Consider the following 141,584-nt stretch of genomic DNA (forward strand, 5'->3'; position numbering starts at 1 on the left):
AAGTGACCACTGGGATTTTATCAAGGTAAGAGTCCTAAAATAATGTACTTCATATTACCAATAAGTCATTCTAAGACAACTGTAATTGGAATTTCCACTAAATTATTAGAATGATTATAAAAATAGTTCCACATTTTCTCCCTAATTTTTTTCATCCTATCCACCAGCCAGCTCTCTCTTACCACACCAAAGATCTAGTGAGAATGAAGTCTAGAACAAGATTCCTCTGAAGACAACATATCAAGACATTTTAAGCTGTTCATGCTGCATCACAGGCAACATAATACACATAGAGGAAAAAAACTATTGTATTACCTTCCACACATCGTTCCACACACCAACTTCACAGATACCTACTTGAAAAAGTAATGCCATAACCCCTGCCCAGAAAACACAGCCAATTTTGCACTGTAGAACTCACTGCCAAAGCTGTGGCAATGTCAGGATTTCAATCATCACTTTTCTGATAATGAATGAATGAATAAATGAATGAATAATTTTGAAAGCGTTTGGTAACGAATGACTTTAACTACACCACAGATGTACTCCTGTGATCCTTTCCTTTGTAGCCTATCCTTCAGACTTCAGGCCTTAGTCTAATTTGACACTTCTGCTCTGACTCCCACGTAATATGCTAAAGGAGAACAGACAGCTGGGCCTCACACCCCAGTACATAAAGAAAGCTGAATCCACCTGAATGAAGCTCCTGTGCCTCCACCCTTTTCAAATATGTTGAAGCCTACTCAAGCTGGCCAACACAGCTGCTGCTAAATTTAGCTTGTTCATGATAGTGGCCCTGCCCTTTCTAGTAAAACCTCCCTGTCGCTTCGGACTTCAGTTTACTTGTGAACATCTATATGCCATAAGTATGTCTTGATTGCTTGCTGCAGGTGTGTTGACTAGACTCGGTTTAACTTTCCAGCCCACACACCCTCCTCCACCCAGTGCTTTGCAACCAGTATGTCACCAGATTGCTAGTTTAAAAAACAGTGTCTTTTTCTGTGGACAAACTATGCCAAAGTTTTTGGCGTGGCTTTCCGAGCGTGTTGCAGATTTCAGGCTAAGGATTAAAGTTGCACAAATGAAATGCATGCTATGCAAATGTATGTCTGCGATCTATACACAGGCACCAATAAAGCATAATAGCATGAGAAACCTGAGAAGTGATAATGACAGGTTGAAAAGTGCACAAGATTCACTAAGTCATCTAATTTGGTGTGGCAAGAAGAGATGTGATGTAATGCTCACTTGCAATAGGACAAAACTTTAAAAATACACAAACACATAGCAGGCTCTAAAAACGCAAAATTATAATCATTGGCAAATGAAATCCTGCTAAAATATAGCCTCAGAGCTGGTTGGCTTCAGAAACACAACCACTTTTAGCTGCTTGGTGAACTTCAAGAAGCCCACAGTTCTTGGTGTGCTTGAGAGCATGGGAAAAGAAGGAGAGAAAGAAGGAGGAAAGAAGAAAGAAGGAGAATCGGCTTAACTACATGGTTGGGAGAAAATACTTTCTGAATGAAGAAAGTAAGAGAAACAGTCTGTAATCCTTTACTCTTTTTCTTAAAAACCCAAAGTCAAATCAAAAGATGGTCAGAGACGACGCATAAAGTATTGTTTTGTTAGGTGTATACATACAGATGTGTAAGGTTTGAATCTTTTTTCAGCTTCAAGCTCCTCTTTATAGTATGTAGTAAAACTCTTTTGGCTACTCAGCATGCTAACCTTGTTGGCTGTTGTTGAGAAACTTAATACGAGCCCCTCACTCACTCTCCAAGCATATGGAAAGTTCTTAATTATTTATCACCATTCAACACAGCAGGCAGTTGAGTGAGATATGAAAAAAGGCAGCATGGTCTGCGGTCAGCTCTAAATGCTCGTAATTTCATAGTTCCATAGTGATGTAAGTAATTAAGCAGAAAGATTAGCATGCAGAATGCAGGAAAGTGGAATTAATTGGCTAGGGTTATATGATTGGCTTGATATTAGTACGATTTAATGTAAATCGCTCTTGTTGCCTTGCAGCATTAAAAAAAGCGTGTGGGTTTTTTCTTTCCTTTTCCAGCGAATACATTTTTTTCTAATAAAATCTGGCATCTTCATTCTTATGATGTTGTGGCTGACCATAAGCAAAAATTCATTTTGAACAGAGTGGATAATGGCACTCGTATGACTTCTGATATGTCTGCAACTTTGTCTATCTGAGTGTTTTGGAAAGGATGACCTAAAAAGTTGTAATGTAAGATGTAAGCTGCAATCACTGTTATAAGATTTTCAGCAGCGACGCAGTAGCTAGTTATTGTTCTTTCTTTCTACATAATAAGCATGTAATACATGGTATTGCATGTGGTAATTCATTCCATCTGTACACATTCTTGTTTAAACATTTCATTTCCCTGGGTACCGTGAAGCATACCGTTTTAATGATCTGAAACATTTGAATATCTTTGTCTTTTCCCAAACTTCATTTTTTCCCGCTCAGAATTTTGAGAGATGACTGCTTGCTACAACTACTGTTCTGTTCTACTTAAATGTTGTTAAAAACCTTCTCCGTCTCCTCATCCCCTTTCTTGGCTCTTGAACTGCTTGGCAGACCCTTTTTAACTTCAATTATTCGCTCTTCCTCTGTCTCACCACACTTAACCTTTAGCATAGCAGTCAACATCCTAAAGTCATTAGTCTGTTTGCACTCTACTCTTTACCAAAATTGAAATATGTGCCTTTTGTTTTTGTTATTATTTTCAAATTGGACCGAAGAATGAATCAACCAACCACCCAACACCTACACGACATCCCTGCCCGTGTCGACTTGCCGTACCACCTCTGTTTGAAACATATATACCTCGGGAATCGTAAAGATGCTAACAACGCAGCCAAAATAGTTCTCCATCTGTTGCTCGCCACTCCAGTGTTTACTGTAGTCCTGTGGCTGCCACCAAAATTAGCCCCATTCGGCCATACTAAGCTACAACTGTCCTTCAGTAATCACGCTCTCTGTTTTTTAGAGCTAAATGATGGATTTGCACCAGAATCTGTGTGAAAGCAAAAGTTCTATAAAAGCCCAACATGTCTAATGGAGCTAAGAAACTCCAGAAGAAAACCATAACAGTAGTAGAAAGTCTAACTCGCTTGTCAGCAGAACAACATAAAGCATAAGTGAGTTCCAAAGTTGTTGAACTTACCGCCAGGGCCTGGAGCCTCTCCTTATGAAGTTCAGCTTCAGCCATCCTGGAAAGACAAGGGAAGAGGTCTCAGTAACCGTAACGTACACTCTTCCAGGGTGTTTGTGCGTGTGTATGTGTGTGTTTGCTTGGTAGTCAGTAAGATAATGATGGAGATGGAGACACACACAGCTTTGGTTCGTTTGCTCAAATCCAGTGAGATTGTGTGTGCTGAGAGCAAGTTCTACTCATTCACTGGCCATGTGCCTGCCAGATTGCTTCTCTCTCTGTCTCTCTCTCTCTCTCTCTCTCTCTCTCTCTCTCTCTCTCTCTCTCTCTCTCTCTCTCTCTCTCTCTCTCTCTGGCTTTCTCTCCTCCCACCTTCCTCCCTTGCAGTCATGGGACATGTATGTGCAGCAGGAGAGGGCTACTGGGAGGAGGGAGGGAGAAAGGGAGGAGGGAGGGAGGGATGGATATTCGTTTCTCCCTCCTCCTGACGTTTCAGATAGAGCTGCTAGGAGACAAGCTGGGCTGTCACTGAGGAGGAGCGAAAGGACACTGGAATGTCACACCTCTTCTAACTGCTACTGTCGCTGAGGGTGTGTTGTTATGTGTGTAGGAGAGAGAGAGACAGACACTGATGGGAGGCAGAAGAGAAGTCTTACACTGGAGATTGTTCTCTCTCTCTCTCTCTCTCTCTCTCTCTCTCTCTCTCTCTCTCTCTCTCTCTTTCTCTCTTATGTATGTCATATGTATGTATATTAAGGTTATTATGAATAACCTTAAACTTTTTTCCTTGCATTTAAACCCAGCCAACCAGTGAAATCTAGGCAAATAAAAAACATGTAATTCTTTAAGCATGGTAAGAAATTAAAATCGAGTGGAGGTGGAGTTTACTGCATATTCACTTAATGATCTATCTACTATTCTTATATTGCATTAAAAATATGAATTGACTTTAAAAGCTCAGTACATGATAAAATGGATATGCAGCTATGCCAGAGGAACATGCAAGGTAGCTAATAGCAGCTAGTAACATTTTACTAGTTAGCACATAGCTGTTTTTTTCTAATTTTCTTCAATTTGAGTTTGAATATAGAAAATATGGACAGCATAAAAGCAGAATGAAACAAAACAATGCGGAGCTACACTAATTCCTCTCCACTGCTTCCCTCTTTCTACCCATCCCGGCATCTAGAAATTGTACCAGCTCCGATTGTCTTCCATGTCATGAAGATTTTGTACCTTCACTGATATGAGGCCAACCGTGTGAGGATCCTGGGACATCTAGAGATGTACCAGCTCCAGTTGGACTTTGCTTCATGAAATATTTGGACATTCTAAGAGGAGATGCCAACTACATATGGTCTTTGAGGACAACTGCCTCCTCATCAATACACAATTGTCAAAATGTGTATTTATATTCACACCCTTCAGTGTCACCCAAATGAGGACGGGTTCCGCTTTGAGTTTGGTTTTTCTCAAGGCCTTTTCCTCACCAAAGTCATGTCAGTCACCTCAGGCTTGTTCATTGGGGATAAATACAAATATATACAAATATATCTAATATTAATCTTTTTTTTATTTACAATTTTTGTATTATAATAATCTTTATATATAATTATATAATTAACTTTGTTCTGTAATGCTGCTTTGAGACAATTTTCATTGTTAAAAGCACTATACAAATACATTTTTATTGGAATTTAAAATGTAGAACTATTGAAAATATGAACATTTCCTAAGAGATATGATGGTAAATTACTAATAATAGACCCTTCTTTGTAAGCTAAGGCACTTGCCAGAGAGAACATGAATAATATTCATTCAATGGTAAAGCTAATTCACAGAAGGTGAAAGGACGTGGGGTGCGAAAGTCATGCATACAGTATGTGTATCTTTTTGTATGTTGCTACTAGATGCTTGAATTTCTTTCAGATTCAATAAAGTATCTATCTATCTATCTATCTATCTATCTATCTATCTATCTATCTATCTATCTATCTATCTATCTATCTATCTATCTATCTATCTATCTATCTATCTATCTATCTATCTATCTATCTATCTATCTATCTGCCTCATGACTCCTGTGATTCTTGTCTTAAACAGTTAAATGACTGAATCTAAGTTTAAATCATGTGATACAGCTTTCCAGTGATCTCTGAATTCCATTTTTACTATTGTTTCTGTGAAGCCGAGGACGGCAGGACGGGGACCAACCAGCTCCCTTCATCCTTGCTCTCAGCTGGAGAAATCTGAAAAGTCCTTATATGGAAAAGGCTGAGCTATGTGCCTGTGTGTGTGTGTGTGTGTGTGTGTGTGTGTGTGTGTGTGTGTGTGTGTGTGTGTGTGTGTGTGTGTGTGTGTGTGTGTGTGTGTGTGTGTGTGTGTGTGTGTGTGTGTGTGTGTGTGTGTGTGTGTGAAGGTTGTGGGAATAGTTAGAAATGCACTGGATGTGATTCCAACACAAATGTACTGCATTACAGCAGTTTTTTGTACTGTAGCAAAAAAAAGAATGGGCTTGCCTTTTTCCTCATGCATTATTCACAGGTCCAGTTTTAATGGTCATGGACCGTTTTATAAAAGAACAGAGAAGTGGCCTCTGTAGCATCCTCCAGCCACAAATATTACCATGCTAATGGCTGCTTGTGCATTTGGACAACAAAACACTTGATGCTATTAACAAGTTAAAACTGCTTTAAATAACAGAGGTTGTAGTTTATTAATTAAAAGCTTCATTCTACAGCATGAACTTTTCAACTTTTGTGGATATGAAATATTTAAACTTGAAAAAGTGACACTTTTGCATGTGATTTGAACTAAAACTTTATTCAGCTAAATGTCGGGAATCAACAGCTTAAACATATTGTGTCTTGGAAAACTCCCCAGAACATGCAAAACTGATGAAATGGTAGCATTATGCTCGAACTAACAATGAACTACATTACCTATCAGCCCTAGCATGCCTCATATCCAAGCAACGTTTCACCCAATTATCACTCATACCTATACTATGTTACTCCTAATTAAATCCTGCTTTCTTTAGGCTTCATCATCAAGCTTTTTGACATAGTTGTGTGTGTGTGTGTGTGTGTGTGTGTGTGTGTGTGTGTGTGTGTGTGTGTGTGTGTGTGTGTGTGTGTGTGTGTGTGTGTGTGTGTGTTTGTGTGTGTGTGTGTGTGTGTGTGTGTGTGTATTGTTGTGTGTTCCACAGCCTTGCTCATAGTCTAGTGTTTGTAATTATGGGTGTTCATGTTCCAATGTTTCAGGAAAATCCATTGCCACATGACACATTCAATTTTGTCTAAAAAAATAAATAGGCTGTTTTTATCCCTATAGCATATTTTGAAGCTTTGATACTTCTCATGGAACCGGGTTACAAACATAACCTGCCGTAGTTTATCCAAGCTGCCACAAACATATATTATCCTGCATATTGCATATGAAGCTGTCGCCTCTCATACCTATTGAGATTATACCTATACCTATACTTTAGCATGTATTATTTGACAATGATTAATGCTCTGTATGGAAATATAAAAATTGCAGAAGTATAACTAAATGCAGAAACCTAATGTAAGACGATGGAATAATGTTAATAGCATGTCAGGAGCATCCAAAGCTCACAGAGCCACAAGGTAATTCTTAATGTAGCATAAATAATTGAGTGGCAGAAAACATTTGGCTGATCGTCCAAGAGCGAGAGGGGGCGCTAATAACACTGGGTAATTATTATCCTGGGACATCTCTTCCAGCCAAAGTTTTGCACCAGTCAACTAGCATTAGACCTGATGGGAAAGTGCCAAAGAGTACTTGGCTCTGGTGGATGACAAGTAGATAGATTTTCTCTCCACAGCAGGCTCTGTCACCAGTTCTACATACTAGAAATAATCTAATTCCATAATAGATGTAATAGAATTCCCTTGCATGCTCACACAGTTAAAAAAAAATCATTCAGATCTGTCATGATGGTGGATAATAAATTGCACTATTGAGGACAGGAAATTCCTGGTCATTCATGTAACAACTGGAAAAAGGTTAAAAGCCAGAAAACACACAGCTCCCGTACACACCAGATCATCACTTAAGAGACCTTTTGAGTCTGCCGACTGCACAGCAGCGAGTTAAATCATTTAGCAGGCCCCTGTGTAACATATTTCACTGACCTGTTTTGCCAGGTATGTGCTTAAACTCCCAGTACAGTAGGCTGACTTGTCAGCACTACACCTTAACACACCATGTGATGGAATTCTGAAAGCATTAGCAGGAACGAGAAATCCCAAATTGATATTTGTCTATTATCCTGATAGAACTAGAGTGTAATGCTTTAACTCATCTATTTGTAGAAAACACTAGGGTTTTTTTTTCTTATGCTGTAATAAAGCAAATTAGTGCCGCACATATTTACAAGTTAAGCCAGGGCCAAAAAAATCCCTTCGTTCTCACTTAACTATTGCAAACCAAGCATTCCGATTGGCTGATTTATCTTCCTGCTTGCAGTCCCCGACCACACCGTCATCAAAATACAAAAGCAACTTTGTTCCTTTGGCACAGTGACTTCATCCCACGAGCCAGCGAGGCAGACTGATGCCTTCCAGATGTGCAAAATCTGGGAATCGGAGACCAAATATACACACACTGAATGGCCCTTAAACTCATCTAAAGTACAACACACTGCGAGTGAGCCAGCCGGCAATGTTTTCAAGCTTTGTTTCAAAACAGTGGCAAAGACATGGTCAGACTGCCTATGTGTCATTTTTTAATGGCTGATGTGGTTTCTGTGATACGCAGTTATTAAATTGGCTACACTGAGATGTAAATGTACTAACACTGTAATGAATATTTTATAAAGCGCTTCAAATGAGAATTTATTTGTTGTATCTGGGTGTTTGAAGGTGTCAGATTAACAGTCCTTGCAGTGTGGAAAACTAATCACAACCGGATAAATGATCTAATATTGATCTTATATGAAGTAATGTATAGAACATCTTGAGAGATTTTAATGTAGCCCATATCCAATTAAATGATTTAAATGATCATTTCCATAGAGTAGCGCAAAACACTTGACTCCCTCTGTTCCTCTGTTCATCCCTACCTTTATTCTTTCCCATTCAAACTCAAATAAAATTGTTCACCTTCATAACCATACACAGTACAATGTGTATTGAAATGTTTTTGACTGCCGGGTTATAAGAAATTAAATGATATAGAATAAATGTATAAAAAGGATAAAAATAGCTAATTAATAAACTATATAATAGATCAAATAAAGGAATAGCTACAATAAACAATCATCTGAACAAGCAAAAGGTAAAAATATATAGAAAAAGATTACATCCATATGCAATTCCTTCATTATGAATATTTAGGAGTGCTAAAACATACAGAAAACTCCCACACACATGAGTTCTCATACACTTTCAGCTGTTGCCATGTTAAAAAGTTACATATTACTCTCAGTATACCATGTGGTCAAACACATGACATGTACATGATGTAACATATGAGACAATTAGATTTATGCTTTTATACTTTAGCATACTCTTTTTGCAATCTCTCATCGATGGCTAAGAATAGATTTTCTCTAACCAGTGTTTCTTTATGCTAGAGTTAACAGAAAGTGAACATTGAGGACATGACCCAGGAAATATGACGCACAGTAACTCTGGTCTTTCTCTCATGCTGTCTAACCCTGTATTTGTGCTCCCTGTGTTTATGGTTGGATTTGCCCTGGACCTTTTCAGTGCTCTTGGCATATCTAAATGTCTCTGTATTCAGTGTAAACCAAAAATTGGCTGCCACCTGGGAATTTTCTTATTTAATCCATTAGTGACTTAGGATACTGACTGGCGAGTGTTAGGGAACCGTCCAATTGACTCCCATTCTAATTGCAATATAACTCCTCTTATGTTAAAGTGTCACTTATGTAGGATGTGTACTGTATACGATTTCAAATACTGGTCTGCAGTCTGGACATGGCATCTTGTTTTACTGCTTTGCTGGTAGCATTCAGTTTAAATCAACTAGAAGCTCCAGGATTATGTTATCACATAGCTATAACAACTGAGCAATCACTGCTCTAGGATAGACCCCGTATAAAATACTGCTCATATGTATATGAGAGACTTGAATTTATATCTAATGTAAATAATAGGCTTACAGTAAATGAAACAGTGCTTTTTCACAGATGACTACATTTTTCTGTGTCTCGACTGATGCTAATCTCATGACTCGTGCTAATTTAAGGCTGGAATGTGACAGCTGCAATGCTGTAACCGCTAACGATAAGCGTCTGTTTCAACTTAAATTTAAACTTAAATTTTTGCAAATTGTAGAACCAGGAGGTGATAATAGTGTCACAAAAAATTCAAGTTTCACTAGTATCAGAATTCAGTTCATTCAGTTCCACATTAAACTGTTGATAATACCTTACATTTATAGACTTCAGACAGTCTTAATTGCTCTTCATGCTAAAACTTTTAAGCAAACCCTGGTTTCTAAAATACTCTTATTTAGCCCTTTAGCATTAGTACAACAGATTTGGCCAGGAAGTCTGAAGAAGTTGGCCAGCTGTTTTCTTTTTCATGGGAAGTCATAAATTACAGTGATGTCCTCAGACCTCTGAGTGGTCTAGTCAGATAGCTTCTAGTACTCGTAATCTCCACTGGGTTTCTCTTAACACGTGTTGGAGAGCAGCTGTACTGGAGTGACAGACTGAAATTACAGGTTGGCTTAGTCATGGAGTCAAAAGAATTCCTATGAATTAGCCAAGCACATTGTAGCCATCAGAAATATTATGACATAGCAGAAACTATGCTTTTTAGTTAAGTTTTACAAATTCTTTCCAGTTTGTATTAGTGGAATTTAAGTAATTTCAGATTTGATTTGATTGGTTTGCCAGAATCTGATGGCAATTCTTTAAACATATATATTTTTAATATATTGGTTGTAACTTGTATAGCATAGTACTTTGCTGCTGATTACCATTTTTAATTGTTTAATGTAATGCTATATAAAAATGTATAATTACTTCCAATGTTTACAAGTCATGCTCGCTCTTAACAAGACTAAAAAACGAATGAACAACAATAACAAAAAAAAAACAAACAAAAAATAAACACGTTTTGAAAGAAAAGTCTTTTGCAAACTCCTTTGTCCCAAAGACATAATTTATTATTATAATTTGGCTTTCATTTTGCAAGTACTTAAAAATGAGCTCTATACAGTATGTGCAATAACAGGAACCTGTAATATGAATTACAGCCAAAGCTGCTGTTATAGACAAGTAATCAACACCTTGTGAACCGAACAGTGCTGAGGTATAATAGTGTTTAATTTTCTTCAAGAATACGTCTCTTTGATGAGTGACCACTGTCCCAAAAGATGTTTTTCAATGACAATAATAAGCAATGGGAAGTTTTGCTAAACCAAGATATATTATTTTAATTAACGTTATTAATTACGTTGAGATTGTAAAGAACAAAGAAGATAAGAAGATAAATAAACGACATAGACCGAATATTTTATAATGATATCGACCATCTGGAGAGGAAAAGCTGAATAAGCTGTATGCTCTTTCAGTAATGCTATGCACATTGATCTGTCTCTGATGTCTACATAGAGTAGGGTATGTGTATACATAATGTGCTATATACCTGCTAGTCTTAACCACACTCTGAAATGTTCCTGCTAACTGAATCCCGATATGCTTCCATTACACAAGCATGGATCAGTGAGCTGAATGGAGACAACGCCCCATTATATCCTCCTAGAGTAGAGGTACAACAGTACCTTCTGGTCATCATAGCTTTCTGTATCTTTCTGTATAAATGCAGTGCGTGTCTCAGATAACTCCAGTGTCATATTCATGTTTCTTACATGCACACACAGACACTTACATACACAGACATACACAGGCATACAGAAAAGCACACATCCAAATACAGGAAGCCACGGCAACATACAGAAGCCAGCACATCACATCACCATCCTACAGTTGCCCTGGCTGCTGTTGCTATGGCAACCTGACCATCATGTCCAACCCTCTAGAGGAAGGAAACGGGAAAATGGAAATACTCACTCAGAAGCCGGGGCTTTCCTCGTAAGGGCTGTGCCCCTTATGGCTGTCCCTTCCCCTTTCTATCGATGTCTCGTGTTGTCTTGTCTTTCAATCTTCTTTCTTTGGCTCTGTCATATATTGGAAGACCGAGAGACAGCCTGTCCTTCCTGCAGAATCAGTCAGGCTCTGGGTGGCAGCGAGTGGTGAGCATCTCCTCCAACTCGCCTGCAGCAAGAGAGAGAGAGAGAATGTGAAGTAAAGGAGGGAGGGGTCTACAATTATTACTATAGACAATACACTAACATTTACCATCCTATGAAATATAGAATGAAGACGATGTTGCAGAATACAGTACATCAGTTTATTACACGCATTCACACACATATTCAAATACAGGATACCATAATGCTTGAGATAATGAGACAGAATACAGTCCGACTGCTGTTATAACTGTTTACTTTATGGATTTAGGAGTTTGCCTCATAAGTAGATTTAAAAATGTTATGCTATCATTGATTTATTCATAAGAGTGATTTCATAACTCTGAATCTAAAATGTTGCTGCCTAAAACTTTCACCTGAGACATTTAAACTGGTGATGTCAGTGTCAGGACACATAGGTCATGCCTGTTAAAGAAAATCTCGACTGTGCACAGAGTAAGATGATACCTCATATTAACAGAGATCTACATAAGAATAAAACTACCTTCCAATTGCATGCTTTCTATTCTTAAATATTATAATTTTATTGTAAAAAATAAAACAAAACGCTGCTTTACAAACCGATTTCATCATATTCATATTCGTATCATGTCAGTCATACTGTATCTGTGTTCATATTGTACTTTCTATATTTTTCCCCACTTCTATTTTATTGTAATTCCATACTCTCGCTGCATGTCATACTGTGTATGTTGTGTTTGTGAAAAATAAAATGTTCATTTGAAACTTTGTATAGTCATATATACTGTAAGCATGATACTATAATGTATGACACCGTCATATACTGTATGGGTTTGTTAGAGTTGTAAGAGTAGCAGCACACTGCAGGACTGTGTGTGCATTGTGATTTATTGAAACACATGACAGCTGAGTGTGAGGGCAGAGATCCAGCTGTCGCATGCTACTTTAATTCAGCTTCCTGAACTCCAGATTAATGCAAGAACAAATGACATGGTCAGTATGTGCAGGCTGAATAAATATACATGGGGTTTGTAAATAGATAGGGGAAACATAAAATTTCTACAACATCCTTTTACAGTAATAAAGTAGAATAATATTTTCCAGAGATCTCTAGATCTCTAGATAGATAGATAGATAGATAGATAGATAGATAGATAGATAGATAGATAGATAGATAGATGGATGGATAGATAGATAGATAGATAGATAGATAGATAGATAGATAGATAGATAGATAGATAGATAGATAGATAGATAGATAGATAGATAGATAGATAATTAAAATGTATAAAATAACATCTTTCTCCTTTCTAGCCTCTGTCCTAAAGTCAGATACATAATATCCTCTCCGAAGGATTAACCCCAAAACTGCTTTTGAAAACCTAGCAATGGCTTGCATCTAAATTCATATAAAACACATTTGTCCAGCTTTATATAAGAAATAAAACAAACTTTGACCATATAAAGGCTTGACAAGTCTGTTAAAAACTCCTAAAATTGATATGATTAAGATGATAATTTTTTGCTTTGTCTATTTTCTTTATGTTTAACAAAGATTGCACACATGCACTTATGTCAATAGGTTAGTTATTATTTTTCTTCTATTATTGTTCTTTTATATAGCTTTGTGTCTTTATGTAGCACCGAATGTTGTTTCATCTTACATTTTACATTTACGGGATTTGGCAGAGCGAGTGTCATTTCACTGTGTACTGTGCACTGTGTAAATGACAATAAAATCTTCTTGACTTGACTTGATGTACCGCTCTTAGAGGACAAACCCAAAGTCGCATTTAGCTTAATTGCCCAGGCTTTGTGTGTGCATGCCTGTGTGTCAGTCTATCACACGTCTGAGATTAAGATAGCCATTTAGGAGGAAGTTATCATACTGTCTGGAATGCAAGAGTAAGTCTTTTCCAAGTGCTTGCTGTTCCTTAATCTGCTGCTGTGTTGTATGAGTCAAACATAATCACTGGCTAGTTTAAAAAAGAAGTGTAAGGTGTAATATTTAAGTGTCATATCATTCTGCCAAATCAAAAATATTTTTAAGCCAATTAAACTCTTATTATATTTTCTGCTATAATATACAGTCCAAAATGCTGTCAGTAATGTGTAACCTAAGCTTAGATGTAATAATAATAATAATAATAATAATAATAATAATAATAATAATAATAATAATAATAATAATAATACAATTGAAATGATACCTTAGCTAAACTGTCATTCCCAATGTTGCCTTTTTAGATCAAGATGTTTGCCATATCTGGCTAATTTCTTCATTCTAGGATTCATTCTCATTTTTTTAGCCCTAAAATTAGTGTCGCTGCTTTCTGTAACATGGTTAATGATCTCTTGAAAAAATAAATAAATAAATAAATAAATAAAACATACAGACATAGTTTTTGCAAATAAAGTTTGGAAAAGAGGATGGGAAAGGCTTGACCATGTTTCATTGCAATTGCAGTTGCAAATCTGATTAGACACCCTTCATTGGAAAATGTTTGCAGAATTTTGGCACCCTTTCACTTGTTAATAAAAAAAATTAAAAATAAAAAGAAGAATAATAAGAAAAAAAAGAAAAACTTGTGATTTTTACAAATAAAGAAACATTATACACCTAAATATTATGTAAAATGCATTTTAGAGTGTCACTGAAAATGAATTTTTGATTGAGAAACAGTAATCCTGTCTAATTGTTTTATGTATTTTTTTTAAATTGCAGTAAAATTAGAAAAACATAAACCAAATCATTTTACTGCATCCCCCCCCAAATGAAAATCAGCATTTTGTGATCGGTGGCACCTGAAATAACTCATCAGTATTGTTCAGTATAAGAACAATTTGTTTTATACCAGTTTTTGTCAATTAATATTTTATTTATAAATCTTTACTAATGCAATAGTTCTTATCATTATGAATATAGGAAGAACACAATATAATAATCAATAACGATAGAGTGTCAATCTGATTATTTCCTGAATCTGATTATTTTATAATTACACACCCTTATGTTAGTGTAATGTATCGACTTTATTCAGCCTAATTCTACCATATCCGTTTGTAAACCACAGTGCAAGGGCTGGGTTCCTTTAAATTAATCACATGAAGTCCAAAAATGTAGTTCTCTGTTATTTAATCTGACTGTATGAAGACAAAGTTCTTTTAGCAAGGGAATGGTAGCTGATTAATTACACACCTGAAAGAGAGACAGAGACACATGCCAGAGATAAGTGAAATTGTGGGCAGGCCAAACAAAGCAGGAGCTGAAGTAGCAGCTACTAACAGGTCTGTTGATAAGCCGATGCTCATGAGATCAGGAGTCCTACATAACCTTCTGCATTCCTACAGGTTCTACATTCCTACACACACACACACACACACACACACACACACACACACACACACACACACACACACACACACACACACACACACACACACACACACACACACACACACAAACACACCCAGAAGAGCAGTTATAATACAGACTTAATTGTAGATTCCCTGATGTTCCATGATCAGCCGTTGCAGACAAATTCTGAAATAAAGCTATCAAATATCACTGTCTGATATAATGTTAGCATTTTTCTCCCTGTGGGGAATTCTGCCTCTGAGTATAGGCAGATTTTCATTTGTTTAAGTAGTTGAGGGCAGTGTGTCTGCTCTCACCTTAACTGAGACTCGACCTGATTTAAAGGATCAAATGAGGCTGAGTGTGACCATATTCACCTTACTGCAAAATGACATACAAAATGGCTTTTTTGCAGGCAGAACAAATCGTATCACTCGTATAATTTCCCATCAAAAGCTCATTTATTATCCAAACATCTTTGCACTTTGTCTCACATCTCAGCTGCTCACTGCTTTTACAGAGCCTCACACACTGGGCCTGTAGTACAGTGTCTCCATCTTGTGGACGTGTGGGAATTAATTGTTGCATGTTGCACATGGTTAACTGAGACTATATATGCATATATAATGTACATCATGTATTCTTTAGAAGTGATGCAAAAGCAAACAATCAAGAAATCTTAAAAAAAAACCCAGCATAAATAGGTATATAATGCTACATTTGTGTAATGCATGTTATTTATGTAATTGTAATCTGAGAATATTGTGGTTCACTGAATTACCAGCAGGGGTGATGAGAATCATATGGATATCTCATCATACACATTAAGAAAAAGTTATTTTTCTCAAAACAATGGTTACATTTATACTGATTTTTATGCAAAGCCCACATTCACTCACTCCTAGCAAAATAAAATTATGAGAGCTCTAGGGCTTCAGTTTGTTTGGAAGCACGCAAGACTGAATAGGTGAAATAGTCTCTGATTAATTATTCTGATTAATTACCATTAATTTCTATAACAATTTAAGTCTAAGAGCTTTCTGAAACCATTACTGTGGGGGTTTATTATTCTGCTGTGGGCAAATGATGGATTTTCTAGTTCCGTCATCTACTAGAACTTCTGTGTGAGTAGCAACTAGAAGCTGCTTATCTTGCATGTCTGTTTAATCACATTACTGATGGCGAGTTGTTATTTTGAGCCCATACGATATCACAGGACATCCCTACTGCTGTCTTTCTCTCATTTGCCTATATTTTCCTAATTCAATTAATTCAGTTTTATTTCTATAGCTGTCAATAAACATTACAAGAAATATTGAAGAGGGACATACAATAGTGCTTTTAAGTCTCTATCAATGAATACATCAATGAGGAACCACATCCAATAAAGAGCCCTTCCTATTCTATAGGATAGTGAGATTATCATTTGCTATAGTATATACGGTATAGAAAAGAAAGAGAAACAGATCTAAGGTACTGATGTAAAGGAGATTTGGGGATGAATCCAGAGCAAAGGACAATTTTTATTCTAGCAGCATAATTTTATAAATGTTCCAAAGTGTCTGTTGTTGTTGATTTTTGTCGTTGTTGATAATTTTACATTGTCACAGTGATTCATTAAAGATCTTTTGTGACATTATATCTTAAAGATATCCACAACATCATGCCAGTTTTCATGCTACATTTGGGTCTTTGTCTCAAACCTCTCAGAGCTCTTAATGTAGTCTCCTGTATATTATCAAAACAATCGATTTTACTTCAGAATTTTTAATAATAAAAGAAACTGAATCGCTTAAACCTGGTCAAACATCTCTTTTATGAGCTGGTGCCTCTGTAAGAGACGACCTGGTCCATTAGCTGTACTTTAAAGCTCCTACTTTACAAGGTGGAATTTGTTTAATGGGTTAGTCCATTTTAAATTCGCCACTGTGGTCCCATCGCCATTTTATTAAGCTGAAGTTTAATGAGCAAAGCACATGGGTTGTGAGTAAAACAAATTTCTTCTTTAAAATGCCAAGACATTCATTAAAATTAATGGATTGAGCTAAGATCAAAGAATCTCCAGGCAAAAAGGACCTCAATGTCAAATAAAGGTTGAACTGTGTAATTCCTGTCATTAGAGAAACGTACTAATAACATTTTGCTTTCTTGACTTGAACAGTGCTAATACAACAAGAGATGCAAAATAGTTTGTTACTTGTGTGGCTTATGGAACAGATGATGAATTCTGTGATGAATTCAAAAGATGATTCTGTGAATAGTTAGACAACTCTGAGTTTCTGTTATTTTTAAAAAAATAAATTATATGATATTACATGAGCAGAGTGGCATAGTGGTTAGCACAACCCCTGTGGGTGGGTGAATTCCCTTCTCTATCCTGTGTGTTCTCATCGTGCTTCAGGGGTTTCCTCCAGGAGCTCCGGTTTCCTCCCCTACTGTAGTTCAGTTCAAAGACATGTGTTGTTGGCTGACTGTCATTTTCTAAATTGTCTGCAGTCTGTGATTGTGTGTGATTGCACCCTGCAATGGTTTGGCACCCTATTCAAGGTGTCTTTTGTCTTGTAACATGGATATAGATGATTTTACAAACAAAAGTAATGCAAACACATTATTTTACTGTATCAAATTGTAACTGAAAGTATTTATATGCAACTCAGCGCTACATAGTAATACTAACATGATCATGATATAAACACATGTGCTTATGAGAGTGTGTGTATATCATTGATAGATAGATAGATAGATAGATAGATAGATAGATAGATAGATAGATAGATAGATAGATAGATAGATAGATAGATAGATAGATAGATAGATGAGAGATGTTGTACAGTCTAATGCCCATTTTTACTATTACTTATTATACATATAATATTATTCATACTATTACTGTTAATCACATCATGATGTCTTGTCACTTCAATATGACAGTAACATAAAGGAGTAACGTAAACATCTATTTTTTTATTATTATTTTATTTTATAACTTCTACCACCATTCATGACTGTTTTCATGACTGAAGTAATGTTACGTAATCTATGATAGCAATGTGTGATATTTTTTAGTTTACTAATTTTAATAACTAATCCACTAGACACAGTCACATCATTGTCCAGATGGTTAAGGATTAACATTTGGGTGAAACAGATCCAGTTCAGTCACATGCTGACTAATTCTAATATTACTCAACATCAAGACTGACAAATACGCCTGTTCCAACCAGACCATGTGATTATAATACACAAAGGGATGCGTAAATAATTTTTAATTCAATTCATTTCTCAACACACTTGCTAGTATTTATAAAGCATCAGTGCACCTATTAGGGCAGGATGTACGGTTTAATTGAACAGAAGAGGGCAGCATCACTAGGACTTTTCAAGAAATGGCTATGTGTTAAAGGGTGGATCCAAACCAGAACATTCCTGCTGGCAAGGCATTTGGTGAAGGTTTGTCACAAGCTATTTGTAATCTGTTTTTCACAATATGCAGAAGGCATAGCTCTCGGATCTATCACAGCTCTATGATCTATGATCAGTTCATATGGTACACAGATTAAATCACATAATCATGCACAGAAATGAGAATCTTTTAATGATGGTGTGATGCACGATTATTAACAATTAACGATTTACATTTACTATAATGGCATTTATAACAAACCACTGACATGATACTGTATGGTACAAAAAGATCAAAAAATACTGCAAACTAATCACTCTTTTACACATTCAAAAAACTTTTATTTTCAGCAAAATATAAACAATATGACAGAACATAAGCTCTACCCTTTAACATCGACTGAACTCAAGTGTTAACCCCCTGGTCATATTAAAAAGTGTTTACAGTGATTAATCCTTAGATAATGAACAATTATCGCATGGCTCTTATAGGCTAACAGTCTCAAAAACAAGGAGGAATGTGCGTGAGTTTGTGTGTGTGTGTGTGTGTGTGTGTGTGTGTGTGTGTGTGTGTGTGTGTGTGTGTGTGTGTGTGTGTGTGTGTGTGTGTTCTTCTTGAGTTGTGACGCAGCTCCTCAGGCCAACTGTCACATTTGGTTCTTTCCAAATACATGTGCACGCACAGCTGAAGTTTCCACTCCAATAGGCTGGGCCACGAGCTTTTGCTTCAATGCCATGCATGCAAAACACACCCACACCCGCACACACACACAGTCTCACACACACACACACACACACACACACACACACACACACACACACACACACACACACACACACACACACACACACACACACACACACACACACACACACAAATAATAATAATAATAATAATAATCATAATAATAATAACAGCATGTGTTAGTGATTCAGCAACATAGTCTGTGGCTTCTGTCAGATCAGTTAGAGGTAAATGAATAAGTTGCAAAGTAAATCACTCGAAATCACTTGCTTGTAAATATGTACATACTTTAATATAAGCACATATTTATTGTAATTATTTGTAATTATGCTCACTTACACTCTACTCTGTTCAGTCTTAAAAGTAATTTGTTTTTGCATTTTGATTATCCTAATTTTCATAGGGGTTACTTTAAATCCAATTCCTGATAGGAGAATAATAATTGGACAATTACTTACTCAGATTTCTTACTCAGTATAATATATACAGTATAAATAAAATAAATAAAGCTGCCATCTGTAATGTTTAAATGGGTTTCTAAAACCATACAGTATACTTCCAATAGTGTAAGCAATATAAGCATTATACATGACTGGACCTTTAGAGCATCTCAACCTCTATGGGGCTCTGTAACATGAGTCAACTTTACTGTCTACATATTTATGTAGTTCAGACAGTTTGCAATTTACATAATCCTGTGTCAGATCACAAGATCACAAAAAAGCCACGGTCATGAAGTGTCCGTATTCATCTAGGGCAGAACATCACAAAAAAAAAAAAAAAGAAGAAGAGTGGAAATAGACCCAAAAAAACTTGTAAGACAATTTTTTTTACCAGAAGCGTGTTTTGCTGTGTCCATGTCTCTGCAGTTTTGATTAATGGCCCATATGAAAATAGACACAAAGAGCTTTAAAATCTTGTAGTTTTTATTAAGCATTTCTGTTTTTAGCTAGCCTGCTAGGGGAAATAATTTCAAAGAACCCCCACCCCCCAAATGAAGTTGTTAATGTCTTATGAAAGCATCAAAATTTGAAGGCGTTTGAAGATAAAATAAAACAGCCTATTGAAAGCCAGCAGTGTTGTAAATAATTTTATATTTTACATTTATGATGGGGGGACACGGTGGCTTAGTGGTTAGCACATTCGCCTCACACGTCCAGGGTCAGGGTTCGATTCCCGCCTCCGCCTTGTGTGTGTGGAGTTTGCATGTTCTCCCCGTGCCTCGGGGGTTTCCTCCGGGTACTCCGGTTTCCTCCCCCGGTCAAAATACATGCATGGTAGGTTGATTGGCATCTCTGGAAAATTGTCCGTAGTGTGTGAGTGAATGAGAGTGTGTGTGCCCTGTGATGGGTTGACACTTTGTCCAGGGTGTATCCTGCCTTGATGCCCGATGACGCCTGAGATAGGCACAGGCTCCCCGTGACCCGAGAAGTTCGGATAAGCTGTAGAAAATGAGAGACATTTACGATGATAAAATGATTAATTGTTAATACTGATCGTAAATGTCAGAAAAGCTGATTTTGGGACTGATTTCAGTGTACCGGTTAAACTGCCAATTAATTGGATTTAGTTAATCTGTCCACTTTCATGGTTCTGCTTGTTGATGTAATTGAAATGGAAAACGTTGGTCGATAAACAGCTACAGAGTAAGAAGTGTTAGCTTTAAAACATTAACTATTTGCTAATACATTACTTCTACTGTAGCTTCTTAGCATTGTGATTTAAAGGATAATCACCTGATTTCAACTATACATTGCAGAACTACATCAACTCATTTTATCATAACCAATGAAAACATAAGTTCAAACCATTCAGCAGTAGATTAATGGTCTAATTTTATGCAATTAAAGTCATTTTATGCTTTAAGAAGATATTATGGTCTCCTGAGTAAGTTGGTGTTTATGGCCCACAAATGTTCAGAAAGAGATTTCAAAGATACTACTTTAATTTTAGTCTCTGTTTACAATTTTCTGACCCAGAATTGATTTCAAGTCTCAACAAAACAATCAGTTCTGCTCCCCAGAGGTGCAGGCTTTTCATTTCCTCCGAGGCAGCACGGAGCTCTAACAATGACTTTCTGCTCCTTAAAAACGGTTTTGATTTTCTTCAGGTCGTGACTTATAAGATTTTAAACTGAATCAGTTAGCACACTATTCAGTAAATCCAACATTTTGCTTTCCCCCCCGAGAAATGTGTGGATTGGGCTTTAAGCAATAATTCTCACATTCTGTTTCTCTCTTGCTCTCATTGGGGTGATGAAATATGTATGATCATATGGCTTAATAATTCATGGTTTTTAAATTGCTGGCCCTTTTGAATTCACATCAGCTTCAGAATCTTTTTAATATCTTTATCTATAGAATGTTACAGCTCAATATATAGCAGTTTGGTAAAGTAAAATTTCTAGTTTATAGTCTGCAAGAGCTCTGACTGCATAATCACACTGAACTCACATCTTTCAATACATTGCACCTTGCTGTCTAGTTATTGATTTGACCCCAGTATTGGCACACACACACACACACACACACACACACACACACACACACACACACACACACACACACACACAACACACGCACATAAACACACACATACAGTACACACACACGCATACACACACACCTATACACACATACAATACACACAACACACACATACATACACACACACAACACACACACACACACATACATACATACATACACACACACACACACACCACACACACATACACAAACACATACACACATATGCACACACACATATACAGTACACATACACAGATATACAAACACATATACACACATATACACACACACACACACACACACACACACACACACACAATGTGGACTGTCACAGTTCAGGTGGACCAATAATGTTTTCACAACCCACAGTGACACAATTAGATTTTGAAGTCACTTGAAACACCAGTAAATGAAATAAACTTGATTTACCTAGGTGAAATAAACACCTAGGAAGAGGTATAGACTGGTCATGTGACACACTTTGTAGCTACATGTGCAGTATTTCATTGACTAATTGACCAGTGAAAAGAAATTATAAATGTTTCCCTCTGCTGAGAAACAAACAGAATTCCTGCCTCCAAAAGCAAACCATTTCATTCCTCACATGACCAAAGCTATACACAGTTTTATTTTCATCCTGTTTATCATCCAGATTGTTCTAAAGCCTGGACCAGGCAGACATCTGTTGCATACCTGCTACTTTCAGCTCATGGCTTTCATTTCAGGTTTAGGATTCAGTATTACATTTTATTGTTTGTATTTCATGCCCAGTCCTTTTGACATTGCAGAATACTTGGCTACCATACAGCTTTAGATCCTTCAGATCCATCACACAGTTTTTGCTGACTGGTCAAAAACAAAAAGATGTTTTTTTCTTTCCTTTTTTTTTTGGAGCCAGAACATTGAAACAGATTCATGAAGCAGGGAGCTAGAGAGCTGAATGAGACACACCTTCTATCATAAAATATAGCTGTAATATCATGAAAAAGATTAATACTTTGCATACAATAGCAGAAAGTTGTTACAATGAATAAAAATAAAGAATTTTAAAGTGAAAGCAGCTCATGAGCCAACATTTGCCTCAGAGTTCAAATGTGCAAGCAAACTGTTCTTTCATCGTATTTTTATATAAAAGAAATTGTCATCTCAGTCTATTAAATAAGTAGTGTCTTATTACTTTGCTCATAAGGCTAATCTCTGATTTAATAATAATAATGATAATTATAATGATATTAATATTATTAATAATAACAATAATAATAATAATAATAATAATAATAATAAGAAGAAGAAGAAGAAGAAGAAGAATATGAATAAGAATAAGAATGTATTATGAAAACCAAAAGCATGATGGGAGATTTTTGTCAGCCTTTGAAGATTGAAAGGGTCATTAATGACATCTTGCAGATCTGCTTTGATAATTAAATGCCGAGAAATAAATTAAAGACTTTCCTACGTTTTGACTGACAGGTCATGCATCCTTGCTGTGATATCAGTCATAATTTATTAGTCATTGCACATCACATTAATTATGTGTCAGATATGGAAGACTGGCTTTATGGACGTGGTTTGATTTGATCGCTTTCATTAGCAGGTGCTTGGAGAAAGTCGAGTTCTGTCTCACCAGTTAAGTGGACAGAAACATACAACTATTCTTAACTGTTTCTTACACAAGAAGACTCATTTGTAATGCAGGGCTTTCTGTTCATTGTTCACTGTAATATTTATATTTATATTGGCCACTTGTAATATGATAGTAAGCAAAGATTAAGGCTGTAGTTAAATAAAATTTAACTTAGTCCAACCATATTACTGACATCAAATTGCTTTGTGGCTGTAATGAACAGGGCTTTCACACTGAAGGAAGTTTAGTCTTGAACAGAGAAGAGTTTGTATGAAAAATTGGTAATGTTGTGGTGGTGTGAGTTCAGTTGCAGGAAAACTGTGCTGCGATTCATTTATGGGATTTCGCACATATCATTATCCAGTCAGTGGGTCTGTACTCATTCAGGAATTAAAGTAAGCTGTGCATGTGTTTACGCTTATGACAATATTGTTAGCTTCCACAGCACATGTGTACAATGAGTGGCAGGTGAACGTTTTGGGACACAGAAAAGTTGAGGTGCCATATTAAGATATAGGGAGAAGAAAAAAGCAAAAAAAAAATTGGTAGATATATATTTGGTAAGATTGATAAAATAATAATACTAATAATAATAATAATAATAATAATAATAATAATAATAATAATAATAATAATAATAATAATAATAACAACAACACAAAAAATATGGTGAGATGTGTTATGTCCTCTATGTTTGTAATTACTTAAAATGAACAAACATATACCAGGGTTCAACAGAATCAAGCGAGTCTGAAACCAGACCAATGCTCCTGGGAAACCAAAGACAATAACACAGTAAATAAAATCAGTGTAATAACCACCTAAATCTGTTTTTAAATAATCTGTACATGAGGTATTTTTAGGTTAGCTATTTGTATTTGTAAAATCATAAGATCAATTCTTCAGCAACAAACAATGAATGAGACCTGATACTCGTGACCGTTATCTAACTATTACTATGTACACTTGTCTATTTTATACAACATCCTGTCTTGTGGCAGCTAGCTATTAGCATCCAGCTAGTTTGTATGGTCAGAGCTAATATCATCCTAGCTAACATTTGAAACATTAGCTGAAAAGAGCCAATTGTTTGTTAATTAACTAATAATTCCAAATTCAGTTCAGTTCAATATTGTTTGTCTAGTGTAGGGCCCAACAGTAGCAGCTTGGCAGTGCTGGGGCTTGAACTCCAATCCACCAATCAACAACTCAGAGAATTAACCACTTGAGCCACCACTTCTTGTGGTTCTTGTGGTGACTGGGGCACTAACGTTTCACACCATTTTTTGTGAGTCTTTCTTATACTTTAACTGAGACATAAATTGAAGAGTTACATTAACTTGAGTGAATAATTTGAATCTGTACTTCAACTTTTACCAGTGGATTTATTTAAAAGGGTAAATACATTTAGTTGAGTAAGGAATTAGGTTACATCGGCCACTTCTGGCTGCTTCCTCACTGACACTTTAAAGAGTGTAAAGAGTGTCTACATAAAGTATTTATAGCATCTAAAATATTTATGAATGTTTATCTAAACTAAAGGAGCCTGTATATAGAAAGGCTTTAGACCTCAAATGAAGTGTAGTTATTCTACTTCTGTCGATGTGGTAGTTTAGTAGCTACAGAGAGTCAGTGAATATTATAGCCTTGTAAAATACATTATGTACATGGCTAGTTTGCTCATGTATTACAAAACTGTTTACCATTCCTCTAATCAAAAAGCTTTCCAATAATAAGTTTGGGATAATTTAATGGTACTGTATTCAAATATCATTCTATCATTCAGTCAGGGTGATATATTTAATTAAAGAGGGGGTTATGGTAGCCTAGGTACCTAGTCCACAAACTGCCACTGCCTGGCTCCTGAGCAAGGACCTTAACCCCTAATTGTTGAGTTGTTAAAAAAAAAAGGGAGAGATAAAATGTAAGTCGCTCTGGATAAATGTGTCTGCCAAATTCTGTAAAATTTAATGTTAATGAAAAGGATTTCAATGTCACATCACCATCCTCCATGAACTTTCATGCAATTCTCAGCAAACACAAGGTCTATTCAAATTCAAATTCAATTTAATTGTATAGCGCTTTTAACAATTCACATTGTCTCAAAGCAGCTTTACAGAAGAAGAAGAAAAAGAAGATGAAGAAGATTATCTAACATTTTTTTCTCTATAAAATGTTTGCTTTCTTTATATTTCTTTGTCAAGCATTTGTTGTTGTTTTGTTGTGTTGTGTTCGTGCGCCATCGTATGTGTAATTGTCTCACTTATAGTCTCTTTGGTTTTGCCTCATGTTCTCTTTTCAAGTTTTGGTTCTTGTATTATCTTTGTATTGTGTATGATGTGCTTACAAATGTTTCTAGTGGTTTGCTATTTCTTTGAACTTTATGCATGTATGTGGATAGCATGACAATAACTACAAAAGTGACTACACTTGATAAATGTCTAAATTTGGATGTCAAACTGCCCCAGTCTCAGTATATCTTGGCCGAATAACAGGCGAATTAAAACCCTGAAGGGCGTCATGACTGGGGGCTATTTGTTCTGATCACAGGCTGCACGAACATCAGAATAATTAACTAATTATCGACCACTGTTCAGCATACAGTGTGGAAGCTTGCAGATAAGCACAAAGGCTCAAATCGTGACTTTTAAATCTTTCAGCTTGAGAATTCAGACTGTTTCACTGAATTATAAAAATGAGAACAAACAAAAGCAGCAATATAATTTTGCCACTTTTCCTTGTCTTGAAAGATAGAAATTCCTATTTTCATTCAAATTCTGAAGAGACAAGCTCACTCAAGCTTGTATGATGGTGATGGAGAAGAACAAGCCTTATTCTGATGGTTTTGGCAGACAGAGAGAACCCCAATAATGAAGGAGAAAACCCCTTTATGAGTTAATTGCATCGGTGGGGGATGAAACAGCTGTGATGTTTGTGAGTAGGAGAACAAGGCCGAGTCCCGAGGGACAGCAATGTCATCGTGCTGGTTTCAGTTGCTATGGTGACAAAGACAAGGGAAAGCACTGAAGGAATTGCTATGACAAAAAGAGGGTGTGTGCACATGGTGTTGCACTGAATGCCTTCACAGGCACAGACGGACTGTGCACACCATGCACACACACACACACACACACACACAGAATTCTTCACATCACATTAAGAGCTGGCTGAGTGTGATCGCCAGACCCCTTTGTGGGCTTTGGGACAATCACTGCTCTCTCTGAATCGCTTTAATGGAAGCCACTTCTATATTAATATACTCAATTGATTTGACTTTTTGAACCGTACAATTTAGCACACATTATACAAGCCACTTGTGCAACATCAATATGAAAATCTGTCGACAGGTGAGAGTACTCAAATGCACTGTGTTTTTATCCAACTGATGTTTTGCTTTAGTTTGGCAACATCCTGTACTAGCGCTAGAACATACAGTAGTTACTACCACATAAGGAATAATATATAACATCACCATGCCAAAGGTGTTTATTTTCTTATAATAGGATGTCCCAAAGTGTTTAATTCCTCTTATACTATAGCAGTTTAGCAATAAGAATTTTTTTCCCCCGAACGTATTAATGAACACGTCATACATGAGTTTTTAATGTTTTTTTTAGTACATTTAATATAATAGAATGTCTGCAACACAGGATAGATTCTTCTCATCTCTTTTGCTGTACATTTTTTTCTCTCTGTTGAAGTTACTATTAATTAATAAAAAAATAATAGTAATAACATAAGTGACATGTTGCTGAGAAACTGCAGTGGATGCTCTTCTGCTCTTAAGACTCTCCCCAGCTCTTAGAAATAAACAACTAAACGTTTCAACTACTCAAATTTTTATCCGTTATCTTACAGAATTTTTTTTAAAAAACCTCTGAATGATTAGGCTTAGATTATGTGAAGCATCTGCCACTATTCAGGCCAACATATGTGTATAACAAAAAAGTACCACTTATGCACCGTTTGGTCTTGTGTAATTTAATGGCAGTTGCGTCTTTAAAACAAGCTTTACATAAATCTACTAAGTGGTCAATACTGCTGATTGATCCATGTTCACCAACGTAAATGGTTCAGCTGTATTCGGTTTCAACAATAGCTGCCACTACATTAATATAACTTGTGATTTTTAATTACAGCTTGTACTATGAATGTATAGCCTTCCTGACAGTGGTCGGGACTCAGACACACTCTCCCAGTTTAAATTAAATTAGATTAAAGACCTATCTCTTTATTCAGGCATACACATAATACTTCCCATAATCTTGTGCCCTAGTGCATGCACATTATAATCTAATGCTTGCTAATATTATGAACCGCAGCTATGCTAACTCCTCTCTCCTTCCTTCTCTTTTTCTACCCATCCCGAGGGATCCAGAGATTGTAACAGCTCCATTTGTGTTCCGTGCCATAAAGATCTGTATCTGTAAAGTTTTTGGACTCTAAGAGGAGATGCCAACTTCATGTGGTCTTTGATGATAACAACCTCCTCATCAATACACAATTGTCAGACAGTATATTTATAATCACACCCTCCAGTGTCACCCAAATGAGGATGAGGTTCCCTTTTGAGTCTGGTTCCTCTCATGGTTTCTTCCTCTTCCATCCAAGGAAGTTTTTGTTGCCACAGTCGCCACAGTCACCTCAGGCTTGTTCATTGGGGATAAATACAAACACATTTAAATATATGTCTAATATTAATCTTGAACTTTTTATTATATCCATCTTTGCATAATAAGAAACTGTTTGTATTATGTTTCTTATATTCTGTGAAGTTGCTTTAAGACAATGTCTACTGTTAAAGTCGCTTTACAAATAAATCGAATTAAAAAATTTAATTGAACTCTGGTCAGAGCTACTGAAAATTAATCAGCACCTTCTGACTAATAAGATTGAAAAATATAACAGCCTATTATACACTTCAGTGAAAAAAGGTAATAGTATAGAATATGACAGATGTGTCATATTTGTGCTTTTTGGAAAATTACATATATCTTGACTAACAAACAATTCAGCCATGGGGTTTAAATGTGTCCAGTAAGACAAGCAGAGAAAATTAGCATTGATTTCCTCAAGTCTGGATCAATATGGCGCACCCCCAAGTGATCCACTGGCTCTGTTATTGAATGCTTTCTAAAGGGCCTTTCCCAAGTAGATTGTCCACCCCCACATTTCTATTTAAGTCTCCTCTAACCAAATAAAGCTTACATGTTTACTGTAGAGGCAAAGTGGCCCAGCAAAGAACTGGTAAAAACTTTCCCAGGCTCTTCAATCTGCTCTCTCAATGCCTTGTCCTGTGCTATAGACTTATTTAAACTTGCTTCCCTTCACTGCCACTCTGAGTACACTGTGCTTAAATTTTCATGAATATGGATGAGCAGAGCTGTTCTCATGACATTCCCTGATTTAGTAGACAGCTTTATGGCCTGAATGGCTTTAGAGACGTTACATTAAATGACTCTCTGGTCAGATTTTTGTTTTTTAAAACTACCTTTTTTACCCCCCTTTTTTTTATCTTTTAATTTTATTGAACCTACTTGCAGATACTCTTGCTCGTCCAGTGAGAGGGCTTTTTCTTCTGTTAATCCCCTATTATTTTGGTTCTAATAACATGCATCTGAAACTGAATTTATTTTAATGCTGTTTACTTGATTACATGGTGTACATATGGGTTACATATGTTCTAATAAGGTGTGAATATGATTTAATATTTTGAGGCCGCACGTTAACATTTCAGACCTACTGTACAAACTAATTGTCTTGTTGCCACAATAAATCATTTGCATTGTGGCTATATACTTTGTATGTACATACACAAAAATATCTATTATTTGTTATTTTGTTATAGGAAAAAGAGAATGGGCATAAATCTTTGTACATCATTCCAAGATTGAAGTTTATTTTAGTAAATACTTGTCACTCCAAGTTATGCATTTCAAGTCATGCAATTCAACTCCATGAGCTTAACACACGTGGCCTTAATTCATTTATTTGTGATCACACCTTGGTAATAAACACACTGTAATCAAACTCTCTTTGTATATACAGTAATAGCACTTCATTTATCTACACAGCAAATTTCTGGAGTTGAACATTCTGGATTTAGACATCAACTTGTTAAGAGTTTCATTTTTGGAGTTTATTTTCTAACTTAGACTATAGCTAATGTTTAAGGGAACTGTAAAATGGTGTAATATTTTGGTGTTCATGCACTGGGTGTTAAGGAGCTTTATTCAACTCCCCCTGGTGTTGTTCTGTCTACAGCTTTCCTGCGCCCAGCGGCGTTATCTTGCACTTTGTTGTGAGGAAGGTAAAAGTGGCATTTTTTTTTTTATTAAACTATTTTTTATGTGAGGGATTTTCAGAGAATACTGATCTTGTTTGGAAGTAGAAACTTAGTGATTAAGGTGTTGCATTACTAATCAGAAGGTTGTGAATTTGAATCCCAGATCCACCAAGCTGCCTCTCCCGGGCCCCTGAGCAAGGCCCTTAACTTAAAATTGGGCAGATGTATAAATGTAAGTCACTCTGGATGAGGTTATCTACAAACATTTTAGTGTTTTAGATTTTTTATAGGATTATTATTTAAATAAACTCTAGTTAGAGCTGAAAAATAAACTCCCAGAAAAGCTAGAGTATATTTGAAGGTCACACTCAAATGTAGTTGGAATAAACTCACAGAGAGTTTATCCCAAAGGCCAGAACTTGCTATGTACTTCAAAAAAAACCCTAATTTAATAGCAAGTATAATTCATAGCACAATGCCAAATATACTAAGATGGTCACAAATATATATTTATATATATTTGCCATAATATATGCCATGATAATCCTAAATAATGCTGGTTTCCACATTAATATTGGTTGCCACATGGCTGCTGTCTATTTAAAAAAATAGACAAATTACAGTGCAAGACTGTAATTTGTGTAGGAATTAAGTATAAGTAGCAAAAATATAAATAAAACTAACTGGATATTGTAGAATTGTGCCAAGAACTGCTACTGTAATCATAATGACTGTTCTCTTCTTATCCCAGGACTGAACTCTAATGATTTATGTTTGCCAGAAGAACATCAGTTCCTGTGTAAGTGTTCTTGTTGTTTGTTCTTTGACGTTTTTCTTCCCCAACTTGTATTTTGGCTGGATCACTAAAGGTTCCAAGGTCTTTGGCTTTTTATTTGTCACATATGTATTATTTATAGTTACTCTTCCCACAGTTCAAAATTATACAACAGAAATAAGAGAGCAAATTATGATATACAAATAATAATAGCGTAACACATAGCGTAATGTAAAATGTCTCTGCAGAATGTAATGAGTAGAAAATAGAGTAAAATGGAATGTATGCAATGTATACAGATCTATACAGTATGGAAATTCTTTTCTTATTTATTTTTTTTTTACAGTGCAAACTGTTTTGTGTTTGTTTGTCTGTGTGTGAGGTAGGAGTATGCAGAGTCCCTTAAGTGTAAAAAGAAACTCCTCCTGAGTCTCTCTGTGTTGGTTGTCTGGATCCGATAGAGATCTAATTTTACATAAATCTACATTTGGATTTCTGTTAAACCGTTTTGGGACAATGTACATTATTAAAGTTGCTGTATGTTAATAAAAAATGACTATAAAAGTATGTTTGACTAGTCAAAAACTAGATAGTTCTTTTTCTTGTATCATATCTAGTGTTGTGTGTTGTGCAGCTGTTACAGTAGGTTCTTCTCTCACCGGCTTCTGTCTCTGCAAGTCAGACAGCGACATTTTTTTTATTTTTTATATGAAGTCATATACCTACTGTCCTTTATCAACAACATTTCTCTAAATCATTCTTTTCTGCTGTATTACTAAAAAGCATCAAATAAATCATCAAGATTAAAATGACAGAAAACTTTTCAAGTGCCTTTTGCATTGTACTATAAATATTGCTTTATTCATTTTAATTTGCTGAGACCTTTAATTTGCTGAGACCTTTTATTTGCCTATTCAAGTGCAATCAGTAAAAAAAAATTCTCCAGCCTGTATTTGAAGGATTGTGAACCTATTAATGATCTACTACAGAAAGCCACATCTTTGAAGTTCGCTTTTCTTCCAATTTTGTTCGTAAAAACCTCTTGGTACTTTTGTAGAGTCTTGTCTACTTAAAATGCCCCTCACTCCACCTCAGCGTGTTTTGATTATGAAATTAGAATTTCAGAAGATCACTGGCACATAGAAACTTTAAATCTGTGTGATAAATACATTCAAAGCCTCGAGTTCGACTTCAAATAAAAGTGTTTATCATCAAGCCAAACATTCAGCGCTTACAGGCAGCGGATGTGTGATTATTTCCATCTGTTCTTAGATTTTTGCATCTCACCCAAAGGACAGAGGACAGAAACTGGATCTTCAGTTTATCTTATTGTTTTTTTCTTGATATAGTCAAGTCCTTTTTGTAGCATGTGTGGCATTTAAAAGAAATATTGCTCCAGAGAAATCATTCTAGGATCAATGTTAGCTTTTGTATTCCCAATCTACTGTAGGTCTAATGCTAATGTACAGTATGTCAGTCATTGAAAAAGAAAGAGGAATTCATGCTGAGACTAATACGAGTACATTTAAAAGCACTGAATACTTCACTGGAACTTTTTACACTTGTGATTTAGTTTCTGCTGCTTGTCACAAATTAAACTCTTAGGAGTTGAATGTAAGTGCAGGCAATGGGTCTGACAAAAGGTTCAGAGAAAAGACAAAAAACTAGTCACAGAGAGTATTCATGGCCAAAAATACAGGAATGATACAGGAACAAAAATACACTCACAAAAAATAGGGAATGCAAAAGAACGAACACAGTTACATAAATAGGTATAACCAAAAATCAGTTAAAAGTAATGGAACAAATGAGCATTACTCTAATATGCAAAGGTATATTAGGAACAAAACGGTAGTACCCAGTGGTACACACAAAGCCTGGAAACCACAGATAGAACTTTTCAATTTGTCTTCTTAATTGCTAAAATATAATAGCCAACCACTCCCATGCTGTGAGTACCGTGAGCTCATGTTCGCATATGCAGCAGAAAGACCTGACATTTTGTCATGCATCATAAAGCAAGCATCTTCACTATCAGCAAGATGGCAGACACCAAGTGCGAACAGCATTTCAGAGATAACTTATTGAAAAAACCTGTATTTAAACATTGGCTTCAGTCTATTATGAAAAATGTGACAAAAGCTATTTGCAAATAAGAGGTCAGATTTAAATAAACATACATTGACCACCAAGCACATTGCATGTGCATCTAAACACAGACAGGTACGTATGGTTTACATCCACGTCACATAAAATCTGTTTGTGGATAAAACAGAATGCAGCTTAACCTTTTATGTCGCTGAACATGGATCAATCAACATTGCTGACACTTAGTAGATTTATGTAAAGCTTGTTTTAAAGATGCTGATGCCATTAAATTACACAAGACCAAATGGTGCATTCAGTAGTGGTGCATTTTTATTATATACATATGTAGACCTGAATAAAATGCTCTTATTTAGCAACTTTTTGTGAAACTGGAGGCTTTTGCTGGTGGTTCAGAGGGAGGAGTTTGACAACATTGACTGTAAAGGGTCAGTTTCCCAAATACAGTTTATGATCAGGCCCTCGCTAAAATGGATCATCTCATCTATATACATACGGTAAGTTTGTACCTAAGTATTTGCTCTAATTGTAACTGTGCTAACTGTAACTTGCTCTAATTGTAACTGTACTAATCCCAGGCTTCTCCTTAATTTACATGTACAGCCTTTAGTAGAAACCCTGATCCAGAGTGACTTACATTTTATATTTCTTTATATTTTTTATATTTATATTACCAGTACTGCTCAACTCTCTCAGGGTAAGAGGCAAGTATACTACAAGACTCATCTCTGTTCTGGCACCAAGGTGGTGGAATGAACTTCCCCTAGAGGTCCGGACAGCTGAGTCACTGGCTATTTTCAAGTGGCGGTTGAAGACCTACTTATTCAGGAAACACTTCAACTAGCACTTCTTTCCATATCTTCTGCATTTAAAAAAAAAAAAAAAGAAAGAAATACAACCTTTGACACTTTTTCATTGTAACTTTGAACAAATGTTTTAAACTCATGGTATCTTAAGTATGTAACCCAGTGAACCAGCATTAAAGTATTCAATGTTAGAGATTGAAGCACTTATGTACGTCGCTCTGGATAAGGGCGTCTGCCAAATGCTGTAAATGTAAATGTAAATGTATTTCAATTTATACAACCAAGCAATTGAGGGTTAAGGGTCATGATCAGTAGTCCAACACCTTAAACACTGAGCTACCACATTCCTCTTCACAATCTATTCATACTGAACATCCGTTTAATAGTACACAATGTGAGTCTGAATTTATAATATTCTGTTTGTAGAGGAGTAATGATTTATAATCTCATTATCTTTTCTCAACCAGAAGAGGATTTGTTCCTTTTTGATTCTAGTTCCGCTTAAGATCTCTATCATGCATCAGAGAGATTTTCCTTGCCAGTATCGCCTCTGGTTTTTCCACTATGGCTCTAAATAGAAATCAGTACATGGATTTCTGTAGAACTGCTTTGTCACAATGTCTAATTTCCATCCATTCATTTTCAAACACAAAAAATGCATCTTTAAAAAAAAAAAACCCTGCTCTTCAGCACATATTGAATGGCATATGATGAAATCCTTAAAAAAATATTCCAACAACTTTTTAAAATCTCTATTAGTTTTGCTCTACTGTATCGTCCCAATCTTTTTTCAAAAGTTTTTTAGCATCAGTATACAATTAGATAAAATATTTTTAGAACTAGTATTGAAACACATTAAGGATTATATTAATCACCTATTTAAATTGATGAAAAAAAATTTCAGAGTCTTAATTAACACAGATCTGTGACATTCCCTATTTCTCTCTAGAGATAAGATAAAAAAAAAAAAAAAAGCAATCTTAAGCAAGACTTTTTATGAGCAGCTTCTTCGGCTGTAGCTAATCCTATATTACCACCTAGCCAAGAGATTATACCTTATTCATGACTTGAGATGCAGATCAGAGGAACACAGCACATATATTTTAAAGACAGAATCCATGAAAACCTCCCCCCTAGCAATACTCATTTGGGATAATGGTAGTAATTAATCTCAGTTTATTGCTTACATTTTCAAATTCCTGATACTACAGTCTTAGTCTTTAATTAAGTGGAATTCTACTGCAAGTTTGGCTCATGGTGTTCGATCATCGTTGCAATTTGTATGAATCTTAAAAATTGGCTTCTTTGGTGCTCACACAAATGAGATGGCTTCTCGTGGAGATTCTGTGGAATTTAGAAGAAGTTGTGACCGTCTTTTTACACATCGGTGGTCTAAATCAGGCCTTGGGCTGTGGGCTTGACCAGCCATCTATTTCAGAGGAACACTTTTTTAAACTTTTATATCTTATATGCTTTTCTAAATACTGATTACGATATTTAAAAAATAATAATTAAAATACTTTGGTGTTCTTCCTTCATCCAAAAACATACATTGTAGAATCCTTGGCATCTTTAAATTGTTCATTGTGTGTAAATGGCTTTATGTGCGTTTGTGATGGGTTGACACTCTGTCCAAGGTTTCCCTTGCCTTGTGCCCTGGGTACCCTGGGATAGACTCCAGGTTTCCTGTGTGTTGGATAAGTGGTACAGAAAATGGATGGATGGGTAAATAGGAAAACTATCTCAGTTACTTCAATTTTATTGAGCTTTTGACAAGATCTGTTTCAGCATATCCATCATATGCATTCATGTGCATGAATTTTCATAATTTTTTCTACATTTTGTTTAGATTTTTTGTTGACTTGAAAACCGAATATTAGAACGTCATTTTTATCGTTTATGAAGACCTTCATCCATACTGAAGGATTTTTATATAGCTGGACCTTCAGAGTTGGAGCTGAATACTTCTTTGCTAGATGAATAAGCATGCAGTGAGGCAGCCAGCTGACCTTTAGGACTTTCACGGTCCCTTGATATCCATTTGACTGAGATAAGAAGTGAATTACCTTCCTGCTTTCTCCAGCTGGGGACCCACAAGGCTGTGTGTAGGTAAGCTACAGGGTAATGGAAATAAAGGGAATGGGGGAAGGGAGGTATGGCTGGCTAACAATGAACAGTACTAAAGCACATCAAAATAAGATGTAATTTTATAATTATCTGTCAAGAATCAAATAAAAAAAGTGATGAAACACTGATAATATTATTTAGATTATTTCAGCCATCTTGCCTTTTATAAGTCTCAGAACCAATAAAAGAGAGATTAAAATGAATGTGACACCTTTGCACTTAAAAGAAAATCAGTTTCATAATCACAAAATCAGTTTCATAATCACACCCATTGTGATGCCTCACTAAAAACCAAAGTGGAGGTGAAAAAAACAGCATCTTTTTATTATGAATGAATAAATAATTCTAGGAGGTAAATGGATTTGAAACAGGCAATAAAAGGCTGATTATAGCTTTGTGGTGTCATAAATCAAACTGCATTTATTTGGTTTATTCTGGTACTGAAATGTCAGAAATCAATCAGATGGGGTATGGATGAAGTAGCCGCAGTGCTTAATTAATATAGATGTATCTTTAATATGAGTATTATTAATAATAATAATAATAATAATAATAATAATAATAATAATAATAATAATAATAATAATAATAATAATAATAATGCAGAATTTCAGAAACTGCCGTGATTTTCACGCACAATTTTCATCACTTGAGTTTCTTCAGAATGATTAAAAACAACAACAAGAAATATATTAGCAACAATAAGCAACAATAAGAAACAATTCTGCTTGCAGCAATAACAAAAGGTCAGAAGAGAATTACCTGACTGGTTCAAGCTGGCAGGAAGTCTACAATAGCTCAAGTAACCACTCTTTACAATCATTGTGAGTAGAAAAGCATCTCAAAACACACAACATGTCAAACTAACAAAAGCAGAAGTCCACATCTGGATCTAAATTTTTTTGAAAGTTACAAATACAATTCTTGTGTTATTCATTTTATACTAGATTTGATGCCAGATTTGATTATTAGAATATGACACCAGGAACATACTGTGCAAAAGTCTTAGACACTATATATTCTTTTTTAGCATACATTATATATCGGATGCTGGGCTTGCAAGCAAAAAGAGCAAATGTGACGGTGAAATTCTCCAGAAGGACTGTGGCAGATTCCCCATGATGCTCACTAAAACTTACCAGATAATTTTCTCAATTAATAAATTTGTGCCTGAGACTACTGATATTTTTTTAAACCAAATGGGTATCAAACCAAAATATTGCTTATGCTTAGTTTAAAACTGTTTACTTCACATCATAGTATTTTTTAATGTATAAAAATGTAAAAATTTTTTGCATGTACAATACTGTATTTGTAATTAAAGGATTATAATGTCTTGACTGTATGTTAGCATTAATGTTGGCATGATAAGAGTGATGGTGCCTTTAGTCACAACCTCATCCAGAACAACAGCAAACCACCAACCTGATCAGTCATCATAGAAGTTATAATGTGATAGTATAAGTAACTCTAATAGTAACTAGTATCTAATAGTAACTCTAAGCTACACATTACGAATTTCTGCAGCAAAGCTGAAACCGTGTGTTTTTGAGGGATTTCATTTATTTTAATGAAAAGACTGAATACAATTTGTTTATTTGAGTTAAGACTCCAGGCAGCATTTCCTCATTTGCATAACATCTGCATCCTCTGTATGATGTCCATGACATCATGCAGAATGACTACAACTTACACTTACTATACTATAAGTGTGTTTCTTTGCACAATGCCTAATTTAGATCATTACTGACTCCTTGTCAGTAGAGTTATCAGTTGATACTGTACACTATCGATACATCTAATACTTTTCCTAAGGCAAAAAGCCAACACAGCACAGTGACTAGCTCATATGTGATATGGCTGAGCTTTTACAATGTACTTCCACATATCTAATTACACTGCTACACTGAAAAGGTCAAATGGCACAGCCAATAAATCACCATCTGACTTCTTTTGTACAGTCCTTATAGATTTTCATCAGATATTGCCACTACACTGGATCAAGGCTGTTTTTCTTCTTTCGTGGACATTTTGTGATAAAGGCCAGAAAATGTTGTTACTCTGACCTGAAACCAAGATGGGACTCAGAAAGCTACAAAGTAGGACAAGAGAAATTGCAGAGCTGAACTTAACCAAGAGAAAAGAAAAGAAAAGAAGTGAAGAGAAGACAAGAGAAGAGAAGAAAGAGGAAGACAAGAGAAGACAAGACAAGAGAAAAGAAAAGAAAAGAAATGAAGAGAAGAGAAGAGATGAGAAAAGAAAAAAGAAAAGAAGAGAAGAGCAGAGAAAAGAAGAGAAGAGAAGAGAAAAGAAGAGAAGAGAAGAGAAGAGAAGAGAGAAGAAGACAAGAGAAAAGAAAAGAAAAAAAATGAAGAGAAGAGAAGAGAAGAGAAGAGATGAGATGAGATGAGATGAGATGAGATGAGAAGAGAAGAGCAGAGAAGAGAAGAGCAGAGAAAAAAGAAAAGAAAAGAGAAGAGAAGAAAACAGAAGAGAAGAGAAAAGAAAAGAAAAGAGAAAAAAGAAGAGAAGAGAAGAGAAGAGAAGAGAAGAAGGGTTGCTTCATCTGGAAGAAATGTAAAATTTCTTAACAACCAGACTTTACAACCATGGTGAGAAGAAAAGCATCTCAGAAAGTCTTATTTTAGAGGTAGTTATGCTGCTTACAGTATAATAATATATTTTTGCTTTGTGTTCCAAAACTTACTCTAAAAATGATTCTTAGACTCAGTTTATTGTAAATGTACACATTTGCTGCAGAAATGAGTTAAATATCTGTTTAAAGATTCACAAATGTTTATTTTTTCCAAAGCTGATATTCCTTTCTTTCTTTATGGTGTATGAAACATGAACAAGCACCTTGTCTTCCTTGACTCTGATTGCGTTAGACACCTTAGGCAGAATTTAATTCACAAGACCTCTTCACTAAATTGCCAGTGCATCAACTCTGAAACATACTTTAATCCCAGTGAAATGTCCAACAGTCTCATAAAGAAACCAAAGCTATGAATGATAAATAAGATGCCCAGTTCAGTTCTGTGGCCATTAGCTTTATGATGTTGACTTGGTATTGCAACACTATTAATATGTGACATTTAGGATTTAGATAATAGAAGCATATACAGAAGCATAACCTGAAGGACAATACACAATCTGCATCTGTTTATATATTGGTACATTTTGTGTATTTGTAAATGAACATAATTTTTGTGTATACATTGCACAGTATAATTTTGCACAGAGTAAATATTGTATCTACCTATATCTACTGTACCACTTTTTTTCTATATCTTTAATATTTTGAATTGTATGGTTATGTTCGGCTGCTCCATGTGGGGATTAATAAAGTCTCTATCTATCTATCTATCTATCTATCTATCTATCTATCTATCTATCTATCTATCTATCTATCTATCTATCTATCTATCTATCTATCTATCTATCTATCTATCTATCTATCTATCTATCTATCTATCTATCTATCTATCTATCTATCTAATCTAATCTATAAGTCTATAAATCTATCGTTTCCTGAACAGAAGCACTGTGTTTGGAAACCTGTGTATTATAAATGATTTACAGAATGATGCTAAAAACAACACTTTCAAACACAAGGGATAATTAATTATTATATTTGTTACAAATAGAGCATGTGGGAAAATAATTTCTGGCATGGAAGTGGACTGAATATGTACTCTAAAATAAATGCATGCCTCAAGCTACAAGAGCATGTGACTGCAGTTTTCGAAACGTGTCCCTTTTGATTGAAAGCTTTTAGCCTGCGTTATAGGACTATGATATGTACAATCATATAATACATCAAGAGAAGGATGAAAATGCCTAGCGACATGCTTTAAAATCTCTGTTTTCTAAAGTCACCCCTGGTGAAGACCTTGTTAATGAACCTGGACAACAGGAATCTCATTTTTCCTTCCTCTGGCAGAGAACATTTCCATTCTGCTCTGTTGCTCAGAGGTGTTTTCTTTCCGCTGCATGACCACACGTTGTTTGTGCTGACGTATTCAGTTTAAGCCCCCCAGCATGGTGCATTCATTGTTTATTAGTGCTTTTGTTGCAGCCATTACAAGGCCAGATAAAATCTGCTTTGCCCTTGGTTTCTGCAAGACTGTGATAGGAATACTACAAATGGTATTACTACACTAATACACTAACCCGCATTTTCTAAGTCAATTCTAAATATAAAAAAAGCAACAAGGCAATCTAAAAAAAAAAAAAAAAACACCAAGAAAAGGACAATCCTTGCATGCAAAAGATCAATAAAAGCTGCGGATCTTGTCAGAAAAAAAGCAAATAGCATCTTAATTGACATTATTAATTTTATTTGAAGGCTTGAATTCTTTTTATTATTTAATTTTTTTCTGCTCTTCACTTTATAATCAGCTCAGCAGCTGTGTAAGGGGTTGTGTGCTTCCGCAGGCTACAGCATCTAAATGTGCAAACACATCTGCATACAGTACATGTGCTAATTTATAAGTATTTACTATTCCCAAAAATCCCACTAAAATTACAAAGCAATTAAAATCTAAATTTCTTAATATGTAGTTGTACACTATTAATATAAATGGTTTTATATAGAAGGGTTCCAAATTTTTTTTATATTACTTGCTTTATACACTGTATGTAAAAAAAAACCCTGCCTCTTATTTGTTTCCATTAGTTTTTCTCAGAAATGTAATTAACTATTTGATCTAAATATCTAAACATATTACAGTGTTGAATACATAGATGAAATTATCTACACATTTAAAATTTCAAAAAGTTTATTCATAGTTCATGCTTTGAAGTATAGAACCATTTTAATATACAGTACAAGGTTCATTGCTCTCCAAGGTTTGTACATAGAACCATGTTTTTTTAAGGAACCAGGGAACCTTTTTTTTAAGAGTTAAGCAGGTGTGGGTATGTTTTAACAAAACTTACCCACACCTAACATACCTGGCATTCATGAGCTCTGTTACCTCATATATTAATGTGATCTGTCATTCTTTCTCTCTGCCCAAAGCACTTAACTGAGCATGTACAGTATACAGTATGGTTGTGAACATAGGACTTACCTTAAAGCATACTATAACAGGTCTTACCTTAGGTCTGTTGTGTATATGAGTGGATTACTGCCAAAATCGTCTCTAATAGTCTGTTGGCCATTTCGCATTTTTTCCAGTTTAATGTTTTATGTTTTAAACTGTCCAGGTTTTATGTTCTCATTGTTCATCTTTAAAGGGAATTATCTGGAACAGAATGTCAAAATGGCACAACTGTGTCTACAGTTTAACATGTTCTTTATGTCTGGTTGAGTTTCTTCCAGGAAAGTGTGTGTATTGTTCTTTTATGATGCACTTTCATTGTGTAATCTTCCTTCATGTCTAGTGATCCCGAGACTGGTTTGGATCCTTATCTGGATGAATGAACATATGTGTTCAATAAAGTATTTTATCCCTTATTGAATGTATTTTATTCAACAATGGGATTTAAAAATGAATTTTATGCTACAACAATCTCTAGCAAAAAAAGGGTAAATATGAAATGTGCTATAGATTATGGAGGCTGTGTTAAAGCAGAAAATTAATTAATGGTCTGAGTTTGGTGGATTTATACCTCTGTATTATTGATTTACATTCTAAGGAGAAAGTGTTTTTTTTCCAGTCCCAACTCCACCTTAGTTTTCCTGTGATAAGTTCACCTCAGTATTGTTAGGAATATTTTTTCCAAGCTGAATTTTTTCCATGACCGTGTCATATATATAGATATATATCTATATATATATAGATTTTGTTGCGTTTTGTGTGTGTGTGTGTGTGTGTGTGTGTGTGTGTGTGTGTGTGTGTGTGTGTGTGTGTGTGTGTGTGTTGTGTGTGTCGTCTTGTGTGACAAACTCTCTTGTAGTCTGGATGTTTTGTACGTTGTTTCCACTGTTCAACAATCCGCACTTGTGACAATGACGATTTATTTATATAGCACAATTAATTACAACTTCCGTCAACAAATGTGCTTTCCATTAGGTCATTAAAAACAGAAAAACACACAACAAACAAACAGAAAATGTGTCCATCATCACCAGTACACTACAATCACTATATAACCTGATCATGTACGTACTTGCGACAATCGGGTGTAAATCCTCTTCTTATAGATACAATACACATCTTGATACATACTTTATAATATGATACAAAAAGGATAAAGTTAAACAAGAAGCAATTCAGTATACATCAATTCATAACATATGAGTTCAACTATGATTTGAAATTTTTTGCTGTTTCGTTTCATGCAGACTCCCAATGCAACATCCTCTCTTGATGGTGTTCAAAACATCCTTAACATTGTTGATTCACAATTTCTTCCTAAGCACTATTAAAGCCTGATTAACATAAAACTTATAAATCTCATAATAGCCGCCATTTCCGAAAATCAGCGTCATTTGAAGTGACTAAATAGCTGTAACTACAGTGTAACTGCTAAAAACATTGTCACTGTCACTAACAAGACGAGCAACTGATTGCACTCAAAAACATCCATCATGTCAAACTCTGTTTGCTCAGTGAGAGTTTGGGCTTCTAAATGAACCTGGTGTCTCTTTTGAGCCCCTGAACGTTCACACTTTTCTTCATGCACCGCTGTGTAGAGCTTTGAGTGGAGTTCATTTGCATTGATGAGTCACCCAATGCTGTTTGCTCGGTCTTCTGTCTTCTCTTTTTTCTTTTTATCCCACTATAATAAAGATTAATAGTACTGCTCTTTCCTATTTGAACTGTAATTTGAATTAGATGATTTGACATGCTGGGGTATGAGTGCTCCCTGACTGGGGTCCCTCTCTCTCTCTTTTGTCCTTTCTTTCTTTCTTTCTTTCTTTCTTTCTTTCTTTCTTTCTTTCTTTCTTTCTTTCTTTCTTTCTTTCTTTCTTTCTTTCTTTCTTTCTTTCTCTCTCTCTCTCTCTCTCTCTCTCTCTCTCTCTCTCTCTCTCTCTCTCTCTCTCTCTCTCTCAAGGTCATTCTCACTTGGCAGATGGAGGCAGATAAATAAGGAAGTAAACTAGATTCCTGGGATTTTTTACTTTCAACAATAAGAGAGAAAAGCAAAAGGCCACAAAGACAATATGGAGCTCTGGTGTGCAGAGATTTAATTATTTTTGCAAAGTGGAAAATGCAGTTTGCAAAATTATATCTAGAGAAAACTGGAACAGGGGTGACAGCACAGGTTGCTTAGGAGGAACTGTGTTATTTACAATTTAAGGTAAAAAAAAAACTTGACTATCTACACATGCCTTGAGACATGGTGGTGTTACATTGTAATATTTGGAAAATTCTATTTCTGAGCAAATTAATGTCTCCTATACAAAATCTAGAATATGGCCTAGCCCTTTTGGTTCCCCCTCTACATTGCCATGCAGCATGTTTAAAACATGGAATGAGAGATACAGGGATAAGTCACAAAGTGACGATGCTGAAATCAAATATTTTATTCTGATGATTCAGACAAGGTCTTGTTTGCATGATCCACACAACATTACATGCTTAATCACACACACTTTGATCAGTGTGAGTCATTCATCACAGAAGAATAAGGTGAGGAGGAGTTTTTTTGTTGTTTTTCTGATGAAAAAACACTGTACATAAAGCAAACATGCTGCTTATAATTATGCTTTTGTATAAATGAGTCCTGGGGGACAGCAACTGTCTTCCACCCCCCTTTCAGCATGATAATGAATCAATCTACAGCTGAAATACTCATGTAGCTCTGTTCATAAATGGCATACAAAATGAGAGATTTAGTAGCGGGTTTGCCATTGTGGCATTGTCATATTTTTGCTAGGAGAAAATCAGATACATTAAGAAGTGCAGAAATTGGAAATAGATAAGAATCTAAATTTTGTATTAAGTCAGTTGTAAGGGTTGATCCTATTATTGTCAGTGATAATAATCTATGGACGGTTAAATCTTTAATAATAAAGTATGGTTAGAGATCTTTAACAAGAGATATGATTTTTTTTGCCTTTGAACTTGGATTTACTAAATTTCCAGCCTTAAAACATATTAAGACATAATACAATAAGTAACATGTGTTACTTATAGTGACACGTCACACTGAGCACCACACCTGTCCTGTAATATTTAAGTTCTTGGTGCATCCCAATCAGCTCTCTAGTCATGGCACTGATCAGGAACTTTGCCATGTTAAGGGCTGAATTTCTCAATAGTAATAACCTTTCAAAAGCACCAGAACATTTGCCCCATAAAAATCTAACATTGCAACACCAAAACCAGGCAACATCGATGTTGCCTTCATAGTAGTGATTTTTTGAATCTTCTCAGCTCAACAAACTCTCAGGTAACTTTATCTACAAATGTAAGTACAGTAAGTAGCGTGTTATAAGCATGAGATTGATTGCATTAGCCATTTTATATTTTATTTTATATTCTGTTTAAGGCTTATTTGAGTCTTATGACTCTTATATGTTTATAGTCAGGATAGATATCGTCTTGCATGTTGATTAAAGAATAACAGAGAATTCTGAGGAAACCCACATGAGCAATAACTTAAACTAAGAATCACACCCATGACCCTGAAGCTGTGAGTTGGAGCCATGGCCTCATGGTGCCCAAATATTATTGTATAGAAACATAATATTTCTAAATACAGTACAATTAATGGACCTGTGGCTTTAGACCATGACATAGTTTTGATAAACTATAAGCAATATTTGTTGTGTAATCACTATATCAACGGAGTGCATTATCAAATTTAATACAGAAGTTTTAAGTATTCATTTGATTTATTTAGGCACATAGTATTAGGGCTAAAACCCGAAACGAATGACCTGCTGAGTAATCTCAAGAGAAGAGGGATAAGGCAGCTTTAACACACAAATAGTGTGATACAGACTTAATCCCTGGAGACCGAATGGAAGCGTCTAAGAATGGAAGCCCATTAAAGCCCTGTATAAGATTTCTTTTTAAGCCTTGTGGTAATTCAGAAACCAAGGCACATTCGTGTCTACAGATCAAATCAGTGGATGCTGAGGAAAGGTGATGCTGAATAGGACCTGTTGTGATGGGCATGCAAATTAAGCTTATTTTCAGGAAGGTGATGTAAGAAATAGTATATACTGTATATATGCTCATAAAGTAACACAGTACCTTTTTGTCAATAAACCTACTTTTTTATGGACAGACTGACATGGCAGATTACCAAGCACTTCAAACAAATCTCCCTAATAGCTTTGAAGATGGGATACTGTTTTTTCCAGTGAAATATCTTGGCCCAAAAGGCCATTGTAATGCAGTGAAAAAAATATAATTTTTCAAGTTGCAGTGTGGACAATCAATTAGAAGCAAGCAATCATCATAATCAGAAAAGTGAAATGAAAACAGAAAAAAAAACAAAAAAAAAAAACACAAAAGATATCAGATGCACTGTGAGCTATGTAAGAGCTGTGGGTGTTATGTGGGTGAGCTGTGGGTAAGCTCTTGGTGTTATGTGGGAGAGCTGTGGGTGAGCTGTTGGTGTTATGTGTTTGAGCTGTGGGTATTATTTGTGTGAGCTATGGGTGTTATGTGGGTGAGCTGTGGGTGTTATGTGGGTGAGCTACGGGTGTTATGTGTGTGAGCTGTGGGTGTTATGTGGGTGAACTGTGGGTGTTACGTGGGTGAGCTGTGGGTTTTATGTGTGTGAGCTGTGGGTGTTATGTGGGTGAGCTGTGGGTGTTATCTGGGTAAGCTGTGGGTGTTATGTGTGTGAGCTATGGGTGTTATGTGGGTGAGCTGTGGGTGTTATGTGTGTGAGCTGTGGGTGTTATGTGGGTGAGCTGTGGGTGTTATGTGTGTGAGCTGTGGGTGTTATGTGGGTAAGCTGTGGGTGTTATGTGGGTAAGCTGTGGGTGTTATGTGGGTGAGCTGTGGGTGTTATGTGGGTGAGCTGTGGGTGTTATGTGGGTGAGCTGTGGGTGTTATCTGGGTAAGCTGTGGGTGTTATCTGGGTAAGCTGTGGGTGTTATGTGTGTTAGCTGTGGGTGTTATGTGTGTGAGCTGTGGGTGTTATGTGGGTGAGCTGTGGGTGTTATGTGGGTGAGCTGTGGGTTTTATGTGTGTGAGCTGTGGGTGTTATGTGGGTAAGCTGTGGGTGTTATCTGGGTAAGCTGTGGGTGTTATGTGTGTGAGCTATGGGTGTTATGTGGGTGAGCTGTGGGTGTTATGTGTGTGAGCTGTGGGTGTTATGTGGGTGAGCTGTGGGTGTTATGTGTGTGAGCTGTGGGTGTTATGTGGGTAAGCTGTGGGTGTTATGTGGGTGAGCTGTGGGTGTTATGTGTGTGAGCTATGGGTGTTATGTGGGTGAGCTGTGGGTGTTATGTGTGTGAGCTGTGGGTGTTATGTGGGTGAGCTGTGGGTGTTATGTGTGTGAGCTGTGGGTGTTATGTGGGTAAGCTGTGGGTGTTATGTGGGTGAGCTGTGGGTGTTATGTGGGTGAGCTGTGGGTGTTATGTGGGTGAGCTGTGGGTGTTATCTGGGTAAGCTGTGGGTGTTATGTGTGTTAGCTGTGGGTGTTATGTGGGTAAGCTGTGGGTGTTAGGTGGGTGTTATGTGGGTGAGCTGTGGGTGTTATGTGGGTGAGCTGTGGGTGTTATGTGTGTGAGCTGTGGGTGTTATGTGGGTAAGCTGTGGGTGTTATGTGGGTGAGCTGTGGGTGTTATGTGGGTGAGCTGTGGGTGTTATGTGGGTGAGCTGTGGGTGTTATCTGGGTAAGCTGTGGGTGTTATGTGTGTTAGCTGTGGGTGTTATGTGGGTAAGCTGTGGGTGTTAGGTGGGTGTTATGTGGGTGAGCTGTGGGGAGCTCCTAGTGTTATGTGTGTTAGCTGTGGGTGTTATGTGGGTAAGCTGTGGGTGTTATGTGGGTAAGCTGTGGTTGTTATGTGGGTGAGCTGTGGGTGTTATGTGTGTAAGCTGTGGGTGTTGTGTGTGAGCTGTGGGTGATGTGTGGGTGTTATGTGGGTGAGCTGTGGGTGTTATGTGAGGATTATGTGTGTGAGCTGTGGGTGTTACCTGTATGTGTGTGAGCTGTGGGTGTTATGTGTGTAAGCTGAGGTTGTTACAATACAGTATGTGTGTGAGCTAGTTACCAGAATTAATTACTTTTATTAATGGCATTTTTTAAAACAGTGAACCTAATACTGCCAGATTCTGTAGTGTTAGCCAAGTACTGAACATGTGTATTCAATTTATAAGTAAACAAAAAACATATCCATAATTTATGGATATATGTGTGTTCATGATTGATGCTGTTCCCCTGTATTTTAAATACATGTACTGTATTTTTTTTTTCAAATTCCCATGAGGTGCATGATACATTTTCAGCTATGTTGTACACCACAGGCTCCAAGAGTGGGCCAGGCAGTAACGAAGGAACTGTGTGCGTGTGTGGTGTATGTGTGTGCGTGTGTGTGCGTGTGCGTATGTATGTGTGTGTGTGTGTGTGTGTGTGTGTGTGTGTGTGTGTGTGTGTGTCTGTGTGTCTGTGTGTGTGTGTGCGCGTACATGTTTGAGAAACAAAGCTTCACAATTTCTATTCCCCGATTCAGCAGTGCTTTGTGAAGAGCCCCTAGCTGGTTGTGGTGTTACCATGACTACCTCCTCTCGGTCCAGGTTATTTATAGCATCTGCCAGCATTCACCACAAGCCGATATTTTCACCTCTTAGAGAGGTGTGCTCGTGCCAAAATGGTAGCCAAAAATGGAGGATGTGAAAATATGTAGAAGATCAAAGCAAACAACACTTGAGATGAACTGAACTGGGCCACACTTAGTTATTAAGTGTGTAATACTAAGTGTTGAAAAATATTATGCCCAAAGTACTATTTTAAATTTAATTCAATTAAATGTTATTTGTATAGACTACAAACTAAAAGTAAGTTGTTAATTGAAAAATAAATTGTAAGTGAATCATTCTGTTATTATAGTATAATAGTAATATTATAGTAAACATATGCACCATTTAGTGTAAATTCTTTACAGTACATTGTTTATTTCACCTCTTTTCATTTCAGTTAAGAGTAGAGACTTTGTAAAAAAATGTGTGACATGTTTTGCATTCAAAAATGTTTTCTTATATGTTGAAAAAAGATAAGGTTGTTAGTTGTTAATTATTAGAGCTAAACGCCACCCGATCATGGAATCATCTTCTAGATAAGTGCTTTAAATGTGTGCGTTTTACACATCATTCTGTAACAAACTCACAACCTTCTGCTGTCTAGTTCTCTACTTTTTCACTTTTCCTCTACAGAAATTTGGTTTCCACTTCCTTTCACATCATCTGACAGCTGAAGATGCAGCAGACCCAATGGAGTGACACATGGAGAGCTAGTGTCTTACTGGATCATGGGAAAGTTCATTTATTTCCATGGCATGTTTGCATTCCCACATAGAGGAATCTACTCTGGCCTGATCTTTGTTATTGTGCTTTTCACTTGTTATCTAATCATTTTGATTTTTTTCTACATTCACATTCAGTTCTGATGTTCAAGTGTTCAATCAACCAATAAAACACCACCACCAACAACAACAACACTAGATAATTTTGAAATTTTAATTTATAAATATATCAAATTGTCCTATTTGTTAAATAATATAGAACAATATTGTACCAAGAGTAATATAGAACATGTTAATCTACGATCTGTGAAGAGGTTCAAATCTATGGATAATTTGTTCTGTTAAATTCTTTCCAAGAAGAAGCACATGTGAAACGTAGCCCTGCTACAGTATGAAGGAGAAATGTGTGCAAAAAGAATCCTCATTGTCATGGATGACCTGCGTCTCCAGAGCCTCATTTGCAAAATATTGGCTGAGCCAAACCTGTCTTCACATTGATTTAGAGCCGAGGCCAGAGATCCCTCAGCCCATGCCAGCGTGTATCACCATAGTAACCACTTAGCACCGAGGCTGCAGAGATCCACACCATATGACACACTTGGTAGCTAAATCAACACTAACTACAGTGAGTATACTAGGCTGATTACTACTGAGTGCTGGGTTTATTATGGAAGTGAAATAACCATTTGAAGGCCACGTTAACAAGACTAAACTACATAATGCAAACAATATTTTTGATGGCTTAAAAATGAACCGGGTTGCCCTGGCTATTCTATTCTATTTCTATTCTTCTGTCCCTGTGCTGCTTCACGATTTGTGTGCCACAATTTACAACATTGTTAGATAAAGTAGAAACAGTATAAACGGTGCACTTCGGAGAAACTAAGAACTAAGAACACTACTGATTTTACAGTACATTCTTTTCCCATTTAGTACAATAGAATTCATGACAAATTGTATTTTTTGACAACATGAGTGAAAACTCGAATCGCTAGAGTTTTCTAGCATTTGTTTTTTCCCCTCTTTGCTTTAATGAACTGACATGGACACTACGGGTTTGTGCAAAACCTTATGATCCATTTTAGATGAAATCTGAACACATGCTTCAATAGAAGAAATTATAGACAAAAAAAAATTGACCTTTTCTTTATAGCAGTTAAACCTGGTCAGTATCATTATTTTGCTCAATTTTGCACGGACATGTTTAGTATGATGCCGATGTATACTGATGAGATGGGGTGTATTTTTTCCTGTTAAAAGCAATCACCGTTCCATGTAGCCTAATAAAATATGACAAAAATCACAGGCTTTTGACCAATAAAACAAAACGGAAAAAGGATGTTTGTTGTTAACTCATCCTTCAGTATTTATATTACATAAAATAGCTTATTTCAGCATTTTTAATATCAATTGAATAAGTGATGTCTAGCAAGCAAAGAATGGATTAAATTCTGTTCCAGAGGAGACTTTATTTTTGTAAACATTCAAAAAATGTGTAAAATATTGTTCGATTGTTCGATTAAGTTCAGAAAATAAATCTGTGGTAAAGATCTAAAAAGCTGAAAATAATTTAAGAACCTTTTGCTCGGTTGATTTCAGACCTGTAGGTCAGAAGCTTTCAGTCATGGCTTCATTTAGTTTGGCTCTTAGGACTGTACCCTGAGGAACTGTAAATGGACTCCAGTAAATGTACTACAATGTAATGCTTACTAAAATGTGTAATTATAGACAAAAGCACACTCAAGTAATGTAATATGGGCTGAAATTGCGTAATTTACCATTTAATAAGTCTGATATTGCTACATATTATACATCACCATATACATGGATTTTTTACTTACTAAGTAATGGAATCTCAATGCTACTCCAGAGAATGTTATGATAGTATAAACAAATGTCTAGAAGAGAGATCTTTGCAGGGATCTTTCCCAACATTTAGGATGTGAGGATTATTTTATAGACATCCAAAGTGCTTTCTAATAATGTTTTTTTAATAATGCAAACATAGACAAATACATCTATTATTGACATTTAACATTAAATATAATTAACACTCAAAAACTTAACATATAACCATAAATGAATCTAAGACTCTTCCATCATTCCATTACCCATTTTACATTGCTGGCCCTGACATTGACATAATGATTAATGTTGTTGGTTGACTGAATTTAGTTAGCTTTAAATGGCACAATTTATATTCATTCTGTGTTAAACGGACACACATTATGTGTCAGGATCATTCAAATATAGAATCTTTAGAATTTCTAGAAAACCATGTTTTTTTTTTCTCTGTAATGTTTGTAACCTTGAACAGAGCTGGTAAAATGAATGATATTTCTTCAATTTTTGTATTCTGCAAAGGATCGTTTAATGTTTGCAGTAAATAGTCCATTTCTTGTGTAAATGTGTGCTAAATTTAAATCCGATTAATTTCTTCGTTTTTTTTTTTTTACACTTTTGCTTTGATTGTTTACTCTTTTTGTAATAAAACATAATCTGTATTTCTATCTGTACCAGAAATATTTTAATTCCATTTAAACATGATCAAAAGTTATGATCAAAGTAAAAATGACTTGGCATTTCTTTTTCATTCATCATATATCCCAACATTGGAGGTTAGGATCAGAGCACAGGGTCAGCCATGATACTGTGCCCCTGGAGCAGTGAGGCTTAAGGAGTTAGCGAGGCGGGGATAAAAACAGACCCAAATGCAGGATAGTGTAAAATAAACTGTATTTAGTAACTAAAAAACACTAAACAGGGACAAGGACTAGACAACATGACATGATATGACATGGGACAAGGATTCCGCGCGCCATATGCAATGCAGCACAGTTAAATACATAACACAGTTAACACATTGAAAAAGGTGTGCAGAAGTGGGGAGGAAGAGACAAGGCAGGGCAGACATGACACAAAACATAAACAAAAGCACGTGGGCATAATCTGGGCTGGATACTGACATAACGGCCTTGCTCAAGGGCCCGACAATGGCAACGCCAGGGTTGAACCCTGATCCACTAATCAAAAACCCAGAGCCTTGACTGCTTGAGCCACTACTGCCCAATAAGACCTAAAAACAAATAAATGTATGCCAGTTTAAAACTTTATTGAGTTTATCCTTAAGTAACCATTGGCAACTTGTTAATGTAGACTCCATCTTACAAGCTGGCATATGAAAAGAACGTATGGTAGGTTTTTATGTTAAACATCTGGCTTACAATAACAGCCTGCATAGGCTACATGACATGTAAGGAATAATACATGACAGGATATACTGTTATGGAAAATAATCAGTGAGGCTGGTGTGATGCAACTCAGTGCAAAGTGGATTACTGAAGGTGAATTTTCAGATAACAGCATGCTCTGTCATGTGTTTTCCTCTTACAAATTCATATTACAGCATGCCCTGTATAACAACATAGCATTAATCGACACCTTCTAACCAATCAGATTTATGAATTCAACAGCACTGTGGCATATGAAAAAAATAATTTACATAATTTACGTAACTACATTCAACTGCAATTGCAATCTAATACTGAAGTGAAGTCTTTATGTGACATAGATGTGACTGTCTGATTTTTTTTAAAAACCTTTTCTTTCTCTACAGAAAGGCACATCTGAAAGTATATTCAATGCACACATAATATTTAATGATTGATTAGTGGGCTCAGCTAAATTTTTCTATGACACTGATATCGTAAAGGTCAATAATATTGCAATAATTCACAAATAACTTATTCTGCAGTTTGATATGGACATTGTGATGTACGAAATTCTACTAATTTTATAAACATGTATGAAGCATTCACCATAGCCTTAGGACCACAAGAAGTCAGCAGCCCTTGGCTAATGATTAAGCACAAAGGGGAAGCCTCCTTTTTAAAAGGCATTGTAAAGCAGCCCTGGGGGCGTGGACAGCACAAACACAGCAACATGCGCTAATATGCATTCCTCTGCTCTTTGTCCTCACGCCTGCTGCAGCTGTGGGCAATTCGACTCATTTTCCTGATTCAACTCTTTCACGAATCTAGTTCATTTGAATCACTACAAAATACTTAAAAAAAATACATTGATTAATTAAAAAGTGATTGAAGAATTACTCACACATTTAGAACCATTATTATAAACAAATAATCAACTATTAAAAACTATTAGTGGCACTGGATAATTGTGATTGGTCAGTGGCCTTCTGCCTGAAAGGTTGTGAGATCAGATCCCCAAAAACACCAAGCTATCATTGCTGAGCCCTCAAGCAATGTTCTTAATTGCTTAATTACCCCTTAATTGCTCAGTTGTATAAAACAAGATAAGGATGTCGACAAGCAAATTTTGAGTATTTATAGTTTTGCTGTCATGTTTATGGTTTTGATGAAGATTTCTTGTTTTGTTAATGTGTTTTCACTTAATTGCTATTAACCTATAAAAATTTTACATGTCACATATTTAAGTACTAAGAATATCAAGCCCTTTTTTTGAAAAATAATATAAGGCTAATCACAATTTGTCTATTTTAGATACCATATTATTAGATTTTGTTTTAAATGCTCCTGCATCTTTCATGTGCTTTGCATTGTGCATTTGCCTTGAATCGCACTTGCACATTTTAAAATCTCCAGCTGTTTTAACATTTTAGGTCCTTACTTTCTTTCCTTTCTAACACAGTAATTGACTGCGCATGTGGGTGTGGGTTTTTATTCTTATAAAGATGGTAAATAATGGTCTTCAGTCTAATGTTGCTTTAAGGTTCATCTCGATTAACCTTTTCTTGCATGTTCAGTCTGATTGCTTCTTGCTTGTTAGAATTTAAGAGAGCAGTTTATGTGTTGAAGGTTAAATGAGTTGTTCTGTCTTGAGTCTATTAAAAAAATTTTTTATGGACTTAATGAAAACAATGCTATATGGTGCAAAGAAAAGGCAGAAACACAATAGTCTACAATAGTCTATTATATTCAACACAAAGAAAGAGGCCTGTGAGATTTTCCATTATGTGATTTAGTCAATAAGTAAAAAAAAAAAAAACATAAAAGAAGTCTTATAACCAACAGTCGATTTCATCAAATAATTGTTGGAGCCTTAGTCAAAACATGCAAACAAATCTCAAATCTTGTAGATTAAAAAAACCCTTAGCAGTGGCTCAAATCTCATAGAACATTTTTCACTGTGTTAAACTTGTGTTTGTTTAAATGTCTAATTTTGCATTGTTTATTCTTTTTATAAACACATTTCTAAGTCATAGGGAGCCTATTCCTTCAACATTATGCTTGTAGTTGGAGATTAAACCTCAAATAGGACCATGCAATCCGGCTATGTGTTTGTTTCTGAGCGGTGGGAGGAAACCTGAAAACCCAGTGAAAACTCATGCGGTCCTCGTGCAATAAGTCACAGCTCGCACACCTGGCTCTGGAAGTGAACTGATTCAGAAAGTCGCTCACAAAGAACCGACTCTTTCACGAATCGAGCACTATTATTCCGGTGACAAACATTAATCCGAATTAATCCGCTTTTACACGCAAATCTGGCGCGTGACATTCGTTTGCAGTCACGAATTGGTCACTAAACGACAGCATCTAAACCTGAGAGTTAGTCTGTTCAGCCAAAGCACCAATCGAAAGTAAATAGAATAGAATAAAAGTGTTTGTTAATCTCGAAAGGCATCGAAGAGCTACTGGTTGTAGAACACCCCCCACCCACCTCCAAAACACCACCCCCGCCCCCCACCACCCCATCTCTCTCTCCTCGTGCTTGTGTGTGAATATCAGCTCCTCTAGCGTTCACCACAGTGTCTAATCACAGAGCACAGACTCGGAGGTAACACTGTGGCATCGATAGCACCATGGAGTAGTTCTACATTTTCTTTGATGGCTTCTGCATCCTGGCTGGAGTGTAAGGAGACAGCAATAGCGCGGTAAGTTGACAGATGAGATGAAGCGCGAGCTCGAAGGGACGAAATGATTCGATGTTGTGTTTCTTGCAACCTGCCATTGTGCGTCGCGTGCTTTTGCCTGTTACGTCTAATTTCCGTGTTAATATATTCGGGAGACTTGTATTCGAGATCGCATCATTTTTGTAAAAGGATTATAAAGCAGGATTTTAAAATACTTGTTTTTAAGGGGATAACCGTGGATTGCATATTAGTTTGCATATTACATCTTTTCCCAGGGAGCTTCCTCTGTGTGACTAGGGAAGATACACGCGCGCGCGCGCACACACACACACACACACACACACACACACACACACACACACACACACACACACACACACACACACACACACACACACACACACATACACACACACCTGTCTCCATAGCGTGTTTCTTCTCTGGAAGATTTTTCTCTGGGTTATATTTATCACCTGAAATGTTGTATAATCATGTTTCCCCAAACATTCGACCATGCATGGAAGGTTAAATATAGCAAACTAATGAGTTACTTCTTGTAGCCCAGTGAGGAAACCCTTATCAAGAACCCCATAATAATGGGTTCCCTTTTTCACAAAATTAGAATCTTTAAAATATTATACAAATGATCAATCCCAGGATGCAGTGAGTAACCATTTACCCTTTTCCAAGTGTGTGTTCAAATGTACAGTAAAGTATGATGCAGGATGAAGATGTGATGCTTGTAGGTAATTGTTTTGTAAAACATTCTTCATTCATTCATGTAACATGTAAAGTCATGTAAAGCTTTAGTCAGGATTACAGTGGATCCAGAACGCTTCTTAGTAACTCTGGGCATGAATCAGGGTGACACTTTGAATGGGACACCAGTTCAACACAGGCAGCATACACCTGCACACACACACACACACACACACACACACACACACACACACACACACACACACACACACACACACACACACACACACACACACACACATGCACACACATTCACATCATAGGGCAATTTAGCATATATAGGCAGTCCTCTTATACCAGCATGTATTTTCGAGATGGAAGTAAACCAATTAACCCAGAAAAAACCTGCATGGAAACAGGGAGAAGATCTCCACACAGTTAGTAACCCAAGCCTATCATGTTGGCTCAATAATACTTGCTTTTTGAAAGTCCTCTTTCTTAATACTTAATCTTTTTTTAAGATGGCTTTGTCACACAGGATCCGTTCCAGTCACACTCCATGGATTACTGTCATTGGCCACTTTCTCTTTCCTATTGCACTTGAAGTTTTGGTAGGTAATATATGATAATCATTAGGTCTTTGGGAAATACAAAGATGCTCAGTATGGCCTTTCTTGTGAATATTTCCTTTATTGTCCAAAGGAAATTACACTGACTAATGCACCAATCCCACTTTTTCTATTTTTAATATAATACTGATATAGTGTACGCATTGGCTGATTTCTAATACTGCTATCTTGTTTGCTACAGAAGCCTACAGTACATTGACTTGGCACATTTACAGTATGTGGCACAAGGTTGGGAAAACATCATTATTGTTATGCCGGTGTTTTCTTTAAGGCAATTTCTGTCCTTTGATTATGTGCATGATCTGGCCATGGCATAAGACACAACTGTGTGTTGGATTGAAAGATGGCAACCTAACCAATACCAGTCAACTATTTTGGAATAAAATATAATATCTCAATAAATCCCCAAAGGGAAAATTAAGTAAGGTTTAGATCAGTATCAGAACTAATACATATACTCGTTAGAGGATCAGAACTTCTTATAAACCCAGAACCATTCATGAACCTTGAAGTACCATTCTTGGACTGATAGTTCTGGTAGACCTATACATTTATGATGATTAAACAGTGTCCATTACTAGCAGAATGTCTTTGGTTGGCTGTCAACTGGTTGGCTACTCCCAGAATTGCTTGACTAGTTTAAACTAGGGCTTGAAACAGCCACCTTCTTATCAGAGGCCCTGAGCCTTATCCACTTGCTTAGACTGGCTTTTCTGCATTCTATAGGTTTTGTTATAGCAGTGTAATTTGTTTTTAAATTTTAAAAATCCTGCAAAAAACATTCTATTTTTTTACTTCTGAAAATTGTAATTTAAATTGAATTGAAATGATACTAAAATCCAAATACTAAAACATTTCGCCTTTTATATTTGAAGGCTTTCAAGGAAAGCAGTGTTTGATTTTAAGAGATATCATTATATGTACATTAGACCTTTAACATGAAAATTCATACAGCTTTTTTTTTAAGTATATACAATACAGTACCTGCAATTTAAAGTAAAAATCACCATATTGATTAAGGTGAAACTGTAAAGTAAAGCAGAACATATACTGTACTGTACATAGAAGCTCAATATAGAAATTGAAGGTTATTCATAATTTTTTTTAAAAATTTCTTTTGGTCTAAATTTCCAATGCTAATTAAGAATGCTTGGATTCATCGCTCCTGAATACTGCAGGCTGTTATGCAGGTTAATACCAGAGCTTAGTTTTTCAGGCTAAAAGATTAAGCTGACTTCCTTGTATCTGGAAGATGAATCTAGATTTTGGCTAATCACAGTTTACGTTATCAGGCTATCTCATATATCTTGCTTTCTGGAGCAGACCCCTGGAGATTCAATGCCCTACACTGTTTCACTGTTTTCCTGCTCAGAGCACACCTAATGAAACCCAATCTAGCTCCAAAATTAAGTTATAGCTTGAATCTAACACACTTTCTACAAAAGATCAGGTGATAATCTGGATTTAAAGTAGTAAAAACATGAAACACTAGTAGGTTCACAGGAATGCAGATTAGAAATCTTAGCTTTTGTAAAGATTTAGTGATGAACTTAGAGATCATTTATTTTCCATAATTTCCTCTTTGGAAACCAAACGCACATTGAGTAACCACATGCTTGTAGTATGCATGGTTGTAAGTAAACTCTTTATGGTTAGCTTGGTGGTCATTGGTTTTCTGATTACACATATGACCCTGGGGGGGGGGGGGGGATTTGTCTAGATTTGTCTAGAGTTTGTCACGGTTTGTTAACTTTTTCTTGTCAAACACACCTGCTGTGTGCTAATCTGCTAATGATCAAGTTTCTAAACTGTGTTCTGGAAGGACAACTGGCAAGCTTTTGAACCATGTGGAGAGGATGACTTAAAGCTGAAATGTGAACCTGTGGTTGTGGTGAGCCATATGTCATGCCTCAGTTTGGTATTGATTGGTTTAAGAGTTCTTTCCCCCCCTTTTTTTCCACACACACACACACACACACACACACACACACACACACACACACACACACACACACACACACACACACACACACACACACACACACACACACACACATATATATACAACATTTGTTACAGCTAAATGCATCTGATTATACAACAATAGTCTGTTTGACTAAGTTCACTGGACAAGCAGCATCCAATGTTTATATATTTTATCAGTGGACGTGGCAAAAGATACAATTTTTAAAACTTATAAAACATGAACGTTTGTCAGATGAAGAGAAGAAGGAAAGCTCGCTTCAACAGACAAGCCTTTAATCTGCTAATATTCAAATCAATGTGAGCAAGCTAGTCAGCTAACCATCAGCCTATAAAGGCTATGAATATAGCTTCTTTGGGCTCTCTTTCTACCAAAAGATCCCCAAAACATTTGACCATATTTTGTCAGAAATCTCAGTCTTTCAATATAAATTTGTTTACACAATTGTTTCATAAAAGCAATATTGCACTCAGAATCATGCAGATATACAGAATATTGGCATGGCTGTGATTAGCTGCAGTCTCGTGCTCATATTCAGTATAAGTACACTCTTACTCATGCCGGATTGTTAAATTATACCCCAAGGCTGTTTTATATTCTTATTGGTCAGAAGGTTTTGATTAAATTCTATAGTAGTTGTGGCCATATTAATGCTTGGTCTAATACATTATGGTTTCTATAGTAACAAAGTACCCAGGGGTGGCAGGCAGTCCACATGAATTAATGCATTAATGCACACATTAATTAAAAATATTTTTACATACATGCATTGAAAGTTCTGTCTATCTGAATGTCTGCCTATCTGTCTGATATGGGAAAGTCTTCTGTACAGCTTTTTTTTTTGGTAAGATGCTGCATTTTATTGTCTTTGTAACTTCAACAGAGAAAACAATGCAGTTTAGTGAGGGAACAACTTTAAAACTGTTCCACAACATATAAATTAACTATAAATAGATCAAATATACAACAATATTCTATAAACAAACAAACAAACAAACAAATAAATAAATGATGTGGTATAAGAGAAATAAAATCTAACAGTTTGTGCTGCTGTTAGAACTACAGTTGGGCAACAGTAACTTGGCTTCGGATTTGGACACATCATAGCACCGTGTCCTTGATTATTTTCCTATAAGACCTCGACTCGTACTGTTTCTTCCTTATGTGTGGATGTTGCTAACCTAATGTGTGTTGCATGCTGCTGGGGACAGTAACAGGAACCTCTCGTCATTTCTACCTGTTTTTGGTTGTTAAAACTGGGAAATATCGAACCTGTCAAATACTTTATTATTTAGAAATGATTTAAGAAGTATAAGCAATAACGCTCTCCCAGACAGCTATTTAATACAGAACTTCCTTTACTATATAATTAAGGGCACTCTATAAGTCCAAGGTGTTTATCTGAGAGGAAATCTCTGACAGGATTGCAGAAATTGCTTGTTGTCAATAATGCAGCGTAGATTAGCTTGTCAATAAACATGCATAATTCTCAGCTCTGAATTCTCAGCTCTGCAGTAGTAGACATTTCCTCTTAACTAGGTATACAGTTATAGGTATGTATAATCTATATATAAAGGTATTTATAGTCGCTTTCCACTTGGGTGTATTTAAATACAGTACAGTCTGAAACATACAGCATCTGTATCTGGGTATTAAAACCTAAGAAAATACACTCTTGAATATGATTCTGTCTCAGTAGTCAGCTCAATTAGTGTTATTACATAACGCGGGATTTGTTTGCTGTACAAAAGTGAACGGTTGCTGCTATCTTATGCATTTAAACACTACATTAGCACTATCTATTGAACCACAGGAAATAATCTGCTGTTCCGGGATGTGGTTCAGGTTGGTCACTGAAACATTGAATTTATTTTCAATTTTTGGTTATTTTAACGGTCAGTGATGTGAAGGACTGGCCAACTCCACCTGTTTGAATGAATTAAGATAAACGGTGTTTATTTTTTATTTTCTTTTTGGATTTTCCATGCCTTTTGCTTGCAGCATGGGTGTTGTCATGACTGGTGTTTGTAAATCTTTAAAATTGAATTTATAAAATAATTATAACAACACTGAATTTTAAGAAAGTATGCATTAAAAATGCAAATGTGTATTAACCCGTATCAGATAGCAATCTTGTTTTATAGTAGATTTCTTTGCTACATTCTTGCTGTTAAATTGGTAACAGAATATCTTTAGATAAAGACAGTTTAGGACATTCTAAAGATTATAATTTTTTTTTAATACTTAAATAATAATTTATTATCAGTCTAATTTGAGTAACAAGTTTGTACTATAGCAGGGGTGTCAAACTCAAATTCACAGTGGGAAAAAATATAAAACTGAGATAAAGTCACGGGCCAAACTGAATATTTATTGAAAAATTAACTGCAACTGATATGTAATGTTCAACCTTTTTCATATGGAAACAAACTTTAGTTTTGCTCAAATACAGGATTTGGAACAACCACAGCTTGATATTACGAACACATAAGAAATTAAATTAGAAATAAAAGACACATCAGTGGTGTTCATTTCACAAACTTTGACTATACACTTTTTGATAAATTCTCCCTCATTAAAGTTCCAGGCAGATTTTGCAATCTCTGCTGCCACAATAAAGCTTTACAGCCTTTACAGCAGCTTCACTTTTTGATTTTGCTTTAATGAACATAGTCTGCTGGGAAACCTGACTTTTTTTCATCTCCTCCGAGTTCTGTAGCTTCTGCTTTACGTCCAGGTCCTTATACTTCTCAATATACGTTTCGTTTCATAGTGTCTTCTTATGTTATATTCTTTTGTTACAGACACGTTAGCTCCGTTAGCACACAAGACAAACAGGTCTGTCCTTTATATTCGTGAACAGATAATCTGCCTCCCACCTGTCTTGAAAGCTCCTGTTGTCCATCTTTCGTATGGCCATTTTTGTGGAGGGTGAATTAACTTGCCCGATGTTAGCATGTAGCCTGTAGCATGGTTCATAATGACAGTCAACAGAGAATGAGGAGCGCTTGCTGTTCGTGACTACGCGTCAACACAGTGGCAAGGCATTCTGGGATTTGTAGTATTAGCGGAGCATGCGGCTAGCCTGCTGTAATGCACATTTGATATGATCTCGCGGGCCAAATTACACATAAAAATCACGGGCCTGCAGGCCAGAATTTGACACCCCTGTTCTAGAGTGATTTCTTGGGTCCATGGCACAATATAGTTTTTTTTGCTCTTCTTATGATCTTCAGGATACTGTATTCAGATGTTACAGTTTCCTGTTCAAAAATGTGAACATTCCAAATATTTCATAGGATGAATGTACATTTCTTTAAATAATCTGTAATAGTTGAGTCATAGGATGGTCATGGTGGCTTAGCGCAACAGTTTAGCACATTTGCCTCACAGCTCAATGGCTGGGGGTTTGATTCCCACCTCCACCCAGCATCTGTGGAGTGTTCATGCTCTCCCTATGCTTTGAGGGTTTCCTCTGGGTACCCTGGTTTTCTCCACAAATCCATGCATTCATTGTAGGCTGATGGTCATCTCTAAATTTTCTGTAGCGTATCAATACTATTGTGCCCTGTGGCAATTTGGCATGCCTTCCCTAGTCTCCCCCTGCCTTGTGCCATGAATCCCTTTAAATAGTCTCCAGGCTCCCTGCATAGGCGGCAGTATAGAAAATGGATGGATGGCCTGATTCATGGAAAATGATGTTTCAAGCATGAGGTGGTAAAAAAAAAAAGTGTTGATGGTGATAGATTTTGAAGTTGATGATATATTTCAAGGCAAAGTGAAGTTGCAGGGGGTGGCATTAGCCAAGTGCTTTTTTCAATGTAGAGCTTTTATTAATGTGTGTTTTATGTAACTGAAACACACAATAGACACTTTACACTATCCCCACAATGTATTTTACCTTTCTTTCTATGCAGTGCATTTACTTTACAAATGTAGTATCGGTGGGACACAACGGTGACAATGGTGCCCTGACATGGCTTTTGTTGTGTTGTGAGTGACGGTACAGGAACCTCTGGAAGAACATGATTATGTAGAGTCTCTGTCGTAATAAAATCCCAGCGGTATTGGAAATGTAATAAACCAGGCAAGATCTAATGTTCCTTAGGTGTGAAGTCCAGTACAACATTGACTAGACACCAGAAGATTAATGGATCCGAGTCAACACAATAACAGGTTTTACATATCCACTGAGAAGCTGCTGTTCTATCTCACGCTCAAATTCTCTGAGGCAGTTAATGTAACACCTCAGTCAAGTTTTTAATTACCCGCATTTGAACTGAATACGGGATGCTGCGTTTCCCTGCAGAACGGCTTTACCAGTCATGCTCTGACTTCCCTGTGTGAGTCAGTAATGGATTTTCGCCTATTGTTAGATCGTGGTGAATGTAAATAGATATTGAAGTACAGAGGTCTTGAGGCATTTTATTTGTTTGCAGAGCTTGGCATTCACACCAGCCAGAAAAGGTTTATACAAAATTTTACTCATATGCCCATCCCTTTTTAAAATGCCTTTATTTTGTAAACAGGTCAAATGGATATTCACAGCATTTCAGTGTATTTTTTCCAGTTGTTCTGGACTAAAATTGTATTTGGTTTCTTAATAAAACATGAAGATTATTGTTTTCATTATTACATTATTATTTCAATTCTTATCCTTTACAGATTAGTACAGTTCCCTGCTCTTAACATTTCATAGCACACTCATAACTGTGCTGTGATTCCTCTGAATGTCAACACTACACTTGTACTTGGTCTCACTTGGTCAGGAATTAATTTAACCTGCACATGTGATTTATCTGGTGATGATATTATTAGTTTTCACAATACATGTGTACCATGAAAGCAAGGGAATGTTGTGGGACACAGAAGAGGTGAGGTGTCTTATTTAGATCTGGGAAGAGACATATCCAAAAATTAAGCTTGTTTTTTTTTTTTTTTTGCATTTTTACGGGCAAAATTAAACAAGTCAATGTTGAGAGGAGTTGTAAAAACTGACAGCTTGTTGATGTAATTTGACATACGTGTCATCCAGTCTGCTGCCTATAATAGATAAATAATATAAAAAACAAACAAAAAGAACGTTGAGCCGCATTGTACTCGCCGTGCATGTTTATGAGGATGTAATATGAACACAAATGTAACAGGTTTTATAGAATCAACACTGTGAAGATGTGCCAAGAATAAATACACTCAGGTTCGGCCCGCAGAGAACGTGCCCAGTGTGAAAACCAGCTAACTTCTCCATGAATATTATCAGATAATTAAGGATTCTAGGATCAAGACCACAGAACTAATCTAACACAATCTGTACTTTATATGCAATACAAGTTTAATGTAAATAAGATGAGCATCATTAACAACTGCACAGGTGGACAAACGGCTATCAGGCCATCAGTTGTTCATTCACGGTTGTCTGACAGTTTTGAGTTTTCTGAGACAGCAGAAAGTAAAAAAAAACCTCTACTTTTCTTTGACATTCACAAACAAGTTTCATTTGATATGTTGGTTGGATTGTAGTGCATGGTGCTTTTATTATTATTATTATTATTATTATTATTATTATTATTATTATTATTATTATTATTAATTAACACTTTTTAACATATAATGTGATCTGGCATTTGGTAGGAAACTATAACATAATTACTATGACTGACTCTTATCATTGTACAACTATGAGATTCAATATGCAGTTTCACTATCAAGGAATTTTACATGAATTAATTAAAAAAATATATATACAAATGTAATTGAAGGGTGAGAGTGTATGTGAGCTTTGACAGAGATTTGTATATTTGAAGCTGGTCAGATAAATTAGAAAAGATTCGAACGGATGCTAGGCAACATTTCCAGAAACAGGAATGTGAGGGGAAACAATGACAAAACTGAGCAAAGAACAGTACGATGCAGCACAAAAAGTGTTATATAACTCTATCACGACACAGTTACCTCACATTTAAACACTTCACTGAGGAAAAATGAAGCCACCATCCAGACTCAAATAATGTCTTTATGTGCGACAAGAGAACACCACAGCTAACAGCTAAAATATTAGCCTTTTTATTCACCATGATTCTTCATCACCAAAGACATTATCAGGAGAAGATAGTGGATAAAATCTGTAGCTACATAAAATCACCCCTTTACAGGTATTCATCTACGTCAATTCCTTATGTTTCTTGGCATTCCATAGCTTAGCGTAGAAAGTACTTGACATACTTTTGAATTAGTTACTGATTTTTAGGACTGTGTAGAGCATGGCAGCTTTGACTCTATTAGTTAGAAAGCTATCTCATCAAGTTTATGATTTTTCCAATCCTGATTTGGTAATCTTGATGTCATGCTTGGCAGAATAGACTGAGGTATTCAGTGTTATTACCCTTATAATGAGCTTATTACCTCAGCCATGACCTCACCAGGTCTTATTGTATCAATATTCATTTAGCAAAGTGTCCTGCTTGACTAATTGGACTACTCCACTGGATCTTTTCCCAGCTGTCACTATAGACAGCTTATGATCCTCAATGTCCATGATCGTGTTCTTACTGCTATCACCTTACTCTGATGGCAGTAAGTAAACTTGCTGACTTGCTGGGTTTAGATGGAGCTGAGTCATGGCCAATATCTCAGGAGAAGAGTTGATCCGAGATACACGAATCCTCTAGAGACAGGTGCAGAGATTAGATGGGTGACTTTACCTGCTCATGCTATACATCCAGCAATTCCTGTCTGTTCCTCTCTGGCTTACTCTCAAGCAACCACTGAAATCTTGGGGGAAGAAATATTGCTGTGTTTGAGTAAATAACTTTGAGTCAATAACATCCTTTTGACTTGTAATTTCCACTCAGAAACTTGGTAAGATCCTGATCAGATCAGCCCTGAGCCTGAAATTCTCAGCAGAACCATACGGGTATCCGTGAAAGTTTATCTTTTTACCACTACTGCAGTTTTGCTTGAGATCAGTAAAGTATCTGTTTATCGTTTGTTTACAATGTGCTATTTTCTAAGTGCCTGCTTCAGAAACCTATGGTAACTAATGGTAGCTTGCTAGCGTATCGGTAGAGAAACACAACACTCTTATGAAAGTGTGTTTTTCATGTACGCATTTTTTCCCCACCGTTTTGTAGCTCAAAAAGCCAAGCACTAAAAGAACATAAATTCGAGTTAATGTTTAGGGAATGGGGTTATAGAAATGAACTGCTCTTTCAGCATAGACAGAAATAAAATGCACTGTTTAGTGCAATTATTATTAACTTTGTTGATCAAGGTGTTAATTTATATTTATATTTTATTTAAACATTATTTATTTATTGCCTATTTTACTTACTTATTGTTTAAAATGATTTATTTTGAAAAGTAGATTAAGAATGTCTGCATGGAATAATTTAAGTCATGAGAAAATTTGAAGCAATGATCATGGCATAAAAATTCATAATTTGTGAAGACATATAAAAGATTCTTAGAAAAACAATTCCTCAGGACTTTTCAGTGTCGTTAAGGGTTTATAGCTTTCGAACCCTCTCTGAAAATAACAGACTCTCTTATAGGTTTCCAAGTAAAAACCTTAAAGAATCTCAAAAAGGCTTGAAGATGCTACACTTAATTATTTATTTTAAATATTACTTTTCTGCATATAGTCTTTGTTTTTTATGTGAGGTTTGGTTAAGCATCAATAATCTCTAATGAGTTATTGAAATATTTATTGAATTGTCGTAGTGGACACTACAGAATATGAGATTTATAACGTATGCACTTTCTGTCTTTTATTCAGTGGTAGATATAATTTATGTTCCCAAGATAGACTGCTTACATGAGGCCAGCTGTCTTCAAAGTTTTTTATGTGGGTCAAAATTGATTTCAGCAACACAAATCTGGAGAAGGCAGGGACATAAATAAATACAATAATATCCAACGATATAAGAAATAATTGAACATGATTTTCTAAAGAAAAAAATAATAGTTCAAATATTGCGATTTTATTGTAAACTGTAAGCATGCACTAGGAGAATGAAAGATGCTGTTTTTCTCAACAAGACCACCAAGCCTTGCTAAATCTGTCCTGAACAGCTGCAGCTCCTTTTTCCCAATGGGCCGAATACAAAATAATCACATTCCTGATCTAAATCCAGAATGCCAGCACACATTTTTACATCAAATGAATCATACTTTTTTCGGAACATGATGGTTTTAGACAGTTCATAAAATCTCAAGCAAGTTCTGGTATGGTAAAGCTGAAAGAATGTGTCGTGGTGTGTGATTCAGTTAAGGTGATGACAGAAGGGTGTGTAAAGGTGAAGGAATAAGGTGTATGCTTTGATATTTTACACATTGGGGCAAAGTTTAGATCCGTGCTAACACGTATGTTGTCACAATTAGGAGATAAAAAGCCCCATGCTGGAGCTGTGCCAATAAAATATAAAGCGATCATGGTGGCAGTAGGCATTATGTACGGTGAGTCATATCATATCACAATTACGTTGTCTCACAAGGTACTGTACATACTTTTATCTGAAGCGACTTCCAAGAGAACTCGAATGCATCATCAATAACCACATTTGATCAGACATTGCTTTCTAGGTTTTCTGGGCATAATTAGACAGTAGCAGGTTGTGATGTACTGTTCTGGGAAAACAATCACACAAATGTATTTATTTTTCTTACGGTAGCACACTTCTTATAGATCATATGCATATGTGCAACATCGTACTTGTATCACACATTGATTCTTTACAAATTTTTATTACAGTATTTGGCCAGTTGTATCTAGTCCCAAAGATAAAATGACTATCTAGAAAAAATACATATCCATTATCGTTTTGTTGAAAATCTTTTTATATGAATGATTGTTATTATTGCTTAATTATTTTTAAAATAGTTTGTCTAATCTACTCCTGTTGAGGTGCAATGCATTAGAATTGTTATTTGTCCAGGATAACCTAAGGTTGTTTAAGTCATCAGGGCGCATTTAAAAGTCACATTTCATTACGTAATGCTGCAGTTGTCACTGCTGTTTCATGGCTGTTTCACTGCTGTTACACACAGTGTGCAACCTGAGGTACTGCTGCCAAGCTGGCATTGTTGAGTCCTTTAACAAAGCCATTAACCCTCTCTACTCTTGTGCTGTATCATGGACCTCCACTTTCTCAAAAGCTGGTATAGGCTAAGAAAATAATTTCACATTGCTGTAATCTATGTGTGCCATATAAAGGCTTCTTCATAAATAACACTTGCAATTACAATTAAATATACAATCATGAGTAAAGAACCACGTTTATCAAGTCATTTCCTCAGAGCTCAATAATTCAACATAAAAATAAATATGAATAAAAACTGTGTCATATGCATTGATCAACAATGTGATGTGAAGGAAGTTGACCAAGAATCAACTTGTATCCAAAATCACTCCAGTGTTTCTGCCTGCATATTAAAAGTGGCAGGTAATCAGTCATTTTCCCATTTTGGTCAAGTCATTTCTGTTGTGATTTATGTAATACCATCTGGATCTGGTCCAGAATATCAAGATAGATCGTCCATTATAACTGAAGGGCCTCACCTTGTCACATCTCTGTAGTATGTCTATTTACCAAAGGGATTTGGCTGGCTTCTATTTGCCGTATACTCCCCTTTCCCAAACAGAAGGACTGATTCAATTTCCAGGCATCTGGGAATCAAGGCTATGCAATTACCAAGCAGAAGAGCTGACAAATGAGTGCTTGAACAAATCATTTTTAATGAAGTTGTTTTCATTTACTCTTTTACTTAAAACCACCGCAGCAGCTTTCGCTTGCATTGTTGTGGAATCATGATGATTTAGTGTTTCCTTCTGCTTAAAGCTCATATCCTGATTGATTATTGTGGGCAATTCAAAAAACAAAAACTCCCGTATGCCTTATTTAATTGTCAGTCATTTCAATCCTTTATCTTTATAGATGTATTTTATGTTTCTTGTAATATATATCTATATAAATTGACCATCCTTGGCTACAGTAGGTTTCTGCTTGTTGTTGAGCTTCACAGCCTGATTGTTTATTAATGTTCTTTTAAAGGAAAACTGTTTAAATAGAATTGGACTAAAAGCCGTAGAAGCCTAAACATCTTTTTGTTGAGTCTGAAATTGTCTTGCCAAGCTGATTATCTTTTTGTTGAGTTTATTGGTTAGTTTAGAACTTTATTTTTAGCCTCATTAAAGTAAACCGAGTCTGTGAATCCTTTCATAATAAATTACAGCTGATTTGTAGCATTTTGAATGTCATATTTGTTCTTGTCTTCATCTAGATTAAGAGTTGTATATAAGACCATGTCAGGTTTAGGAGATTTACTTTACTTGTCCAACTACAATAATAATAATATAATAATAGTTTGCCTACAAGCACCAAGCTAAAGCTACTTTTTTAAAATGAAGTAACATGACTTTGGGATACATTTACAGCATTTAGCAGACACCCTTATACAGAGCAACTTACTTTTTTCTTTTAATACAACTGAGGGATAGGGGCCTTGCTCAGGGACCCAGCAGTGATAGCTAGTGGAATTGGGATTTGAACTAACAACCTTCTGATTGGTATTCCAACACCTCAACCTCTAAGCTGCCACATCCCACGTATCATTTGTCTTGTACAACATTGTAATGTAATTGTACAATGTCAATGATTTTGTACAGCGTATGATGATAACAGAGATTTTTAGACTTGGAAACTTCCAAGTTATGAAGTTACTTTTCTATCATGAAAAGAAAATCACAACAAAATACACAGGATTAACTAAAATACTTGTTCAGGTAGTTTCTGGAAATATCTATCTAGCTAGTAATGTTATAAGGCTAAATAGCATGCTCCATCAACAGAGCTTAGTATTTAATCACATTCATTTGACAAGGTCTCAGCCTTCTACAATAATCAGAAACGCTGAACTTGTTTGCACATTGTGATTTGTTTGATAACCGATTGTGTGAACAGGGAAAAACTAGCAGTTTAGACCAAAAAAGCTAGCTTATTATTTTACAAATGTTAGCATATACTCTCATATTGAGTCTGACCTTCATAAATCAACCCAAACATGTATTTTCTCTTCATTACTAGTTAGCTAGTTATGATGCTAGTTATTTGCTTTTTGTTCCAACTGAAGCTGCAGCACTAAATAAATCCTCTCCATGAGACTAGCTGGTATTTAGATTAGACAATAAACATATTGGCAGGTGGCAGGCACCCTCTAAGAGTTTCAAATGATTTCATGATCCTTTGTTTACATTTATACACTGTTTAATTTAAATTAGCTACCAAAGGAACCTTGCAGGGTAGCACGGTGGCACAGTGGGTAGCACTGCTGCTTTACAGCTTTAGGGTCCCCAGTGTAATCCTTAGCTTGGTGTACTGTCTTTTCAGTAATGTCATTTTCTATCTGAATGTGCAGCATGGAATCAGCAACACATATATTTAAATTCTCTTTTGGATATCGCTACAGCTTGAATTCTGTTAAAAAATAAGGTTTTGTATAACTTCTTTCCAATTTTTTTTTTACCAGTATTTGTTCCCTCTACACTAAGAAACTATAAATATATGTCTTATGTGGAAAAGTTTTGTTTTCCTTTTAATTTTCCTGCAAAGATCAACTTGGATGCAGTGGCGAATAGTGAGTAGTCAGTCTGTGTTATGATGACTAAAACATTGCTACATAGGTGAGTGAGTTTTTCCTCATACAGTGAATGTAAAGCTTTGTTGGATAGCTCCGTGCTTTAGTCAAATGGACGTAAGCCTGATCAATTTAAAGATTTTTACCCGCTATTTGTTGAACCACATAATGTAACATATTACATCAGAATTAGATAAATACTTAGCTAGCTTTCATGAGAATAGTAAGGCTGTATGCTAGTTTGAATCATGGTGCATTGTGTGGTTTCAAAAACCTACAGTAGCTTTAGATAAGTATCTCTCCCTCAATAGGTGTTGGTTTATTGTGTTTGATGAAACTAATGAAATGTATTACTTATCTAATAATGTTAAAAAGTAATGCTCTTGTGGCATCAGAGTATCTAGTTCAGGCTGCTTGATGGTATATTCAACTCTTGAAAACCAGATTAACATTATAAATGCACTAAATCTGATCAGCAACTCATACTGATAAATACCAGTAATGGGGTGCATTTACTGTTCAGATTTTTTTTGTAAGGAACCCATTAGCATCATAATGGGAGTAAGTTAGCCTTACATACATCTCAGGGTGGTTCATCCACATTATCTTCTTGATTAATTATACTCAAATATAATTTCATTAAAAGATTTTATTTCTCTCTCTCTCTCTCTCTCTCTCTCTCTCTCTCTCTCTCTCTCTCTCTCTCTCTCTCTCTCTCCCTCCCATATATATATACACACACATAAAGAATATAGAAATTTGCATCATGATTCATTTAAATAACCCAAGTGAATTTATCTGACTAAGCCTACTGTATGATGTGTGTTAACTTTTTCACCTCTTAATGAATTTATCATTAAAATCAGATAAAGAAAACAATCTATACCTATATTACCATATCTGTTAGCTAGTATAGTGGACTTTATCATTTGCTGTGGTCTTGGAAAATCCCATTAAACATGAATTGATTTTGCTTTACTGTTTGTAGCCACAGTATTTAATTAAATGGTGTTTCTTGTTGACGAATTCCTTCGGTCATTTCTACCTCCATTCATCATTCTCTTCTGTCTCTTGGCATTTTGTGGAATATCAATTATTGTGTAAAGATCTTGCTATAGTTTTATCTGGAGTGTGCATTAATTCGACACGTTTTCCCTTCTTTCTTTTAGACCATCATTGACGTGACCGTGTTGGGAAAATGGCCTCGGACAACATACAGCGGAGTTACTCCATCATACCGTGCTTCATATTCGTGGAGGTGAGTTTTTGTGTGTTGGTATTTGGAAAGTATTACATGACACTGATGGGTTTGTTTTTTCAGTTGTTTATTTGTATCCTCAGTTGTGATTCAAAGCATGCAACCCATTTTTATACTCTACACGGTAAAAACTGGATTTTCCCCCGCTTTTTTTATAATCCTGACATGGATGACTGTGCTGGTTGGGTGTTTAATTAAAATGTGTGTCGAATCCCCTTGATCGCTGAGGACAGTCAACACTTCAAAGCTGCCTTTGCATCAAGAGACTTGCTCTGCATATCACGTCTAGTGGGTTTTGTATGCCTGAGAACTCAAAGCTGTACAATGCTGATACAGTGCCATGCTGTTATTGCTTACACCCATACAAGGTCATGTTTAGCTCCCTCTGTGAGCAAGTTGCATGGATTGCCTTCGCCAGTCCTTTGGACGGCTTTAGACACCAACACACGAAGACACCATTGTCCTTTTTCTGACATTCCAGTTTATCATTGTTGGTCTCAGATTTTAGCCACCTAAATAACTCCCCAGCTGTCAAACTCTATTGATTTCTGTCTCTCTTATCACCCTGGAGGAAAGCTGAGCTGCTTGACATTCGTAGTCTTGCCAAGCCATCCTAGTGCCAGGAAAACAAATTAAGGTACTGTGTATGTGTGTGATACCAGCATCGGTGCTTTGTGTGTCCCAATGATATACATTTAAAAATGTATGTAAAGGAAGAAATATTGTAAACATACTCTAAATTGAGAAATGTGTATGGATACCTCACTATTAAACTTATATGTACAGTATGTGCTGGTTGAACATCTCATTCCAGATTTAAATCTCCTTCTCTCCATTCTGCTGGAAAGGTTTTTGACTATATTTTGGAGTTTGGAAATACGGATTTGTGCTTATTCAGCCAAAAGATAAGTGAGACTAGGCAAGAAGGTCTGTTGAGTGGTTTGTGCTCCAGTTTATCCCAAAGGTGTTCATTGGGATTGAGCTCTGTGGAGGACACTTGAGTTCTTCTACACAAAACTTTGGCAAATCATGTGCAGTGTCATGTCAGAACAGGTGTGGGTCTATTAATTCCACTGATGGTTGGTCTTATTATTAATGTAGGATTTTATTTAACGAGTCATCTTTTATCGTTTATGGAAAATGCACATTTTACTGTCATATATTCACATTACACATATTCACTTAATCCTGTTATCTGAACACCTTCACCGCTTGATTTATTTGGAACATTCTGTGAGTCACATGTTAAAAAGGAAGGAATTTCCTGAGGATCATAAGAAGAAAAGTACAACTATGTTACCTACATCATAGATTGATTTTAAATGTTTCATATATAAAATACATTTGAGGTAGGTTATTAAAACATTGTCCTCATGTTATTAAAATAGATATCATTAACCAGATTTTATGTATTTGTTACTATACGTGTTCTGCCAGGTAATCTTGTAAAATGGACATATGTTTGCATGAGATTTGGTTAAATTATTAATTTATTTTTTATTTTTCTTAACACAATAAAAACTGAAGATTTTTAAGTTACAAGGGTCGTCTCATTGGAGAAGTAACCAACACACAGATTTGTCTTGTTGACGTGCCTCTAACTCTGTGAAAGCGAGAGTTGTGTTTTGATATCACAGACTCTGACAAAACTGTTGTGCTTTTCCTCATCCACGCATCTTCATCCGTTTGTACTATTCCCCAAGCTGCCTACATGCAAAATCTCTGAACGCATAACAGGAGATGATGTCGTAGCTAGCAATGACAAAAACAAATAGATTTCTGTCCTGTGCAGTTGGTTAGTGTTTTGGGTTGAATGCAGAAAAAAACATGCTTATATGGCTTAAAGATACGCAAAATACATTATTCTGAATTTGTTAATGACGACACTGCAGTTATCATTGTTATTTTCTTATTTTTTTCAATAAGGTTAATTGGTTATTCTACCTGATAGACATAAAATTCCCTCACTGCTTATCATAACTAGACCTGGGAATGTGTTGAGGTTAAATCCGTGTATCAAGACAAAGAAATAAAATAAAAATTATATTAAAATAAAAATAGTAACAAAAAATATAGAAATAGAATTATATATAGAAGTGAAAAACAATATTTAGAAAAACAATATTTAGAAAAATAAGGAAATAAAATATATGGATTGCTGGCAGAACTGTATGACTGTTGTAAATAAAGTATAGTTGTGTGCAGTTGTGTTATTTATTGTGTGTATTTCATGAATGAGCAGGTGTATGTGTGTGCACCTGTGCCTGTTGGGTGTATATTTGGATGGTGTTCAATTCGAGATGAAGAAGAGGAACTTGTAAAGTGGTATAAAGTGTAGGGTTTACATAACAGTTATGACTAGAAGAGATGGGTCTGGCTTTGAAAACATGTTTGGCGCTTCAGGCGCTTCAGCCGGTCGTGACAAAGTCAGCTGTTCTGTGTTGGCATGTCCATTGCCAAAAAGTTGTGACGTACAACCCTCCATTTAGCGATGAATCATTAACAAAGCAAGGATGTACCTCATGTGGTATTGCAGTTTAGGTTTCTAATGTGTGTCCAAGTACTACAAATAAAAATCGAGGTCATAAATACTATGTCAGATATTACACTTACATTTTAATTTGTATGTCTCGGAATCATCCTCCTGATGAAATGGCCTCCTCACTGAAGCCTGAGCAATATGGTGACATATGTTTGCTCCATTCCCCTCTTGAGATCCACTGAGCCGGAGTTGGAGGCTATCCATTTTCATTCGCTGGTCTTTCGACACTCATTCTGTAGTCAAAGGCTGACATGAGAGGAGCATGGCAGTTTATTTGCATTCGTCAGGTTGTTAATCGGACACGGTTTGCATGTTATTTATTACATTGTAATGAGTAGCATTCGCTCAGTGGATTAGTGCTCTATTGACAGAGTTCACTCCTAGAGCTTAGTGTGGACATTGTGAATGTTGAACAGTGCTTGAGCAATTCTAGTTGAAGTGTCTTGCCTTAGATCACTGCTGCATGTGTGTGTGTGCAAGGGATTTTTTTATTCCCTTATTACCCCCGAAGGTACTGAACCGAAGGTACTGACACTACCCACATCCCTGGCTTTTCAGCCCTGACTTTTAAAAGAGCATTATCGACTAAACAGCAGATTTCTATAAATATATGTAAAATAAATAAATTAAATAAATAAATAATACATGCAGCAAAATTCTGGCTGCTCTTGCCAGCATTTACAGCCACTGTCACCAGCCTACCTGAGCCATCTGTTATTGCTTGCCTTTCAGACAGCTTGGACTGCAGCAGAACTGTAGCACACAACACTGTCAGATTTTTTAATGGGGAGCATATTCCATTACTACCCCTTGCTATTTCCTCTCTAGGCTCACTGTCACCATTTGAAGGCATCTTTATCAGCAAAAAAACTTTTACACCATTGCGGTGCTTAATGCTTAATAATTATGCTTTGTCAGATGATGTTTCCATTACAGCATAGCGCAGACATAACAGGCTTAAAAATGTGTGTGTTGTTGATATGATAAGTAGACGTTTATTTACCATAGTCCGATCAGTCATAACATTGTACCTGCCTAATATTGTGTCACCAAAACATGACCTGTATCTGGCACCAAAACCTATGCAGCAGATCCTTTAAGTTGTGAGGGTGATCCTATTTTTTTTTTTGTCCCACAGATGCTTGATTAGATTGAGATCTAGGAAATTTGGAGTCCAAGTCAATATAGTAACCATCATAAACTTTTATTATTATTATTATTTTAGCAATTTGTGCTACAGTAGCTTCTGTAGTATTGGAACTTTGTGGAGAACCTGAACCTGGAGCATCTTATGCTATTATGCACCTTATAATTACTGGCAAATTGCTGTGGTGTTTATATGAAGATACACTTCTGGATGTAGTGGTCTGTGAAAATTATAAGTAGTAACTAAGCTATATAAGCTGTGAGCTATAACTCACCAATTTATTGTTGTGTATTCTTTTTATACTAGCTAATCTTTATCTGTATTTCTACCCTTACTTATTAGAAGAGTCATTTGAGATTGAACATAAATCTGAATGTCAGAAATAAAACTTGCTCATGGTCTGTTGTGATTAAATATTGTTTTCATTTTAGAATAGCATTGGGAAACGTACTTTATTAAGATAATGTAAATAAAAGCTTAATACAGTTAATACCATATCTGTTTGTCCAAATGGTTTTTGTCATTGTTTGTATTATTTTCTTTATTTTTATTTAGTTTATTCTTTATTTTACAGTTGTTTTTGATGTGTAGGTTTTTTTTAATGCTACCTGTATGTAATTGCTTCATCAGAGTTATTTATACTAATAAAGGTTTGTCTCTTATCATCTCATCTCATGAATAAAGCTGGTTTATCTGGAGTTTATCCACTTCGCTACTTTACGCGCATTATGTTTTATTTTGAATGACACATACATACCCCTACTTACTGTAGTTGAATAGCTGTAGTGAGTTGACTGATGGCGTAGTGCATAGAGGCCCTGTTCAGCAAACCCTAATGGCCGTGTTTCAGTATACTCCGTGGTGTTGGACTGACAGCTGATGTATCACTGTGCCTGGTGTTACAAACGATGTATTTTCTAGTGAATCCCATGATTGTGTGCTACTGTAATATTATTCACAGCTTCTTTTGTAATTCTCTGTGTTGTATTTCTAAAAATAAAACTAACACAAAGCCTGACAGAAAGAGAATATTGTGAATATCTATATCCTGTAGACTGAAGAAAATGAACAAAGTAAACTGAGATCTTGGGATACTGTCTGTGCAGAGACCTGTTTGGGTTTCCTCCCATATCTTAACACCATGCCAGTTGTGTGTGTGTGTGTGTGTGTGTGTGTGTGTGTGTGGGTGTGTGTGTGGGTGGGTGTGTGTCGTGTCCTATGACTAGACATTTACATTTGGCAGACGCCCTTATCCAGAGAGACGTACAGAAGTGCTCGAATGAATGATGAAGATGAATGAAGAAAAGAGAACATTATTAATATTACAGGTTTTAAGAAGGCTAGACTAGTGTTCCAAAAACAACATTTCCACAATGTTTTAAAGATAATTTTCTATAATAATAGTTTGCTTAGACTTTATGTAATCATTATGGTTTGTATTTTTCCCCTATTTTGTCCTTAACTTAGCCATTTCCCTTCATGGTTAGACCCGGCTGGTGATAGGATTTGGTTTACTTCTGCTTCCATTGAGGCAAATCAAATCAACTACTGCTTTATTTCCAACTGCTGCTTCACTAATGCTGCATCACACAGCAGCATAACAAACAAGGAGGAAAGTGTAGACAGCCCTTTTTCAGATACATGAGCATACAGACACCAGAGATTGGCTAGTCTTGCTGTGATTGACAGGAGAGGGAATATGCTATCTATTTTTCCCAGACAGTAAAGCCGATTGTGCTATACCTGACCATGATTGGCTATGGCATTGTCAAGCTTCAATATAAAGTCATGAATTCTGGATAATCGGCTAAACACTTTTGTCAAATTACTTGGAAAGTACTGCAGCATCAGTGTTACCATTTTTACAGCTAAGAGCATTAACATTGTGGGTAAAATCCCCAGAAAACATGACGCTGAATCAAAAGTGTGACTGTGAATTGACTTAATAAAAGAAGAAACCAGCAAATGATTGTAGTCACTGTCAAGGTGGCTTATAATAAAAAAGACTACACTACTAGTGTTTCTGACTTCCTGTCAGCGTTGTTTATCTGCTAGCCTCAAGCATGAAGCTAGTGAAGTTACTGCTGTTGTCAAATACACAGATATGAACACTCTAATATCCCCAAAGCAAGTTTACATTTCATTTAATATGTATTAGTTTTAAATATGTAATGCTTCATCTTTAGTAACCGCTGAACCCTGGACTGTGAACTCTAGAAGTGTGCTGCTTTTCTAATATAATCTATTTAGAATACAAATAAAAAAACATAGATTAGCTTTTGGTCTTATTGATTTTATTGATAATTAATTTCAAGTGGAACCTGAGAGTCTTTGTGAGTCTCCCTGTATGAGTAAACTTCAAAGAGTTTGCTAACATACCATACGTGTCTCATTTTATACAGCGTTACCTCGGTAGGCCTGATCCTGTCTTCACTTCAACAGCAGGCATGTTTTTTCTCCAAGATGTGTGAATCGCGTGCTTGTGCTCACTGCTACATCTCTCTTCTGAGCTTGTTACAGTTGAGTTGTCTGCCCCAGAACAGCTGCGCTCCAGTGCGCCGAGTGAATTATTTATCTCTGAACCTACATCCAGCCCCACATAGCCCAGAGCTGTGCTCTTTACTCCCTAAAGTCGTTATACAGATGTGACAGATGTGTACCAAAAACACTAACATGGAGAGAAATGGACAAATTGATTTGTGTTGATGGATTTAAGGATTTAATGTGCAGGAGAAGGTAATTTTTAGATGCCGGCATTACGGTTAATGCTAAACTATGCTTTAACTGATAATATCCTCTGATGCTTTGTCATGAAATGTTTATTTACATACATATTTTAGTCATCTCCTATCTCTAGCTCTTGTGCTTTATCGATTATTCTTTTTCAGCTGTCCAAATGTTTGTTTTTAGTCAAGTACTGACCCCTAGTGGAGGAAAATATTTGAATATTTGCTCTCTCTCTCTCTCTCTCTCTCTCTCTCTCTCTCTCTCTCTCTCTCTCTCTCTCTCTCTCACACACACACACACACACACACACACACACACACACACACACACACACACACACACACACACACACACACACACACACACACACACACACAATCTCTCTCTCTCTCTCTCTCTCTCTCTCTCACACACACACACACACACACACACACACACACACACACACACACACACACACACACACACACACTCTCTCTCTCTCTCTCTCTCTCTCACACACACACACACACACACACACACACACACACACACACACACACACACACACACACAATCTCTCTCTCTCTCTCTCTCTCTCTCTCTCACACACACACACACACACACACACACACACACACACACACACACATACATACGCATCACATTTTATTGGCAAATCAGGCTCTGGATGCATATAATTCTCTGCCATAAATCTGCCTGTGTAAAACACCATCCCTGTTTTCATTCCACACCATCTGCTGGTCATAACTCTGTATACAGCAAGATTATGAGATAGCAACACTGAGAATTGCAGGAGCTGTGATAAACAATTATTACTAACAAATGTTTTTGAAATGAATTACTATACACAATAGTATTAAGCAATCTATATATTTTTATGTGCGGGTTAAGCAGGTTAAGTGCAATGAGACGTGCTGTTATAGGACAGAATGACTCAGCAGGATGCAAAGTGCTAAAAGTGTCTGTTATTACCCTGAGGTTGATTATTTTATATAACAAGCACATCATGAAGTTGTTTATTCATTTTAAGCAACTACATTTTCTTTCATTTTTTAACCCTTTTATTTCTCAGAACACAGACGAAATTGACTTATCTGGCCTTTAAAATTAGTATTAGAATTATTAATTTAGTGCCCGGAGTCAGGACACTGCTGGGTTTCAGTGTGAGATGTTTTAAACACTGTTGGGATAACATTACACAGAATTTTAGTAGTTGACCATAACATCTTTAAATCTGAGCACAAGCACTTTTAGAATTCTATAAGTGGATACCTCTAGTAGGCTAATTAAAAGCAAAAATACTTAAGAAAAACAACTGATTTCTTATTCTCTGAGTATCTAACTCCCACTGGCATGGCAGAGAAATTCAATGCTGAATATAAACACCACAAAACAGGTGCAAATTCAAGGTTTGGCCCCTGAGAAAAAGACCAACAATTTTTTAATCATTTGAATTATCAAATAATAAACACCTTCTGACCAATTAAACTCAAGAATCGAACAGTGCTGGTGCATAACTAACATTTTATAGACATGGATCTGCACTCAGCTCCACAGATGCTGGAAATTCAGGCACATAATATGAGGTTTGCTATCTGGTCACATGACATAGGACAGGATTTAAAAACACCTCCAGGCAACTGACAAACATCAGCTCTCCATCTGCAGTTTTGCTTGAAGTATACATAATATTTCAAGTGCTTCATTTCAGAGGAGTTTTAATGGTCATATGTCCTTGTTTTAATGGTCATATGTCCTTGCTTACATGTGGTTCTTTTATGTATCTTGCATTTCAATTGTATTGTCAAAAGATTTTTAACCACATCCGACTACACTTGTATTGAAATGTCTCTCTTAGGAAGCTGGTTTGAAATCAGATTTGATCTATTGGTAGTAAAATGCAAACTGCATACTGCATAAATGTTACTGTCTTTCATTTACTTATTGTATAAAAGGGTGCCCAGTTCCATTTACTGATGCTGTAAGTCCAAAGGTTAGTGATTACCCGACCATCACAACCATCTGTGGCTCTTTACCAAACTCTTGCCACTAATGAAGAAGCACACAATTGTATATGGTGTCTTTCTATACTGTTACTTAGTGTTCCGTTTATGCTCCATCCATCCATCCATCCATCCATCCATCCATCCATCCATCCATCCATCCATCCATCGATTCATCTCTTCATTCATCTATCTCTTCATTCATTTATCCAGCCAGCCATCCATTATTACTTCCATTTATCCCTTCATACATTTATCCCTCTATTCATTTATCTTTTCATCTCATATCCGTCTATTCCTTCATCCATCCATCCATCCAACTATTCAGCCATCCATCCATCCATCCATCCATCCCACTATCCATCTATTCTCCATTTTCCTTCCCTTCCGTCAGTTCTGTGGCAGGTGGCTGGGACACCAGTTCATCCTGTTGGTAAATAGCTGTACTTTTTTTTATCATTTGTTATGCTTGTGAAAGTGGCTTGTCGGGTGTAGCTTATAGACTGTTGCATTTACACCTCCTTTTTTCTGCTTTTTAGAGTTTTGTGAATAGTCCCATTTAAATCTGCATTTGTATTTGATCAGACTGATTCATATGAAATAGCGTCTGTTACGCAAAACCAACATTTGTGTATTGTAACCTGGTTCACTGTGTCTCATGTGAGCATCCACTTTGCTGTGTTATCTGAGGTCTGCGCACCCCCCAGGCTTTAAGGAAGCTGTCTCTACGTGTCTGTGACTAATGGACCGCTACTTATTCATGGATGGCTGCTTTTAGCATTTTAGAAAGGTTCAACAATAATTGCAAGATGGTGCAAGACTCCGGTGATAAACCTGTCCCAATTGGGATTAATGATGTAGAATTACTGTATTAAACTAAATATGTTCATCCACATATGAAAAATATATATATTTTTTTCATGAGCTTTGGCTTTGAATGTTTAGAACTTACGTTATCTGCCTGAATCATTGCCATGAGCTTGCTAATCTAACCCGGCTCTTTTCCTTGCTATTCTTACATCAACATGTCAGTAAGTAATTTGGTTTGTATTTTGGGGTTAGTTGGCAATTTACAGATCTATCACCTTCTCAGAGTCAGGGCTTTGAATGTGTGACCATTTATAGGGGGTTACAAGGAGTTAACAGATCAATACAATGTTTATTAGAGTTCAACAAGTAATCACTAAAGCCCTATTTCTAGCTCTTGATATTTTTTGTTATGCATCATACCCCTTATAGCTATCAATCAATAAGAATGCATTTTCTGAAAGACTGCAAAAAAGACTTTTGAAAAAGTACTTTTTTTTAAAACAGTGATTTAATTTTGTTGAGAAACATTTGTTCATGGATACTGTGCTGTTCTCCAGTAGTTTTGATGAACAGCAAAATGCTCTGCGTAGCACTTTTTTCCACCCTCATCCTCCAATTTTGCATTGTTGACAAGGTGTGGAAATCATGTTCTGGCCATCACCTAGACAAATGAGTGAACGCTTCCTGGCAAGCGATTTCATCAGCCATGCTTCGACACACACATTGTCGCTGATGAGAATGCTGAAAGTGATCAGCACTTTTTGGTTTCTGCTGTAGAAATCTAGCACTGTTTGTAAAATTGTGTGGAACTCACTGGTTCTACTCAGAACCCTGTACAGGTTGATGTAAAAAAAATGTGAACTCCTTTTATGGCAGGTGATTTAAAAATGAGTCATTAGTGCATTTGGCTTAGAAGACTTGCACCAAATAAAATGTTATTCGTACTCAAACATTTCCTGCAGTTGGAGTATCAGGGTTATAAGCATTATCCACCTGTAAATGCTGACTCTCATTTTAGCCAAACAGTATTTATATTGGCTTGAACAGTTAACCATCCATTTTCTGTACCAGTTATCCTACACAGGGTCATGGGGATCCCTTAGTCTATCTCGGGGCCCTCAGGGTACAAGGTAAGGGACAGAGTGCCAAACCATAACAGAGCAAAATCACACACACATACACACTACTGAAAATGTAGAGATACCAATCAGACAACAATGCTTGTCACTAGACTATGGGAGGAAACCAGAGTACCCAGAGGATACACCCAGTGCTTGTAGAGTGATGAGAATTACAACCTCGCTCCTGGAGGTTTTGGAATTCAGGTTAAAATGTTCAAATTTAATAGGGCGCACATACACACACACAATTACAGACAGTATGCTTTGTACTACCATGCTTTTCATGAAAAAAAAAAATACATGTGAACCAGGATACATTTAATATATAATTTCTTCTGATCCTGGGCTCGTATGGCCTGTGGAAAGATACTCTTACTCATTACTCCTTTCTCCCATCTGGATGTAGATTTCGAATGCCACCAACAAAAACTAAACGTGCTATTACATCATTTGTACCGAGGAGCATTCAGTTACTGAACAGATTAGACACAGGTATATAACATTTTTAAAGATTTAAAATTTTTAAAAAAAATTTTAGATATTGGACTGATTATTGTATGTCACTATCATTGTTGTGTTTGTGTTGTTTATGGTTTTTTTTTTTGTGTCTTCTCTGTTTGTAAAGTTGTTGGATGTTAATGTGGCTTCCTTGAGTGCAAAAGAAATTCCCTTCGGGGCAATAAAGGTTTCAATTCAATTCTCTCTGAGTAGGCTTTCACGGAGCTGAAGAGTCCATTGTCCTGATTGCTGATGTCCTTTACTATCTTCTTGGCCTTAGTCTAGCAGTGACTGCTGTAAATTTATCTACAGGTATGAACTGATCCAAATACATTGAATCAGGGTGATTACACCAGGGTCAGATGCCTGAAATAGTTTTTCTTCAGTAGATTCAAAGTCTGTTTTGGGGCTGTTTGAGGCAAACAAACTTGTGAGAAAAACTACATGACGGTTGTGGAGGCATCATTGTTGAAACTGTAGGAATTGGAAAAGTAAGATAAATCTGATGGTAGAGATACAGCATTACAGTCAGAGATTTCTGAACCAGGATTATATAAGGAAAAGTGATGATGAGGTACAACCCAATCCCTTACTGAAATACCAAGAAGGATTCAGTCTTTTGACTGGGCTCAGTGAGTTATCTCTTGAATGTTGGATATGCTCTTTGGACCTGTGTTCCAGTGGTCAGCTTTTAGCGATGCAGGAAATAACTGGGGTTTTTACAAAGATATTTAATTATGAGGGGACGTATTTGAAGCAGGAGAATTGTGTTAGAGCTTTGCAATGACTTTGATTTTTTTCACAAAGCATGCCCAAAGGTACAGCGTTGAGGTGAAGCAAGTTGAGTTTGAACACAGCTACTGTACAAACCAAATGAACATCCTTGCTTATGTGAAAGTCAATAAGACGTTTTGTGAGCCTCGAACATCCTCATTGAATATAAATGTAATAATAAAGCACGATATCTGCGTCCCAGGCTACTACAAGACTTAGTCGTGAATGAGTTTAGTAATTACAACCGTGAATATTCTCAAATGTAGCTAGTCTTTTCTTTTAAAAGATTACACTAAATCAAATATTATATTAGTTCTAACTATTTCTTTAATAATTTTAAACCTGAAGGGCATCCTGCCTAAAACCTGCGCCAAATCTAATATGCGGCCACGTGATCCGCTGTGGCGACCACGAACAGGAAGCAGCTAAAGGGAAAGGTTAAATTAAATTTAGATACTTGCTCAGATGCTATTTTCTGGTAGTTTTGCTTTTTAAGGACGTCATTGAAACACTAATTGGAAGAATGCGATGTAAATAAGTACAGCCGTGATCCAGATGCGCTTCAACAAAGCATCAGACACCAGCTGCCTTTAGGAAAGCATTACAGCTCCGGTGTTAATTTCTCTAGTCACACAACTGATGTTCTGGACACATAGGAAGCCAGATGCTGCACCAGAAATAATCCAAGAGAGTAAAAATGAGAAAGTCTGTCTAAAAGTCACATTTCCAATTGAAAAAATGTAGTTTAGTTATTTACTACAGTATACTTCATTTTTTTGTTCTAGTGGACAGGAAACCTTTTTTTTTTTGTACATTTGTATTTTTGGCCATATAAATGCATGCGCCTGTCCGACTGCAGCACCCCCGGATGAATATGACCTTGTTTTATTTTTTATTCTTTATGTGCCTTTTTTATACAGTGACCTTATTTACTAGCCTACAGACGGAGGTTTTATGTAACGCTTTAGATTATGCTTGAAAAGCCGAGAAAGAGGAAAGGAAGCAGTTATAAAACAAGCAAAAATGTGTTCTGCAGCAATCGTGGCAAAGAAAAAACAAAACCGATGCTTTAATATAGCTGCTAAGATTTAAGATTGCTGCTAATGTGACTAAGTGAAATCCAGCTGATTTAATATGATGGTATGAAGGTAATGGATATGTCCGGCGCTGTCTTTTCTCTGCAGCTGGTCATCATGGCAGGCACGGTGCTGCTGGCCTACTACTTTGAGTGCACTGATATATTCAGCATCCACATCCAGGGCTTCTTCTGCAACGATGCTGAGCTGATGAAGCCCTACCCTGGAGTGGAAGAGAACAGCTTCATCCCTCCACTCATCCTCTACTGCGTGGTGGCTGCAGCTCCCACCGCTATCGTGAGTAAAATCCTTCTGTTTAGACTACGAGTTGAATTACACATTAGTATCATGTTAGCAAACGTGGATTTACAAGGAAAAGTGAGTCAGAAACATTTGTAAGGATTTCTTGGAAGGTTTCCTATATGTGCTACAGGATTTCATCACAAGAGGGAGCTCGATGAACAGTATTTGCAGACGTGAGCACGGTGAATTCAGCTCTGTCTGGTGAAGTTGAATTGAAGGGCGAGTTAAACTCTTCATTTCTTCGTACGTCGATCTGAACCTCGATAACGTCAAATTAAATCTCTGGGCTAGTCACTGGACAGTGACAAGGACATTGTACACATTGTAGGATGTGTTCTTCCCACAGTGTATCAGAAGCTATTAAAAGATCACATAACATTAAGCACAGTTCTGTCTTCTTGCTTTAGGTGGAGCCATATAACATGGATTAAAAAATAAATCATATTTGTGTGTATTTATAGACTATAGCTGTAAATAACACTACGTTTTTGTGTTGCTGTACTACGAAGTCGCCAGTGGGCGTTACTACTACTGGTTGCCATAGTAATAACAGTTAACAGTGGGTGGCACAACTAGCAGTTCCACTTGACAACTGGTCAAGATTTCTTGAAACATTCTGGAGGGACTTTTGGTGTACAGTATGTATTTACATTCAGTGCATTTATGCATCATATCATATATGAGGTGAAGAAGAAGCCTTTATTTATTTGTCACATATACGTCATAGCACTACAAAATGCTTTTTTTTTGGATATCCCATTTTTTTTAGACAATTAGGGGTCAGAGCACAAGTCATGGAGTAAGTGAGTGAGTCATGATAAAGCCCCCTGAAGCAGAGGGGGTTAAGGATTTTTCTCAAGGGCCCAACAGTGGCAGCTTTGCAGTGCTGGGGCTTGAATCATCCATTACCTTCTGATGAACAACCCAGAGCCTTAACTCCATATTTTAATAAAGTTAAATTCAATTCAATACAATTTATTTGTATAGTGATTTTAACACGTCACATTGTCTCAAAGCAGCTTTTTTAAAAGTTGCTTTGAGACAAGAAAGCAGTTTTAAAAAGCAGTTTCTAAAAGCAGTTTTTTAAAAGCTTTTTTTTAAATATGAAGTTACTATACATCTCTAACATCTATCTTTTCTCAAATTTTTTTCATCTACAGTATTTTTCTTTTTTTAAACTTTTTCTCAACATTGTTAAGTGTCTGCACTCAGACTATCTACCCGCCATCCAGGTAGGATGCGGTTCTAGAGGCGGTTCTAGAGGTGGGCCACAGGGGCCCTGGCCCCTGCTGAAATCTGATTGGCCCCTGTTCCAACAATCGTCGACGAGAAGAGCAAACGGAGAATTTTTCAAAACGATCACAGATGCAATTCCACCACCAAAAAAATGGCGGCATTCGAGCGTTTGAAAAAGGAATGACTGCCGAAATGTATTTGCACCGTACTGAATAAATTATTTTGAGTGCTTGAATGTACTTGGCCCCTGAATGTAACATGTGGCCCCTTAATGGCCCCTGTTACAGAAAAATCCTAGAACCGCCACTCCTCCATCAGTCGCTGTCACTCATGTAAAAGGAAGTCGGCGGCTCTCACTGAAAATGAACGATCTCCAAACGCTATGTCACTGCGACTCGCCGTATATGTGAACGCAGAATAAGGCTGCGGTATCTGTTTGTAAGACATTGCTGTAGAATTCTCAAAACTGACAACTAATTCACGAGGACAAGCATTTAAGCTTTAAAATGAAACATAAACGATTTATAAAGAAATCTGTAATCGTTGCCATGATAAAACTTTCTATAAGGAGATTTATGGAAGGTGTCTCCAGTGTCGGTGCCGCGTAACGGTATTTAGGACTTTAGAGGATATTCTAGTTTTTCTTTAGCTGACATGCTGTGCTTGTTAGAGGAAAAAAGTGTTTTATAAAGGAGTCATTTCTTTAAAGCTGTTACATCAAAAACTTAAATGTCATTCTTTAATATATCAAATTGTTATTCTTGACAAATTGCTGTTGTTGTATTTCTCCTATAACTAGTACGCACATCTTGCCTTGTCACCCTGTGAAGAAATGAAAAATGTCAGCACGTTATTTTATACGTTATCATTCCCCAAACAGCACCAAATCCTAACTAAAGGGGTGTAATAAATGCCCCGTCGTCTAGGCCGTGAGATATCGGAGGCTTTTTATTTTCCTATGCTAAGCCTAGAGCTTTTAAAATGAGCTTTCATTAGCAGTGTACTGTGCTGCCCTCAGGAGGAAAAAATGCATCAAACCCTAACTGGTCGAATAACTCGCAGGTGTTTTTTCCACTAGCTTTTTTTCTTCTTCTTTTCTTGCATTTCATTTGTCTTGGGTATAAAAATGCACTTATGCTGTTTTCTCTTCCTTTCTACACAATCAGTTGTTTAAAGAGAAATGAATCAGATGAATTATTTGGGTTGGTTCGAAGGAGTCAGTATATGAGGAAATTGTATACGTAGTGACAACAGTGTAACAACGAGGGCTAAACTATCAACGGATTATAAAAAACAGAGCCGGATGTTTTTAAAGAATAAGACAGATTTATGAAAAAACAGGGTTAGGGATTCGGTTTCTGACTCTTGACTTTGCCCCATGTGCAAAGTTTGCATGTTGTCCCAGGGTTTTTGGGGCGATTATCTGGGTTCCTCCTGCAGTCCAGAGAGGCTGATTGGTATCTCTAAACTGTCTGTAGTGTGTGAATGTGTGTAAGTGTGTGTGGGATTGTGCCCTGTGATTGGTTGGCATTTCATTTAGGGTGATTATGTTCAGGTGGCTAACTCTGTGTAGGTAGCTCATCTAAGCAGGTTCACACATTTAACCCTTGTATGTTGTTTGGGTCTGTGGGACCCATATTCATAAACATCAATAGTTTTGAAAAACTTTGCTTCCTTGTAAATTTGTTGATTTTTTCCACTCATAACTTGATTAAATTTGATTTTCTTTTTTTTTTATTACATTTTATTAAAAAAGAACAAAAAACGAGTAGCACTTTAATTAAAAAATGTGATGTAATAAAGGTAAAGGGCAAATATTAACCATATATGCTGTTTATATTGCTTGTAATTGGGATGAAGTAAACATCTGTAGAGTATTTTAACATAAAAATTTTCATTGTGTTGAATTAAAAACCCAAAAATGAAGCGTGTCCAGCAGACCCATGAACACCGGCTGAGTAACGAAAATACGAACACCATACAAGGGTTAAACAGACATTTTCACTTCATATTTGACATTTGTTGTTTAATTTTTGGTAAAAAAAAAAAAAGAAGAAAGAAAAGAAAAAAAAAGGTTAAAAAATAGAAAAAGTAAAAAAAAAAAAAGAGGACCTTAGAGGACATAGCGGTTCACAATAAGCAGATAAGATTAACTACTAAATTTGTTGCACACATCATCATGTATCATGTAAGTCAGTATAAAGAATGGAATATAAATAAATATAAATGTAATCTAATGTGTAAGTCAAAGAAAATGAGATTAGGAGATCATGTTAAAGGAATACAATCAATTTTTCTGTGAAATCTGCTTATACTTTTACTCACTTGTGATGATTGTCTTTTCAATAAATATCTAAAATATGCAACTTAATTTTGAGAAGTTACAAATGTTCAATTTAGGATTAGACAGACCTGAGAGACCTGGCAATAAAAAAGTAATTGTTTACTTGAGCTTTTTTGTGGCTTTTGTTGTATCTATGTGCAGTCAAAGCCACAAAGTCTTACCTTTGAAAAATGACTCAAATCCATGAAAGGACAAATTATGCAGGTTTAAAGCTTAGGTGGCAGAAGAAATTCAATCAGGTGTTATATAAAACAGTGACTGTGTTGATGAATTTTCTAGAACAGTAGCTTTGATGGTAGTTCTAATTAATGCTCTCATTATAATACTGGCACCCAGTCCAGGCTCCAGGTTCACTGTGTAGGAAAAGCAATACAGAAAATGCACAGAACAACATTTTGAAAATATCCATGATCTTTTTTAACCGATCTTTGTTTTTGCCGGTGTGCAGATCTTCATCGGCGAGATCTCTATGTACATGATGAAATCCACAAGAGAGGCTCTCGTTGCTCAGGAGAAGATGATCATCACCGGAGAATGCTGCTACCTGAATCCGCTCATTCGCAGGATCATCAGGTTTATCGGTAAGCCTCTTCTCTTGTGGTGTTGTTTGTTTCAAAACTCCTTTTGTAAAATCGGCCCGAGGCAGAAAAGCACTGGTCAGCTTGAGGGCAGAAGAGACAGGAAGACATGACCTTATCCATCGCTCTGGGTTTTAATCCTGCGTGGTTCTGACAGCTTGGACGTTACGTGAGGAAAAGTGAACACAGGCACCATTAATGAAACATCTCACTGATCGTGAGCGATCCCAAATATGAATATTAATAAGAACAAAATGACCTTCGGTATATCCAGTAATGGCTCATCTGTTTTTCATACTTGAATAATATTGGTAGGGAGTTTTTGATGTGTTATCAACTCTAAAAATCCGTCACAGGTCTGGCAGAGAGCGCTTAGTCCTATAGCGTTACTTGACCCTGATGCGTTATTCAAGTGAGACTGATAATGATGTCCACTGAGGCCTGGTATTGCAATGATGTGGACCATTGTATTAAATTCTTTTCATTCTATGCGCATAGACACAGGGAACAGATGAGCGTTTCATTCTCTCCCTGTAAGTTTCTCTCTCTTTCTCCAGAGGTCGTAGTCATCACTCGTTTATCTTCTAGCTCACTGGTAGCCAACAGAGAGCGAGAAACTTCACCAGTTAGATCACATCTATCATCAGTCTACAGTTTCATACTAGAGTGAAGGCAGATAATGTCTTGCATCACAAGGTCCAAAAAACGTGCGTGTGCGAGAGAGCTCTTTTTTTTCGATGACTCTTTTCAGTGCATGATTCCTGCCGGTCCTGCTTACATTGGTTACTGGTATAAATTTGCTCAGTTGGATGTTAACAATACCAAACTGAAAATCCACGGAGGAAAAAAACATCCTGCCAACAGTAGATCTGCACATGTGCTTCCAAGAGTCTCTAATCTGTTTGGCTGTGTTGGTCAAGTCCTGATTGGGAGCAGCGAGACTAAATGAATGTGCTGGCATTTTCCCCCTGCAGGTGTGTTTGCGTTTGGCTTGTTTGCGACGGACATCTTTGTAAACGCCGGGCAGGTGGTGACGGGCAGCCTGGCGCCCTACTTCCTCAACGTCTGCCAGCCTAATTACACAGGCACAGAGTGCCGCCTCAACCACCAGTTCATCTCCAACGGCAACATCTGCACTGGGAACCGGGTGGTGGTGGAGCGAGCCAGGAGATCCTTCCCTTCCAAAGACGCCTCACTCAGCGTTTACTCGGCCGTCTATGTCACTGTAAGTGAGTCTCACGTTTCCTACTTCAAGCTTGTGGCTCATTAATCAGTCTTTATTTATAACACAATGCTAATGAATTCTTACATTTTGACTTTTTAATGCATTGATGATTCAGAGCAGCTCTGTTAGTCGTCCCAGCTGCAAGGATTTATGTCAATACACTAGTACCAATAAGTTATCGTTTCTATAACAACTTATCACAATAACCGTTTCACCATCTAACATGTTGGTTTGTTTATTTTATTCGGAACAAGATGTTTATTTTATTAACAGGATGTTTGCTGCATTGTAACATCGGAAGTGTGAAGTCAAGCAGTGGGACGGCTTTTTTAACCTCTTTGAATTTATGGATATCTGTGTGTGTGTCCTTTTGGTGTGTGTGTGTGTGTGTGTGTGTGTGTGTGTGTGTGTGTGTGTGTGTGTGTGTGTGTGTGTGTGTGTGGAGTTTGCATGTTATCTGCCTGTGCTTTTGGGGTTTCCTCTGAGTACTACAGTTTCTTCCCCCAGTCCAAAGACATGCCTTACAGTATATGCTGTTTTTGCAGCCGTAGTGTGTGCAAGTGTGTGTGTGTGATTGTACCCTGCAGTGGGTTGGTATAGTCCCTGGGATAGACTTCAGAAAATGGATGGATGGATGGATGGATGGATGGATGCCTCTGTGTTAATCAAAACAGCAAACAGTAAAGTCAGTAAAGTTTTAGTCAGATTGAACAAGAAAGTTGTACATACAGTAATCCTCAGTTTACGGCTCATACTGTTGATTCAGTGTCACGTGCTGAACTCCAGCCCGAGATTTGGAGTAAGAGTTTTGAGTTTTGAGGCTTTTTTTTTTTTACCTGCTCGAGTTTGGGAGTTAGGAGTTATGCATTTTAGTCAAATTTCTACATTTTCTCAGTAACATGACAAGCTTTATTTTTGTCTTATTAACTTCAAGACTTCAAGCTTCTGAGAGTGTTTATTTCAATCTGCTGTATGAGTGGTAACTCAGTGGTAATGATTTTGTCGTTTTTTTATTTGATATTAGAATACCGTATTTTCCTCACTATAAGGCGCACATAAGGGCCTTGAATTTTATCAAAAATCGACCGTGCGCCTAATAATCCGGTGCGCCTTATGTGTGCACTGAGTTCCAAAATCTGTAAAAACGTTGTTGTGCGACTTTGGTAAGCACTCCGCTTGATTGACTGTCGGACCGTTTCCCGCTGACACAGAGACGTAATACGTACACTGTGTATGCTGGCAGCGATAAACCAATCAGAGAACATTACGTAATACGTACAGTACATACGCTTACCTCCGCCACGCCTCCGGTAGGTGAGGACTTTGATGGATGTGTGGGAGAAGATTGATTAAAAAATAATGTGTGTGTATTGTTAAATAATAGAAAGTTCAATTCAATTCAATTCAATTCAAGTTTATTTGTATAGCGCTTTTTACAATAGACATTGTCTCAAAGCAGCTTTACAGAACATAAACACAGAGCAGAAGGTAAACATAATTAATGATAAAGGAAATAACGAATAATAAAAGAAGTAAGAATTAACAGAATAAAAATTCTAGATTATTATTAGATGTATATAGTTCACAGTGTGTATGTATTTATTCCCCTATGAGCAAGTCTGAGGTGACTCAGGCAGCAGTGGCAAGGAAAAACTCCCTTAAATTGGTAAAGGAAGAAACCTTGAGAGGAACCGGACTCAAGGGGGAACCCATCCTCATATGGGTGACACTGGGGGTGTGATTGTAATATACAGTCAGTTAAATGTTGTATTGGTGTGAGGTTCAAGGACTTATGATCTCCTGAGTACCACAGAGTCTAACTGGAGATGTCTCAGGATTCTTAGAGTCGGTCTCGGCTCAGTGGACGTCCAAAGGCTTCGTCCCACAGAGGAAAGTTCAACTAAACTCACTATTTTGCTTCCGTTACCTTTTTTTGTAGACCGTATGTTTTAGCATGTGCCTTATAATACGGTGTGCCTTATGTATGGGTTACAGTAAGTACAGAAATAGACCCCGAAATTGAGACTGCACCTTATACTGTAATCCGGTGTGCCTTATGGTGATGCAAATGTTTGAATTTTTTTGTTTGTTTGTTTAAATCTCAATATTTTAACTCGCTCTATAATAATGTCACTTCTGGTGATGAAAGAAAATCTGTAGGCCTTCTTTTGTTTCCTGCCTGCAAATCCATCGCAGTATAATAATTATTTTTACAATCCTAATGCATTTCCTTCTGGAAATACTCTTTGATTCTTTTTATTTGCTCACACGTAATTGAATATAATCTCTTTAAGCTGTGCACATTGACATATCAGAGACGATCTTCCATGCTGTACGTGACCGTGTGCGTATGTGAACGTGTTTTTCAGATGTACATCACGAGCACTATCCGGACGAAGAGCAGTCGTCTGGCAAAGCCCGTGCTGTGCTTGGCCACGCTGTGTGCTGCGTTTCTCACAGGTCTGAAGAGGGTGTCCGAATATCGTAATCACTGCTCGGATGTCGTCGCGGGGTTCATCCTGGGCACCTCCATCGCTCTGTTTTTGGTCAGTCTGATGGCGATAGAACAGCTCTGTATAATACAGACACTTGCGATTAACGGTTGACGTCTTTTTTATGTGTCTGCTTAATACTCTTTTGCCATTGAAATTAAAATTCCTCATAGTTTACGCACCATGTGACTTTCCTTGTACCTGCCAGGATACATCGATGTTGTGCATTAGAATATCATTAGGATAACAAGGACTGGACTTTTTCTGGACTGACCTTGTACATTTCAATATGCAGTGTATACACAAGCTGGAAAATGAAACTGTCAGGGATGTGTCAGACACGTGACACAAAACAAACAAAAGCATGTGGCCAAAGTCCGGGCTGAGTCCTTACAGAAACCCCCGCCGATATAATAGTGTTAGAGGTTTCATGCCTGTATACGCACAGTCTGGTGGCCAATATTCGCTGATTCACTGAAGTAAGCAAAATGTGAAGGATGAATTAGCAGAGCAATAGAACAGCTGTACATAAAATAAAATATTGCAATCCACATAACATAATAGGAGAAATATCAAGTCAAGACAAGTCAAGAAGCTTTTGTCATTTCAACCACACATTGCTGAGGCAGTACAGTTAAATGAGATGTTTCTCCAGAACCACGGTGCTACATAAAGCTACTTAAAACAACACAGAGCTAAGGACTAAAGTAAGTTGTCCTAGCCACAAAAACCAAAGTTCAAAATAGGACAAAAAACTTGCTGTGAGAGAAATGTCCCTAAATCCATCTGGCCCAGTGTTATAGCAGCGTATCTACACTATACTATACTAATAAATGATTATGGTCAAAATCCAGATGTTTCAGTTTCATTCTTCAACACTTGTACATCTCTATATACATTTCAATAATCAAGCCCATACATTCATGTACAAATGTGTACACATTTCACAGTGTACTCTTTTCTTCTTTTTAACTTTCTTTCTTTTTTTAACTTCCTAATTTAAATTCCTTTAATAAGCGTTATGTTTAAATCTCCTCGTTGCTTTATCGGTGTTACAGTACCACACTAAAGTATGTATCTCTGATCTCTTATTATAGTATCTCTGATCTCTTATTTATAAAGAATTGTCATTTATAATTGTTGGTAATGAAAAATAATTAATAAAAGCAAGAAAAATAAATAAATAATAAAAACAAATATCTCAAGTAGCTAAATAAGAATAAAGCTTCAAGACAAAACCTGATTAACGTTTTGCTTTGCAGGGACTGTGTGTGGTGAATAACTTTAAAGGTGCTCACTCGACTGCTACCAAGCGGAAGACGGAGGAATACCGCGGCCTACCGCTCATGACGTTCCCACGTGTGGAGAGCCCGCTAGAGACCCTCAGCGCACAGGTAGAGTAAGATTTCTTCTCCATCAACACTGTTGTCATACAAATAGAAGCGTAAGTGATGTTTGTGAGAGTGCAAATATTTGTCTTATCTTTTTATGCATGGCTGAGCCCTGTTTTCCTCTACATTCATCTCCTGTGCATGATTGACGGCCCCGGTGGCTCGGTTTGAAGCAGCGAGCGTGACCGAGGCTTTAAGCGCATGTTCCTTAAGAGATTATGTCTCATATGTCACATTATGAGGGATTTCTATGCAATAAATTCCTGTACAAGATTCATCCACCTCAATTCATGTTAGAGCGAAAGGAAATCTGTGTAAAATGTGTTTTATTTGACATAACGTGCATTCTACCTGTTAAACAGTATGTCACAATGCTGTTTGTTATAATCTAGTTGAGTTTTTTCTTTCAGGAAGGGTTACGTGTTAGTTATTGTATTGTTTCCTGAGCTGACAGAGCTGCTATTAATAACGGTTAATAGAATGCTGCATTCACACTTAAGAAGTCATACTAGTCATAAACCCACATTTCATTGGAAAGACTTTAAATTCAATTGTATTTTTTACACAACCAGCTTTGATTTGTCTGTACACTGTTATGGGATTTTAAAAGATTTTGTGGATTGCATGTTGTTTACTATTAAAACAATATCACTGTGGGTATATTTTATGAATAGATTGTTGTAGTTTATCTTTTGGCTTCTCCCTATTCGGGGGTCGCAGCAACAGATAATTTTATCTACCCTATTTTATCTGGGCTTGGGACAGACACTGAGAGTTAGCACTTCAGTGGCTTGGTTAGCTCCCTGCCTGGGAATCGATCCTGGGCCAGGGCAATGAGAGTGAGGGATCCTGCTGCTGGGCCACCAGGAGGCATATTTTGTAAATAGGTAATGCAAACAAAAAAAAAGAAAAAAGTAGTGCTGCATAATCAGCTTCTGCTCCTGTATAAAACTATACTGTAGCTGGGAGGAGTGATGGCAATATATAATATGGATTTTGTGATAAATCCGCAAGAAATACTGTAAGACACTCGGGAACATAATCAATGGTAGGAAAATAATTAGTGACAGCGTGGTGTGATGTGTAGTGTCCAATAAGAGCGTCTCCCTTCTGAAGTGTTTAAAGTGCTTGATTCTTATTGGTTACAGCAGCTATGGCGGTAGCATAGAAGCTAAGCTCAAAATAATCCATTTAAAATATTGTGTATGATTAGTGATGATGTGGTGTCAGAACCCTCACCTTCTCAGTAACCTGACACTTTTCAGTCCCTCCATGATTTCATGGTTTTTGTGATCACAGAAATGAAAATAAAATCAAACAAATTCTGCGATATTCAGGGGAGCTTTTCGACAGTAAACACATTAAACACTGCACAGTTTCTGGACATTTGTGCCGACGTCATCATAACGCACATTAGCCCAAAGCCCTCTGTGACTCGTCTGTGTAGAACACGAGGAAAGCTTACTACATATGTGTATTTACTGGGAGGAGGTTAAAAGAAGAATCCTGTGCTTGTAGTTTCACCAATTGAAGTAGCTTTCTGCAAAAACAAAACTTTCTGCACAAAAAAACTTTGCTGCAAGTTTTTATAAAGCACACAAACAACTAAAAAAAAAAGTAAAATCCTAGGGGACTCTCTTTTAAGAGGAAATAACAACAGAGAGGCTGGTGAGAGAAGGACTGTTTACAGTGAAATGATGTGCTTAATGGATGGTACTCAGCATTAGCTGTTAACTACAAATTTGATGGATCATGATTTAAAATAAGACTGTAAATATATAAATGTACTTAATCTCATTACTAATTCAGAACTGATTGAATTAGTTCCATTTGATCGTGTGGAATGGAACCAGTTTAGTTTCTGTTATCATGTACATTATACAGTAGCAGTCAGTACTTTAGTGGGGAAAAAAACCTCAGTAAACAAGTCAGAAATCTATAATTTCAGCTGACTGTTATGACACAATTAGACTGGAGAGTCCTAAAATATTAAATTAACATCATCTCATAGAAAACGTCACCATATCTACAGTTTGTTTTCAGTTCTATGTGGCTTGTACGAGTCCCCAAGTATCCATTCGTCCACCCGTAAATTTGCTAAACTCCAGCAGTTTAAAACATTGATGCTGCCATGTATATGATCTACAACCAGAAAGATTAATCCTCCTTCCGTAAATTGATGTTGCCACCAAACGCAGTAGTGGAAACCCAAGCAGACAGCTGAGCGGGACAAAGAGAGATTTCTTCTCAAGTTTGACAAACGCTGAAGGACACAAGCTCATCGTGCAAGCGCAGCTTTGGGACCATTGTTACAGGAAATGCCCAGTGAAATGGAATCGGACGTGTATGTTAATGATACAGATTGGTGTAATAAGCTTCTTGATAGATGGCTGAGATACACTTACTGTAGCTGTCAGAAAAATCGCAGTTTTTAACTTAATGAAGTCTTGCCTGGCTCATAGCAATAACCTGTTTCTGTAGACAACTATGTTGACAACATGAAGCTATGGCTCAAGCTTAGCTACACTGATATTACTAACAACTTGGTTATATTCATGGTGAAGTGCAAAGGGCTTTTTTTTTACACATCCAGAGCAACTTACGTTTTTATCTTATTTTATACAACTGAGCAATTGAGGGTTAAAGGCCTTGCTCCAGGTCCCAGCAGTGGTAGTTTGGTGGTCCTAGGATCAAACTCACAACCTTCCAATTGGTAGCCCAATAACTTAACCACTAAGCTACCACATCACACTCATCACATCAGTGTCAGTATCGTTGTCAATATCAGTATCAGTGTCAGTTTTAGTATCAGTGTCAGTATCATTGTCAATATCAGTATCATTGTCAGTATCAGTCAGTATCAGTGTCAGTATCAGTGTCAGTATCAGTGTCAGTATTAGTATCAGTGTCATTGTCAGTGTCATTGTCAGTATCAGTGTCAATATCAGTGTCAGTATCAGTGTCAGTATCAGTCAGTGTCAGTTCGGTATACGTATCAGTGTCAGTATCATTGTCAATATCAGTATCAGTATCATTGTCAGTATCAGTCAGTATCAGTGTCAGTATCAGTATCAGTGTCATTGTCAGTGTCATTGTCAGTATCAGTGTTAGTATCAGTGTCAGTATCAGTCAGTGTCAGTATGGGTATACGTATCAGTGTCAGTATCATTGTCAATATCAGTATCAGTATCATTGTCAGTATCAGTCAGTATCAGTGTCAGTATCAGTGTCATTGTCAGTGTCAGTATCAGTCAGTGTCAGTATCGGTATACGTATCAGTGTCAGTATCATTGTCAATATCAGTATCAGTATCATTGTCAGTATCAGTGTCAGTGTCAGTATCAGTCAGTGTCAGTATCGGTATCAGTATCAGTGTCAGTATCATTGTCAATATCAGTATCAGTATCATTGTCAGTATAAGTATCATTGTCAGTATCATTGTCAATATCAGTGTCAGTATCAGTATCATTGTCAGTATCATTGTCAATATCAGTATCATTGTCAATATCAGTGTCAGTATCAGTATCATTGTCAGTATCGGTATACGTATCAGTGTCAGTATCATTGTCAATATCAGTATCAGTCTCATTGTCAGTATCAGTCAGTGTCAGTATCAGTGTCAGTATCAGTCAGTGTCAGTATCGGTATCGGTGTCAGTATCATTGTCAATATCAGTGTCAGTATCAGTATTGGTGTCGGTATCATTGTCAATATCAGTATCAGTATCATTGTCAGTATCATTGTCAATATCAGTATCAGTATCATTGTCAGTATCACTCAGTGTCAGTATCGGTATCAGTGTCAGTATCGGTATCGGTGTCAGTATCATTGTCAATATCAGTGTCATTATCAGTATCAGTGTTGGTATCAGTCAGTGTCAGTATCAGTGTCAGTATCGTTGTCAATATCAGTATCAGTATCATTGTCAGGATCAGTCAGTGTCAGTATCGGTATCAGTATCATTGTCAATATCAGTATCAGTATCATTGTCAGTATCAGTCAGTGTCAGTATCGGTATCAGTGTCAGTATCATTGTCAATATCAGTATCAGTATCATTGTCAGTATCATTGTCAATATCAGTGTCAGTATCATTGTCAATATCAGTATCAGTATCATTCTCAGTATCAGTCAGTGTCAGTATCATTGTCAATATCAGTATCATTGTCAGTATCGGTATCGGTGTATCTGTATCGGTGTATCAGTATCGGTATCGGTGTATCGGTATCGGTGTCAGTGTCAGTATCGGTGTATCGGTATAGGTGTATCGGTATAGGTGTATTGGTGTCAGTGTCAGTATCGGTATATCGGTATCGGTGTATCGGTATCGGTGTCAGTGTCGGTATCGGTATTGGTGTATCAGTGTCGGTATCTGTGTATCGGTATCGGTGTATCATATCGATGTCGGTATCGGTATCAATGTCAGTGTCGGTGTATCGGTATCGGTGTATCAGTATCGGTGTGTCGGTATCGGTGTCTCTGTATCGGTGTCGGTATCTGTGTCAATATCAGTATCTGAGTCAGTGTCGGTGTCAGTATCGGTGTCGGTATCATTGTCAGTATCATTGTCAGTATCAGTGCCAGTATCAGTATCATTGTCAGTATCAGTCACTGTCAGTATCGGTATCAGTGTCAGTATCAGTCAGTGTCAGTATCGGTATCAGTCAAATAGACCCCAGGTCTGCACAAGGGTTATATAAATATCATATGTACTATGGCAATGACAAACCTTAGCACACAATGTTTTAATGTATCGGTATAGACTATTTTGTAGAGATAGGCCGGTGTGTCGGTATCGGTGTCAGTATCGGTGTATCGGTATCGGTGTCAGTGTCGGTATCGGTGTATCGGTATCAGTGTCGATGTCAGTATCGGTGTATCGGTGTCGGTATCGTGTATTCGTGTCGGTATCATTGTCAGTATCTGTATCAGTGTCAGTATCATTGTCAATATCAGTATCATTGTCAGTATCAATCAGTGTCAGTATCGGTATCATTGTCAGTATCAGTGTCAATATCAGTGTCAGTATCAATCAGTGTCAGTATCGGTATCATTGTCAGTATCAGTGTCAATATCAGTATCTGTATCAGTGTCAGTATCAGTGTCAGTGTCATTGTCAATATTAGTATCATTGTCAGTATCAGTCAGTGTCAGTATCGGTATCATTGTCAGTATCAGTGTCAATATCAGTATCGGTATCATTGTCAGTATCAGTGTCAATATCAATATCGGTATCGGTGTATCAGTATCGGTGTATTGGTATTGGTGTCAGTGTTGGTATCGGTGTATCGGTATCGGTGTCTCGGAATAGGTGTCTGTATTGGTGTCAGTGTCAGTATCGGTGTATCGGTATTGGTGTATCGGTATTGGTGTGTCAGTATCGGTGTATCGGTATCAGTGTGTCAGTATCTGTGTCGGTATCGGTGTCACTGTCAGTATCGGTGTATCTTTATCGGTGTAACTGTATCGGTGTATTGTATCGGTGTATCGGTGTATTGGTATCGCTGTCAGTGTCAGTAGCGGTGTATCGTATCGGTGTATCGGTGTCAGTGTCAGTATCAATATCAGTATCGGTATCAGTATCAGTGTCAGTATCATTGTCAATATCAGTGTCATTGTCAGTATCAGTGTCGGTTTCATTGTCAGTGTCAATATCAGTCAGTGTCAGTATCAATATCAGTGTCAGTATCATTGTCAATATCAGTATCAGTATCATTGTCAGGATCAGTCAGTGTCAGTATCGGTATCAGTGTCAGTATCAGTATCATTGTCAGGATCAGTCAGTGTCAGTATCGGTATCAGTATCAGTGTCAGTATCATTGTCAATATCAGTATCAGTATCAGTGTCGATATCATTGTCAATGTCAGTATCCGTGTCAGTGCCAGTGTCAGTATCATTGTCACTATCGGTATCAGTGTCAGTATCAGTATTGGTGTCTGTATCATTGTCAGTATCATTGTCAGTATCAGTGTCAGTATCATTGTCAATATCAGTATCATTGTCAGTGTCAGTCAGTGTCATTATCAGTATCAGTGTCGGTATAATTGTCAGTGTCAATATCAGTCAGTGTCAGTATCAGTATCTGTATCAGTGTCAGTATCATTGTCAATATCAGTGTCAGTATCAGTATTGGTGTCTGTATCATTGTCAGTATCTGTATCAGTGTCAGTATCAGTGTCAGTATCATTGTCAATATCAGTATTAGTGTCAGTGTCATTGTCAATATTAGTATCATTGTCAGTATCAGTCCGTGTCAGTATCGGTATCAGTGTCAGTATCAGTGTCAATATCAGTATCAGTATCATTGTCAGTATCAGTCAGTGTCAGTATCGGTATCAGTCAAATAGACCCCATGTCTTCACAAGGGTTATATAAATATCATATGTTCTATGGCAATGACAAACCTTAGCACACAATGTTTTATAAATAAAACAGACTATTTTGTATAGATAGGCCGTGAAGGTTTCCATGTCACACATAGAGGTTTGGCCTGCCTTGGATCTGAGCTACTCTGAGTGAACAAATGCAAATGAGCCAGGCCTCACAGGTGATGGGGGTGTTTGCACAACAAAAGCAGGGCTGAAGAACTGTGAAAATCTCACAGGGGGGGAAATCACACCTCCGGACCCGCACCAGAAAATAAAAAAGTCAATAAATCTAGTATTAAGTACTGCAAGTGATATCCACCATGCTGTCAGTGCTGCTTATCAGGACAAGCAAGATGGATGAAACGAATGATTCGAGAAGAAGCGAAGTCGAAGACGACGACACGTCGCTTTCTCTTCTCTATGTGTATTCTTTCTCTTCTGACTGATGTGTTGTCAGGGATCGAGGGAGCATATAAGAGAAATTTAGTGAAATGTTCCACACCAAATGAGACTTTGTCCTTGACTTTGAATGTCTAAATCCTTTTTTTTCCTTGTATTTTAGAACCATTCAGCATCCATGACTGAAGTGACTTGACTAAGGAGCCGGCACCGAGTCACCTTCACTTCACCTCAACACTTCTAGGCACAAGATGTTTTTGTACTGTCGCATACTGTAAGAAAAAAAAAAAGAGAATGAAAAAAGAAATCAAAGAAAATAGTATTATGTTGGACCAAGTTAGAAGCAAATGTTTTGTACATTTTGTAAAACACAGTGCTGTAGCTTATCCTTCTGTTATTTCTGATTCCACATCAGGAGATCTGCCTTCCTCGTCATGTTCTACATAACAAAGTCAAATCAAGTCTATATATGATGTTACTCAACTATCGATGTTATGTGGTATTTGTACAAAAAAATATTTTATTCCTTTTTTTTTCCTATCAATTTTTTTTGACAAAGATCATCTTTTTTTGTATTATTTTTATCTGTATAAAGCATTTGATCAACATTGCCTGCTGTTTCTCCAGGAATGTTTTTGGTATTCTTATTTTTTGATGTAATATAAAGATACACAATGAATTGTGAAAAACAGTTTTTATTTCTAATGGCATCTTTAAAAAAATAAATAAAAAAAAAAAGTAAAAAAAAACAAACAAAAAAAAAAACAACCACTGCATGAAAGTACACAGACATTTGACGACTTGTTTCATTCTCGTGTGTTGTTTTTCCTTTAAAATTTTCTTTTAAAATGCCAAATATATTTTTTGATTTGTCTGTCAAATAAATAGTCTGTAGTTGAAAACCTGGGACTTTCTTTTTTATTTAGATTTAATTTTTATATGCTTCTCTTGGGAAAATGTTTGTCACTCATAATATGGCAGAAAGAGTTTGAAATACCATGCTGGTCTAATGGCTCTGTTGTTTAAAAAAAAGAGAAGGAAATCAACAAAGTTACTTCCACAGTCACTTAAACACTGGTTCAAATGAATCAGAATGGATTGCGAGTCATATCGTTGCAAAGATCACGATTTCCTTTCACATTAAGCTAACGAACGACACTGAATTGTTACCATTAATGATAAGGAGTGGAACAAATCAATGCTTGGAATGAACAGGCAACATTATCAATTTAAATTAATTTAGTAACTAATGATTATCCAAAAGACAGCCAAGACAACTTGTGTAAATATTAATTTAAATTTTAAAAATATTCTAGCAAGGTGATTTGCCTTACGTTTGACTTACAATATGTCTCTATATCTTCCTTAAGATTTAATTGCCTGAGAGGCCCACAAATTGATTGGAGGCTATTCGTATCATATATCATGTCAGATCACATAGCATATTCAGTTACATTGTGAAATATCACACGCTCCCCTTAACAAGCTAAACCATATTGTGTCCTATCATACGGTAGCCTAAAATCAGCATAGACTAATAATCAGTAAGGCCTGTATGTGTATTTACATGGTGTAAAGTTATGTAAACAAGCTAGCAGTTGTTGATTCACTAAGTACTTGACCAGTTTGTAAGGTGCCTATTAACTAAATGTAGGTTTGCTTTGTGGAAACAGCTGTTGCCACCATGTGTCTCATAGCTTACTCTTAATGCTAACTTAACTTGTTAGCTAGACAGGTTAACTGATTTAGGTCTAGATGCTAACTACAGTAAGGTCACAGTGTTCTAGTGCCATTATAGGTTTGCTATGATGCTAATCTAACATGACATAAGTGAAATACGGCTAAGTACTGTACGGTGACCCATGCTCAGAATTTGTTCTTTGTGTTTAACCCATCCAAAGTGCACACACACAGCAGTGAACAGACACCCGGAGCAGTGGGCAGCCATTTATGCTGCGGCGCCCGGGGAGCAGTTGGGGGGTTTGGATCCTTGCTCAAGGGCACTTCAGTCGTGGCTGGCCCGAGACTCGAACCCACAACCTTAGGGTTAGGAGTCAGACTCTCTAACCATTAGACCACGACTTTCCACACTAATCTGTAGTGTTACTGGCCATAACAAGGCTACTAAGGTTACTCACTGTTTATCAGCTATTAATGTGTGGGATTGTATAAGATAGATGCAAATATGTCATTTGTAAAAACACACGAGTGCCATGGGAAAATTCTGAACTTGAATATAACCAGTAGTAGTTAAATCAAGACACGCATTTTTTATGTAGCTCCACCATGAGAATATTTAAACCTCCACACTCTTTACTCTGAGTCTTACAACTCAAAGCTCAGAGCCGACTCAGAGGATTTCACATCGTATTTTTTGTTTACTGCACACTTGTGTGTATTTTGTTGTTTACTTCCCACTTTGTGACACTCTTGAGATATGAGCATCAACTATGTCTGGAACTTGAGTAGAGTGTTCTCTTTATAAAAAGTAATGAAAAAAATCAGTCTTACCTTTTGTTGAATCTTTTGTTTTCCTCCTTTTCATAATCTGCCATTTACAGCAATGGGTAGCAGCATACTACACTCCATACACGCCATACTACTACACTCCATACAGTGGCTGCTGCTGTGCCTTCAAACTCGACCATTTGTATAATGTCCATTTGGATTAGTTCAATCTGATGCCTGTTTAAATAAAGGGGTTAAAATGTAAAGCGTGTATTATAGATACAGTAAATTGTTGTGTCATGGAGAATCAATGCAGTGTCTATTGTATACATGTTAACTAAACTGTATAGTATGTAAACACCTGGCCATCAATGACACTTACTGTAGATGTACCTTTGTGTTAAAACAGCCTCCAAACATCTAATAAGGCTTTTCACTAGATTTTGAAGTGTGGTTGTAGGGATTTGTGTTCATTCAGCCACACAAGTATTAGTACAGTAGGCACTGATGTCACATGAAGTAAGGAGACCTGGGGTGCAGTCAGTATTCATCCCAAGGGTGTTCATTGAGGTTAAGGTCATGACATGGAACACTCAAGACCCTTAAACATAAATTTTGGCAAACAAAAATGTATGGACATTGATTTGTGTACAGCTGCATTGTCATGATGACGCATGTTTTGGGCTTGTTAGTTTTCTAAGGTAATTTTTATATCTACAGCAAAGATACAAAGACATTCCATACAATTGCATGCTCCAAATTTGTGCAGCAGTTTGAGGAAGACCCACATTGATGAGGTCTCTGTTTATACTACCAGCATCTATACTGTATTCTGAATAAGATATATACTTCAATCATTCAGTTGATTTTCTTGTCTCCACTTCGGTGTAATCTGACTTTTTACTGCAAATGATATGCAAATCAGCTCATAACACTTGACTTGCTTGTGTTTTTCCATGTTTCTTCTTATTTGATGCAAAAAAATGGTGTCTTCATCAAAAGTTGTGATTTTGCATGGTGTATTTAATTCCCTTAATATAACCAATTTGTGTTGGACCATGTGTTATTCCATAAACACAGGCTCCCAACAGTGCTCCCGAGGTACTTATTGTCCTGCATTTAACACCTTATTCAACTAATCAGCTAATTAACATCCTTATCTGAGCAAGAGAGAGTGTGTGTGTTACAGCAGGATAACACTAAAATGTGCAGGACAGTGTGCACTCCAGGGTGAGTGTTGGGAAACTGCTTTGTATTGTAATTACAGATGTTTGGTTGTTATATGTGGCTTGGAGATGTGGGTCTATTTATTCAAGTGATGCACTGAAATCTGAGCATTTTCAGACCCCAAGAAATAGGGCAAGAGGTAGTGGAATTTTGGGAGTTCAAACCCCAGGACCACAAAGCAGTTAATATATGCTGCTCTAGATAAGGGTGTCTGCTATAAATGTAAATACTCCAATAAATCATATTAAACACTCTTATCCAAGGTCACAGTGCATCCAGAGCCTATGGTGTGAGGTATGGACAAACCCTGTAAGCTACCATACAGTAGCCAATCCATATGCAAGCATGCTTTGAGGAGGTGGATGTAAACCAGGGAATCCTGCGAGAACACTACACACAGTACCAACTGTGTATATGAAGATTTGAGGAAGCACTGCTACATGTACCTCCTGCATAGCTATGCCACCATTAATAATGGTTAAAAACATTCTGACACGTTCCTTTGCAGCAGCGACAGCAATAGCAGCAGATCAACATTCATTTGGAAATGTTTCAGGTTTCTACAAGGAGCATTAGCCAAGCGATATTTATAAGATTAATGTCACTCATCTAATGCCCCTCAATCCCATCCCAATCACACCAATAAACAGAAAACAGGAATTTAACTAGCAAAAAGATAAGTAGCTACTAGCATGCCAATGCCATCTGTAGCCAGTTTTTGAACTGATGAAAAAATTCACAAACCCCAGTGACAAAATCAAAGTAAAACTAAAAAAAAAAAAAAATTTCATTGTCATGGATGACTAGCTCTTATCTGCTGTAAAAGATGGTTGATATGTTGCTGAAGAAGCATACTGTGTCTCGTCATTCTCATTCTGTCTCAAACCCTAAAATCCTGTGGTTTTAGATATTTGACCAGAGTTTCATCTGGGGGTCTTAATGAGATTGCAGTTTTAAAAGCATGTAAGTTACATTAACACTACAAATTTTGTATATAAATCCTAAATCCTGAAATAAAATGATCCAATATACAGTATCCGGTCTCAGTGTTTCACTTTAGTTAAACCATCTGATATAATGTACCATGGAATTTACATAAATAAACCCAGACCAAGTGTTGTGCAAATGAAAGGCAGGCTTGAGCCTCTGAGGTCTTAATGTATTTCAATGCTTGTTTTTAATTAAGAGATTCAGCATCCTTTCGCAGTTCATGGTCAATACTGTTCCCGTTGCAACTCGTCACACAGCGTTCATGCTTCCTTATATAAAACAGTTTAGTGCTTTATATTGATATGTGGGAAGTGCTATCATACATCACAATCTGACATCTTAAATAAATAACTAGTGCTCTGATGGACAGAGTGCTTTTCCCCTTGCACTGTCACGCTGCCTGATGCAGTTCCCCCCCCCCCCCCACACACACACATAGTTCCAGTTAAAGTAGAGCTCAGAGAAAGAGTTTGTATCTGAATTTCTTTTTGCCTTGTCCATCCTTTTACATCCTTTAGACCGACTGGTTCAGTGATGCCAAGAAGAACATTTAGAAAGAGAGAAAAAAATAAAATGCTCCTTTAAAAATGTGTGCCGAGAAATGTAAAGAGCTTCGACTGAGGAAGCAAAAAAAATCCATCGTTAACTTCACAGAGAATGTGAGGTCTCAAATACAGCCTCGCTCTTTTATTGCTCTAGGACTCGGGTGCCATGTTGGTTCTCTGGTACTGTTCCAGCTCCTTTTTCTTCTTCATGGCCAGCTGAAGCTGCTGTTTGATGATCTGAATGTGGGTCTCCAGGTCAGTCAGCTCCTGCACTATGGGGCTGTGTGCCAGGCCCAGCAGGTCTGTTTTCCCATTCGACTGCAGAGGAAGTTGTCTCTTCATCTGAGGAGCAGGAGGAGGAGGAGGAACAGAAGGTGGAGGTGAAGGGAGCTCTTTACACTGTAAACATTCCAAGTTGTTCTGTTGCTCCTCTTGGTCGGAGAGACAATGACGAGGGCAGACTGAGTTTTCGCAGACGTCCCAGAGATTTTGCTGGTTGTTACCGATGTTGCACCTTTATGCAGAGCAAAGAGGTGAAAGCAGAATTTAGTCCTTTAATACACGCCTTTAATATTAAATATTTATTAGATTAAAAATATGTATCATGGCCTGGTAAAAACCTTGACAGTTTCTATTATATACAGTCCTTTCCAAAAGTATTTCTGAGAGATTTTGGGCTGATACAGTATTTGGAGATAGTAATTGTCTAAACAATCAATCTAACAGGGACATCTTGGAAACAGAAAATCTGTTAGTCACATACATGTTCGAATATTTTTTGTCATTTTGTTGGTTTAAACAAAAGGATACATGTTCTAAGCAGTTTAGGAAACAAAAGCACTTCAGGAAACAAAAAATAAATTCTGATTTATCAACTCATATTCGAATGTTTTGGCCCTGATGTTCTAATACATTTGGAGGGAAAGTTTTAGCATTTTTAAAATCTGGTTGCCTGCAAAAGTACAGGCGCTTCATGGACAAATAAACAAAGCAGCATTTTATAACAAACTGAACTGATTGGGCTTGTGCTCTGGCACTTTTATCCCACAACTTTACCAATTTGAATTGTATCATTAACTGTGTGAGGGAAATATACTGCACCTAGCTAGCAAAATATTAGACATTTCAAGACAATTTTACTACTGTGATTCCCACAATGATTAAAAAAAATAAAAACAATATAAAAAAAGTAAAGAAAACACTTGTGACTTTTTTTCTTTAAAATTCAGGCATCCAAGAAAGTTATAGAATTTTGGCTGAACCCCAATTTAAGATTAAAGTTTCTGCCACATAAACTTTCCACTTAAAATGTGCATATTTGTGCGTATCAAAGGAATTAGGTGCTTCATCTAAATGTCAACATCTCCCTCCATTTTACATCGACTGTTAGACGTCTGAAAGTGAATTGATTTTCTGGCACAGTTATGTGGACTGATGTAAACTTTAAGAATACACAACTTAAAGTGACCTCGATCATGCTTGGAAAAATTCCAAAATCGTATCAGTTCATTGACTGGTTATATAATATTTCTAAACAAACCTTTATTGGTATTAAAGGTGGACAGACAGAAGGTGGACAGATAAAGCAAAAACATGATGAAGCATAAAATAAATTACATTTTTTTAAACCTAAAACTGCGTTTACTGGTTACAAAACTGTGTTACTGTATGTGGGAATGTTAAATTCTCTTCTAAAACATCCAAGGTTAGCAACTTTATTGCTATTTAAGGGTGTAACTGTTTTCTGTCCTGGAAGCCATTAATCCATATTGGATCCATATGTTACAAAGCCGTTTAATGTTTTAATAAAAAGAGTGTTAATACACTGTTGAGTTTGCCAAATACAGAAACCACAAATATGGAAGGTACTTCTTTTTCTTTCTGCTATACAGTAATATAAAAAGACAGCATCACATAGAGTTTTTTTTCTATAGAGATATACCAAGCTTCAAGCTTCCACAGCTAATAGTTGCTTTTTAAATGAGGATGTCCATTACTTCTTTTGAGCAGATAGGCAGGAACTTTAGAGAGATAAAATCAATTCTGGCATGAATTCAACATATACAAATTAAAACTTTCACACTGAATATACAAAAGCCTCACAGTAAAAAGATCACTTTCATCCTGTTCTTTGACTAAAAAAAACAATACCAGTGTTTATATGGAGGTTATAAATACAACAACAAAATATGCAGTAAAATAAATATCTCACTACAATTTCAGTTAAACTAATAGTATCTGTGTTTGTGTGTTCGCTTGCATACTGATTGACGGCTGCGTATAACAGGCATCGTAAAAAACAAATCGGGAACAGTGGTAGCGCTAGTAAACTGTGGAATCACATAGGATTGTTTTAATACCGAACAAAATTATAAATGCAACAGTTTTGTATTTGCCCCCATTTTTCATGAGCTGAACTTAAAGATCTAAGACTTTTTCTATGTAAACAAAAGGCCTAATTCTCACAAATATTATTCACAGATGTGTCTAAATCTGTGTTAGTGAGCACTTCTCCTTTGCCAAGATAATCCATCCACATCTCAGGTGTTGCATATCAAGATCCTGATTAGACAGCATGATTATTGCACAGGTGTGCCTTAGGCTGGCCAAAATAAAAGGCCACTCTAAAATGTGCAGTTTTTATCACAGCACAATGCCACAGATGTTGTAAGTTTTGAGCAAAAGTGCAATTGGCATGCTGACTGCAGGAATGTCCACCAGAGCTGTTGCCTGTGAATTTTCGTTTCTCATTCATAAGCTGTCTCCAAAGGCTTTCAGAGAATTTGGCAGTACATTCAACAGGTCTCACAACCGCAGACCACTTGTAACCACACCAGCCCAGGACCTCCACATCCAGCATATTCACCTCCAAGGTCGTCTGAGACCAGCCACACGGGCAGCTGCTGCAACAATTGGTTTGCATAACCAAAGAATTTCTGCACAAACTGTCAGAAACCGTCTCAGGGAAGCTCATCTGCATGCTCATCATCCTCATTGGACCTGACCTCAGTTCGTCGCAAATGCTCCCATTCGATGGCATCTCTCACTTTGGAGAGGTGTTCTCTTCACAGATGAATCCTAATTTTCACTGTACAGGCCACACCTGTGAGGTGGATGGATTATCTCTGCAAAGGAGAAGTGCTCACTAACACAGAGATAATTTAGACAGATTTGTTAATATTTGAGAGAAATAGGCCTTTTGTGTTAAATTTCTTTAAGAATTATAACAATTGATATGGGCTTTAAGACAGCAAAGCATTTGAAAACTGAACTGTTGTGGTGAACACCACCACTAAACTTAACACTAGGCTCCTGGCTGCTTTAGAACCTTTGAAATTACTGTAAATGGCAAAATTTAAAAAAAGATTGTTCAGTTATGGTACCTGTGTAACTCTAGAAAGTGAGATTTCATTTCATCACTCTTTAGTATATTGGCTTCATTATCAGTTATTGGGCAGATCTTTGGACATGCTGTGTAATAATGGCTCCTTACCTTTTTTCCGGTTTTGCAACAGTTGATAATTTGTCTTCGCTGAAGGTCGGGTTAAGTGCTCGATGCAATCTCTGACAGAGCAATCATATTAAGCGTTATTAAAGACAACACTAAGAGCAGCTGGGAATATGGTAATATAATTAGCACTAATTGACTCAGGTTTTTATTAATGCTCTAATATATCATTGAAATGAAATTAGATCATACTTGAAGTCATCGGTCAGAAAGACAACAAACAGACTCACTTGACTTGTATGAAGCCAGTACTGTGGCTTGTTCAGCATCTTGGGGATCACCCAACGATGGACAACGTGTTCAGCAATAGTGGTGAGGAGAGACAAAGCGACTCCTATGCACAGCATTACAAATAACCCTGAGAAATGTTTAATCCCCATCTGTAAAGTCTAGATATCAGAACAAAGTGCACATTAGATTAAATCCGAGCCATAAAAAGAAAAATCACATAAATTCAGCATCCTGTGAAACAAGGGACAAATACCGCTACTGGGTTTTGTTATATCATCAATATTTCATTACCTCTGTCACTGCAAAACTTCTTTTCCCACAAGGCACAACTTTGTACCACTTATCATGCAGCATGTCCATAAATCCATCTGACTTGTACTGGCTAACCAGCTCTGAGATATTTGAAGTCAGAGGTGAATTTTGTTTGAGACCAATGCCATAACCTGTGAATTTAATAATTGACAATTAATATAAAAAGTATGAGTATGAGAAACAGATGCAACTACAGTATGTAGATGTTCTAACATAGCAGCACTACATGCATGGTGGTGAGGGAAAGCCTGTTAGATGATGCTGTGACTAAATCCTACAAACACTAACACATGTTCCAGGTTTTGTTTACAAATGTGGTTTTCAGAAATATTATATACAATAGTAACAATCTTTTTTCAGATTGCAATAAATATATATATATATATATATATATATATATATATATATATATATATATATATATATATATATATATATGCAATATGTAAGAGTCCTATGTGTAATCTTTGTTAAACAAAGCTGCCATCTTGTTCAAAAAGATGAATTTATATATATATTATATATATATATATATATATATATATATATATATATATATATATATATATATATATATATATATAAAATACAAAAGATGTGGTGCATTTTTGTTCTTTAAAGAGAACTGTCATGAAACATTCTCTGTAATTCCCTTCTGTATTGTTATATTTTGCCATTTTCTTTTCTTCATCTGGAATTCATGGTTAATAGATGTGAAATAAAAAGTCCTGAAAACTTGGCAAAGACAAAACAAAACCCTGAAATAGTCTATGAACAAAACACATTTTCAATAACATTTGATTATAATAACGTGATACATTTGACAGATTTGATATACTGTATTACTCATTTTAGGTAAATAAATAAAGCCTAATAGAGAACAAAAAATGTAATAATTAAAAACTACATCAGAATATTGTGAACTTTTGCATCGATACTGAAAACATTCGGATAAAGATTTCTTTTCTGTGTTTTTCACTAATGCATAACCTTTAATAAAGTCCAAAGGTGAAACACATTCATGTGTAAAAGAAGAAACATTTTCAATATTTTCTTATCAACCCCAAGTATGCACCAATTTTTATAGAACATTTATGGATAAAACTCAATTTCTCTTTTTTGTCCTCTCTCTTGACATTTCCACTACAGAAATCAATTCGTCGCCATATGGTGGCTTGACACATAATGACATTCATTCAATATCTTAGTAAGAATATATATGAAGAAAGAATCACAGAGGAACTTGCCTTCAATTGCAAAAGGTTTTCCCACTGTGAGAGTTTTACAATCAGCATCGATGGACACTTCATAGTCTAAAAGGGCTTTGTCCATAATGAAAGCATCCAGTTTTTGAGGATCATCCCTGAAAAGATAGAATATATATTACCGATTAATTATGAATGATTAGTTCGCTTTTAGAGTATGTTCAATCATACCTTGGTATTTAGACTTGTACAACGTAAAGTTTAAGAAAGGGACATGCATTGTTTTTTGCAGGTTACACAAAATAAATAATTTCGGAATCTTCAATATTACTGAAGATGTAGAAAAGGTGTTTGTAGGCAGTTAGGTTTCTTTCAATGGCATGCTATCTTAGTAACAGGGTTTGCAGCTGGTCTTTAGAAAAATCGCATGCACTACATTTTATTTGACTTTGTCCCAAAGCACATTATGTCTGTCCCTTTTTGAAGGATTTTCAAAATCCATAGTCGCAGATTTTTGGAAACACTTGATTCGAGAACAGCCTAAAAGAGGATATGGAGGATAGAGATCAAAAGAGAACAGGACTATGCAGGTTGATGCAGTCAGGAAAACTGAATTTGCTTGTGAATGCTAGATGTTAGTCCATACGTTTAACAGAATCGCTTGCAAGAACACACTCTATAATCCGAACACCTGCTTTTAACCACCAACAGTCCCAAATATCACTATAACTCAACTTTTATTGTGCTAGATAGTAGATACATACAGTGGACATAAATAGTCTACACAACCCATTAAAGAATCGTAGGTTTTTTGTTATGTAAAATAAAAAACCCAAGATAAATCACATCAGGAAATGTAAAATTACAATGTATAAAAATTAAGCAAAAAACAAAAGCTTTTTAGGGAAAAAAAAAGTATAAATAAAAAATTTGCCATTAACAATAAACTACTTGCAAACGTGTGCAGACCTGTAAATTAATACTTTCCTGAAGCACCTTTTGTTTTTATTACACCTCTCATTCTATCAGTGTACTCTTTATTACTCTTTCTAGATTAATCAAATTGTAAAAGTACTGTATCTACTGTGTAAGATCTGCTTCAGGTCACCTTATAGATTTTTTGTTGAATTCTGGTCTGGGCTCTGGATAGGTCATTTAAAACCATTGCACTACTTTTGCACTAAAAGTGACTGTTATTTGTAGCTACTCATTATTCTCTCCACCTGGATAAGGGCCCCAGTTCTGGATATAGAGCAGTAGTTCAAATGCATGATGCTGACACCACCATGCTGCATTGCTGCATTGTCTGATGTGTTCTTGCACCAAACATCTTTTGGAATCTGTCTAATCAATCCATAACATATTTTGCCACATGGTTTAATGTGATTTAGCTGAGCTTGAACATTTTTTGATAGAAAGGGCTTGTGTCCAGAACACCCTTTCCCACAGCCAAGAAATGTGAGGAATATGAGAGATTGTTGTCATATGCAGAGCGTAATCAGATATTCCTGCAGCTCCATTAATGATCCTGTAGGTCTCTTGGCAGCCTACAGCCCCCTTTCACTTATTTTTTATATGTCGTTATTTCACATTGCGGGTAGAAAAACGTGATTGATGTTGGTTTCATTTTGTCTCCATCACAAAAAACATTTTAACATTGCTGTGTAGACATTTTCTATCCACTGCAGTTGTCCTCAAACCAGGACAACTCTACATTTAGTTTTTCATTTGATTTGTACTATTTATCTGTAATCAATATGACTTACTTAAGGTGGTCTATTCCATCAGGGGTTGTAGGAACATTATATCGCCTCATGTATTCATGCATTTCTGGAAAGCTTTTTTTCACATAATCCTCAGCACTGCTCTCCCGTACAGTCCCGAATCGGAAACCCTGGGATGGATGATGGAGCTTGAAGAAAATAATAATTCTTATTAGTATTAGTAGCAATTACATGAGTTTATCGCTGAAATATTTAGAACACTCTGGAAACTCTTAAAATGGTCTTACCTTGGGGTCATGTATACCTGAAAGCTGCTCATATGTCTTTTCCCCAACCATCACAGCAGCCAGATTGGCTGTGTATGTTGAGAGACAAAACAGACAGAATATGGCCCAGAGGTTCATGAGAAAGCGGCCTGTCCAGCACTTGGGTGGCTTGATAGCAGCTGTCCTGCCAAATAAGATGGCATAGCAAACATTGAGTGCCGAAGAGAAGGAGAAAACTTTGTCCCTGTTTCGGCCTTTAGGTGTCATCCCAAATGGACTCTTCCACTCATACAGAGTAAGGAATACAGCAGTAACATGAAGCGATACAAAGATGCCAAGCCACATGCTCCAGTGTAAGGGCCACATGAAGGCTCCGATGGGTGCCGCCGTGTCTCTGGTCCTCACCAGGATGCCCAGGCTGGTAGAGAAGAAGGGGCTGGTGAAGTCGATAACCTGACTGCGAGCTGAATTGATGCTAAATGAAGTAACAGCTAATTGCGCCGCTCCACTCAACAGGTCACCCACCAGACCTGTCCAGCGTCCGTTCTTGTAGGCACCATACTTTCCGTCTCCTACAATATAGAGGTCAAAGTCAAAACCCACATCCTCAGCCAGCTTTTCCAGCAGGTCTATACAATAGCCATAGCAGCACTTCTTGTGCTCAGTGGGCACTGTGCTGTTGCCAGACTGCAGGTCATGGAAGAGGGCATCAAGACGTGCTGTGTCGTTGGTGAGTGGGTCAAGGCACAGCTGCCCTGCTGGGCAATGACCATCATCATCCACGTCTCGTGTGAATACAAAGGGGTGCTCTACAAGTGTCACAACCCGCAAGTGCAACCTGGACGAATGCCTCCAATCGCCACCTGGGTGTGAACGTTTCTTGCTAGGCCAAACTCCATAGTCCAGTACCACTTTACCCTGCTTCCAGCTACCAAGTCGTGTCCATGCAGGATTCCCTAATGGATCGTGCTGCAGATTCCAAATAAAGTGATGGCTTTCGGAAAGAATGGTAGATCCATCCTGAACATGAATATAGCCACTTAGCCCATCAAATGATGTGTTGGCCATGAACCTAGAGAACAAGAGTACACTGGTTTCAGTGCTTTATTTATAAGAAAACTTTCTGCTGTTTTGTACAGTAGTTCAGTTTTATAATTTTCTTTATTTGTCAGCACAACATTAAAGTCTAATCTGCAATACTTGGTTCACAACATTGATTTTTGCTTTACTAGCTCTGTGAGCATGTCAGCTACCTTTTAGAGTGTCATACCCTAAAGCCTCTGACAGTTTTCTGACTAATCACTATTATATGAACGCTTTCATCTACAAACTGGTCATTTTATCCTTTTGGCTTATTCCAGAAAGAGAGAAATTTAAAATCTGTCATGTTTTTTTCCCTTAAAATGTAGATGATAGTCATTTGTGGATAGGCAAACAATCAACAGTAAAATGTCAATCAGAATGTCAATCAACATCACATCTCTTACACCACACACTTCTATGGCATTATAGATGTAGCTGCCCTTTTCTATTAGAACAAAAAAGTCTTGTCTAATAACATCATTATAGGGAGGGGGTTCCCAATATATGTGATGACAGGAAACTCAGTAATTAAGAAAAAACACTAGGACATATGTGCAGAAAACTCTATTTCTGAAGCAAGTCTAGCATAAAATAGTCCATCTTGCTTAGAGTAGTTAAAAAAGGTATTTAAAAAAACTTAGCTAATGACACATTTAAGCATGATCAAAAAAAAAACAAAAAAACAGGCATAGACATAAAATGTTGTATATAATAAAGCATGGAACAGAATGAATGAATGCATAAAATGCTACCTGGACAGATATTTTCCTGAGGTGAGATTTTTATCCTCAGCCATCATGCAGTTTGTAATGCCAGGGAGAAGGGCCAGCTCTGGAGACACAGAGGCAGCTGATCCAACAGACCTAGCAATAAACTCCAAAGAGTCCTGGACGTAGTGGTCCAGAGCAGGCTGCCTCATTCGCCCATGTGCCATAAGGCCCATCGGCAGCCCCTCGGTCATTAACAATTCCACGTTCTGTGAGTCCCCTATAATCCAGTGCAGGTTTGGTAGCACTAAACCAAGCTTTGTTATGGTTATAAAGATCCTTTTAATGTCCCGTATATCACATCCGAAAGTCACAATGGTGGACATTATGTCCTTAATGGAGTTCATGTGACCCTGCAGAGACGTCTGAAAGTCACTTTTGTTGCTGCTGTTGGTAGAAATGTTGACTATGGAGCCCAAGTGAAATCTGGAGTTGTTGCGAAGCATGAAGACAAACTGGGAAATATTCAGCTCCTGGCACATCAGTAGGCTCACATCATACCAATTATTAATGGAAAGAAGAGAGTAGATTAAATCCGCCTGAGGAGTCTGAGGATTCTGCATGGCCATCTGGAAATGGAGCGAGTTCTGTCAAGAGGGAATGAAAGGGAAAACAGTTACAGAAAATGGTGCTTAAAAAAGACAGTCATTCAGCTCATGTCTTTCACTGGAATTAAGTATGCTCTGAACTGTTTTCATGATTTATTGCCCATTCCTTCATGGAATTTTTTTAAAATTAGTTTTTCCACTGGACACACTTTTTAAATCATATTACCACTGGCATTTGCTATACAAAATAGTTCAGTGATGATCATAAACCACTTGCTGAATTGTCATTATAGTTGCCTGAAAACACTCATAAAACCACTTTATTATTATTATTTATTATTTTATGTTTTCATTATAATGCATAATTATAAAAAGGCATAATTATATTTATTGTTTATAGGTTGGTTCTTTCAGTATTCAAAGAAAGTATCAACAAATACCTTAAACTGCAATGGAAATTGCTATATTCCAACGCAGAAAACAATGACAAATTTCAACAGACCAATCCATGTTTGTTTGTGTTGATAATTGAATGGTGCAGTACGAATGCTTGTAAGGACTAAAGACCCGAGGGCAGATCTGAACTCAGTGGTTAAGGCTTCAAGGTTGTGATTAGAAGGTTGTGAATTGACGTTCCACTGCCACTACTGGCTCTGAACTTGAAGTGTCTTTGGGGGAATACTGGCTGCTGAATGAATAGGTTATGGCAGAATGTGCAAATATTCAACTAATCTTCCAAAACAAGAAATACCTCTATGGAACCTTTAGTCATTTCCAAACACGATTGCCAGGCTTCCAAAATTTCCAGCTCAACTACTGTACATCTCAAAAGCTGCACTAAAGTACATGAATTGGGCCAAAAAAATAAAAAAAATAAACCAGCACTATATTTTAGACACCTTTTCGTTCGTTCGTTCTTTCTTTCTTTCTTTCTTTCTTTCTTTCTTTCTTTCTTTCTTTCTTTCTTTCTTTCTTTCTTTCTTTCTTTCTTTCTTTTTCAAATTATTGCCTGGTACAGCCATTATCCACTTCATAACCTCCTGTTCCCTCTCCTGAATTTTTGAATGTATAATGAATACAACATAATGATTATGTTTATTATAGATGCACAATCTGTACTTTCCCCTTTTTTGTTTATCCACATCCTGTATTTGTGGCAATTAAATGTAAATGTAAATTAGCAGTTGTTTGACCTGCAACATTGTTTAAAAACTATTTAAAAAAAATCCTATTTATAAAAAATCCCAAACTATTTCCAACTTACATCATATGGCAAATAAAGTACATAAGGTATAACTGGAATATTTGAAACTTCCATGATATCCACAAATGTCTGTCTTTATTAACCTACAGTACTACTGGAGGCTCAATAGATCTAAAACTGTAGAATACACCTCATAGAGATATCTGGATGAAATGCTTAGCAGACCAGTTTTGTGACAGCAGAAATCACACTAATCAAAATTAGCTGGAAATAAAATGGCTTTTAATCCATGAAAAGTTCTTTTCTTCTTCACATTTCTAAACAATTTTTTCTTTACAAGAATATTATGAAGTGTTCCCACTGATCACTGAGTTTTCTGGGGAGCTGTAATTACCAACAACAGTTTACTCAGTACTTTTGAATAGCTACATGACTCAGAGCTAGATTTTACCTGTGGGTATCCCCTTCTTTTAAATGATTTATTGCGTAAACATTTTGCTGTGAATATTTAACACTCAGTATACACCAAGGGCAGACAAGGAAACTGTACGCCTTACTCCAGCTTTGATCATGATTTTAGAGAGATGTCTATGTTTGATATGTAAAAATTCATCAAAACAGCATAGCATGACAAAAGCTAAAGGACTGTACTCTCTCATGCTCACTTTGAATAAGTAAGGAATAAAACAGGACGTTCTGTTGTTAGATAATAATCCATGATGTGGTAGCGTTATTGTCACTTTGGGGCTGTTACCAAACCAGTAATAGATTACAGTAGTTATATTTAAGGATAAAGAGGTTAGTTCCCATTATTCCTAATGTTAAATATAATGATTTTCATTTTCTAACCAATCACATTCAAGAATTTATTTAATTAAATTAATATCTGAGGTTGCCCTGTGATGGGTTGGCGCCTGAGATAGGCACAGGCTCCCTGTGACTCGAGGTAGTTTGAATAAGCGGTAGAAAATGAATGAATGAATAATCACTCAGGTTTCATTGCTGAATTGTGTAGTTCTAAATATTAATTGTATTATACTTCCCTTTGAAATCACTTAAAAGTCACTAAAGGTGTCTGACAAAGAAATAATGTGGGGCATGTGGTAGCCTAGTGGTTAAGGTGTTGGGCTACCAATCAGAAGGTTGTGAGTTCAATCCCAGGTCCAACAAGCTGCCACTGTTGGGCCCCTGAGCAATGCCCTTAACCCTCAATTGCTCAGCTGTATAAAAATGAGATAATGTCGCTCCACATAAGGGGTCTGCCAAATGATATAAATGAAATGCAGATTATAGTGAGTTGTATTATCATGTTAATAAAAGAAATCTTTAACACTTTGAACTACAACTTTGGTACCATTAGAGCAATTTTTATTACTGCAGTGGCAATACAGTATGTAGGTTTTTATGATATACTATGTGTATATTACTCTATTATCTGGTGAATCTGTCTGTCTCCTATTGCTTTGCCAAAATGTCTTGTGGTTACCTGTTTTGTCTCTTAGCACACATTCCGTAATTTTAGAAGTTCTTCTAAAAATGTACATTTTGTAGAAATACCTTTTATACAAATATATATAGCTCCCTCTTAATATCAGGCCAATCCATGTGTTTGTATGCTATGCTGAAAAGACGTGGTTCAAGAGGTCAAAAGATAAATATGCATAAGCAACAATCTGTGAAGAACAGGTTGGAATTCACAAAGAAATAAATGAGCCACAAAACTTTCCAGAACCAAACGCAGCCTCTACCAAAGAGATGGAAGTGATCTGGTTATCAGACAAAACATACAAGCTCATCAGACAAGCACAGTGGAGGTAGTGACATGGTTTGAGGAACAGGCTTCTGGAATGGGTTTTTGGATCTGTTTTGATGATGTAATTCATGATGATTGCAACAAAATATAGGATAGAAATATTAAAGTGCTCATCTAAAAACTGGGTGGTCTGCCTCTAAAGGTGGTATGTTCTACATTGTTTGACAAATTACATGTTAAGCAACTTGCAAGATTTAATGATTTAGTTTGTGAAACATGTAAAATATGACTTCTCTAGAGGATCATTTTTAGCCTTCAGCAGTTTCCCCCCAGAATGACCCAGAACAATAACCTTTTTTATATTTACTATATATTATTTATGCTCATCATTATATCAGCACATCTTTTAGTATAACAAACCTCAGTAGAAAACCTTGATTTTTCGTCATTTCCATTTGCCACATATTTGTTCATCATAGGATTTAACTTAAGAATGAAAACATCTGGAGTAGGAAAATCTAAGCAAGACACATCTTGACTCAGCCTTTATCATAGACACCCAGAGCTTGTCTTTATCAGCCTTCTGTCTGTGTTATAAAAAGGACCATCACTGTTTCTACCAAGCAAGCCAAAGGTCAATAACAAGATTCACTCAACCCTGACAGAGATTAATTGGCGTTTGATGTTGATGGATGCTCTCAGGGATGCTGTATGTATTTAACTGAACGCATGTACTGTAAACACAGAAAAGTCTGACCAGAAGATGGTGCTAAGACAATTTTCACCAACACTGGGAAGGTCTTCGAAGGCTTACACAATCACAGTCTGCATGTATTTATAAGAAACGTTTGAGAGTCATTCATGAGTCATCCATTTAGATCATTCTTCTCTATTTTAATATTTAGATCTTTAGGAAGGATCTCAACTGGTGCTTTTACAGAACAACAATAAACCAGAGGAATTATTCTGGTAGACAATATATAATGAACATCTTTTAAATTAACACCTATCATTTGTGTAACATTTGACTTATATAAAAAAATATACACTTATAGATTCAATTATCTACATTCATAATGAATCAAGTCTGAATCATAATGAATCATAATGAATCAAGTCCTATATTTGTAATATATGTATACTATTTATCTGCACATATACCAGAACATTACAATGTATTATTTGCTTATAGATAACAGTCTTGACCCTTGCATCATTGCTGTCAAAAAGGTCTACAAAATGAAATATGCATTAATAATATTATTTCTTTCCTGTCCTCTTTTAATTATTTTTGATTGTGTGAAATGGAATGATCCCAAAACAGAAATAAATAACAGATAAATTGTTAAAAGACAGTCTTTAACTGTAATACTGTTAAAGGCAGTTAACCAGAGGCCCGGTCGTAATTGTGGCACTGCCTGGCAGCTGATTTATGCAACTGAGGCAACTCATATAGAATTTAATGAATTGTATCTAACTTATTTTGGTCTTTTCAAAATGTAGTAATCTTTAAAGGTTGAAATTTATTTGTCACACTGTATGAAATGACCCCAATGAATTCTTGTCTGTATTCTATAACAAACTGTACATTAATTTTTTCATTCAAATTTTAACTATTAAAGAAACTGACTACATTCTGCTTTCATTCAGTCAGAACAGAAAATTGACAATCAATCACAAAGACTTTTTTCAAAGTGAGTTAGATATAAAAGGATTTTTTTTCCAGCCACTTAGCATGTTTTGTTTACGTTTCACAATCGTCACTACTGTATTTGTAAATGGACTGTGAGTTTTTTGTCATCTTATGCCTTTCTCCTATTGGTGGCTTTTACATTACATTACAGTAACGCATTACAGCAGCGACTTATGACAGTACCAGCAACTTTTTTTTTTTTTTTAATATTTAGGGTCATTGTTTGCTGCTTGAATGTTTTAAATGTGTCCATATTTAATATTCAGTGTGTTTTTGTAGTTCTGTATTTGCAGTTTTAGTGTTACGCTGCTGTAACATAACATGCCATGGTGGCTAAATTAGTTGCTAGTAAATTCCTGACATTAGATTTTCTAAGACCACAGATCAATGTTTTTCTATGACAACAAAATCAAGCCAAAAATCTAAGCCAGCTTCAGAAAACCATTTTAGTGTTGTACATTTTTGACCAAATTTAATCAATATTAAGAATGATAAGCAACTACGGTCACTTCCTGTGCACCAACAAGTAAACAACTTTGACATATACCCTCTCTTTTGACCACTCTGTGTCTATAAACCTGGATATATTACTGTGTGAATATTCTGCAACACATTTCATGACCCATGGTGTAAACATATTATGGTGCTATCCTGTCACTGTCTTTCAGGTTCAAAGCCCTGGAGTACCTTGAGTACTCTCTGCTCATTTAATTTTTTTCTACCAAGATGAATATGGAGGACTTGGATATTCCAGGACTAGGGTCTTCTTAATAAGTGTCCCCAGTAAATTCGTGATCATATCATACTCAGCTTGAAGGACATGTATATTCTGCCCTGAGGTACCCAAAAGAGATAAGACGACATTAGATGTACACAGAGAAGAGACTCGTACCCGACTCTGACGCCTGAACTCGTTTTGAACGACGCTGATGACCGGAATGTGTAGTGAAGAGGACACGAACTCCAACTTGACGAACTCGTCTCTGTTCTCAGGAAACGCCATGATGGCTGAAACGCCTTGAACCACGACGGTGTGACAGACGCTCTGTAAGAACGACATCGGGTCGGAGCTCACAGGTGGAGGTGAAGAGTAGAAAGAGAAAGCCGGCAGCTCACCGAGTCCTATTTCCACAGCCATGACAATCTCCAGTGACAGGTTGTAAGGTAACAGGTTCGGGAATCGATTTAGAGTCTCTGCGGCCAGGAATAGAGAGTCCCTGGGTAGAAACGCGCTCTCTACTTGTTTGTGCACGTTTTTACTTTTTGCGCTTTTGGTTGGAGAGCCTTTAGTCCTACCAGCTCTCGCACCCTGTACACGTTTTCTCATGACCGACTCCAGTTCTTCCCAAGCAGTTTCTCTGTCAGCGTCCCAATCCCACTCGATTCCTTTCCTCCTGAGGGAGCTGTGTGTCACGACGCGGGGCTGAAGATGCACGGCTCCGACTCGCACCGTGTGCCCAATCTGTTTCAGGATCTGACATGGCTGCGGGTGCGCGAGGACGATACCGGGCGTCAAAACGAACACTAATGCACCCGGCACGAGCAACGGAAGCAGCACCAACCTGCCCAGCGTATCCCAAATCCCCGAAGCCGGCATCCCTTAACGCAGCCTGCTGCTCTCGACGCGCTTGGGAAAAAGACGGCGTCCGCCTCCGCGCTCCCGTCTTCTGCTCCGCGTCCAACGCCGGTTGGCTCGCTCTTCCGGTAACGTCCAGCACGCGGTGAAGTTTCGCTCCGCGCGAGCGGCTGGATCCCGAGTGACCGCGAGCGGTGCGCGCACGAGACGCGTTTCCAAACAGCCGTTTTTCATTTCCAGAATAATCTGAGAATAAAGTATTTATTTTTATAAATAGGATTGCTCACATTTTGTCGAAACATATGCACTTAAAAATGCATGCAGTTCCCATCCTGAGTATGGATTTATTATTATTGTTTACATTATATTTGAGTGTTAACTAGAAAAAAAAAGGACAAATCTATTTTTACGCGCATTTAAAAGCAGATTAATTAGTCACCTAAAGTCGTCCAAAATATCCTTAAAGACAGGAGGGAGTTGACGCCCACCGCGGGACTCCAGCGGCGCAGCGTTTGGCACGAATCACTGGCGCTCAGGCGGCGCGCGAGCTCATCAATTACGCTCCGGTTTCCGTAGTGAGGTGCGCGTGAAGCTGCGCTGGGCATCACCAATGCAGCAGCACATCATCACACACTGGCGCGTCAGACACTAACCATGACTCCATCCAAATTGTCGAATTAAACTTAATGGCCAAATTACCACCATGTCGCAAATATGGATGGAAAAAAAAAATCAAGCACGTCCTTGTTTACTAAGGAAAGGTTTGCACATTAATCAAAAAGACAGATTTTTGTTTTCCATGCTAATATCCTTTATAGAAACTAAAACACGTGCAAATGTTATTATTATATTACTTTTTAACGTTGCATAGGGTGTCTACAGTAGGGCCATTTTAAGAACAACAACAACAACAACAACAACAACAACAACAACAACAACAAAAATGACTAAATATAGAAGGTAAACGTTTAAAACCTGCTCACTGTGATTTCTGCACCTGACCTAAGCCTAAACACTTGACAGATACTGACTGTCAGTATGTCTGTGACACTCCTGCACCATTGCTCCAAACCAGAGCTGAGCACTTACACACACTGTACAGATGTTAGAAGATTAAAACATTAATATTAAGAACAATCAACATAACACAACTGGCCAAATTATTCTGGTCTGAAATATTAGCCTACCGTTTTATTTAGACTACTTTATAAATGTGATTAAGTAACTGGATATTTTAGTTCAATTTGTAATCAGGTACCGGCTGTCAAAATGTCTGTGATGAATCTTCATCATCATCATCATCATCATCATCATCATCATCATCATCATCATCATCATCATCATCATCATCAACATTATTATCATCATCATCATCATCATCAAAACAGAGAAGAGTGCTTACACACTATACAGTTAAGTTTTAAATAGAGTAATGACACAATAACAAGAAATCTACACTCCGAACTAATTGGTGATTATTATTTGACTGAACAGACATAAGTTGAAAAAAGAGATGATGAGATGATCATGAGGCTCTCATCATCATCATCATCATCATCATCAACAACAACACTGAAACTGTAGTTTATTGTAAACATCTAATAATTTTTTTGCAGTTTGGTAAGTTACATTGTTTTTACCTAAACAGATGTGGATATGGACAAACAGTGTATATAGATGTAGGTAATTGGAGTGAATCCAATTCAGTTTGATTTGTATATGTACTGTATATCACATTTAACATTGGACATTGTTAAAAAGAAGCATTACAGAAATATAAAATATATAAATTCAGGATAGAATTTAGAAATGTTATATTTATGCCTAATGAGCGAGCCAGAGGTGACAGTCTAAAAGAACAAAGAAGTGAGATGATATGAGGAAGAAACCTTGAGAGGAACCATGGCTTAATTGGAACTCATCCTTGTCTGGGCAACAGATAGATTATAAATAATTTCCCTGAATAAATGGAACAAAATATTCAATACAAATTTCATCTTTTGGATGACTTTCAAATGTTTCTGGTAGAGATATGTTTAGTAGCAAAAGAGACATCAATATCAAGTATTTTTCGATCTATATAGTAGCTGTCAGAAGCTATGTACATGGTTTCGAAACCAATCTACCACACTTAGGGGTATGCTGTTAGACAAGGTTCTCTACATAGGAATTATCTGACAGTCACATTATTTATTAGATTCCATATGACAGGACATGTGTACCCTGTAGCAGAATACCATAATAGGCTTACTAGTCTGATGTGAAATGGGTTCCTGAAGTATTTTAAGGCAATAGATGGAACATTTTATTAGGTGGTGTAGAGAACAGCAATGTGCCATTCTTAATCAATGGAAAGCTACAGTTTTCATTACAGACCTCTTGGCTGCTTGTGACCACTGTGAATAATCTCATGCTCACATTTCACAGCGGTCAACCTAGGAACACATGTTTATGTGTCAGTTCACATGTGTTCACATCTGTACTGAATATCATGATAAGTAACATTATGATTTCACACAGCATTTTGATGATGATTCTGTACCATTACAGTGCTTTTAACATGCAGTGATTTAAGAGAAAACTAAAACTGTATAGAGTTGTGTTCAAATTGTAATATTACCATCCCGATATTTTATAAATGACTTTAAATGCTGGGATTGCCAGAAAGCCAATATTGGGCCATTAACCCTCTGCTTCTTAGCTACATAATTGGATTACATCCCACCTCCAGTTGCAGTTAATAAATCTGTCTGTGAAATAAATAAATGTAAAATTTTTCCAGATCCATTTTTAGTCCATGAAGTGCAAAAATACACTTTAATGAAATGGCAGAAATTAAAATGTAGAAGCTTTATTCAGATTCCCGAAGTTGCCGAATTAGAGGGTTAACCAGGTCCATAAACATGTCAGTGTGTTTGTCACTTTTTTCAGGTCACTAATAAGAATGCAAAAGCTAACTTTCCAGTGAGAGAGAATTGAGTATTTGCTTTGTAGTCTAAACAGATGTTGTTTTTTTCCACAGTGATTCACTGTCAGTTATTTTTCTGAGTAAAAAAAAAGCAAGCAAAGTGGTGTGAAAAGTATGTCAAGGCAATCCTTTATACTTCAAGAACTGTCTATGACTCAAATCCAGCACAATGCACAATGGTGGCTGTTCAGCAGTTTGATGATTTGGCTCAGTGTGAGCTCACGGCCTGTGGTTAAAAGAATATGTTTTATTTTGAGACAATTTTAGGATTTGAAGTCTCATTAATAAAAAAAAAAATGGAAATTGATTCCCCAGACATTTCAGTCCGGAGACTTGGATTATACCATATGTCTGCCGAATTTTCAGTTCTGATTGCTTAGAAGGTGTTGATTAATTTATATAAAAACAGCTGAGATGATGTGATGAGATGAGATAAAATGAGATGAACCTTTATTAATTCCCCAAAGGGGAAGTTGATGCAACAGAGCATGTAAGCGTACGTAAACTCAAAGAAAAACCGATACATCAAGAAAACAGAAAATAAATAGATATATTAAAATAGTATACAATAAATAAAAATATAAAAAAATATATATTCAAACAATAAAATGTACATATGTATATATGGTTATTTACTACATGCTTGATGTGAATATACATGTGCAGTATCTGTGGAATGACAATCAACTCTGTGTGTGTGTGTGTGTGTGTGTGTGTGTGTGTGTGTGTGTGTGTGTGTGTGTGTGTGTGTGTGTGTGTGTCAGTGGAGTTGGAGATAATGGGTTCTGTTGCACTGTGGATTCTTATGACCGATTGTTAGAACGAGCCCCTGGTGTTTTGAGGCACGTGGCTGTATAAATCAAATACACTCATTCTAATTTGTTATTGTTTCTATAGTAACAGTAAATTTACTAGAACTTGTATTATGTATTGTATCAAAGAAGAAGGTCTAATAACTGACTTTTTTTTTTACTGTAAAAAGATGTTTATTTAATATTTATCAAATAAGACTCTGGTTTCTGTGATTCGTAACAGTGTGTAGACTTTCCCGAATAAGACTTTTCTTATTAGTGTAAAGAATGATATAAAAAAGAAGGAGGTAAAGTTATGACTGTTTATAGATGCTACAATGTAAAAGACAATGTGACAGAAATTGTCTCAACGTTGTTCCACTGCAATAAATGTAACTGGAATCAGTTACAAATGATTACACTTTGGTCATCAGTGAATAAAAATTACTTGTTTACAATTACTTGATTACTCAATTACACAAAGATTGCTTGTGAATTGTTGTAATATAAGAGGAATAATATATCATGGGGTGTGCAATTATAGGGACAAAACCAATGCAATACATTGTGACTTCATGTGTTCACAGCATCACATGTTTTGTTTTTTATTTCAAGTGAAGTTTATTCCAAAACTGAAGAGAAGAGAAGAGAAGAAAAGAGAAGAGAAGAGAAGAGAAGAGAAGAGAAGAGAAGAGAAGAGAAGAGAAGAGAAGAGAAGAGAAGAGAATCATCTCATCACTGGCTACCTGTTACTGTAAGTTTAGAATTTATTACAAACTGCTGCTACTTATGTACAAGGCTTAGCTCCCATGTATCTAACCAGTCGTCTAACACACGACAATCTTTCATGCTCTTTGAGATCACAAAACTCAGGACTTCTGGTAATTCCCAGATTATCAAAGTTTTTGTAATCACACCCTCCATTGTCACCCAATTGAGGATGATGTTCCATTTTGAGTCTGGTTCCTCTCAAGGTTTCTTCCTCTTCCATCTAAGGGAGTTTTTCCTCACCACAGTCACCTCAGTCACCTCAGGCTTGTTCATTGGGGATAAATACAAACACGTTTAAATATATCTAATATTAATCTTGAATCATTGCATAAATCTTTATGAATATAATGGTAACCTTTTTGTTCTTTGCATTATTTCATATGTTCTGTAATGCTGCTTTGACTCCATTGTAAAAAAAGATCTATACAAAACAATTTGAATTGAATTGAATTGAATAGAAGTAATTTTCATGGAATTCAGTATGGTAAGGTAATTTTTGAGTCATAAATAGCCATAGAACGAGTTTAAAAGATGGCTCATTAAAACATCTTGACATTAATGACTCTTTCTCGATGGCGACTGGATTGCACAACTTACTTCATTTTTACACACATCAGAATTAAATAATTCTCCCTATGAGGCTGCATTCTGATTGAAACCATTATTAATTAATTCACTCTTATGTAAAGCCCTGGATCTGATCTCTAACATGGAAGCTAACTATTCCAGTTTTTTCCTCTGGTCCTAAACCTGAAAATCATTTTGGATGGATAATTTAATTTGGAATTTGACTAAACTTGTTTTAACACCTCAATTAAACCCTCTCTGCCCGTGTGATGTGGTGATATGGCATTAAATCTGTGGCTGAATTTCAGAAAACTGCCAGATTATTCTGTGTAGAAAATTGCACAAAATGATTTTTTCTGACACTAATTACCTTAGTTTCACTCTACGAAAACTCATATTGTATTTTAAAATGTATAAACTTGCCTTAATTTTCCCTGCAACATCCAGTTAGCAAATGCAGTGGTAAATGCATTCAGTCTACTTTAAAATGTAGATCTGAAACTACAGCTTACAGCTTGCTTCTTAACTTGGGATAAGTACAATATGCTTTCCACATTATGGTTTAAACTGTGCTAGTTAGGTACAGTATAGCGCCAAGTCAAATGTGCATCTAAAGATCAGGTCATTTTTGCTGCATGTCACATACACATCTTCATATCTTAGATATCTTAGATCTGACATGTCTTTTTTCCTTGTCTGTGAAATCTCTAGAGTTAACTTTTTTGACAGCATGTTTTTTGTCATTTAAAACCAAAATCCTCCAAATAGCACAAGTGTGTCTGTTAAAGTCTGCTAAATTAAACGGTACATCACACAAGACAGGCTCAACTGTTAATTTGTATAGACTAATCATTTCTAAACATAAACCAGAGCATATAGATAGATAGATAGATAGATAGATAGATAGATAGATAGATAGATAGATAGATAGATAGATAGATAGATAGATAGGCTATACATATAAAATAATATATTATTAAATCATATTTTTATAAAATATATTAGAATCTGTAAACATGTGTAAGAAAGTGTAAGGAATAAAGAAATCTGAAGTAATAAATCTTTCCATGTTCTAAATGCACTATTCAAGCACTTTGGTAGATAAACCAAAATTGTCATGTTGTACATTGTAAATATCACATAAGACAGGTTTTTCATTAATATGGGTTCTGCATAGAAACTTTTTGAATACATTATATTTTTAAGATCCAAACACATTTATTCATTTTGAAGATATTTTAATCCAAAGAACCATTCATGAAGGTGGAATAAAGTGCAACCTAAGTTGCTGAAGTATAGGGTCCTTATCAAAGTGCATAGTAATGGCTCACTGGTGGTCCAGAAAACTCATAAAAACTTTTTGTTTCTGGCACAGAACTTTTTGTATTCAGGTGTCAAAATCATTAAAGTACACCAGGTTGAGTCACCTCACAGCTCTATGCTCCCTAGTTTAATCCTGAGCTTGGGTTACTGCCTGTGTAGAGCTTTGTACGTATGTTTTTCCAATGCCTGTGTGGATTTGCTGCAAGTTTTCTGCTTCCGTACTAGGGGTGATTATGTGTGTGATACCCTGGTGTTCCTTTCTTTTCCCCAGTGCACCTGGCATTAGCACTGGATTCAACAAGACCCCATTAATATTCAGGATTCCTATTTTCAGTTCAGTTCAATTTGGATATAGCTTTAGATTTAGATACCTAATAAGCAAGCCAGAACATGAACCCTAGAGAAGACAGAAAGAAGATACCTGAGAGGGATCAAGCTCCCAAGGGAAGCTATCCTCTTCTGGATGACAGCGGATAATGAGGTTGTTACTCTTCTACAATTGTATGCTATAAAGTAAAGCAGTACAGAGTGTCTCTTCATTAGGGGTATTCGAGTCGTTTTTAATTACAGTAAAACTTTTAACTTTAAATCTCTTGTACTGAAGTGAAGACTAGCCTCTAAATAATGGATGAGACTTGCGCATAATCTCTTTTTTAGTACGTGCAACTGTCCAAGTACGACCACGCACGGTAATATTTAGAATATCCTTATAGTATGATTCACAGCTATCTTTAGGCTTAAGACCATTCTCAACAGTAGTAAGTGATCCAGATGAAGAAAACTTGAGCATCTTGATGAGTAGGGTAGGTCCAGAGGGCAGAAGGATGCAAGGTCATTGGCATCTCATCAAACAGCAAGAGGAGTCTGTAGTTTGACAGAGAGAGAGAGAGAGAGAGAGAGAGAGAGAGAGAGAGAGAGAGAGAGAGAGAGAGAGAGAGTGTCCTATATAAAATACGCAAGGTTCTGCTTTCCATAATGTACAGCAGTACATCTAAAAATACCCAGTGTAATGCATCTATTCGTTAGATGGATGCATTAAGGTTTCCACCCACAGAGGTTGAGCTCTTTAAAGAGGTCCACCTCTGCCATCTTAATCAGAGTAACACACCATTCCCTGTATGGCGAATGTGCATTTCATACAGCTCCTACTGGCCTTCCATAATTGCTTTTTGTTCCCTACACCATACTTTCCAATTGATTTTTTTTTCTGAGGCAGCCAGGGACACATCAATAGACTTATGCCACTTCCAAATGATGACATTCCAAATCACAGTAAAGAGTAGAAATGCCCATCAAGTGTAATCTTTCCCTCGGCACATCTCCCTGTGTCTCAGCTGACATTCTGGACCAGAGGAGATAAGCAAACCAAAGAAGGAAAGTAGGATAGATAGATCGTACATAGCATTAACAGAGAAAATACATCTGAGGTCTGTCGGGTTCATAAACACCCATGAGTATTCACACAAACACATATTTTAATGTAATGGATCTGGCTGCTGTAGTTGAAGGCCATCAAAAGTTCAAGGACAAAACTGTAGATGACAAACATCAAAGCATATTTCATGTTAATCCCTAAAACTCTCTCATTATTATTTAGTTATTTGTCATAGAGCATATTAATTACTAATTACCTTAAAACTAGTAGGAAAGGCGTGCAGTAACGAAAGCAAGGACTTTGTGTATAAAGTGTGTGTATAAAGTGTATTTGAATTTCTGTATTCTAGTTAGTAAACTACAATCAAATCCGAGCCTGTTAAGCAGCAGAGTGTAGTGCTTTTTTTATGAATTACACCTGTTTGAACACACAGACAGCTTGATGATGACTTGTTGAGAGGAATCAGTTAGACAAGACCTCATCAAACACTGTTATTTTGACTTCCATTGCTGGACTTGGACACCTGTGGCTAAACATCTGCTACTGCCTCATAATGAGCAAGCTCATGGTTATCATACTTTTTAAAAATGGAATTAGTTAAACAATTTAAAGTTATTGAGAATATTTCATTACTTCTGTAATTAGAGCTCAGGTAAGGGTCAAAGGCTGTGCTAAAGAGTGATCTCAGGGATGTGAGATAGGAATATACACTGAATGGGATGCAAGTCCATCATAGGTTATAATGAATACAAATTAACATCTAGGGACATGTTAGACTAGCCAATTCACCTGCTGGCATGCTTTTGGGAAGTGGGAGGAAACCAGACAACTCATATTCAGAATGTGTATGTGAAATACATACATATTAAATAAATAGTATGTGACCACACACACACACACACACACACACACACACACACACACACACACACACACACACACACACACGTGTGTGTGTGGTGTGCTGCAATGGTGGTGTGATGGACTCACAAAGCATAAAGAAGCTTATTCCTGCCACACGCCCAGAGTTACTAAATTATCTGTTAGCTTCTACATTAACAATAACATTACAGGATACTATGCCATCCATACAATATGTTTATATAAATTTTATCATGCTTGGAGTTATTGTTCTAATGTGAACTTGGAATTACTGAATTGCAGTAACTGTACAACTAAAATGCAACATAACATTGAACTAATGTTTTATTGGAAGTGTTTATATATATCCACCTAAGCTTGTCAAAATAACCCAACTAATTGTACTGTAATCCACTGGCGATCAATGTTATGACTAGTCTAAATAAAAGCTATAGATAGCTTCTATTAAAAAAAGGTCTGGGTCTGAATACAAGCACTAAATTAAATCTATGAATCAAAAAAACAACAGTCGTGTTAGACACAAGGAAATTCTATTGATGACATTATGAGCAAATGCCATTAAAAATGTATAATAAATATTAATAAAATAATGAATAGACAATAAGCACAGGTACAACAACATACTGTATAGTACAAAACAACACAGTACAACAGCATAAAGCAGACATACAGTATATTGGTCTGTTGAAAACCAACAAGTTTTTTGATAATACGGTTTATTTGGCCACCACATTATGCAATTTGAAGTTTTAAGTCTTTGTGGTAAGATGGTCAGTGCAGTGGCTAACTGGCAGCAAAAGAAATGGCAAAACTGGAAAAATCCATGAAAGTGTCTTTTTATTTATGTGAGCCACCATTCTCAGACAGGTGTGAAAGATGCCAAAGCAAAGTCTCCATTGAAAAATCAAAATTTACCAAAATAAAAATTAACAAATAAAAATAAATATTCAAAGAACAAATCAACACTTAACAAACACAAAGGGGAATGACTAAATTGTTGGCTACTGTTCCAACAAACACCCCTCTCTTTCTCTGCAACATTTCCTTTGTTCTTTATCATCCTGGTCCCCTCCCTTCAGATTCAAACGGACCAATCATAACACTCCATTTGTTAGCAACACTATATTTTACACTTCACAGATCTTATCAATTTACAAGTCACACCAAAATAAAGTCTATCTGTAATCAAAGGCATTATCCTTTAACAAATCACCGAAATATCTACATACAAGACATTTTTAATCCTTGCATGCTTGATCAGACGACTCCGCCCCTTCAGGATGCTATAAAGCTGGCTTCTTGTTCACAGGCTACTCCCTTTTAGGCCTTTCCTGAAAGTCTTTCAAAACTACAAGCGTCCAGACCGCTGTATCCTCATGGCTAGTTACAGCCATGGCCACTGTGCCACCCACCAAGGTACCATATGTGTTGTCTTGTGCATCATATTTTATTGTGAGATTATGCAATTTACAGATTCAGATTTCCCTTCCAGTCTGTCAACATTGAGCTATTTCCAATGTTATCTACTAGGATGTGAAGATTGAACTGACCCTAACGTCAATTCAGAGGCATGTGTTTCTGCACACTGCCAATAGGAGATCTTAGCTGGAGACAAAATGGCAATGCTTTTTCTGTGTGTATCCTTTTTAAGTTACTGAAGGAGATTCAGGATTTGATGCAGATTATCATTACAGATAAGTGGAGTCAGTGGTCTTCTGTCTCAGTTTGCTCAGTGTGAACTAGGTAATAAATACTTTCAATTTTGCTATTGACACAACAATCTCAGCTTCTGTATTTCAAATGTCACTCCAAAATAGATTTTAACACACTGACATATTCTACGGCTATTTGCCTGCTATAGGGTAACAGCCATAGATTTATAATGGCAGTAGACCTCCATCTAGGTTGATTGAATATTGTGTGATTTTTGTAAGTGCCACAATCTCTGGCATTTGCTTTAGATTCTTGTACTTTATGTTCTTTGGATTCTCAGTCTTTGTGTGTCTCAGGCAGAAAAATATTGATGTCCTGCATAATTTGCTAATGGGGTTCATTATCAATTCAAAATCATAAATGTAGACACCTGGAAACAAATTGAAAACCACAGGGGAAAAAATTCCCAGAGCTAGAAATGGCAGTTTTGTCAGCCTGGTGTGTGAATTCTGGCTCTGACGGTTCATCAACCTCATCTACTCAAGATCACTCAAGTTCATAATTGATCTCATCTAGAGATGTGTGCTCATTTTTTTGTACCTCTGTTATATTTCCAGTTGGTTCAGAACAGTTGCTTCTACTTTTCAATATACTTATAAACAAACTAGTAAACAAATGATCCCACCACAACCCTGAGTTACTAAGGAGGTCTTGAATGCATCATACAGTGTGAAACTTTAAAGTTTTAATGAACATGTTTTTTCCCCCCTGCAAGCTTCACATCTGTGATCACTTTGTTTTGGGGTGTTTCTCCTTTCAGTCTCCTCTTCAGAAGGTGAAATTCTGTTTAATTAGATCTGGTAATTAACTTGGTCAGTCTAAAACCTTCCAATTGTTCCCCCGATGAAGTCCTTTATTGTGTTTTCAGTATGATTTGGATTATTGTCTTACTGCATGATGAAGGTTCTCCTGATTAGATTGGTTACATTTCTGGGCAAATTCTTGGACCAAATGTTTCTGTAGACTTCTGAATTCATTCTGCTGTTATCATCATGTGTTACATCACCAATAAAGGTTAATGAGCTTGTTCCAGAAGCAGTCATACCAAAGTCATGATACTTCCTGCACTTTGCTTCACCGATGAGATGGTATGTTTTGGATCATGAGCAGATCCTTTCTTTCTCCACTCTTTTGCCTTTCCATAATTGTGCTAGAGGTTAATCTTGGCTTATCTGTGTATTTCTTTGCTAATTCCAATCTCTGATTTTTATCGAATTTGTGGTATGGCCTATTTTCCAGATGTTAAAGTCTCCTTCAACTGGTGGATTTTTTTTTCCACAGCTCTCAATGTTTCTTCATCAACTGCTGTTCTGCTGTACTTTCTTTTTCAGGACATTTTAAATGACTGTATTGGCTAATCCCAATGCTTGTTCAAAAGCTCTGATCGATTTCCTCTCTTTTCTCAGGCAATTCTCTGGTCACCATTTTGGTTTATCTTTTTTTTAACAACAAATGCAATATTCACAGGTGAAACCCAGGACTCAAACCAGCAGTAAACATTCAGGGCTATTAATTGTTTAAAGAATCAAACTAACAAAGCACAGCTGGGCAACAAGAAACACCTACAGTCCCAGTCATGTCATAGCATTTTTGATAACTTGTGTTATACAAAAGATGCCATGTTCTAAGTTGTTTAACACATCATCTGGTCTATTCACATATTCATCTTTTGATCTCAAATGCACATGTCTTTAGTGTATAGCAAAAATAAAAGAACAGGCCTTGCTGTCATATATTATTTTCATTTTACCTTGTCAGCCTGCCTTGAAGCACCCATGCGCATCACCAATAATCTGACACGACCTTCTCATCCCTGTCAGTAAAACCCACTGGGAAGAATTAAGCATAAGTCACCTTCTGCTTATGTGAAACATGGGAAAGATCTTTAGTGATCATGGTAGTTTCTCACTTTCATTCATCTCATGAGTGCAAATTCAAGATTTCCCATAAGCCATCTTGCATTTAATATAACTTACTATTCATTTGAATTTCAATACAGTGTCTCTGACTTATTAAAATTCTTGGTGTATATGTCTGGGTGTACTATTAAAACAAGGTGGAATATATAATTGTTGCTCTAGTTGCTTTGTGTTAAGCCACTAGACTGTGCTTATTCAATTACTCAGTGAGGAAACGCTAATTAGATTTCGCCTAGAAACTTAGAAAAAGGTCATGATTATGTTTAGTCCAGACCTCTTTAAGGAGAGATTAATGATGCAAATTCAGCTCACTCATGGGTCATTGCAAGTTAATGAAAGTTTAATTAAATTATCATGTCTAAAACTTGGATTTCAACAATGCATATTTTGTTACTGCTTAGATTTAATAAATATATCTGCTTTGACAACGAAACCTTTTTGAAGTCTACTATCAAAATGCTTCAGTCTTATTGGTCAGTAGGTGTTGATGGATTTTCTGTTCCAGCAAATTAGATTTATATTAATGCACTTGTCCTAATGTTATTGTTTCTATAGTAACGGCTCATTCAAAGGGATTTGCAAGGTGTTCGCAGTGCATAATCTTAAAATGATTATAAATGTTGAAAAAAAAAAATAGCTTTAAGAAAAATTCTCTAATTGTGATTCTCTTTAATTTATATTTAATTGTATGTACATCATTTCTCATTATTATTATTATTATTATTATTAGTAGTAGTAGTAGTAATTTTAGCTGGTTAGTTTTTTATTTTATTATATTTAGAAATGTAAAACAAACAATGCTTCTAGTCCAACATGACAACGGCCATCAGGCATTTGAAGTAGAAGCTTTTTAACCTTCATTAATTTTTCAATTAAATTTTTTGTATAACACTTTTAACAATGGACATTGTCGCAAAGCAGCTTTAAGCAAATATAAACATTTTAGAATAAACATTGAAAGTTTAAAATTTAAATTTATATGCATTTAAATTTAAGTAATATAAATTTATATATATTTATATAGCAAACCAGAGGCAACATTTCAAGTAAAAACTCCCTGGAAAAAATCTTAAGAGGAACCAGACTCAGAAGGGAACCCATCCTCATCTGGGTGACACTGGAGAGTGGGACTAAATGTCCTTTATATAACAGTACACTGTAGTCAAGTCCAATTGTGACTTTGGGCTTTCCAGTTTCTCATGAACAGATAAGCTGGACAAGGAAAAAAAATAAAACAAAGCCCTCTATTTTAAGATTATGTAGTGGAAAACTTACTGTTACAAAGCATTGACACTAAAGTCAACTTCTAAAATGAAAAGTTTAAGAAACATCTCACACACACAGAAAATGAGGAGAAGCTTTTTCCCACAGGCCATTCAGAGTCTAAATCAGGAAACACCCAGGATCTAATACTAGACCACTCTCTCCATCTTCACTGTTCTATGCACAACCTTTTTTGCACTTTAACTCTGGACTTGCACAGCACAATGGCACTTTATTCACTTTATACACACCATACTGTACTGCACCTGGACATTGTAAGGACACTTTAACTCTGGACTTGCACAGCACAGTCTCACTTTATACACTTTATACACTATTTACACACCATACTGCACCTGGGCACTTTAAGGACAATCTTAAAAACCATACACATTTATGTATATTTATGCATATGTATATACATTATTTATCCACATATATTTTTTAGTTTTATATATTTTTTATATATAGTTTATACTTTTTATTTATAGATCTCCTTTTGGTTTTGTTTTATTTTTTTTTAATCCTAAATTGCATTCCTTTTTATTCGTGTATACCAGACAGTTGCATAAAGCATTTCACTGCATGTCGTACCCTGTAGGTATGTGTATGTGGCAAATAAAAATTCAATTTGTTTTGACACATGAAACTTCAGCATAATACCTCCTATAGTTATTACTATAGAATTAGAAAAAGTGCTTTTAAATTTAAAACTAGAACTGGAACTATTGACCGAGGTGCTGTTATTCAGTAGAGACCTCCTGACAGATTCTGTAACACAAAAAACCACCGTGATTAAAGATTTTGCCTCTCTATACATGCACATTAAGATAGAATGACTATTCAGTCTTCAGTTCTGACATGTCTAGCAGAAATAAATAATTCTATGAATATTGGAAATGGCCAAATCATAAAAAGTGTGATGGATTCAACACAATGATCAACCTTCCCATTATGCAATAACGTGTAATATCCACATGTTGAGCGGTAATCGTACTGACGTACGGCTGTGGAAGCTCCTGATAACAGTCACATCCTTCCTCTCCTCGTGTCAACTGTGAGAAAGAAATAATATGTTTTTGTCATCTTGTCATCTTTTATGAAAGAAATGCTATTTACTGTATCTGATACACCTACAGTTTCAACAATGTGATTCCAGTTCACTTTAAAGCACTATCAATATGTTTAAAGGTGTCTGGTTAGAAAAAAAATCTAATTCAAATCAAATCTGAAATGAAATTTTAGATGCTTCACAGAAGCATTTTGAAAGATAAAAACAATAAAACAGCAATTTTTTTTAACTGATCAACATGATAAAGCATCTTTATTTTGTCTTAGTGCTTGTTATCTGTTGTTCATGGGTAAATTCTGCAGATTCATGTGAATTCTCTATATAAACAATTTGGATTAGGAAGACTGAATGTATGTGTGTGTGTGTGTGTGTGTGTGTGTGTGTGTGTGTGTGTGTGTGTGTGTGTGTGTGTATGTATATATATAGTGCAGGGTGTGTTTGTGTGTGGGTGGTGTGTGCATGTGTTTGTGTGCACACAATTGTGATTTATCCATGTATATCTCATTAAACTGCAATAATTGAAGTATTCAGTATTGCATTTTTCCTTCCTCTGGACCACCTGGGAAATTTCTGTGATTTCAGCCTCTCTGAACTGTGGATGGTCTTCTGCAGGAAGACAATCTTCCCATGCTAAATAGACATATTGCACAGTCTCATTATTTCCAGGTCACAGACTCTGCTTTGTTATAAACAGAGGATGAAACACTCCCGAGTTTTTGGGGTTAGGAGAAGATACTCAGTGCCTTCAGTGTGTGTATAAGCAGATCCGTGAAAGCACAGTCAGCTAAGCCAAACACTGCTCACATCCTCAGAGCATTAGGTAATTTACAGACTGCACACATACACACACCCACACACACATGTTTGACTTACTACACTTGTAAGGACCTTCCACTGACATAAATATTAATGCAGCTCCTTAATGTTATGCTACATGTACTGTAAGCATAATGACAACCTAGACCTTATTAACCTCAAGACACCATTTGGTTAAAAGCTTCAATTTTTCTTGTAAGAACAAGCCGAATGTTCCCACCGGGTCAAAAATGTCGCATGTTTCTAACATTTTGGGGACAGTTTGGTGTAAATGAAGATATAAAAACATGCCCACACATATACACACATCAAGTAAATGGCAGGAAGCTGTAAATGGATGAATCAAGTCGCTTCATGCGACCCATGCAAATTCATGTCAGGTTGCTTTCAGGTACCTGCTGATATATAGCAGCTGTTTCCCGAGTATTAATCAGATGATGCAAATTGTCAGATTAGCCAGTGGACTGAGTCATTTGATGCAAATCACTTGTGCGTAAGCTTCACAGATGGACGTCTCTGATAACAACCGGCACAGGCTTGCTGGAACAACCGAGTAGAATGATTTCAGCATTTACATCTTAAAATTATGAAAGGAGTTTCTATAAATATGAGACAGCAAAACAAATTCTGGATAAATATTCTCTGTTCTGTTGATGGCAGCTTTGGGTCCTGGCTGTCCAGAGGCCCAATTTCTGATGATTTTGTCTTTTTCTTTGATTCAAAATATTTCTAGCAGAGAAAAAAAAATAAACATCAGTTTTTTATGTTTGTGATGAATTGAAAATATGTTAGAGGAAGAGCTTAAAGGTCCACTCTGAATTCATGTGGCACTCATACATACACTTAAGGCAGTTCTTTCCATTTGTACTTCTACCTGAGCTGCATTTATATCTTCCATCTGCTGGTAAAAATATGTAGCGCTTTATTATCCAACTGAGACAAATCCCTCTGTGTTTGATTATTAACCTTTAGTCTTCAGTCTCTAATAAGCGAGCAAGGAATGAGGAACAAAAATGCTCAGAATGCACAATGTTTCATCTCCTATTGGCACATGTACCAGAGGACTGTTTCTTAAATCCGATTGGTCGGAAGGTTTTAATTTTTTAGCTTATATTATGGTATTCGCACAATCTTTTATTTAAGTCATTGTTTCTGTAAAAGATGTGCAGATTTACATGTGCAGTCTTTCCTTCTCATAATGTCCTGTTATTTAAAAACATTCCTAAAATTCTTTGATATGGTAATGTTTTCTGTAAGGAGATGATTATTTAACTTTTTTTGGAATGAGTCTCCAGTGCCTTTGCTTTTTAACAGTAAAGGCTTATTCATGCTCAAAATAATCCTGGGTCATTGTAATCCCTGTGGAAATGGAATGCTGGGTCATCTGGTTCATCTATCCCCCGAGATCCTGACCAATTTTTGCCACTGCATCATAGAGTATCCTCATGAACTACATCACAGTGTGGTATGGCAACTCCACAGTGTGTGAAAAGAAATTATTGCAAAGGGTGCTATCTGTCTGTCTGTCTGTCTGTCTGTCTGTCTGTCTGTCTGTCTGTCTGTCTGTCTGTCTGTCTGTCTGTCTACCATGTTTCATGTTTTCACTGTTTATACTTTACCCATCTATTAATAAGATAAGGTTTCGCACTTCCACACAAGCCTAAAACCTGGGTTAAAGGTCTTAATTGCATGTATGCGGAGTGGACGATTTATAACTGGATAAATACAGCATGTGATTGCTTTAAATAATGGCTTGATAGTTTTGCATCAGTGAGAAATAAAGGACCGGTTTGATGTTCTGTACCTGAGCAGGTATTGTTATCCATCACAGTTTAACAATTCAGTTTTATAATTTTTCACTGTTATGTATTTTCCCCTCGCTACAGTACAAATGTCTGTGATGACCAGGGGTTTGTCACCTGACACTACTGAGTTGTTTTTGTTGAGAGTTGCAATGTCCTGGTTTTCACATGAGATTCGGCATGCTATTTTCCGTTTCTTATTGCGTTTCTTTTGCTGAGCACCTAGTTGTAACATTCTTGTAACACTGCATTGTTTCACACTGTAGACTTTTGTCATTGCAATGTACTGCTCCATTTCAAAGATAGATAGATAGATAGATAGATAGATAGATAGATAGATAGATAGATAGATAGATAGATAGATAGATAGATAGATAGATAGATAAAATCACCTCAAAAATTTTTTTTTTTATTTATTAATTTCCAGAAAATCAAGAAATGACTTACTTTATGGATGCTATAGAAAAGCAATGGCAGGAACTCACTTGTGTTGCTGACTTTCCACAACATTAACTGTAACTATAAATGCACTAAAAGCACAAAACCTTATTGTTTAATAATTTTAAAATTTGTAATAGTTGGCATGTTGCTGCAAATAAAAAAATAAAACACAGATATAGGAGTGAATCAAAACACCTAGTAGTGATATGTGAAGCATCATAGTATCTATGAGCACAAAATTTCTTCTTTTGTGGGATATGTTATTGATTACATTGACCACTGTTGGTATATTTTGATTTGATTTGTCTGAAGTACATCCAGGATAATACATAAAGTGCTGCAATCTAAAGCCAGGGCATATGAGATCAAGTCCTGTCTTGGGGGTTCAGGCAGCTGAAGCCCATAACCCATATAATAATCCATCCCCTTAATTATGTCTATACGTTGTAAACGAAAATATGTGCATGAAAATATGACAGCTGCTGCCACCTACCTAGTGTATATGGTACGTGCTATAAACTAAGAATTTTATTCACTTTTAACTGTGCATAAGTTCACATAGTGCAAATTCACAAACATTTCTCAAATCGTCAGTCAGACAGCTGGAATCCCAAGACAAATGCAAGACCTTCAGCTGTATTGCTTCAAGAATTCTGTTGTATTATATCTTTCACTTTGGGTAAAACTTCATGCTGGATTTAGAAATATTGCTAAAGCTTTCCTTAAACACTTAAAGCCTCAAGGCCAACTTTATCTTGAAGGAAAAGCACAGAAAACTTTAATTTCTTTAAGAGATTTCCTGAAAAATGTTTATTTAAGTGGTAAAGTTAGACATACTAATTATTAATGTAAAACTCATAACAGTAAGTTTTTAATCGCTGTTGTAATTATTCTGAGCTGACAGTAATCGAATCCCCAACTGACTTCCAAAACCACCTGACTTGTTTGTGTGTACTGCCTCAGCAAAACGATCTCTGTTTTTAATTAAGTCTCTCTGGTTTAAAGCCAATCTAATCCTATGCTTCAATCAGGTTGGCAGCACGCTGGAAAGAGAAATACGTGCTTATAGGGAGAGATTTCTGATAGCAACAACGACGTTCCTTTTAAAATACAACATACTTTATTAGTTCAAAAGCCGACATCAGACAACATGATCATATTTAAAATCTGAAAACATCTATTTATTTATTTATTTATTTATTTATTTATTTATTTATTTATTTATTTAAAAAAATATACTATTTCAAGGAAGGAGTGTTAGGGAAAAACTTTTAGTATAATTAACAATCACAACTTCAGGTATCTTACAGAAGTGAGAAAAAGGTATCTTACAAATGAGAAAAATATTGAGATTAATGCAGGAAAATAGCTTCACTAATAATTATATTAAGTAAGGAAGGTTTCTGTTTTGATTAAAAACTAATAATAATTTCCACTTTATTCCCAATTCTCAATTTTCTCACACTCTGTTATTGCTGTTGACTAATCAGCTATTTAATGATCAAAGTCTCTGAAGGATGTTGTTTCTGATGCTAGATCCACATCTTTATTATGTGATGTTCTCACACACACACACAAAAAAAAAAATAAATTCAAAAGTTGTTTGTACTGTGCTGCCAAGCTTAGGGGTACGGTCCTTGTAAATTTTGTATGTATCTTTCCACCATAAACAATGGCTATAATATTAATAAGCTTCAAAGGTACACAATATTCAGTTTCTATAGTGAAGAATTAAATTTATAAGTATAAATGGCAACGACTTGAGATTTTCAATGAGAGAGTATTAATGAACAACTACTGTCAAAATGTAACACGGGACTGTGAACATGAGGTGATAGTCATGGCAATTAACCAGTTTGTTCTGTTCCCATCAAAATGATTTGTTTTGGTTTTCTGGCTTATTTCCACTGTCCAAAAACTTTCAGTGTGATAGATTGGGTATGTTAAATTGCCATAGGTGTGAATGTGTGTGTTTGATTATGTACAATGTACCAGAGTTGGTAAATACAAACCAAATTCATACATCAAACTTAGTAGCCATAAACGTTTGATGCTTTGGTTTTATTATGTCTTCAAATAAAAAGATCCTGCAAAACAAATAAATATAAAGCAAACTATTCTGTTGCATTTGACAGACAGTTCTTATTTCTGTGCTTTAAAATGGAAGAAAAAAAAATCTGTGCAATGTTTACACCATCCTCAAGCAAGGGCACCTGAGAGAAGAAAACATGCTTACAAATCAGTACTCCTTGTCTTAGTAAATAATGAACATACTAAAGGCTGAGTGATGACTGCCAGCACCAAGCCAGCACTGTCTTTATGTTTATTTAAGCAGACAACACAGGCATCGTGCTGAATAGACTCTTTTATATTTTAGAAAAATGTTCTGCCTAAGCACATCACAAAAATTAAAGATTCAAAATGAACTGAAAAGAGTCCAGTTGGAAAAGAGACATATTTTCAATCCTTACCTCAATCCTTGTGTCAGAAATAGTGAACACATTATAGTGAAAACACTGTAGTGAACACATTGCACTGCAGTGAACACACTGTAATGAACACATTGCACTGTAGTGAACACACTGTAGTGAACACACTGTAGTGAACACACTGTAGTGAACACACTGCATTGAACACACGGTATTGAACACACGGTATTGAACACACGGTAGTGGACACATTTTAGTGGACACATTTTAGTGGACACATTGTAGTGAACACACTGCAGTGAAAACATTGTAGTGGACACATTGTAGTGAACGCACTGTAGTGAACACACTGCAGTGAAAACACATTGTAGTGGACACATTGTAGTGAACGCACTGTAGTGAACGCACTGTAGTGAACACATTGTAGTGAACACATTTCTTTGCCGCATCTGTACTTTTTTTTGTCATTTCATGTTACAGACATTATCCACTCTATAATCACATTTTTCCCTTTTCCAATCTTTGCAGTTTGCTGTACAACTGAAAAGGTTCTGTTCATCATAGATGTCATCTGTATGCATGTTCCATTTGTTTGCCATAGCTGAAGTTTTTCTTGATATTTTTTAAGATTTAGTTTCAACAATTTGCTTTAAAACAAAGATCTGCCCTCTTTTAGAGCACATCTCACCAAAATAGTATGTATATAACAATAAACTTGTCATTACTAGTACCTTCTTTAAGTATTGGCTCTGTACTTGTCGTCTGCACTTGACCCCGACCCTTGTGTACTGCCATGAGTATATAGTTTTGATGGATCTACAAAGCACTTTTGTAAGTAGCTCTGAATACGTTCTGTAAGTCTAAATGAAGAAAAGTCATGATTTTGGAGCTTATTTAAAATTAAAATTAAAATGGCATAAGGAAAAAAAAGTAAAAGGAAAACCATTAGAAAGATCCTTTATGCATTTCTTTTAAATGGGTGAAAAAAGAACCTGTTAGGATGTTAGAGTTTTTATGGGACTATGAAATATAAGGAGCATCTAAAATCCTTCAGTCACAATTTGTAAGCTGGTGTTTGAACTGAATTTTTGGTTTGAAGTGGAAGTTGAAGTCAGAGTGTTCTTGACCTACATTGTTAATAGATGAGTGTGACAGATGTGAAAGAAAGACAGACAGAGAGCGAGCGAGAGAGAGAGAATAATGGCTGATGCAGTCCACCCAATTGACTTGACATATGTCAGTGAGGAGGGGAAAATATCCTGTTACCCATTGATGGATCACACAGAGTCTGATATCTTTTGTACACATGTAGTCTTAATGCTGCAATCTAATTATTGGTTTTCTTTTTTACACACCTACAGCCATTTTTTTAGGTTTTGTTTAAACCAGTTTAGGGGCAAGTATACACAGTTAGTCTTTTTGTGAAGGTTGGTAATTCTTGGCTATGGTCTCTGGCCTGGCCTTGTGATAATATGGAAATAATAATAAGACTCCTGGCTCCCTGTGACCCTGTATAGGATAAGAGACATGGAACATGGATAGACGGATAACATGGTTGGAGTTTATTTTTATGGTATTCTTAACATGCTTGGAGTTGAGCAAAATTGTAAGAAATGTTCTAAAGATTCAGCCCAAACTTCTCATACCAAATGACTAAAGTGTTAAAAAAAACTGTATGAAAATAAAAGAAATTCG

General features: G+C 36.5%; 3 protein-coding genes and 1 long non-coding RNA gene across 9 annotated transcripts in view; 2 read left to right on the forward strand and 2 right to left on the reverse strand.

The window, feature by feature from the left end:
• The window catches only part of LOC113639317 (A-kinase anchor protein 2), a 72,151-nt gene extending 60,710 nt beyond the window's left edge, over nucleotides 1–11,441 (reverse strand). Inside the window, exons 1-2 of one of the 5 annotated variants that reach the window (XM_047804961.1) lie at nucleotides 11,248–11,441; nucleotides 3,186–3,231 (exon numbers count right to left, since the gene is read on the reverse strand). In XM_047804961.1, coding sequence (XP_047660917.1) covers nucleotides 3,186–3,230 — 45 coding nt within the window. In that variant the 5' untranslated portion in view covers nucleotide 3,231; nucleotides 11,248–11,441. Of the gene's footprint in view, nucleotides 1–3,185; nucleotides 3,495–11,247 lie in introns of those variants that run through there. The other 4 variants (XM_047804962.1, XM_047804963.1, XM_047804964.1 and 1 more) reach the window with 4 other exon arrangements.
• A 41,850-nt stretch (nucleotides 11,442–53,291) lies between these two features.
• Nucleotides 53,292–99,579, forward strand: plppr1 (phospholipid phosphatase related 1). Its single transcript, XM_027140973.2, has 8 exons — nucleotides 53,292–53,461; nucleotides 69,553–69,641; nucleotides 82,451–82,639; nucleotides 86,674–86,806; nucleotides 87,778–88,028; nucleotides 90,398–90,574; nucleotides 91,783–91,914; nucleotides 98,841–99,579. Exons 2-8 carry the CDS (start codon nucleotides 69,582–69,584, stop codon nucleotides 98,871–98,873), a joined length of 975 nt encoding a protein of 324 aa, XP_026996774.2. The 5' UTR covers nucleotides 53,292–53,461; nucleotides 69,553–69,581; the 3' UTR covers nucleotides 98,874–99,579.
• Nucleotides 99,580–103,762: 4,183 nt separating this feature from the next.
• grin3a (glutamate receptor, ionotropic, N-methyl-D-aspartate 3A) lies at nucleotides 103,763–120,451 on the reverse strand. Its single transcript, XM_027141002.2, has 10 exons — nucleotides 120,197–120,451; nucleotides 119,074–120,003; nucleotides 112,969–113,570; nucleotides 111,155–112,205; nucleotides 110,910–111,055; nucleotides 109,186–109,301; nucleotides 107,918–108,069; nucleotides 107,626–107,784; nucleotides 107,381–107,451; nucleotides 103,763–104,401 (listed from the first exon to the last, which is right to left on the reverse strand). Exons 2-10 carry the CDS (start codon nucleotides 119,776–119,778, stop codon nucleotides 104,038–104,040), a joined length of 3,366 nt encoding a protein of 1,121 aa, XP_026996803.2. The 5' UTR covers nucleotides 119,779–120,003; nucleotides 120,197–120,451; the 3' UTR covers nucleotides 103,763–104,037.
• Nucleotides 120,452–129,764: 9,313 nt separating this feature from the next.
• Nucleotides 129,765–131,880, forward strand: LOC125139753. Of its 2 annotated transcripts, XR_007138860.1 has the most exons (3): nucleotides 129,765–129,850; nucleotides 129,965–131,235; nucleotides 131,554–131,880. It is a non-coding gene; the product is annotated as an uncharacterized LOC125139753 (long non-coding RNA). The 2 variants fall into 2 exon arrangements; XR_007138859.1 differs by having other exon boundaries at nucleotides 129,965–131,880.
• Nucleotides 131,881–141,584: the final 9,704 nt, after the last annotated feature.

The sequence above is a fragment of the Tachysurus fulvidraco genome, chromosome 20 (genome assembly GCF_022655615.1).
Source record: "Tachysurus fulvidraco isolate hzauxx_2018 chromosome 20, HZAU_PFXX_2.0, whole genome shotgun sequence".
In the NCBI taxonomy this organism is placed as follows: domain Eukaryota; kingdom Metazoa; phylum Chordata; class Actinopteri; order Siluriformes; family Bagridae; genus Tachysurus; species Tachysurus fulvidraco.

Bases quoted from the DNA above. Each gene is read 5' to 3' on its own strand.
- grin3a (XM_027141002.2), bottom strand. From the start codon at position 119,778: ATGCCGGCTTCGGGGATTTGGGATACGCTGGGCAGGTTGGTGCTGCTT. The intron at 113,571-119,073 runs GTACGAGTCTCT...CCCTCTTGACAG, and splicing joins AGTTCAGGCGTCAGAGTCGG to AACTCGCTCCATTTCCAGAT. The intron at 112,206-112,968 runs GTAGCATTTTAT...CTTGTTCTCTAG, and splicing joins TCAGGAAAATATCTGTCCAG to GTTCATGGCCAACACATCAT.
- plppr1 (XM_027140973.2), top strand. From the start codon at position 69,582: ATGGCCTCGGACAACATACAGCGGAGTTACTCCATCATACCGTGCTTC. The intron at 86,807-87,777 runs GTAAGCCTCTTC...TTCCCCCTGCAG, and splicing joins CAGGATCATCAGGTTTATCG to GTGTGTTTGCGTTTGGCTTG. The intron at 90,575-91,782 runs GTCAGTCTGATG...TTTGCTTTGCAG, and splicing joins CCTCCATCGCTCTGTTTTTG to GGACTGTGTGTGGTGAATAA.